This window comes from Ascaphus truei, chromosome 5 (genome assembly GCF_040206685.1).
Source record: "Ascaphus truei isolate aAscTru1 chromosome 5, aAscTru1.hap1, whole genome shotgun sequence".
Classification (NCBI taxonomy): Eukaryota; Metazoa; Chordata; class Amphibia; order Anura; family Ascaphidae; genus Ascaphus; species Ascaphus truei.
This window is the reverse complement of record NC_134487.1, coordinates 289,497,192-289,641,370: the sequence shown is the minus strand read 5'-3', so window position 1 is coordinate 289,641,370 and position 144,179 is coordinate 289,497,192. Positions and strand designations below refer to the sequence as shown.

The window sequence follows — 144,179 nt, the reverse complement described above, 5'->3', positions numbered from 1 at the left end:
ACTCAATAAAAATACTATACTGTACGTATACTGCACCCACGCCTCCCTGCCACCTCTTTACCTGCCAATGGTGTTAACCTATCTAATTTAATACTGACCAACCTTAAAACTCACCTCTCAAAAGAAGCATTCCTATATAGCCTGCACTCATGGCTACTGTCTCACAGTCACTTCTACCAACCAGTATGGCCAAGCACTGCCATCTACTGCCCTTATTCTCTCCCCTGCTGTCTCTGTAAGTCTCCCAACATACCACTTAGATTGTAAGCTCTTCGGGGCAGGGATTTCCTTTCCTATTGTCTGACTTTGGTATTATTATAATTCCCTGTACTGTATTGACTTTGTAAAGCCCTGAGTACACTGTTGGCGCTATATACATAAAGATATACATACTGTACATACGTACAACTCACTCCAAGATCCTCTAATATTGGACAAATGAAGATAGGTAAACTGATCTTCTTTCATTTTAGGATAAAGGAGCTTACAAGCAAGCGAGCAGATCCTATGAACACATACAATTTATTATATACATTTACCAATAAAACCTGTGTATTTCTAGATGTATTTGTATATACTAATATATTCATAAAATAGTAGTGGTAATGTCCCCACTACGTATAAATAAATAAATAAATAAAGGAAACACCAATATGACTATGTTACAGTATCAAAGAAAGGAAATGTTTTGATAGTAGTAGTTATGTTGGCATATGTGAAAGGATAGGGAGAAGGAGTGGCTCAGTGAGTAAAGACACTTACTGGCACTGAGTTTGAAGCAGGGGAGCCTGGTTCAATTCCTGGTGTCAGCTCCTTGTGACCTTGGGCAAGTCACTTTATCTCCCTGTGCCTCAGGCATCAAAAAACATAGATTGTTAGCACCATGGGGCAGGGACTGTGTCTGCAAAATGTCTCTGTAAAGCGCTATATAAAATTAGCAGTGCTATACAAGAACAAACTATTATTATTATTATTATCTTGCACTCTGTGACAGAGTCACTGATTCAGTAGGCTGGAATGGAGGATATGCAGGTAGTGATACAGAGAGAGAGGCTGTTTTCCCCAGAGAAAGGGGGGAGATAGAAGTGCTCCCCAGCTGCAGAAGCTGGTATAGAGGACCTACAGAGGAGTTTCTCTGGGCTCAACGTGGGGCTGAGTTCCACTAGGAAGAAAGGAGGAGAGACCGTGCTGAAGCAGGGACGTCTGCTCCAAAAAGGACTAAGATAAACAAAACCCTTATTATTGAATGCAGAGACTGTGTAACACTGTGGCACATGCCAGGGCATGTTTTGGCTTGGGAACCAGCTTAGCTTGCCATGCAGTTAGTGATGGCGAAAGCTATGGTGTAGTTAGCTTTTCCTAAAGGGAATAAGTGTTTATTTTCTATGATTTGGGATTTTTAAAGGGACAGTGCCCCCGGAGTTTATTTGGTTGCGGCTAATAAACCACTACAGCTTAAAGTTTCATACCGTGTCTAGCGTCTTACTGACCCTGCCGCGAGGCCGTCCTGCCACAACTATTATGGGTAACAACAAGACAAGGTAATGTATCGTAGGGCCAGTGCAGGACAGGGGGCAGCATTACTACTTTAAAAAATGGGCCTATTCTAGTTGCTATGGAGTAATTATGGCGCTCCTTGTCTAAACTGGACGCAATATATAATAATCTCACAGATAATTGTCTCAATGGGATAAATGATGAACAAAAATAATAATAATCAATATACTAGCCCCTCTGATGAACTGCAGCTTGACCAGAGAAGGATCATCCCTTGATCCTCATAGAGCAGTGGAATTGGTGTGTGTGGTCAGTGCAAGTTGAGAGAGAAATATATATGACACAATAATGAGTGTATTTGTGTTAAAAGGATAATTCAGCATGGTTGCTAGATGATAAGTAGTATTGGGTTAAATATATAAATAAATAAATAATATTTGTACTCACACGGCCGGGTGTGAGTTAAATGCACATTATTGTGTCTTATATATATTTCTCTCTCAACTTGCGCTGACCACACACACCAATTCCACTATTCTAGTTGCCCCCATGTTGTCAGCACCAAATCAAGTTTGGCATGTTCAGAAGTAACGGAATGAAATGTAAAAAAAAAAAAAACCTATTCTCTAATGCAAACCACATTTTCTAAGCACCGTCTATAAAAAGTTACAAACCCCACATTTTAACAGCAAAAATGCCTGGATTGTACTTGCTTTAGACGCGGAATGACCAGAGGTGCTGCTAACGCCATCCCCAGTCTGACTTATGGGTTTTGCTCTCCCAGACAATCCCATATTTCAGGCTCTGGATGTAACTCTATAACAATCTCGCCGACCTAGAGGTGGCGTGAAAAAAAAGCGAGTTTTTAGAAGCGGTTCGCATAACGGAGCTACGAGAATGGTGACAGAAAATACCAGGGCACTCTCTCAGACTGAATTCAAATAGATATGAATAACAATAAAAAATAGAATTATATTACCATATGCAGGGGGCCCCTGCGTAAACCACAATGTAAATGTGCGCCTTCAGCGTCCACTGTCCGCAGCTCGGAAACCCTTAGGGGAACCACCTTTTCTTGTTCCCCAATAAATGTGACAAAAACAGAAAACAAGGGGAGCGCGAGTAAATAAATGTCTGTACAATTAAATACCATAGGATCTGCAGGCAGACTGGTTAACAATGTAATAAAGAGAATCTGCAATAGGAGCCCTGGTCAGTCAGTCCACGGTGTATCTAAGTGATTTATTGATGGCAGGGAACCTATTATTATTGCGGAAAGCCCCCCCCAGGTTAAAACACAAAGACACAATTATACTGTAGGCTCACACTCGAGTCCAATGTGCCCTGGTCTACATATCCTTATTCGGAATCAATACCACACAGCACGTGGTATAGTCCCACATAACAATGAATCGTCTGATACAAATAAAGATGCAAGTCAAAAATGTACAGAAAGCATGAGTATGAGTATGAAAGCTCCCCATCGAGTCCTGTAGCTAGAAGATACATTGTTAAAAAAAAAAAAGCATCTCGCTTCACTTTTTAATAGCAAGGGTCGAAACTTAGTGTTCCATGTTTACAAATTGCTTGGCAACAGATTTATTGATATATTTTTTTCTCGGTTGCCTTAAGTGTACTGGAAAGGTTTTCGTTCATATTGGGTCCGTATTGCCCATGTAGTAAAGAGTACGAGGTCAAATTATGATATAGATTACTGAAGTAGAATGCCATGTCAGATAGTGCCTGGTGGCTATTTCTGTTTTTTATTGCTAGATTCAGGGTGTCTGAAGCTGGATCATTTCATTAGTATGCCAGATGGTGCATTCATGGCATTTGTAGCATCCCTCTTTTGGGGTACTCGTAGACCTCTGCCAGCTCCCTGATCGGTGCACGGTCGTCCGCAAGTGTAGGACTCCTCAGTGCTTCCTAAATGCAGCTCTCCAATCACCCTACGCGTTTCTCTGCTGGAAATGCAGCTTCCCCAGGGGACACTGGTCAGGGAGCTGGCAGAGGTGATTGTGGGAGCAGAGTGGAGCGCTGGGAGAATACTGATACCTCAACCATACCCATTGAAGGGGGTGACCTCTATATGCTGTAAAAGGTTTTATTCTCACCTACACTTGTGAGTGAAATGTATGTGTTTTTGACTATATTTTTATCAGTAAATGGTTTTACGCGATGTTCTCTTTTTCTCTTTTATTTCTATTTCGCATATGTGCTGAGGATGGAATAAGTGACGTCATCCACTGCAGAGAGGGTTTTTGACCCATTTAATATACCCCAGTTTTTTGGCGCCCGGATTTACCACATTGACTACTTGATCTTGGCAAAGGTCCGTGCTGAGACTAAAATATTGATCTTGCAATAAAACTTTCTAAAGTTGCAACTTCAAATATCAGCTGAATCTGATGAATACATAGAAGAAATAGATTGTGATATTGATTGCAACCCAAGATGTTGCCCCCTTGTGTAATAGAAAAAAAAGTCTTAGCATTATATACTTAAAAAGCATTGATATAGCTCCTTTTGAAGTAATGAAATGTTTCTCAATTGACAAAGGGAACAAAAAACAAAACACAGACTCAGAATATGATGTATTTCAATTTCTTTCTGCTGTCAATCAAACTACTAATACCTAGCTACAATGGCATTTACTCAAAAAGCTATTATTTGTACATTGTCGGAAACAAACCATTTGCGAGATTCCCTTTCTCAGTCCGAGGGTTTTATTCAGATGTTTCGGAATGTGTTAGGTTGTGGTAGAAAAATTCAGCTGAGATCTGTATGCACATTAAAAAATAGTACTTGCGGGGACTGACTGTTGGAAGATCTCCCATTAGCCAGTGATGCCACTTGCAATGCCAGTTAGAGATGGGCGAATCAGCCCAAACGCGTTTCCCAGATTTTCTCGCATTTCCTCCCCCCTCCCCCCCCAATCCATTTCACGATGCATTTGGTCGCTTTTAATCCGCGCGGATTCATCGAAAGCCGTAATTGGATACAACCAATTTGTAGAATCCAATCCGCGGATTCAGCAATCCGTTGGCGAATCCTTAAAAATCTGTCAACGGAATCCGCGGAGTGTATTGGTAATAATAATAATCATTTTTTAAAAACGCAAATCGGCCTTTTTGAGATGGACCCATTGAAATCCGCAGACCAAAGAAACCGGCTGCTCCGCTGCAGATCCAAATTCACCCCCAAAATTCTCACATCTCTAATGTCAGTCCTGTTGCAGCTGTTAAACGATGATTACTTCACTTGTAGGTGATAGTGATACCTTTATATTTGGGCAAACAGTACATATTTTTTAAACAAGCAGCACCGCTACAGCACCGCAGCAGTATCACATAACTAGAAAGTGTCAGCTACCATGCAGCTGTGAAACTGATGATGGCATCCAACCTCTGGGATTTTCTGAGCACGTCCCATTGCTTAAAATGCTGCTTAAATTGTGCAAAGCACAAACTACATACAATTGGAAGCTCCAGTATGACTAATATGGAGAATTATTCCGTTTGCTTACAAATATAGATAAGTATTTGGGGCTGTATATGTCTTTTTTTAAATCTACTTTGCATATGCTTTCTTTGGCAAACCTTTTCACATCTTCCCTCTCAGTTGAGGTTCTAAAAACAGCACCACAATAGATGTAAGTAAGTAGCTTTTTGTTCAGAAGAAACTCCTGGTGTGCTTTTAGAGACATCCGGGTTGCCATCACACTTCTTAATTTACTTCTCCAAACAGTAGGCTGTGATAAGTGTTTTTAAACTGCCACAAGCAGCATCCTTTTGATGCTTGTCACAAAGAGGAAGAGTGGCTTGAATGCAGAATGCTGAACCTTCGCAGAAATCTGCAGTCAGCATCCATCATCACCAATGTTTTTCTGACACCGAGTAGCCTATCCCTACAATCTTGTCTTGTAAAGCAAACTGAATTCAAGGTCACAACTGAAGCTTGCTCTTCTAAATTGCTGTATTCAGTGCCAGTTCTCTACAACAGAGACTGCTATAATTTACTTGTTTTTGTGCTTTTACTTATGCAGTATGTTTTGTAATTTCATTTTTTTGGACAAGTGTTAGAAATTCTGACCCTCGTAGTTTTATGATTTCGTATTTAATCAATGTTAGGGGAATGAAGCAGGCTTTTGTTTTTTTACACTAGCTAACGTTACCTAAGAAACTACCAATTATGGTTCAGCTTAGTAGTCAATCACTACTGTAAAATGTGCAGTAATAACTGAGACAGATGAAAAAAGAAGTCTGCTGTAAATATTATCATTTAAATGTCCTTTTTATTATTTGGACATATATTTTATGGTGCATGTGCATCATTCTTTGCAATCTTGCCACTAAAACAGATGACACATATATCACTGTTGCGGTACTGATTTCTGTAAGTTTTACTGCTAGCAGGGAAGCCGCGAGTTGCGGTGTGACACCTGCATGACACGTGTGAACACTTTGTTGTCCAATCTCGTTCGTGACCTTGCCGCACCTCGTCCGTGGCTCAGCTACGGTCAGCCAGAATAATTATTTGTGCCGTTATTTATGTTATTGCTATTCATTACATGGCCCGACAGGTGACGCACTGAATATTTTCGCCTATGATACTCGGTAGCCGCAACTATCTGTGCCCTTGAATGTACAGTAGGAACCCCACAGGTTTCTCAATACAAGATAAAATGTAGGCATGTCTCGCTTTAAACAATGCCTTTCTTTGTTTAATGACCTTGTACTTCTCTACTGTAGCAGTATCACACTTTACTCTATTCACTATGCATTAACCAAATTTGTCTTAGGCCGTTTGTACATGGCATGGAACATGGCACTTTCTAAACCTGCCTTCAGTTATGCATATATGATATATTGTGCCATACAAGACAGATAAGAGTTCAACTCTATCTGACATATACGAGTATATTGCTATGAAGTACCCATTCCACGCAGAAAAAAAAAAGCGTCTGGAAGAATTCTACTCAACACAACTTAAGCATTAATGATTGCTTTATTCGAGTAGTGCGCCCGGCATGAGGAGTGGGTACTGGACACTACACACGTCATGGATTGGAATGTTCGATTATGGCAACTTTCGAAGAAAAAAGAGATTTAATAGACCTTACCAAATCAATCACTCCAATTTGCTCCTACCGAGTACCTGCCTTCACCCGAGTACCTGTCTTCATCTGAGTAACTGCCCCTATGTCATTACTAATACCAGTACGGACAAACTAACTCCGAAAACGAGATGAACCTACATCCCAATTACATGATCGAGTTGAACAACTGTGTGCAGCCCTTCCCTTTCATTAACTCATACAACTTCTACAATGTGTTGCTGCCACCCCTATCCTCTGCTCGTGAATAATCAAGGTAAATATACAGTAAGTTTACATACAGTAAAACAGTAGACAATAGAACTGTCATTCCCAAGTGACCAGCATATGCGTTTCATGGAACACGCATGCACGTATATTCAAAGATACGCATATGCGTTCCATGCAACATGCATGTGCCTACATTCAAAGACATGCATATGAGTTCTATGCAACATGCATGCGCCTACATTAAAAGACATACATGCATATATAGACAGTGTAATTTAAGCATTTATTTTGTCTTGTTTATTAATAAGTAACAAGGTCACAAATATTTTACAGAATAGAACTGTACTAGAGACTGTCAGATGTCGAATGAAGTCTAATAACTAATAACATTTTAAACTTTTTCCTACTAACTTCTGTTTTATTAATATTTTGTAGTTTAATATTTTAAAAGTATTCACTGAAACAAAAACATTGTACTTACAAATCATTGTACTTAAATATTTTATTTAGAGTGGGCGCATAGAGACATGCAATATACATTATTATAAAAACATTTTAACCACAAAACATTGTAAATGCAATGGGCTGTTTCTTTTGTAATATTTACATGTATTGAGTGCTGATATTAGTGATGTGGGATTATTATACTTTTATACTATCGGAGTTTCACTGACATAAACACATTGTAACTGCAAAACATTGTAAATGCAATGGGTTGTTTCCCCAGAGTGTCTGTGCTTAGGGCTAAGCTGGGTGTGATGTAGGCAACAGGAACTACTGCTCTATACGAATGACTTACTGATTGCACACATTGTTAAAAGCTAAAAAGCTCTGCTTCTACAGAAACTCGTATCTGGTACAAAAAAATATTTAGTTTAAAATACAATTATTTTTTGTACTATAATCACATTCCTGTAGGCATTCCAGACCATTCAAAAACAACCAGTAACACATTATTGATATGATTTATATAATTATTGCAAGTTTGGATACTTAGAGACTCGTTCCAGTAATCAAAAATTCCCTTATCAGTTCTTCTTTATTTGTCGGCTTGACATACTTTGTCAGGTGATGTTTCAGAGCATGCCACACCAGTTCTATAGGGTTCAAATGGGGGGGATCTGCAAATATAGAGATAAAGACAATCCGGTTATAGACAAGAATAAAGCAAGCACACACAACAGCACAGTACAATTAATAGTATGCTACTGCGCAAAAAAATTACAGTTCTTAGTTTAGTGGTGTTCTGACCCAGTTGATTCCACAGTCTTTAATAAAGGTAGCAGACGCACTGTGTTTTGGGTCATTATCTGGGAAGAACCGGTGACCAGATGGGAAGTAACGTGAAATGTATGGCACTATCGGGGAGATAATGAATTCCTAGAAATATACTTTGTCCCTGAGTCCTGGAGAAAAAAAAACAAATATAAGACTTTTATACAGGGACAGGGGCACATTCAGATACATTTGGAGTACTACTGTTAAACAAACTGTTATACAGGGATAGTGAACTTACCTTCAAATACAACTATGAGTCTTGGTCTAAGTCTCGAGATTGCCCCCACACATGAAGCTTGAGTGGATGCTTTGGCCGAGGTTTTAGGGATAAACATTTTTTTCCTAAATGCCATAGTGGAAAATCTTTCCAGGGTGAGTGATGTTTCATCCGAAAATATAACATCACCAAACCTTTCTCCACTCTCAATCCATGAACGTGCTTGGTCAACTCTTTTTGTCTTGTTAACATCCCTTATCATGGAAAACACTCTGCAATAATAAGAAAAAAAACTAGTTAAATAAATTATATCTTTTTACTATGGAGTGAACAGTACTTACATGTACTGATTTGTGTGCTGACATTGTGGTTTTGGGATTTGACTACTATAGACCAATACAGCTGACCCAGAAATGCAGTTATAAGGAAACAAAGATATTCCTTTCCATGCAACCCTCCCCCTCCAGTATGCTGCAGTACAGTACTGCCCAGAATAAGTCACAGTACTTAATAAATATTACATTATAAACATGCTACAGGTGAGGTAAACAGAAACGTTAAACTTGATGTACTTTATTTGTAGATTATGTACAGTACAGCCCTTTACGTCACATGTCCAAAGGTTTAGCCCAATTTGTGTCTTGTTAGTCTAATGCTGGACTCAGACACAGGAATTTCATGTTTCTTCTCCAGAATCTCCCGAACCTCGGCAGCAGACTACTCATCATTTTCCATGCTGATCCCATCCTCCAGCTGAATCGTTTCACTGTGAAAATCAGGAACATGATAAAGATTAAAAGAGTGCAGACGCATACTGTAGGTATAGTAGGGCCCCACTTTTCGGCGATACGGCGGTACTGAGAAGGGGGCCGCCTTGTCTGTGCATGCGCAGAATGGGGACGGCCGAGTTCGCGCATGCGCAGAAGGAGGAGCAGCCGAGGTCATTCATGCGCAGAACCGGGGAGCGGCCGAGTTTGCGCCCAGCACAGAAGGGGCACAGCCGAGTCTGCGCATGCGCAGAAGGGTAGGCAAGATGGAAAATCGCCAGTGGACATAGCAAATGCTATGTTCCGCTTCTTTGCAATTTTCCGTTGGAGGCCTAGAACGGAACTCGCCGTATGAGAGGGGCCTTACTGTATACTGTGTGGCTGTGTGAGGAAAAACATTACAAACAAAAGTGTATACAGTACAGTACTTACAATGTTCTGACCCTGTGGACCATTTTACGAATATTTGTCTTCCCTTGGGCATGATACCGAATACAGTCTAGTAACACCTGGATGCCTGCTTCCTGTACCCCCATTGGGTGTGCCTTGTTCTGCATCCCTTCTTGTACATGTGCTTTACCGCAATGCTAGTTTGTTTGGTAATTATTTTGATCATTGCTGCTTTGCAGAAGTACTGAACCACTAATGAATGTGTATTCAATGTGTATTCAATGTGAATTTCATCTTCGTTGTGCTGTATTATACAGTACAGCGACAGGTACAGGTATACACCTACTTTTGACACCTTTCTACAGTAACCAATCACCAACTTAGCCACACCCAACACAGAATGCTACCCCTGTGACATTAGTGGTACTGTACATACTGTACATTCTCACCAAAATTGTATTGCCACACTCAGTGATCTTGAACAGAACTAACTCTTGTGCTTTCAGATATCTTGTGCTTGAATGATGGACCGATCCAACTTCTATGGATGCAAGAACCAGCTTACTGCTGCTATTCTAGTAAAGAGCCTAAGAAAGTGAAGGATGCCAGCTGAACCAACTCTACCTGAGACACCCAAAAACTGATGTGTAAGTGAAGCCTATTTGTTGCATGTACTGCATACACTTCGATACTGATACACTTGCTGTTAGCTGCTTGTATAATCTATGTCAATGTGTTTTTCAACAGCGGTTCGTAGGAACCCTTGGGTTCCCCAGGCATCTCTAAAGGGTTCCCTGCAATTTTCAGGTCATTTGAAAATTGTACCAAATACAGAAGAATTTACAATACATCTGATCTCAGACGCGCAATTAGAGACAGTTGGGGTTCCTTACAGTGCATCTGATCTCAGACGTGCTATTGGAGGGGGTTGGGGTTCCCTACAATGTACTGTATCTGATCTCAGACGCGCTATTAGAGAGGGTTGGGGTTCCTTAAAATGCATCTGATCGGAGATTTGCTATTAGAGAGGGTCGGGGTACCTCAGAATTTCACATAGGGTTCTTTCACCAAAAAAGGTTTGGAAACCACTGATCCATGTCATTAAAACAGAAAAAGAAGCCATTAAATGATTTTAATGTATATGCACGATGTTTACCAGCTATGCCACTAAAAGCAATACCTGGTTCACTAACCACTGCTGATGTTTTCAAAAACATAGTTTTCAATGAGATCTATTCATTGGAATAACGCCTGACAAAAATGTAACACTGATAAATGGCAAATATTCTATTCTTGATATGCATTTTAAATGTGCGGTTAGAAAATGTTTATATGTTGAATCTATTTGACCTTGATAATTTTGGTCACACTTGATTTAGCAATTTTGCCTATATGTGTGTGCAAATAAAAGTATTTATTTTCGCGGAGCGTATTTCAATCTTACTGCATATCAAAAACTGGTGATCATATATTGTATTAAATGTGACATTATTCAAAGTTCTTACACAAATTGCCAATTGTTCTCCATAGCTAAGATTTTCCCTAAAGTTATAAACCATTCAAATGGATTTGGCAGTCATACGTTATACTAGATTTAACTGTATGCAAGGGAGAACTACAGTGTAACACTACTGTCATTTCAGATATAATATCATCCTTTCCTAACACTTTAAAAAAGAATGAAATTCTTTTTATATTATTTATTTTATTTATAAAATATTTTACCAGGAAGTAATACTTTGAGAGTTACCTCTCGTTTTCAAGTATGTCCTGGGCACAGAGTAAAACAAATAATACATGGTTACAAGTACAGTTACATAAATGAACAGGGTATACATTATATACAAGACATTGCGTACACAGTTAAAGAAAATATATATTATGAGCGTATGAAACAGTTACAGACCAGGTTAAAATGTGAGACAGCCTTAGATTTGAAAGAACTTAGACTGGTGGTGGATGTGAGAGTCTCTGGTAGGTTGTTCCAGTTTTGGGGTGCACGGTAGGAGAAGGAGGAACGTCCGGATACTTTGTTGAGCCTTGGGACCATGAACAGTCTTTTGGAGTCTGATCTCAGGTGATAAGTGCTGCAAGTGGTAGGGGTGAGGAGCTTGTTCAGGTAGCTGGGTAGCTTGCCCATGAAGAATTTAAAGGCAAAACAGGAAAGGTGAACTTTGCGCCTAGACTCTAGTGTTGACCAATCTAGTTCTTTGAGCATTTTGCAGTGATGTGTGTTGTAGTTGCATTGGAGAACAAAACGACAAATTGAATTGTAGAGTGTGTCAAGTTTGCTAAGGTGGGTTTGAGGTGCCGTGCCATATACTATGTCTCCATAGTCAATAATTGGCATTAGCATCTGCTGTGCCATACGCTTTCTGACCAGGAGACTTAGGGAGGATTTGTTCCTGTAAAGTACCCCTAGTTTGGCGTAGGTCTTGGTTGTCAGGGTATCAATGTGCATCCCGAATGTTAAGTGGGAGTCAAACCATAAGCCCAGGTATTTAAAACTAGTGACAGGTGTTAGGGTGGTGTTAGCGTTGGTTCTAATCAGGAGCTCAGTCACTGAAAGCTTTACAAATTTAGTCTTGGTCCCAAATACCATTGTTACAGTCTTGCCAGTGTTTAAAAACAGTTTGTTTTGAGAAATCCAGTTTTCGAGTCTCAAAAAGTCAGACTGAAGTATGTGTTGAAGGTCAGAGAGGCTATGGCTGTGTGCATATAGGATTGTGTCATCTGCATACATGTGTATTGAGACTTCCTTACAAGCTGTGGGAAGATCATTAATGAACACTGAGAAGAGTAGGGGCCCCAGAACAGAGCCTTGCGGGACACCACAGGTGATATCCAGGGGGTTGGAGTTAGAGCCTGAGATGGACACATGTTGGGATCTTCCTGATAGGTAGGACTGAAACCAGTTTAAAGCATGCTTCCCTATTCCAGAGCTCTGGAGTTTGTTAAGCAGGACAGCATGATCAACTGTGTCAAAAGCCTTTGCAAAATCTAGGAATACTGCACCAGTGAGTTGTCCTCGTTCCATTCCACACTGGATTTCATTGCAAACTTTTAGCAGGGTAGTTACGGTGGAGTGTTTGGGACAAAAGCCAGATTGGAATTGGCTAGGGAAATTTGTTTTGGTATAGAAATCGCTTAGTTGGGAGTGGACACATTTTTCCATGACTTTGGATAGAATTGGGAGAAGTGAGATTGGCCTGTAGTTTGAGACAGTGTTTTGGCCCCACTTTTGAAGATTGGGACAACTCTGGCAGTTTTCCAGGTCTTAGGGATATGGCCTGCAGACAGGATAGAGTTGACTATGGAAGCAATTGGTTTGGCAATGGCTGGGGCACCAAGTCGTAGGAACCTAGATTGTAGTAAGTCGGGTCCACATTGGCTGCTTAGTTTTAGTTTGAGGAGCGCTTGTATAATCTCCTCTTCAGATACTGGGCCAAATTGAAAATTGTGGGCAGTGTTGGGAGGGGGTAGGATTATAGGGGTACTCCCAGGATGAGATTCAGGTTTGTGGTTTGGGCTGCATTTCGCTAATAAGTTAGTGGCACACCCCACAAAGTAATGATTGAATGCATTTGCAATGTCAGTGGGGTTTGTCAGAGTAATATCCCACTTAGGGATATTACTTGGTTGTTGATGGTTAGGAGGCTGGAATATGTTAGCTGGGTTTAATGTATTTTGGTGGAGATTGTCAGAGTAATATTGTGCTTTTGGATGCCTTGTTTGCCTTGTGCACATGTTCCTCGTGCATCTGTAGTGATTGAGATCCTTGGTAGTGCCAGTTACTTTGTAGCTTTTCCACATGGCATCCCTGAACTGGTAGAGTGCTATAAGGTCAGGTGTAACCCATGGAAGGTGGGCCCCCCGTACCCTTATTTTGCGTAGTGGAGCATGGGTATCGCAGAGTTTTAAGAACTCAGATTGGAAATAGTCGAGCGCAGATTCAGGGTCGGGAATTAAATCGATTCTGTGCCATGGGCAGTTGGTAAGGTCATCCAGAAACTGTTGTGGGTTAAAGTTTTTAAATGTTCTAGTGAGGAGAACTTTAGAGCTTGAATGGGGCGGTTTAATTTTCCTTACACAGTACACTATTGCATGGTCACTGAAAATATCAGGAAGGATGCCAGAGCAAAGATTTGTAAAACAGAAATAATTTTTGCTAACAAGGGTTAAATACACAGATGGTCAACAAACGATAAACTTATTTTAGCAACAATCCACAAACCCTTGCAAGGTTTACTATGATGATTTTTTGGGATGTCCATCTATGCGGATCTCTATCTCATGGTAATATCTACAGAGGGAGCCACACTTATTGCACTCAGATTCGTAAAGTTCAGCGATGAATACCTAAAAAAAATAATCAGCCAGGCTACCCAACTTAGAAAAATATTTTGGAAGTTCCTGTGAAAGCAGCCTATACATCAAAATATGAGTGATTTTAAATAAAGGCCTTACAAGCTTTAGTTTAGTACAAACATGTTTCTCTAGAGTTGGATGAGACTCCTGAGGAAGCTGATGCAGCGAAACGCGTGGAGTCCAGATGTTGTTTCCTGCTGCCCCATGCTGACGCCGCTACACCTAACTCCCAGAATCAGAGCTGTATCCTGACGGATGTTACGTCACAAGCCTTCGCGTGTCACGAGGGACGCTGTGCGGGTCAGGCGGCGGTGAGATATTAGCATTCTGAAGAGAGTATAAACCTCTAGCTCAATGCAAATTTTAATTTGTTACACTGTGAGTGCGCATTTATTTCTGCCTTTATGCACATATAAATACATTTGCCTCTACCATCTGCACCATCGTTTTGCCTTATCTTTGCTCTGAGGTTAATTAGTGTTATAAAGTTGGATATACAGGTGGACCCCAGAGAGAATTCGTAGGCTTGCTGCCTATGTTTCACAAAGACTGATCTATTATCTTGCTCAAGAGATATTCATTTTGCCCTTTTTCCATTGCACTGGATTGTCATTTAATTTGTTTGCGCTCCCCGTTTTACTTCATATATTTTTGGAAAGAATAGAAAACCTTATTTCCTATTTGGGTTTTTCAGCTGCAATACCTGTTTATATATTATGATGTCCACACCACATTGTAGCATCTTTTAGTACCAGTTAATGGCAGGAAAAGTCGTACTTCTCTTACATGGGGTTTATTTACAGGGATTAAATCATATGCTAACAGGCCCACGTCCCTTTAAATCAAAACCAAATAATAGAAAATAAACACCTATTCCCTTTAGGGAAAGCTAACTACACCATAGCTTTCGCCCTCACTAACTGCAAGCCAAAACATGCCCTGGCATATGCAACAATGTAACACAGTCTCTGCATACAACAATAAAGTGTTTGTGCTTATCTCTCAGTCCTTTGGAGCAGACGTCCCTGCTTCAGCATGGCCTTGTTGTCCTTTCTTCCTAGGGAAACTCAGCACCACGTTGAGCCCAGAAAAACTCCTCTGTAGGTCCTCTGTAACCAGCTTCCGTAGCTTGGGAGCACTTCTATCCCCCCCTTCTCTGGGAAAACAGTCTCTCACTCTGTGTCACTTTCAGCAGTGTCTCTCTGGCAGCATGGCAGCTTCTCTGTAGTCACTTCCTGACTATTCAGAACAGGCTGATTAGCTTCAGCTGAACTAGCTACTCTACAGATTAACTCAAAAAAAAAAAAAGATATAAATTCACTTTAAGACCTCATTGGTGTCTTTCACATCTTAGAGCACCTTCTTACTTATTCTTGTCTCTAGAGTTACGCCTAGTATTAGGGATATCAAAGTAGTGTAAATTCATCTATTTTCCAGCTTTTTAAAAACTCCTTCCAAAGTCCATACGGGCCTGTCATTAATTGGCTCTATGACATTTTAATTTCCCTTCGCACAGGGAACTCGGTCATTTGCATTCCTCCTCAATTGAGGCAGTGGACAGAGGCATTCCTCATTACAAGAAATCAATGGTTCTACTCTGGCCAGGGCACATCTTAGTTCAGGTTAGTTAGAAGAAAAATACCCCACCAAGTAGGGAGGATTACTGTCTAAAGAAAAATGCCACGTTTAGTTAATTCCTTTCTGACCTGAAGATACAGTCGGTTAGTTCTGTATCACAAAATAAAACTTCTTCTATACAATTCTAACAGCAAAACCTATTTTCGTGTGGAAAATAATGCTTTTTATATGGGTTTGCTTATTATATTTGTAGCCCCCTGTAAACAGCACGGGCTATACATATCTTTCTCCTACTGTGGTAAGTCCTGTTAAGGGCAGGCGCCAGTAGTAATCATGGGTTTTCCCCCTTCACGCCCTGCCCTGAGTGATAGATGCAGGCCCCTGACTCTGCTGCAGGCAAGAGACAGAGGGGAGGTTCTGCTGACATCATGAGGGGTGGGGCAGACTCTATTTAGCAGCCAGTTCCTGTGAGTGACAGTCAGTCTAGTTCCTGTCTGTCCTGGGAGTTGGAGGAGAGGAGTAGATCAAGCTCCGTCCTGGGAGCCAGCGAGAGAGAGAGAACTCTGGCCTAGTACATTCGAAGAGTGAGCAGAGCTCCGGTGGACCAATGCCCCTCACCCCGATGAGGGGGTGATGGGGAGAATCTACCCCCACCCAGAGGACACCCTCTGAGGTGGGCATTGGGGTATTGAGGCCCCTCACAGACCATCCTGTCGGAGTACCTCGTGGAGGAAAGGAGAGGAGAATGGCTGTACACCTTGGGATCTCCTGGTGTGCTGTTGTTGTTGCTGCTGTTGTTGCTGCTGTGTGCTGCCAAGGCTGCTGTGTGCGAGCACATCCCAATAAAGAGACATTGCTGATTTTACAAAGAGACTGTGTGTGATTCTGGAGCATCCACCCTGGGACCAGGGTTATCTCTTCTATACAGGTCCTACCCCATATCCCTGGGAAGGTATAGAGTATGGAGGCGCTGCACCACCACTAAAGAATGAGGCAACTACCCCAGAAGCCTGGTCCTGTGTCCCCAACATCATCGCGGGAAGCTCAGGCCCTCCTGTTACATTCAGGTACGCACCACTCAAGCACGTGTAACCAGCCCTCACACACCCTAGATATAGCATCTGTGTCTGGGGGGGGGGGGGGGATATGGGTTACATTTGGAGGCAAGCTGCTGAGATCCAGAACAGGACAGGCTTACAGCAAGGCAGAGCGGGAAGAGTGATGTGCACTCTCCGGTCAAGTGCTGATGAAAGTAGGGCATGCCATACCGGGGGTAGTCAGGTGAGCGTGGACCTCCGCTCCCGCACAGTACGCCCTGGGTGCCCTAAGAGGGTGGCATAAGATGGGTGCATAGCTATAGCTGTCCTAGTCCCTTGAGGCAGATAGTGTGAGGCAACTGGGGGGGGTTAGCCTGCTAACGTGTCCAGGGACCATGGCCCAGGGCCCGCACTATGAGTGGCCAAAAGTAGGGACGCCCGTACCTAGGGAGATGCCCGGTGCACTAGCTAGCACCCACATAAAATGCACCACAGAGCACTTGCCGGAATAGTCACCGAGTACAGTGCACAAGGAAGGAGTTCTGCCTAGCCTGGGGTATGCCACGTCATATTAGTGGGCAACAGATTGAACATGCAGAGAGTATCAGAAAGTGTCAGTGGGTAAAGCCAGTGTCTAGGTTCGTGTTACACCATAGACACTGAGCGTAGTGCACATTTACACGTGGTGGGCGCATCGAAGATGGCGGCCGTCACTACATGTGCTCCGCGGAGCAAAGAAGAACCCAAAATGGCGACAGAGACGCGCCATCAACGGCCCAGCAGATAGCAGCCGACCTAAAATGGCGATTCCCGCCAATCCTGGAGCGCGCACGTGAATCGTGCAAAAAGACTGTACAAGAAATGTAGTGGGAAATGTGCAGGGGTTTGGCGCCAAACCCAGATCCCTTGCAAGAGGAGCGGAGCGGCGCGAAAGCCGAAAGCCCACCCACCTTTGCTGTGACTGGTCAACAACCCAGACCACGTCACACTGAAAGAATGATTGTCCCGCCTCTGAATTCCACCAGAGGGAGGGGGCACAAGGAGAGCCAATCAGAAGCGTCCTCTCCAGCAAAGGGAGGTACCGGAAGCAAGAGCGAAGAGCTTCACTTCTGCCTGGCATTCGAGGAGCAAGGAGCTGAAACACTGAACTGTTCCACCCCTGAGCTAACAATGTCCAAGATGAGCACCACGATCTACCAGCTACCAGGAGGCTTACTGGTAGTGGAGGTAGCGGAGCACGAATACCTCCGGTGCCTGTGCGTTCACTGCGGGATACCCGGAGCGGTCCCAAGCACCAAGGCACGATGCCCTCAATGCGGCACGTTTTACCTATGGCCTAACCAGCCATGGCCACTGATCGAGACCCTGCGGGGTGCCTCTCCGGGAACTCTAATGGAGGTGGCGGAGATGAAAGACAAGGCTGCCCTAGTTCCCCGTTGCAACCAAGCGGGAAGAACTAAGGCCCAGCCTACTACGGAGCCGAGAGAACCGTCGGCGGAGAAGAGCGCGACCGCAGTGGAGGTACCGGAGCGGGCCCGTTTCGTACCAATACCCACTGGTTGTATCGCAAAAGAACCCGGTGACTCCCTTGCGGAGGATCCGATCGTGATATCCTCAGAGGAAGAGGTTGGCATACCATCGGTGGCGATGCGCCTACCGGCGAACCACCCCAGCGGTGACAAAGAGGAGCAGACGAGTCTGGACACCTTCCGACGGCGAGCGTTGGTGCGGCCTGAGGCCCGTAGAAGTCCCACGGCCGTGGTGACTCCCAGTGCGGCGGAGATGGCATCTGAGACGACTCCGGAGGACCCCAAGATCACCAAACAGCAGCGGAGCGGTAAGGAGACACTACCCCCCCCTTACTCCCGCCAGGCGAAGACAGCAACCGCGGAGGACGAGAAGGAGAGGCTTGAGGCCTACTTGTCCGTCTGCAAACCGGATGCTCCACCACCGCCCCTTCCGGTCCTCGACGCACTACCGGTGTGTGACCACGGAGCGGATGGAGATTCCGCGGGCACCGGCGATGACATCACTTCCGGGCCCGATGGGAAGAGAGGCCCGGGAGCACTGTTCTCCCCACGGAGAGTAGCCATGGCCACTGCAATGGCCACCCTGAAGAGCCGAGGCCCATCGAGAGAAGCGCGAAGTATGGCGGAGAAAGCACCCAAGAAAGCGTCCCTTGGTCGCGGTATTACCCGCTTGCTGGACACTGACTTGAACATTGCCCCTGCCCCAACCCCTAGCTCCATCGCCCCGGCCACTGCCCCTGCCCCGTCACGAGTGTTGTCACCGGGACCTAGCGGGGAAAAATTGAGCAAGTATCCCAAATATTCCAGAGATTGGCGGGACTGGGAATTGAGCGATGAGGGGTCGGATGGGGAGATACCATATGACAATGTGATACGTGTGCCTAACCCTGTGCCGTTTTCTCCTACAGCTAGAGGGAGAGCCCGAGGGTCCCACACTCCAGCAGAGGCTGGGTCTGTCAGTACGGTGGTTCACAAGATGAACCCTACCAGGTATTTCAATGCCAAAGGGAGGAGAGATTGCTCGCGCTCTACAGAGGCGGAGACGTCCGGTGTCTCGTCCCAAGCAGAGTCAGAGGTAGAGAACACTAGCCATTCCACAGAGTACGAGCACCGTGACAAGTGGTGGGCACCCCTGTTCACTGGGTACCATGAAGGTATGGACCGTACGCGGTTCCTGCTCATTAAAAACAACATAGTTGATCATTGGTGGGCGGCAGGTGCCTTTACTCCTCAGGAGGTGGAGGACGAGATAGATCACAGGTACCGGGAGATCGAGCAGAAACTCATTCAGCCCAAAGGCCCCAGTATATTGTATGACGAGATTGCTCCTATAGAACCAGAGTTTTGGGTACTGCCAAGCAGGGCGGGTCATCGTAAGCTCACTAAGTTGAGCCGAGCCGACAGAGCCATAGTGGCTAGGTATAGGCAGTCACATGGATACGAATACCCTTATGTGCCTGAGCCAATAATGAGGGAAATAGAGGAGAACAGAGATAGTTGGCTCCGAGAAGCCGTGCAAGAATATCTACGAACAAAATTTGGTATAGCTGGTTATCCTAATGAGGACCGGATAAGTGAGTTGGTCAGGATCTGGAGTATAGGACGGTGCATTACATGCACAGCGTAAAATATCGACCGGAGCATGGGTCGGTCCAGTCCTTCTTTGTGACCATTACGGATCACAATGGCAGGAAAGTGAGGAAGCCTGATCCAAAACATTACAGTTAGGGTTCTCCATGTTGGGAGTAACCGGTGTTGTTTTTCTACCTCATGTGAGCATATGTTATGACTACAAACTGCATGATATGTGTTTTGTGTTCCCAGGTTGTTCACCACAGGATGGTACTGCTAATGTTAGGTCCAAGTGGGGACCATTGGATTCCACCAGAGGGAGAGTGTAGCCCCCTGTAAACAGCACGGGCTATACATATCTTTCTCCTACTGTGGTAAGTCCTGTTAAGGGCAGGCGCCAGTAGAAATCATGGGTTTTCCCCCTTCATGCCCTGCCCTGAGTGATAGATGCAGGCCCCTGACTCTGCTGCAGGCAAGAGACAGAGGGGAGGTTCTGCTGACATCATGAGGGGTGGGGCTGACTCTATTTAGCAGCCAGTTCCTGTGAGTGACAGTCAGTCTAGTTCCTGTCTGTCCTGGGAGTTGGAGGAGAGGAGTAGATCAAGCTCCGTCCTGGGAGCCAGCGAGAGAGAGAGAACTCTGGCCTAGTACATTCGAAGAGTGAGCAGAGCTCCGGTGGACCAATGCCCCTCACCCCGATGAGGGGGTGATGGGGAGAATCTACCCCCACCCAGAAGACACCCTCTGAGGTGGGCATTGGGGTATTGAGGCCCCTCACAGACCATCCTGTTGGAGTACCTCGTGGAGGAAAGGAGAGGAGAGGAGAATGGCTGTACACCTTGGGATCTCCTGGTGTGCTGTTTTGGTTGCTGTTGTTGTTGCTGCTGTTGTTGCTGCTGTGTGCTGCCAAGGCTGCTGTGTGCGAGCACATCCCAATAAAGAGACATTGCTGATTTTACAAAGAGACTGTGTGTGATTCTGGAGCATCCACCCTGGGACCAGGGTTATCTCTTCTATACGGGTCCTACCCCATATCCCTGGGAAAGTATAGAGGATGGAGGCGCTGCACCACCACTAAAGAATGAGGCAACTACCCCAGAAGCCTGGTCCTGTGTCCCCAACATCATCGCGGGAAGCTCAGGCCCTCCTGTTACCTGCAGGTACGCACCACTCAAGCACGTGTAACCAGCCCTCACACACCCTAGATATAGCATTTGTGTCTGGGGGGTTGGGGGGGAATATATGTTACATATTATTTATACACAAAGGCCCATATTTACTAAGAGGTCTTCTGCAATGACACCTTGCGGTGCTGGAAGACACCTTACAGGCCACTTGCTTGAAAAGGCAAGATGGCGACTGACACGTGTGTTTATGTCTAACACAGCTTAGCAAACATGGCCTAAATATTTTTTTTCCCTTGCAGATACAGATAGCCTTAGAGCTAAGAGCAGCATATAAACATTTCTTGCATTATTACCATATGCACATAGCTACTCTTTTAGTTGCTATGGTAACATATTTCTGTATTTAATCAAGCCTTGCACCACAACACTGGTTAAATACAATTGTAGCGATAATAGATGTATTACCGTAAATGGAATAGCAATTTTATGAGTATAAAATAGTCAAGGGGAGGAAATATTCACTGGCAGTTCTATTAAAAGGATGTTATACTAGTGTGCTTATTTATATATTCGCTGCCAACCTGACAAAAACATAGCTTTAAAGTAGCTCCTCGCAAAAACCTTAAAGCTGCAATCCCCCAGATATTCCATATTGATTTTTTACTGCATTGGAAGTGGAGGGCTACTCGGGAGCTGAACCGCTCTATTTCTGTCTCTGGGGACCTGCCCAGGTAAGTAACTCAGTTTCTGGCCAGTGACCAGAGGGCAGGTAGTTAAGTCATATAAAGTGGCTGTCTCTGGCACACTTTTCCTGTATACATAAAAATATATCAACTGCCGGTGCTCACGGATGTAAGGGATTGTCCTGAGAGGTCCCAAAGGAATGATATAAGGAAGGCAGTAATTCAAGCACACAGTCTTCTGTTCAGAAAATGTATTCAGCAATGAAACCAACGTTTCGACTGCCACGCAGTCTTTATCAAGGTGAGGGCTGACACATACCAATAAAGTGCACATACTGTATATATACCCCCTTCACTCACCCATCGTGAATCACAGCAGCTGGCAAATAGCGCGAATCCGGAAACAGCTGTGACATCACGGCCGCGACGGAGGTCAGCGCATGCGCACCACATTGCTCACTTGAATGTGCGTCTGGCGCCAGCGTTGCGGCTCTCCGTAATGACGACCGTGCACCACGATATCCCAGCAGCCCCCCCTCTGGTTGATATGTCAACAAGACGCCGAACGCAGCACTCATGATAAAATATGATGCTGTGAACGGGAGTAGCGCCAACACACCTGGTGCCTGTGGCTCACTACTGACATAATCACTGACAAAAGGAACAAGCTAAACAACCAAATCCCAGCACACTAGTACCAAGTGATAATCCCATAAATAAAGGGTAAAAAATACCCATTAAACAACAGTACTCTACATGTACAACTAAATAGTGTATATACAAATGGTACAGTGAAAATTAATGGACATGATACAATAAATTAAACCCATAAGACAGGTAGTTATGTGCCAGGGGGGAAGGGGGTAGTAGTTCAATGTGGTTACGTACATTGCAAAAGAAATATTTGACGTCGGCCATTTTAAAATAATTTTTTTTTCCTCTTTCACACCCGACGGGGCAGACTTTATAAAACACACTTGAGTTGTACTTGCTTTACAATGTTTGAACCTTCTTGGTTCTTCTTAGGGCAACATCCTTACAAAAATCAATTTTTATTTTCTCCAACCCCGGTAGGGTAACTTAACACTCAATGCTTTGCTTATGGCGATTGCTTTACACAGCACAGCAATCCTTTCATACCCGACGGACAAACTTTACACTCCGCACTTGCTAGCTGCAAATTCACTTGCTTCAGCAAAATAATATATTTTTTTCTGCTTTGGTTCATGAACTTAACACATCTTCATCTACTGACCCCCAGAGGCGTAGCATCCCACTTCTAACACCACCTGTGGCAGGACGGCCTCGCGGCAGGGTCAGTAAGACGCTAGACACGGTATGAAACTTTAACTGTAGTGGTTTATTAGCCACAAAATAAACACTGGGTGCACTGTCCCTTTAAGAAAACCAAATAATAAAAATAAACACCTATTCCCGTTAAGGAAACTAACTAGACCTCACTCCAGCCCTTTTTAGCGGCATCTGGCCAACTATACTGGTTCCCAGCTAAACCATGCCCTGGCATATGCAACAATGTAACACAATCTCTGCATACAATAAGGGTTTTGCTTATCTAAGTCCTTTTGGAGCAGACATCCCTGCTTCAGCACGGCCATGTTGTCCTATATATATACACACACACTATATATATATATATATACACACACTATATATAATAATTTTTTGTTCTTGTATAGCGCTGCTAGTTTTATGTAGCGCTTTACAGAGACAATATATATATAGGTTGACCAGATGTCCCGGTTTAGGCGGGACAGTCCCATTTCTTAGGCCTCTGTCCCGTCTTTTCGGGCCACTGTCCTGGTTTTCTATAGGCGCATGTGCGATTGACACCTGCTGGCCGCTAGTGTGCATGCGTGATCGGCGATTGCCTGCCAAGCATGCGCATGCGTGACCGGCAAGTTCTGATCATGCATGCGCACGAGCGACCGGCAAGTGTCGATCGCGCATGCACATAAGCGCCCAGCAAGTGCTCATTGCGCATGCGCAGTCGGTAATCGCCGTTCGCAGATGCGCAACATTTGTCCCATTTTTTGCCGGGGGAAAATATAGTCACCCTAACTCTCTCTCTAAATATAGACATAAATGTGTGTGTGTATACATACATATATACACAGATTGACATACATATACAGCAGTGCCCCGCTTCTCGGCGCTCCGTTACCCGGCTTTCCGCTTATACGGCGGCACCGAGAAGGGGGCCGCCATCTTGGATTTCCAGTCGCGCAAGCGCAGAATGGGCGGGTGCGCCCGGCGCGCATGCGCAGATCGCAGGTTGCGCGCACATACTATAGGTTGCGCATGCATACAATAGGTTGCACATGCGCAGAACGGCAAAAATGCCGGCTTTCCGCCGATTTTCACTATATAGCGGGCCTCTGGAACAGAACCCGCCGTATACCAGGGGCCCTGCTGTACATGTGCACACACACAACGCAACTGCGCATGCGCGACATTTTGTCCCGGTTTTTGCCAGCACGAATAGTTACCCAAACTATATATATATAGTAACTCTATATATAGTATAGTATTGATATATAGTACATAGTAACTATAAATATATATATATAATTATATATATATATATATAATTGATATGTACATATGATATATACATATGATATGTACATTTCCTCTTTTGTTTTACACACACACGCGCGCGGTTGCTAGGTAACCGCAGGCGGCGTGCTCTTCGAAGGTCCCCAGTGTACGGAGAAAGCCAACGCTCGGTACGTGGTGACGTCACCGTGCGTGGGCTGTGAAGCGGCTACGTAGTGAGCGCTCGGGAGGCGGCACCCGCTGCGTGTGTGTGGGAAGCAGATAGATAGAGGGGCTCGGAGGTTTGTCTGTCACCGCCCGGCACCGCTGTACCCAGGCCCCGCCAGCCCGCTCTCCGCCGCCTCCTCACTCCCCTGCTTTCCGGCCTAGTTCCCCGGTGCTCCGCTCCCCCTTTCCTCTCGCTATGGGTGACAAGGAGGTGATGTGGGCCCTGAAGAATGGAGACTTGGACGCGGTGAAAGAGTTCATCTCTGGGGTAAGGGCCTGGGTCTGTAGGTGGCTTACACTGTTCTTGTGCATTCATTCGGCAAACGTTAGGGGTGTGCAGGGACATAATAATAAAGTGTAGTATACCAATACAAGTGCATGAAAGTGAGCCTTATGATATATATGTCTATATATATATCTATATATAGATATATAGATATATCTATATCAAGGATGGCAAAAAAGGACACAGCACTCAAAGATGTAAGCACAAAAATGTGTATTCAGAGATAAATAAGGCTGTGGCCACGCTAGCGCTGAGCGCGCGGCGTTTGCCTAGTTTAGTTTCGACAATTCATATTGTCCTGTGCATGGGCATGCACGCTCACCCAAGCTTGGCACTTGAGTAAACAAAAAAAATTGTCTTTCAAGTGGGCTAAACTTCCCCAACAACGCCCCCTGCGCGCGCTTGCGAAATAGCCAGGACACCCGGCGCTCATGCTTGGACAGCTGGTGACGTGACCGCTCTCAAGCATGAGCGCGGTCAGCGCCAGCTGGGCCGCAGCCTAACACAGGTCCTGTGTTATTTATCGCTAAATACATGTGCTTAGGTCTGGGTGTGCTGGGTCATTTTTTGCCATCCTTGCTTTTGGTGAAGTATGCTCTTTCAGGCATGAACAACTCCAGTCCTCGAGGCCTGCAAACAGGCCAGGTTTTCAGGATATCCCTACTTGAGCACAGCTGGCTTAATTAGTGGCTCAGTATCACTGAGCCACTAATTAAGCCAGCTGTGCTCAAGTAGGGATATCCTGAAAACCTGGCCTGTTTGCAGGCCTCGAGGACTGGAGTTGTGCAGGCCTGCTCTATTTGATTTATGGCCTTAGCACAAGACGATTATTTGCTTGCGTGTGCGTGTGCGTGTGTGCCGCCGTCAAATCATCTGTTCAGATCTACAATTTAAGTTTTAAAAAAAAAAAAAAAAACAGAAATAAGGGATAAAAAATACCCTCTGGTGGTGCTAAAGGACTGATGAATAGGAAAAGAAGTCCTATATAAAGCACTCATTTGATGGCAAAAAGATGGATTTTATTAGAACAAAGAAAACACAAAAATAAAAAATAAGTAAAACAATGACCACTAAACTCCTAAATACTGATGCTACTAAACAATGACAAGTATATATAATAAAGATAAATCTAATGGAATTAGAAAATAACTACATATATCAAAAGTAACTAAATGTATGAGACACACACCCCCTGTGTTCTAATAAAATCCATCTTTTTGATATCAAATTTGAATGCTTTACATAGGACTTCTTTTCTTTGTGTGTGTATATGTATATACACACACACACACACACACACACACACTAACTACCACACATTTCATATTAACCTAAGGGATTCCACAATAAAAATGGTTGTGATTTTACAGTACCGATTAAAAAAGTTGGCATATTTAAAATGACAGGGACACAATTTGTTTATGAACTCTATCAATATAACACTGGCATTATGACTACACGTTGTAAATGAAATGTTAAATTGTGTTTAATGGGGTTTTCATCTGACTTTTTCATGTTTTGTAGGCACTTTCATGAATGTACCCCATCAGTTTACCTATAGTTACTGGAGTCTCTGTTATCAGAAACCTTGGAGTGACTTCAAGGGGTGATGGCATGAAGTCTGCCATTATTTGGATGGAGGCAGGCAGGCCCCTTGTTTATTTTTATATCTATTTTAAAATATATGACCGATGTGCACAATGGTTAACTGAATGACATGAGTACATGGAAATGTAATACAATACAGCAACAGGTGCAGGAAATGTAGATGTAAGCACAAGAAAACAGAAATCACTGCATTTAATAGTTTTACCATGGAAAGGAGCAGTCCATGCAATATCCTACAGTATGTCCTCCTTTTTTTGTTTTTTTTTATCTATAGTATTAGATAATACTTACTATATTTTTTTTAATTAGACTTTTAATCCCATTTTTAATGCATTTTAATATATTGCACATCCTTTGATTTTCTATAGCTGGTTTTAGTCCATTTCCCAGCAGGGCAAGATCTTTGCAACACTTTTCGGTTTGTGATAATTTGTTGCCAATATTCCCAGCAGTTGGAGCTGCAAACTGTAATAATAGATAATGTTACATTTAGTAATATAAGAATAAATTGTAGCTGCTGAGTTACACTGACTGAAGAATTGATTGAATCTGAAAGGCAGCCATTTAGTGAAGCAGGATCTTTGCTGATCGATCATGGGAAAACAAATTGATTGGCAGCTTAGGTCATTAGTTTTCAATAAAGGTAATCAAAGACCGCTCATATTAAAGTGTGTATGTATGTATATATGTGTATGTATATATACCTCCCTCTTGAAGGACTAGGTTCACGAAGGCTACTTTACTTGACCATCTTAGTTAATATTACATATGGTAGTAACACTGTATCCATAGAATTACTATTGTAATATTAATCCAGTTTTACTCCTGTAAAAAGCATATGCTCTACTACTTTGTTGTGGTATGTATACTTTTTAATTGTATGTGGCATTTGTAGCATGGCATGCACCCCTCTCAATCAGCTTTGACTAAAAGGGCTGTAAGTCATCCCTGTATATGAGGGAGGTGGGGGTTGATAGGTGTTAATTTCAGCTCCGGGGACCTCCGGCTTCCCGAGATGCTTGCTTACCTCCTGAAGGGGCTGTCCATGCAATATGGCGGTTTAAAGGTCACGTGGGCCAATAGGAAGCCACTTCGTTCATCCTTATTGACCTGCAGGACATTTCAGCTGGCATCACTTCTAGAGGTATTTATCTCGGGGAGCAGGGGGTCCCTAGAGAATAAATTAATGTGCTTCGCCTCTGGAGACCCCGTGCTTTCCACAAAGGGGGAAATATCTATTTTATCTTAAACTGGAAATGCGTCTTTAAATCTGATAAGTTTTTATTTCATGAACTTTATCTAGTCTTGGTATTCTCTACTTTCGAAGCCCTGTTTTTCAGACTTGGTGGGAGTAACCGCCAAGACTTCAGCTGAAATTTGACATTAAGGCAATTCCAATGAGGAATATTTTTGCATATTATGTTGATGGGTATGGAGGAATTTCCTGTAGGGCAAAGAACTTCTGTTCCTGTTTAGGTAACATCATGTTTCTCCTGACTTTAATAGCTTGGTGAATCTGGGCCTTAGTATGTGTTGGGTAAGTGGCCTTACCTTATTTGGATTGACTGCTGTACTTTCTTTGGAGTATCATTTTTTTACTCTTGGGCTTCTATTAGTCTTGTTCTATAGTCAAATGTATTCTGTATAAATGTGACTGCACACCAAAATCACTGAACCCAAAATCTGTCTGGGTCTTTGCACAGTAACGGATGAACAAGGATAGCCTTCTTGCAAAGGTTGATTTAGGTAACCGTTTATTTTGGTTATTGGTACCTGCAACTTATGTTTTTGCTTTTGTCTTCCTCTAAATAATAGTGTTTTCGGCACCGGATAACAATATTAATGTTTTGGATAAGCTCCGAAGTCAGTTGAAATATTTTTTAGATACTGGAGACAATCTTGTGACTGGAGATATTGTTTGGTAATTAGCAGGAAAATTGGACCGAATTGTTGTCAATTTCTTTGCTTTCCCACTTTTGTGTGTCCCCCTGTTAATTCAGTCTTGTACATTAGTAGAGAGATTCACCCAAATACCACATTAATACTGAAGTGCACTGTGCCATAGATTTATAAGAAGAAAAAAAAATTGTATGTGAAATGTTTGTGTTCTCATTTAAATGCAGTATGGTAGAGCCGTTGAGGGTCTCTTATTGCCCACATGGCTTGGGTTACTTGCCATCCATTTAACAGGTTTCCGTCTTTAAAGCTTTCCGTTTTTATTTCTATCTATGTTAACACAATAGTTGCGTATTTTTACTACACACTGTTCAAATGGTTAACCAGCAAACAAGTGATTTTGTCCCCTTTTTTGGGCACTGGTAAATTGTATGTTCTATGTTACCATTGCAGAGAGCCACATAAAGTCCGAATATTTACAAATCTAAAATTTTAGTAAGAGACCCCCCCATTAAGACACCAAATTGTCTCCAATAAGATTTGAATGATTCTTTTATTGAAACATTATATGCAGAAATGAAAACAAACAGCAGCTTTGGAAATGTATAGTCGTAGAGAATACAGCTAAACCCCGTTATAACGCGGGTCTCGGGGTCCACCCCGAGACCACCGTGTTACTAAGGGGGTCGCGAAAAAAAAAAATGGCCGCCGCTTTAACGCAGATTCATCCCGCGGGACAGGAGATGGGAGCGGGCATGTCCCTCCGCTCCCCGCTTCCCCCTGTCACCGCGGGACAGGCCACGGGGCAGGAGATGGGAGCGGGCATGTCCCTCCGCTCCCCGCTTCCCCCTGTCACCGCAGGACAGCCCGCGGGGAAGGAGATGGGAGCGGGGATGTCCCTCCGGTCCCCGCTTACCTCTGATCCCTCCACGTGCCCGGTGCTCCCGCTGCCTGCATGGAGGTGGTAGCGGGGGGTTTCTTCTCCCCACCGCTGTCCCCGGCGCTCCCGCTGCCTGCGCGGGAGGAAGGGGGGAGCGGGTGGTGGTGCTGGTCGCGGCCTTTCCTCTGCTCCGACCCCACCCCCCCGTCTGTGTAGAGTGTGTGTGTGTGTGTGTGTGTGTGTGTGTATGTATGTATATATGGGAGAGAAAGTGTGAGTGAGTGTGTGTGAGTGTGTGTGAGTGTGTGTCTGAGTGTGTGTGTGTGTCTGAGTGTGTGTGTGTGTCTGAGTGTGTGTGTGTGTCTGAGTGTGTGTGTGTGTCTGAGTGTGTGTGTGTGTCTGAGTGTGTGTGTGTGTCTGAGTGTGTGTGTGTCTGAGTGTGTGTGTGTCTGAGTGTGTGTGTGTCTGAGTGTGTGTGTGTCTGAGTGTGTGTGTGTCTGAGTGTGTGTGTGTCTGAGTGTGTGTGTGTCTGAGTGTGTGTGTGTCTGAGTGTGTGTGTGTCTGTGTGTGTGTGTGTCTGTGTGTGTCTGAGTAGTGTGGTGTGAGCAATGAGCAGTGTGGTGTGAGCAATGAGCAGTGTGGTGTGAGCAATGAGCAGTGTGGTGTGAGCAATGAGCAGTGTAGTGTGAGCAATGAGCAGTGTAGTGTGAGCAATGAGCAGTGTAGTGTGAGCAATGAGCAGTGTAGTGTGAGCAATGAGCAGTGTAGTGTGAGCAATGAGCAGTGTAGTGTGAGCAATGAGCAGTGTAGTGTGAGCAATGAGCAGTGTAGTGTGAGCAATGAGCAGTGTAGTGTGAGCAATGAGCAGTGTAGTGTGAGCAATGAGCAGTGTAGTGTGAGCAATGAGCAGTGTAGTGTGAGCAATGAGCAGTGTAGTGTGAGCAATGAGCAGTGTAGTGTGAGCAATGAGCAGTGTAGTGTGAGCAATGAGCAGTGTAGTGTGAGCAATGAGCAGTGTAGTGTGAGCAATGAGCAGTGTAGTGTGAGCAATGAGCAGTGTGTGTGCAGTGTGAGCAATGAGGAGTGTGTGTGCAGTGTGAGCAATGAGGAGTGTGTGTGCAGTGTGAGCAATGAGGAGTGTGTGTGCAGTGTGAGCAATGAGGAGTGTGTGTGCAGTGTGTCAGTGTGAGCAATGAGCAGTGTGTCAGTGTGTGCAGTGTGAGCAATGAGCAGTGTGTCAGTGTGTGCAGTGTGAGCAATGAGCAGTGTGTCAGTGTGTGCAGTGTGAGCAATGAGCAGTGTGTCAGTGTGTGCAGTGTGAGCAATGAGCAGTGTGTCAGTGTGTGCAGTGTGAGCAATGAGCAGTGTGTCAGTGTGTGCAGTGTGAGCAATGAGCAGTGTGTCAGTGTGTGCAGTGTGAGCAATGAGCAGTGTGTCAGTGTGTGCAGTGTGAGCAATGAGCAGTGTGTGTGCAGTGTCAGAATGAGCAGTGTGCAGTGTGTGCGGAGTGTCAGTGTGAGCAATGAGCAGTGTGCAGTGTGTGCGGAGTGTCAGTGTGAGCAATGAGCAGTGTGCAGTGTGTGCGGAGTGTCAGTGTGAGCAATGAGCAGTGTGCAGTGTGTGCGGAGTGTCAGTGTGAGCAATGAGCAGTGTGCAGTGTGTGCGGAGTGTCAGTGTGTGCAGTGTGAGCAATGAGCAGTGTGTGCGCAGTGTGCAGTTTTTTTTTTGTTTTGTTTTTTTTTTTTAAACGGGAGCCACGGGAAAACCGCGTTATAACCGAATCGCGTTATAACGGGGTTTAGCTGTATAACTTGTGGTAGTATGTACTGTTTTTAGTAGTCGAATGTCTCTCTGCAGACCAACTTCAAGTATCTCACATGCTTAGTAAACCTATAAATGAAGAGATTGTGTTCCCTGAGTCGAGTGCCCATATTTAGGAGGGCAGTGAAGAGGACTGAATAACGGAGTGGTTTGATTTTACTGGTTTATCTCAAATCTGTTGGCTGTATGGTTGCTTTATTGGGCTACATTGCTTATATTGATTCTGATAACAATCTAGTAGTTCAAAGCTGCAATAAAAGATCTGCGTGCTGTACCATGAAAACATTATTTAAAATAAAAATGGCAAGCTAATAAGGCAAAACCGAGAAGCCTTCTTTCCACACGGGTTAATATTTTATGACTATTTAAAAAAAAAAAAAAAAAAATTATTGTGCCAGTTTTTATATTCTAAATCCCTGTTTGATTCTGACGTGTTTCTTTGAAGAGATATCAATGCACCGTAAAATGTAACGGCAAAATAAAGTGGAGTAAGCTTTCTCCCAAGTGCATCGTAATTCGCTGTGTATTGCCGAGTCACTGAAGCATTTCTTCCCCTGGTATCTGTTTGTGCTGACGTTTCAAAACAACTAAATCTTTTCAGCAATTCAGTCATGGAAAAAACCATTACTAATATCAGAGACTTACATATTCATCTTATACTATATTAGTGAAAGCACTGTATGTTTGCCTGCCTGCCTGCCTGCCTGCATGCCTGCCTGCTGGATGTCCGGTGTCCCTAGCGGCAATCTCATTGGTCCCTTGGCCCGCCCGCCCCCGCACACCTCTCATTGGCCTCACACACTCACACCACCCCCTTGGCCCGCCCCCCACACCTCTCATTGGCCTGAGGCGGAGTGACGGGCCAAAGGTCCAAAAAAATAAATAAAACACACACACACACACACACACACACACACACCTCTCCCCTCTCCAAATCACCTCTTCCCCCTCCCCAGCGGCATCACCTCTTCCCCCTCCCCAGCGGCATCACCTCTTCCCCCTCCCCAGCGGCATCACCTCTTCCCCCTCCCCAGCGGCATCACCTCTTCCCCCTCCCCAGCGGCATCACCTCTTCCCCCTCCCCAGCGGCATCACCTCTTCCCCCTCCCCAGCGGCATCACCTCTTCCCCCTCCCCAGCGGCATCACCTCTTCCCCCTCCCCAGCGGCATCACCTCTTCCCCCTCCCCAGCGGCATCACCTCTTCCCCCTCCCCAGCGGCATCACCTCTTCCCCCTCCCCAGCGGCATCACCTCTTCCCCCTCTCCAGCGGCATCACCTCTTCCCCCTCCCCAGCGGCATCACCTCTTCCCCCTCCCCAGCGGCATCACCTCTTCCCCCTCCCCAGCGGCATCACCTCTCCCCCCTCCCCAGCGGCATCACCTCTTCCCCCTCCCCAGCGGCATCACCTCTTCCCCCTCCCCAGCGGCATCACCTCTTCCCCCTCCCCAGCGGCATCACCTCTTCCCCCTCCCCAGCGGCATCACCTCTTCCCCCTCCCCAGCGGCATCACCTCTTCCCCCTCCCCAGCGGCATCACCTCTTCCCCCTCCCCAGCGGCATCACCTCTTCCCCGCTCCAAATCACCTCTCCCCGCTCCAAATCACCTCTCCCCGCTCCAAATCACCCCTCCCCGCTCCAAATCACCTCGCTTCCCGCAGCTGCCACGCGGCGCGTAAGATGGCGGACCCCCTTCCTCCCTCGCGGCGCCGAGTCAGACGGTGGCGGCGCCCGGAAGTACAGGTAGGTGTCGCTCCCCACCTCCGGCGCCAAACGGAACTGAGAAAGGGCGCATCAACTGAGGGGTGTGTGTGTGTGTGTGTGTGTCACTGTCCACTGCCCCCCCCTCCTATCCACTGCCCCCCCCTCCTGTCCACTGCCCCCCCCTCCTGTCCACTGCGTCCCCCCTCCTGTCCACTGCGTCCCCCCTCCTGTCCACTGCGTCCCTCCTCCTGTCCCCCCTCCTGTCCACTGCCCCCCCCTCCTGGCCACTGCCCCCCCCCCTCCTGTCCACTGCCCCCCCCCTCCTGTCCACTGCCCCCCCCTCCTGTCCACTGCCCCCCCCTCCTGTCCACTGCCCCCCCTCCTGTCCACTGCCCCCCCTCCTGTCCACTGCCCCCCCTCCTGTCCACTGCCCCCCCCTCCTGTCCACTGCCCCCCCCCTCCTGTCCACTGCCCCCTCCCTCCTGTCCACTGCCCCCCCCCTCCTGTCCACTGCCCCCCCCCTCCTGTCCACTGCCCCCCCCCTCCTGTCCACTGCCCCCCCCTCCTGTCCACTGCCCCCCTCCTGTCCACTGCCCCCCCCTCCTGTCCACTGCCCCCCCCCTCCTGTCCACTGCCCCCCCTCTCCTGTCCACTGCCCCCCCTCCTGTCCACTGCCCCCCCCTCCTGTCCACTGCCCCCCCCCTCCTGTCCACTGCCCCCCCCTCCTGTCCACTGCCCCCCCCCCTCCTGTCCACTGCCCCCCCCCTCCTGTCCACTGCCCCCCCCCTCCTGTCCACTGCCCCCCCCCCTCCTGTCCACTGCCCCCCCCTCCTGTCCACTGCCCCCTCCCTCCTGTCCACTGCCCCCTCCCTCCTGTCCACTGCCCCCCCCTCCTGTCCACTGCCCCCCCCCTCCTGTCCACTGCCCCCCCCCTCCTGTCCACTGCCCCCCCCCTCCTGTCCACTGCCCCCCCCCTCCTGTCCACTGCCCCCCCCCTCCTGTCCACTGCCCCCCTCCTCCTGTCCACTGCCCCCCCCCTCCTGTCCACTGCCCCCCCCCCTCCTGTCCACTGCCCCCCCCCCTCCTGTCCACTGCAGGAAATGCAGGGGGAGGAATCCATGCCTTTGAGGCGCCCCCCCCTCCCTTTGACGCCCCCCCCCTCCCTTTGACGCCCCCCCCTCCCTTTGACGCCCCCCCCCCTCCCTTTGACGCCCCCCCTCTCCCTTTGACGCCCCCCCCTCTCCCTTTGACGCCCCCCCCCTCCCTTTGACGCCCCCCCCCTGCCTTTGACGCCCCCCCCTGCCTTTGACGCCCCGCGCGCACACACTGACTGACTGCCGCACGCACGCACACACTGACTGACGCGCACACAAAGCCTGACTGACGCACGCACACACTGACTGAGGCACACACTGACTGTGTGTGCGTCAGTCAGTCAGTCTGTGTGTGTTTGTGTTTCTGCCTCAGACTCACTGACGCGCGAGCAAACACACAGTGACTGACGCACACACGCTACATGAAGCTGTAAAGGAGGGAGGGAGGGGGGGGACTGGATTGATGTGAATGGGGAACAAACAGAGAGAGGGGGGAGGAGAGAGAGGAACGGGAACATTACATCCCGGGCAACGCCGGGTCTCTCAGCTAGTTGTTCATAAGAACTATGCTTTAAATGGACAATTCTATGTTAACAGGCAAACAAGTTAAACAACTTTATCAATGTACAGTAATTGGCTTAGAAAAAATTATTTTTGTATCCTTTGCAAAATTAACACTTATTTTTCTTTAAGTTTACTATTCGTTCTGATCAGATACTTGGTTTTATCTCTCTCGCTAATGATGACATAATAGTCCTATCTATCTATAGCGACAAATCACCCAAAAATCTACTCGCCACCTAGCCCCGCCCCCAGTCTGCCATTAGTCCCGCCCCTAGCCCCGCCCCCACTTTTAAAAAAGGTGTAAATTGCTACTAAGAATTGAGTGTGTGACTAGTCGGGTGGGTGAGTGTGTGACTAGTCGGGTGGGTGAGTGTGTGACTAGTCGGGTGGAGTGGGTGGGTAACTGCAGCGTGTTTTCTCCGCGTTACATCAGCGCAGCCCCCCGGGAACCCCCCAGCGAGGCCTCCCAACCCCCACACAGAGACAAGGCTGCGGCCTCCCCAGTGACATCGTGAGGCCTCCCAGCCTCCACACATGAGACAGGGCCGCCCTGGGCCTCACTGCACCTGGAACATGGGAAGAGCATGAGCTGCGGTGATGTCCCGCCTCCCCCCCAGGGCACACCGTTACCTGGGCTGGGCCCTCCCCATAGTAAGACCTGCGGATGACGGAGGTGGTGAACCTGCGGACGCTCTGACCCAACATGATGGGGCCGGCAGTAGATGGCCCGATTGATGTGGGGGGGGGGCGCGGATGGCCCTGCAGGGGCCTGTGGCAGACAAAGGCGCAGAAGGGGCTGGCTGCCGGAAGGGGGAGGAGAGAAAGCGCTGATGAGAGGAGGGAAAGTATTGCTGAGAGGTGGGTGAGGAGGGAAGGCACTGCTCAGAGAGCCGGAGGCGGGGTAATCTCCCTCAACATGAACCCGCCTCCGGCTTTTTTTTTTTTTTTTTTTCTCCGTCGCGAGCGGCGGAAATTTAAAAAAAAAAAAAAAAGTGCTGCTTCGGCCAATAGGCCACTCGCCCGGGGCGTGCAGATGTATAGGTTTGTCGAAAATATATAAATATATATATATATATTACCACGACTATTAAGGTTATGGTGGGTAAAAAAAGTGACTAAAACCCTCCACAGTAAAGCAGTTGCTATATATATCTATATATATATATATATATATATATATATATATATATATATATATATATATACACACCATGTTAGCCGAGCTTCAATAATCAAAAAATAAATAGACGATACCGTTCTGTGGCTTACGAAATGCTTTTATTTGTGCGAGCTTTCGAGATACACTGATCTCATGATTCTCATTTGCATGTCATTTCCCAGAATCCCTTGCTGCAGTGGGAGCACTGTATGCTAGGTGATAATGGTTGAAAGGCAGGGGTGCAGACATGTGAATGTGCTCACAAGTGATATTCGTGTGTGTATTTCATATTTTATTAAACATGGACAACAAGTTTTAGCAAAACTACTTATAATCCATATGTAAATACTTGTTTAAATAAACAAAGTACTAAAATTGAATAGCGTCTATTCATTAAATGGCACGCTTTGCCATGCAAAATCTGCCAAAAACAAAATACGATTTGACACGATAATGATTAGTTTTCAATGTTTTCATTATGAATTATCCATGTAGCAATATTGCTACATGTGGGTTGTATTTGACGCAATACATTGAAAAAGAGTCTCCTACTTGCAAACACAATCTCATATGTTGCGTAATTTTGCAAGACTTTATTTGCGTACAGTACCATGCCAGAATCAAATCTGAACCTAAAATGCCATTTTCACTGTGTGGACATGAGAAAATTATTTAATGAATACCAAGCAAAGTGTTTCGGTGCAGAATTCACGTTTTTTGCACAAACGCAGTTATCAAAGTTTCATGAATTGGTCCAAATGGCTTCGATTTTTAATCATGTTAGTTAAATATGAACCGCTGCATATTGCACTAAAGCAAGGGTGGCCAGGTCCAGTCATCATGGGCCACCAACAGGTCAGGTTTTTAGGAAAACCCTGCTTCAGCACAGGTGGTTCAATCAAAATGACTGAGCCACATGTGTTGAAGCAGCAATATCCCCAATACCTGGCCTGTTGGTATCGCTTGAGGACTGGAGTTGGCCGCCCCTGTACTAAAGTGTCTCTACTGGGTTACTTCATATTTCGTTTTTGTTGAACTCTCCGGTTCCCTTAGTTTAGAGGTTTAATACATACTTCCAATAATGACTACCACAGGTTAACACAAGGCGGGCGCCAACTGCCCACAAGCTTGGGGTTTTGACTGATACTTCCCTGTCTTCATTGTTCATGAACTTTCACTTCATAATGTGGGTTTATTTAGTTGTCTGCCTCGATGAAAATTTCTCCTACGTTAAAAATATTCCCGGTTTTTAATATAGATTTGTTTTTGTTTTTTGCCAGTCTAGTGGAGGGAAAGCATTCTTAAATAAATGGGGGGAAAAATAATCGGTGGGCGTACCAGACTTTACATTGTAGAATTATTTATTTTCTGTGAGTTTTGTACAGGCATACCCCGGTTTAAGGACACTCACTTTAAGTACACTCGCGAGTAAGGACATATCACCCAATAGGCAAACGGCAGCTCGCGCATGCGCTTGTCAGCACGTCCTGATCAGCAATACCGGCTCCCTACCTGTACCGAAGCTGTGCGCAAGCGGGGAGACTATAGAGCCTGTTACAAATGCCTTAATTATATCAGTTATGCATGTATATGACGATTGCAGTACAGTACATGCATCGATAAGTGGGAAAAAAGTAGTGCTTCACTTTAAGTACATTTTCGCTTTACATACATGCTCCGGTCTCATTGTGTACGTTAATGTGGGGTATGCCTGTATACTTTGATTTGTTTTTTCCCCCTCTCCCCCCACTTTTTTTTTTTTTTTTTTTTTTTTTTACTTTGCCAACCACTTATAGAGAGATTCTAATATGTAGTGCATACTAAAACTTGCATTGGGTTTTGAATGGCTACATCACGAATGTTAATAGTAAAAACTTTTCTCTGTATTAACTTATTTTCATGACCTGACATTACTATTTAAAAAGCAGCATTTTCTTTTTTTAACCTCTTCAGTGACACATGCCAAAACCATATTGCGTCAAGCGATTACTATAGCTCTGAGGTCCCTGGATACGTCTGTTCAGAATAGCTCTCAAAATGGCAAGACAAGGGACTCTTGTAATGCAAATTAAAACTTTAATTAAAGCTGGAGACAAATTCTGCTATGGCACTGAAGCACCCAAAAGGTTTAAAATTACTTTTTACTTCATGTACACCGGCAATTAAAGATGTATGACCCCGGATGTGGGTATCGGATCTCGGAGACCCCCTCCCCCAAGAGAGGAACTGAGAAGGCAGCAGACAGCAGCCCCCCAGTGTTGGTGCCCGTCACTGATGTTGTCAGTGAGAGATGGGGTATGATGCAGCTCACTTCCTGGGTTATATGGACAACAATCTCATCTACCTCATCTGTAGTGTGGTCCTGGAAGAGTCAGTGCAAGCTCCTCATTGCGGGCACACCTGCAATGTCTGCATCACACACTGGCTCTCCCAGCAACAGATCTGCTAGTGTTTGGCGATATACCGATATATATCACGATAACAGAATCTCCCAGGTTACCGATGTGGGAGATTTACCTCTTATAACGATATATTTCGGGTTGCCGGTGCATTGAGCAGCTTTGGCGCTGTTCTGTTTCTCTGCTTCTCACTCTGAGTCCACCTCTCTTCCTGCTTCTGAATGCTGCTGACTCGGAGGGAGAGGAGCTTGTGGCAGTGTGTGAGAGCAGAGGCAGTTATGAAAGGTAGGAGGAACTCCACACTTCATTTTTTTTGTTTTGTTTTTTATAACCCCTTCCTCACCCTCTCCATGCTTCCCTTAACACCCGGCCCCCTACCATGCCTGCACTTCTCCATCTCGCCCTCTATGAAAATGTATAAAATTAATTAAAATAGATTTATTTATTTTTTGACCATTCTTTATTTTTGAAAAATCTGTCTAATATATTAACATTTTATAAATGGAGGGAGTATCTTGGGTGAGAGGGGTAGATGAATGAGGTTGATGGGAGCAGAGTAGGTAAGAAGTGCAGACATGGAAAGGGTTTGGGAATGAAAGTCTGTCTGTTCTAGTAACTAAAGGAAATTTATTTATTTTGAGAACACACTTTTAGATTTACTAGAACATTATCAGACTTATTATAATAAATTTATCGCAATATATATCGTTATCGTGGTGAGAATTTTGATACCACCCAATCCTGGATCTCCCCCTTGAATAACAGTCTCTGCACTTCGGCCCATCTTCGTCCGGTTCCCTGCATCATCTGGAACATGCTCTCCAAGCTGCAGATTACATGCAACAACATGGGTTTTGGCTGTACCACCGTTGTGCGACTTGACAACCTCGTGTCTCACGAACAGCTGAGAGCACAGGCCAAAGCAACCAGTGACATGAGTAGGGATGTGACTTTGGGCATTTTAAAGATAAATATTGAACAACTGCATAAAGCACCTCTGTTCCGTGGTGGTGCAGCAGACCCAAATTGGGGGAAACTGGGGAAAGCTGCTGCAGACATGGGCCATCCAGCTGCTGAATTGCAATCTGCAGAAGGTGGAGTACAATTACATTCTTAGTGGGTAAACTCCTTACAACCAGAATGTGACCTGCTGGGGTGGATGATCTCCATGCTGGATGCACTGCTACAAGCGGTCATTAAGCGCTCGATGGTGGAAATTGGCTGCTCAGCTTCCAGAGTCAATGAGTATTTTCGATTAGCTCATGAGTGGAACTGGCCGCAGGGCTGGGCCACGCTGGAGACATGGCAGATGAATTGGCTTTAGAACAAGAACTATGTAGCCACATGGATCCCCGGCAAGTAGGCCTTTGTGGGGATTGCCATGGAAGACCCAGGGTTCTTTCATGAGATCAAGCACCAGGCAGGACATAGATCAAAAAAATGGGTGTTTATTTCGGCCAGAGCCAGCAGACGCAACACAATACCACCAACAGGGCTTATACTCGCACCAAATAGGGAATCCTAACAGGTGCCATCGAAATGGCTTGCCCGCCGCTGCTTCCACTTCTGTGGGGGATCGGGAACTCCAGGCAGCACTGGCTTCAAGCAGGCAAGTTTACATTTCCTGCTTCAGAAAAGCACGCAGCCTCATCTTGGGTGTCTCTGGCACAACCTTAGAGAATACCATTTATTCCATCTCCACGCCAGTTCAGGAATGATCTGTGGAATGGAGATTGGCAGCCCCTTTTCTAGGTAATGAGGGTGGGAATTGGAAACTAGCCAACAAGGACAACACTAACTTCCCATGTTCTCAATGCTGACCTACTATCTCTTGATGAGAGAGGCTTCCCCATCCCAACTTATTATTTATTTTTTTTGTCCTCAATCCCTTGTGAAAACGGCTAAACCCAGAAATGCATGACTCATTGCCCCTACTTTCAGTGATGGGCTGTGAGATCCAACACATGGGTTAGGATAGGAATACACAAACTCTGCTTCCTCTCAATTGATGGGTAGGATTAATGCAAATCCAGAATCCGGTGCTCAAGACCACACAAACAATACAGTGATAGTTCAGTTCAATGTTTACACATATGATCTCCGCTGCTGCTACATATGAGTCCATAAACGTGTAGCGCAGAGTTGCATCCACCCTGTGTGTGATCGTGGAGGTATGAGAGTATATATGTAAGCCAAACCCCACTCACAAAGGAGGGAGACAGTTGCGGGTGTCCCGCAAGAGCAGAACTACCGACGCTGTCAATCCACACCAGATGTGTAGGGAGTAAGCAGGCAAAACAACTGGCTTAGAACTAAAGTACAATCATGTTGAAGAACTTTCTTTTAAACTCCTCGCTGTCCGCTGCGACGACTCCCGCCAGGCGCGCTCCCTGGCTTGAATAGATGAAGGGAGAGATCCAAATAGAAATAGCTTAGGCTATTTCTATTTGGATCTCTCCCTTCCTCATAGTAAGGAGGGTAATTTGTCCCATACATGACAATAAAATCTTGTCTCCCAACCAAGGTTTCCCCTTGGTGCAATATCTCTTTAATGGTATTTAATCATTTTTAAGCTGTCCTGTGGCTAAGCATGCAGACTAAAGAAAATCCACCTATGCCCACTTTTACCTTCCCTTACATGGCTACCCAGACGTGGCTGTAGTGGTGTATTGGGAACAACAACTTGACAAAGACTAGAGACACAAGGCCAACGAGAGAGCACAGTACAAACCTGGAGCATGGCGTATAGAGGCAAAATTAAAGGACATTTTGAGGAGGAGCAGAAGCACATTCTCTCTAATCGGCCACCGTTATCTTGTAGGACATGGGTGGGCAACCCTGTCGCCATTTGTCACTTGATGGTGAACTGGCAGTCAAAGTGTGGCGGATTGAGTAACTTGATTGTTTCTCAAGCACGAGTCCCCACAGCATGACTCCGGCAGGCACGCCGCAGTTTGTGAATGAAGCAGGGGCCGGGAAGCAGGCATAGGACGCCTGTGGGGGAGCGTGTAGTGCACACGCGCCTGAGCACTCAAAGTACCCCCAACCCGGAAGTGTTCCTTGTATGCACTGCTATACTCGATCCTCCATTGCGGCGCCACGCTCCTTTTGAGTCCTGACTCCTCTCTGGCTGTCGTCGTCCTCCTGCTGCTTCACTACTAACTGGTTGCCCTGCTTCAAGTTCACAGCAAAGGTGTGTATTTTAAACTGTTCTGTAACAGTGCACTGATTTGTATTTTTGAATTTGGGTGTATTAATTCTCTTTGTAATGAACATATAACCTGCTTGACTCACAGTGGGTGGGTGTGTAGGGCTGGGTGTGGCTGCTTGTATCTTTATGTACCCAGCAACGTCCTGGCTGTGCCCCTGATCATGGATTTGGGGGGGAGGGAGTCTGAGAATATCTAAATAGCATACCACCCCACCGACTTTGTGTGGCTGTGTGTGTTTTCATAATTTGCATCTGACGCAGTTGTAACTGAGTAGTCAAACTGTTCATGTTTTGAATAAACTTGTTCAAACAGTGTGTTTTAAAATTTTCGCATGCGCAACATACCTCAATTTTTACATGGTGTGACTATTTTCACTTCTAATTCGCCACACCTGTGGCTACATTGAAAAATAGGTTGCCCATCCCTGTTGTAGGACAAAGATGCTATGACTTTAAAACAGTGGAGCAAGTGGATATATTTTTTTTTTAACCCTGTTACCTACTATGAAGACTACTGGCATATTTTCAATACGTTCTCTGACCGGTATCAGGATAATGCAGTCGTTCAACTGGATAGCGTGTATAAGGGCAATCAAATCCAGCAGTTTGCCCCAGGCCATGCGACTCGTGTTGAGGTGAAGAGAAATAAGATGACCACAATCAACAATGCAGAATTAAGTGTCCAGTTTTTTTTTTTTTTTTTCCACGAACCATTTACAGGCTATACACTACATTGAACGGATTGGAAGTAAAAAATAGGTGTGGGCATGTCATTTATAACCCATAGCAGCCACTGTTTTGCTTTTAAACCTATACACAAGGGAACATTTATCTATTTGCAGTAAACATAAAAGAATGGAAACTCAAAATCAACTGTGAAAAATGCAGCTTTGTAGTTCTGCATTTTTGTTCTCTGTTCTATTTCTGCTTGCGAACTACAAAAAAAAATGCAACTGTTTAGTGGTTCAGCTGTGGAGGACCCCCTGGGTCTAAGGTCTGTATTATAGTAAGCACGTCAATGACAAATACGCTTTCATAGGGAGACCGGTATCTAGTGCTGACACGCACGGCAGAGCGTTGGCGTGGGAGTTTTGTGGAAAGACAAAGAAATTTGTCTTTTTGAGTGGCTGCCCGTGCCACGTGACATTGCGAGCCAATCACAGTGAGGCAGGAAAAAACTACCCATGTGACATAGTGACCACACCTCCTAATCACGCACATCATCAATTGGCCTATATGCACAACGCTTGCGCAACGTGCACGCTCCAATGTCATGCGCAAGCGCTTACTATAATTCCAGCCTAAGAAAGAGGATTGCTACTTTAACCTGTTCAGTGCCGGAGACGCATGCCACCTCCCAAGTCTGCTGTGTAACGGTGCCCGGTTGTGAAGGAGTGCACCACCCCCCACCCCCTTCAGTGTGCTATGTGATGGCACGCCGGTCACGTACAGCCCCCAAAAAACAAACAGACCAATGACAGTGGGGTTTTCATTCAAGTACTCATGTTCTCAGCTCTATCTTATTTCTTCTTGCTTAAACCTGTAGGATTCTCTACTACAGTTCACCATTAGGTGTCCATTTACTCCTGGCCTTTCAGGGAAAATATCCTTTATAATTTAAGCACCTTTCCCCCCCACCCTAAGTGAGATCATGTAGCTACCGGTGTGTGCTGGTGCATACCTGTTTGGTAGAATAGTAGGCCTGAGATCTCCGCAATGGCATAGGGAGGCATCAGGACAGGCTATTAGGGATGGTTCTTCAGTCAGCGCAGCGCCTCCAGCCCAGGAGGATCCTGGTGCAGCCATAATGAACCTCGGGCAACTCATTTTTAGGTTGTTCACACTCCAGACATCAATCACACCAGAGACAATATAACTGGACTTTATTAGGCACATCATATCAGTACAGGTTCCATTCCCTGAAGGCAGTACCCTGGGCTTGAGGCCCTGCGCACCCCTCCTCAGCATACCTTACCCCCTAAAAGGGCAAGGCCTCAGCCCACTCCTGTCCAGGAGAGGCTTACTTCTGTGTCCTCATTGCAGGGAGGGCAGCACAGAACTCGCTCCCAGAACCCTTACTCTAACCTCTAGAGGGAAACCCCCTCCTTCCCAGGGGAGTGGCTTGTAAGCCAGCTGCCTATCAGTCATGGCCCCCCTTGTAATACCAGGCTACTCCTGAACTTTATTGGGTAATACACACAATACAACCAGGCCCTGCAGGATTTGTTCCCAACACTGCCCACTCTTTACTGGGACTTGCAGTGCTAGAGGGGCCAGAGAATTAGTAGCCCAAAGGGACTTGGCTACATAATAAACAAAATTCTCATCTACCTCTGCATTAGTTCCAGCTTTGCTAACGGGCATTATTTTTCAAGGACAAAACATTTTGTTTGCCAGCAGGTTGCATTGGTTTAAAACTAAATTGTTTTACATTGCCAAACAGCCTTTCTTTAAAATTGCTGATTTAAAAAATATATATATTTTTATATAGAATAGACTTCAGTAGTCTGGTGGATAATATACCCTCTTACTTATAAATCAACAAATAATGGCTTATTTAACCAAACCTCCTCCCTCTTTTAAATTACGGTTTCAATCTTTTTGTTGTGGTCAATACTTTATATGCACTCAAATATTTTATGTTTTGGATTTGTATTACTGGGCTTTTTTTTTAGTGTTGGCAAATGGAAGGGTACTGTATATTGCTTGCACCAGGATAGGAGCTAAAGGTCTGAACACGCTCAATACTTTTCATAAACCTGCAAAGAGTGCGATATGGGCCTGTGACGTGCTGTTCTGTTGTCAGAATTGCTTGCTGAGTTTGTAAATATAATGGCCTGAATGGCTCTATAAAATTGCTCTGGTGACATTTTTGTCACTTGTAAGACCGTGTGTTTCACAAAATAGTTCTTCCGCTATAAAATCGTGCAAAATGTCTCCGTAGTTAGGACAAACTACTCTTGAGGACTAATTGTTTAGCTTTCATTCTGTAATTAGGAAAATTAAATTGTAAATCTAATTGCTAGATCCGTAGGGCCAGTTTCTAAACCGCGTAGAGAGCAGAGAAATGCATATACCCAATAGAGCATTCAGTTCCTGTGTCCATAGTACCAGTATCTGGCCTCTCGTAAGAGAAGCAGAGCAAGTTTAACGGAAAAATGGATCTTGTCTGTACAGCAATTAAACATTGGCAATATTGAGCATATTACTTCTGTTTCATCTCCTTGTACATTACAGTGTAGCCGTGCTATGCGGGTTCAGGACATTGAGCTGCGGCTGTTTGGCCACCAAGTTCGTTTGCCTCCCAGGGAGTCTGGGGTATTCCCGGCCAATTTGGGAAATGCCGGTAACTGCAACCTGTGACTGTAACCCCAAATCCTAAAAGCCTAAACCCTGCCGGTAAATGTCTGCGGCTAATTGTCCCAGTACTTGCTATGCTTCTTAGAAATTACAATGCATCTGACATATCTTGTATGTATAATTTTAGTGCGCGCCAACCGTGTATGTGGTTTACATAATGACAATACAATGTAAATGAAAGTGCAAACAATGGTAATAAGAGTAGCTGGAAAAGGGAGACCCTGTTCCACAGATCTTTTCTGGTGTGAATAAAAGGAAGAGTGCACGTTTTTATTAGATATTGACATAGCCTCATAATATATTGAGAAATGTAGGTTTTACAGTTTTTTTTTTTTAAATACCTTTAAAAAGTGTATTTGTTAAATGTACCACTTGTGAGCACATTTACCGGTCTGCAACCCTGCCTTTACCCATTATCTCTTGGCATAAAAATGCTTACACTGCTGCTAGGGATTCTGGGAACTGACATGCAAATGAGTGCACAATGTCACCTTTTGCTTCTAATCCATTTTAACATGAACCCCCTATAAGAATATGCCTGCCGTATTACACAGAGTTTTCAGGCCAGCCTGGGTTAAATTTAGGAAGCGCTTTCCAGTACAGGCCCAAAAGCCTACCTCTGAACATATGGGCATCCAATTGTGGCATACTGCTTCCATTAGGCACTATTTAGGCAGAAAAATGCTTCAGTGATTTTAAAAATTCAAATGACCATCTATGAACATCTTTTTCTGAAATGATAGTGGTAGCGATTTCCTCCACCCCGCACTTGCTCATGAATATTTGGATGCAGTTTCCCCCCCGCCCCAGTACTGGTGATTTCGTTTCTAACAATGATTTACAAACACAGCTTGGTTTGCATAAATTTGCGCGTGTTTGAAAAACATAATGGCGTTCCAGAGAGGTCCTAATGCAAACAATAGATACAGATGCATGGTAAGCCTGGACCCGAATCTGTTTCTCTGAATTGCTGAAGCAGCATCTAAAAGTGCAGTTCTTCATTTTATTTAGTAGTTTGTGGCACGATGGATTTGACTTTAGGATAGTAGACGGCATGAATCTGCATGCAAGGTGGCATTTCTTCAGCTTTTTCAGTGGCAACGTGACTTCAAGTATTGAGGGGGGGGTAGGGGGGTTCATTGTTGTGGTGTATGTTTTTTTTTTTTTTAATACTTTTTTTTGTGTAAGCAAGGTTATTGGGTTTTGATGATTTGATGGTTGTTTAGCTCAGCACTACTGCTCTTATGGCAACATATTACTTTCTAAATCAGGAGTGGCCAACTCAAGTCCTCAAGTCACCAACAGGTCAGGCTATCGGGATATCCCTGCTTCAACACAGGTGTCTTAAGACTGAACCACTGATTGGGCCACCTGTGCTCAAGCAGGGATATCTTTTAAACCTAACCTGTAGGTGGCCCTTTGAAAACTGGAGTTGGCCACTCTTGGTCTAGATCCAGGGTGGGCAACCCTGTCGCCATTCGCCACTTGTGGCGAATAGGGCCGCCAGGAATTCTTGTGTGCCCCCTCCTTTCTCCTCCCCTGGTAGGGAAGGAGCGCGCTCCAGCGGTGTGACGCGCTCCCCTCCCTCACCCCCAGCGCTTCAGCACATGCGTGCCGTGCGCACGCGCTACAGCACGTAACGCGCGTGCCCGCTCCAGGGCTCCGAATGCGTGCGCTCCCTCCCCTCCGAGCCGGCTTCAGAAGTTGACGCGCTAACGCGCTCCCCTCCGAGCCGGCTCCAGCTGAAGTTGACGTGCTGCTGCGCTTTCCTCCTCCCCCCCTCCCGCCACCACTGCCTCCATCGCCTCTGTGCCACGATCTGGTAGGAATGGAGGAGGGGGACTGATGATGAGGGGGACTTCTGAAAGGGGCTGGGGGCAGGACAAGGGTGCTGGGGGCAGGACAAGGGTGCTGGGGGCAGGACAAGGGTGCTGGGGGCAGGACAAGGGTGCTGGGGGCAGGACAAGGGTGCTGGGGGCAGGACAAGGGTGCTGGGGGAGATGAGGGGGGATTAAATGAGATGATGATGATTGGGGTGCGGAGATGATGATGATGGTAGTGGTGGTGGCGGCGTGAGAGGAGGATGATGGGGGGTGAGAGGATGAGGGAGTTTGCGGTCTGAGGGTCGTTCTATAGTGCGTGCGCTTGCTGCGCACGGCAGTTATAGTTGGCTGAGGTTAGTCAGCCTTTCTATAATGGTGCCGCACGCCAGTGAGCGTGTAACCAGCCGACGGGGGAAGATGAGGAAAAGAAAGATTTTGCGCTGCTACCGCCGCGTGTGTGTGTGTGTGTGTGTGTGTGTGTGTGTGTGTGTGTGTGTGTGTATACACAATGTTAATAAATAATTTATTAAAGTATTAATTTATTTATTTCAAACGTATTTGACACACACACACACACACACACACACACACACACACACACACACACACACACACACACACACACACACACACACACACACACACACACACACACACACACACACACACACACACACACACACACACACTTCGACAATTATATACATTTACTCGCCCGGGGCGGGTAGATTTAACCCCCGGGCGAGTAAATATTGGCCCAAGCAGCACACGTTTGGTACTAGGTGGCGAGTAGATTTTTTTTGTGTTTTTTTTAAATTTTTAAAATTTCCCGCGCTCGCGCTGCTGTTTTTACTGCGCTCGCACTGGAGAAAAAAAAAAAAAAAAGCCGGAGGCGGGTTCATGTTGTTGGGGGAGATTACCCCGCCTCCGGCTCTCTGAGCAGTGGCCTCCCTCCTCAGCGCTTCTACTCCTCCCCCTTCCGGCAGCCAGCTGCTTCCATGCCTGTCTGCCTCAGGCCCCTGCAGGGCCATCTGTCACCCCTCCCATAGGGCCATCCCCCCCCCCCCTCACACCGGGCCACCCGCCCCCCCCTCGCACCGGGCCATCCGCCCCCCCCTCGCATCGGGCCATCAACAACCCCCCACCCTCACACCAATCTCTCCCGGCCTCCGTGACCCCCCCCCCCCCCTCACCCCACGCGGCGTCGGTGTGCCGCCTCTACGGACAGTCTGCCGATCTGTCAGCTGTTAAGGAAACCCCTGATGGCCAGCTCAGTTGTTAGCAGGGGAAATCCTCTAACTGGCTCTTCTCCCTGCTCTAAGCAGGGGAAATCCCCTCACCGGAGCCTCTCCCTGCTCTAAGCAGGGGAAATCCCCTAACCGGAGCCTCTCCCTGGTCTAAGCAGGGGAAATCCCCTACCGGCCCTTCTACATCTACCAGCGTCGGCGTCCCACTCTGGAGGGGGCGCGGCCCCTTGCAGAGGCCCTCCTGCCGTGCGGAGGCCCCCTGCCTTACGGGTGAGTGTGTGTGTGTGTGAGTGACAGACTGTGATTGTGAGTTTGTCTGAGTGAGTGTGTCTGAGTGAATGTGAGTGTCTGTGAGTGTGTCACCCTCTCTCCCTCTCCCTGTGTCACCCTCCCTCTCCCTGTGTCACCCTCCCTCTCCCTGTGTCACCCTCCCTCTCCCTGTGTCACCCTCCCTCTCCCTGTGTCACCCTCCCTCTCCCTGTGTCACCCTCCCTCTCCCTGTGTCACCCACCATCTCCCTGTCACCCTCTCTCCCTCTCCCTGTATCACCCTCCCTCTCCCTGTGTCACCCTCCCTCTCCCTGTGTCACCCTCCCTCTCCCTGTGTCACCCTCCCTCTCCCTGTGTCACCCACCATCTCCCTGTCACCCTCTCTCCCTCTCCCTGTATCACCCTCCCTCTCCCTGTGTCACCCACCATCTCCCTCTGTCACCCTCTCCCTGTGTCACCCACCCTCTCCCTGTGTCACCCACCCTCTCCCTGTGTCACCCACCCTCTCCCTGTGTCACCCACCCTCTCCCTGTGTCACCCACCCTCTCCCTGTGTCACCCACCCTCTCCCTGTGTCACCCACCCTCTCCCTGTGTCACCCACCCTCTCCCTGGGTCACCCACCCTCTCCCTGGGTCACCCACCCTCTCCCTGGGTCACCCACCCTCTCCCTGGGTCACCCACCCTCTCCCTGGGTCACCCACCCTCTCCCTGGGTCACCCACCCTCTCCCTGGGTCACCCACCCTCTCCCTGTGTCACCCACCCTCTCCCTGTGTCACCCACCCTCTCCCTGTGTCACCCACCCTCTCCCTGTGTCACCCACCCTCTCCCTGTGTCACCCTCCCCCTCTCCCTGTGTCACCCTCCCCCTCTCCCTGTGTCACCCTCCCCCTCTCCCTGTGTCACCCTCCCCCTCTCCCTGTCACCCTCCCCCTCTCCCTGTGTCACCCCCCCTCTCCCTGTGTCACCCTCCCTCTCCCTGTGTCACCCACCCTCTCCCTGTGTCACCCTCCCCCTCTCCCTGTGTCACCCTCCCCCTCTCCCTGTGTCACCCTCCCCCTCTCCCTGTGTCACCCTCCCCCTCTCCCTGTGTCACCCTCCCCCTCTCCCTGTGTCACCCTCCCCCTCTCCCTGTGTCACCCTCCCCCTCTCCTTGTGTCACCCTCCCCCTCTCCCTGTGTCACCCTCCCCCTCTCCCTGTGTCACCCTCCCCCTCTCCCTGTGTCACCCTCCCCCTCTCCCTGTGTTGTTCTGACTAGGAATTTATTAAATGTATTTTATTTATATATTTTATTTTAAAGCGGGGTTGGGGGAGGGACTAGGGGCGGAGTTGGGGGCGGGACTAGGGGCGGAGTTGGGGGCGGGACTAGGTGGCGAGTAGATTTTTTGGTTGGGCGAGTAGATTTTTGGGTGATTTGTCGAACACTGTTATATATATATATATATATATATATATATATATATATATATATATATATACGTGCGCGCACACTGTATCTCACTCGCTCACAGCATACACACAAAAAGCATGTGTCACGTGCACGCACGTGCGCACACACTATAGAACGGGCCTGGGAATTTATAAACTTGTTTTCACATGCGCAACATAATACCTCAATTTTTACATGGTGTGGCTATTTTCACTTCTAATTCGCCACACCTGTGGCTACATTGAAAAGTAGGTTGCCCACCCCTGGTCTAGATGAATGATTTTTACTTGCACACTAGAACTGCTACCCAGTCAGAAGGTATTAAAACAGTCAAGTTCCTAATTCAATTTAAACCTCCTTTCCAGCTTTACAATATTGTATTGCTTTAAGTAAATAAAATAACTGGAAGTTTATTTTGGTTTAATGTTTCAATCCATACACTTTTTAAGGCATTGCACACCAGTTTATTTTCATAAGAATTGGAGAAACCCTTTCCAAGAAGGGTGTGATCTATGGGGGGGGGGGGGGGGCCTCATTGGCCAGACATTAACTGGGAGGCAGCAAGTCAATTTAGCCTGCCAGTGACCACAATTGGCCTGTCATTTGCAGGTGGCAAACTGCTATTTTGCTCCCTGTCTGACATGCTATTTGAAGGTGTAAAACATTAATGTACCAACAAAAATATTGACCGGCCAGTTTAGAGAGATTTGGTTTTTAAAGCTGGGCCCACCTGTTTATAATATTTAATTACAATTTATTAAAAGATCTGTCATGGGAGACCAGGACTTTCACAGGTTCAAGCACCAGACAGAACAGGGAGAGATCAAATAAATGGGTGTTTATTTCGGCCACAGCCACCAGACACAGCACAAAATCACAACAGAGTTATACTCTCAAACTTCAGCACAACACAGAGGGAATCCGAATCGATTAGGTGTCTGACTTTTCCGCAGCAGCTTCCACATCTGTACAAAGTTGGAGAAATGCAAGTTCAAATCTCCCGCTCTCTGTACAAGCAGCCTCGACTTCAGGTGTCTCTGGCACGTCCTCGGAGCCTACCGCTTAGTCTATCTGCACGCCAGCCCAGGAGAGATCTCTGGAAATGAGATCAGCCGCCCCTTTCCTACATTTCCATCTCCATAGGAAATCATGGAGAATTAATGGAAACCAATCACAGCACGAATGCTCTGTTGGCCAATCGCAGAGCGAGCTACATAGGCCAATCAGGGCTGTGGGAAACTCAAACACCACTGAGACCTGAGTCAGTTGGGCCTATAAAACCTCAGGGTCCAGTTTCAGCTGGATACCTCCTGTGGAGATTGATGACTCGGTCTGATGTGAATGACGGCCCAGCCCACAGTCACCATTAACCAGGACTTGACTACATGCCCCGCCCCCTCGAGTCCCAGCAATAGCCATTTCTCCAGACGTGGGCTGAACAAAGGGTTTTTCAGCCCTGCATGTCCAAAGACATGGGCTATGCTTTAAAACACATGTTTGTGCTTGCAGTTTACTCACATACATTACTGGGTTTAACACAAGTGCTAGCCACATGAGCGATCAGACGGATAGGGCCAGATACCAGGCTTACCCTTTAATCTACTGGTCTCTGGCCCCCACCGTCACAAGATGTCTTACTGTTCTCTAAATATTAAGCTCAGCCAACAGGTTTTTAAAACCTTGTTTTAAGGATGTGCCAATAGCCATGATTAGTGCTGTGCTGGTTTGAAGTAAAAATGAGCATTTAAATTTTTTTTTAAAGTCCCTGTATTGCCACCTAAGGCCCGGGCCATAGAGCACTGAGGCGGGCTGAGCCGCGCTGAACAGATGCAGAACGCCCCTGCATCTGCTATCAGCGCGGCTATAGTTTCTCCCTGCTCATGCGCGCTGAGGAGGAGAAACTCTTCCCCGAGCGCCAAACTGATATTTGGTGCTCGGGGAAGCGGAGGAGCGGTCACGTGACCGCTCCCATCCAATGGGGCTGCAGCCGGTTCCCTACAGAGCAGCCATTACCAGACAGAAGGCGTTGTGTGTGTGTGTGTGTGTGTAGGAGGGGGGGGGAGGAGAGGGTGATGCCCCGATCGCTGTCTCCCTTCTGCTCCGGTCCCTGCCCCGCTTCTGCTCCGGTCCCTGCCCCCCTTCTGCTCAGGTCCCTGCCCCCCTTCTGCTCCGGTCCCTGCCCCCCTTCTGCTCCCGTTCCTGCCCCCCTTCTGCTCCGGTCCCTGCCCACCTTCTGCTCCGGTCCCTGCCTCCTGTTTGTGTGTGTGTGTCTGTGTGTGTGTGTGTCTGTGTGTGTCTGTGTGTGTGTCTGTGTGTCTGTGTGTGTGTGTGAATATGTGCCGTGTGTGTGTGTGTGTGTGTGTGTGTGTGTGTGTGTGTGTGTGTGTGTCTGTCTGTGTGTGCATATGTGTGTATGCATGTATGCATGTATGCATGTATGTATGTGTGTGTGTGTGTATGTGTGTGTGTGTGTGTGTATGTGTGTGAATATATTTATCAAAGTTGCACAATGTTAATAAATAATTTATTCTCACCACATGTCTTTATTTTTTTAATTTTTAAAATATTATATAATATACACACACACACGTTCCCCAGTGACACACAAACACACAGAACACTTCAAAGTGACACACACACACACACACACACACACACTCTGACAGCTATCAAGTGACACACACACACACACACACACAGTGATACCCGCCTCCCAAGCGCGCTTGCTGTCTCCTCTGTCAGGACAGCAAAAAGCTCCTGGTAGCGTGAGCGTCAGCAAGCGAGAGCACTGCTCAGCGACGCTCAGTGCACTATGTCTGAGGCCTAAGACTGCGGCCCTGCTGGCGCTGACTGCGGTGCTTGCTGCTTTTACTTGCATAAGGCCGAGTCCACGGTCCCTGCTGGCGTGCTGAGGCGCGCTGAGGCGCAGGGAAAGCGGGTGCTTTCCCTGGCCTTGCGGTTCCTTACCGCAAGCGCTCTCAGCAGCCGTCAGGGGGCGGTCCGGGGGCGGTCGCGTCACTGGCCGGGGGCGGGCCAGTGACGTCACGGAGCTGGTTCGCCCTCATTGGGCGAACCGCTCACGTGACCGGCCTGTCTCGCCGGCAAGCGGGGGAATTTTAAATTCCCCCAAGACCTGCGCTTCCGCAAGCGCGCGTAAGCGCAGGTGAGCCCCTACTAAAGCCGCTCTAATTGCGGCTGTAGGGGCTCAGTGCTGAGCGGGAGCGCGCTTCCGCCAGCAAGCAAGTAACATGGCCGAGGCCTAAATCTGTGTAAGTCCCCGCTCACCCGGGGCATGCTCACTCAAGCTTGGCGCTTGAGTAAACAAATGTAACTTTCAAGCGCGCTCAACTTACCGGCAACGGCCCCCCGCACGCGCTTGCAAAATAGCCAGGACACCCGGCACTCATGCTTGGACAGCTGGTGACGTCACCGCTCTCAAGCATTAGCGCGGTCAGAGCCAGCGGGGCTGCAGCCTTAGGGTTGTTATATACAGCGTGTGTGTGTGTTTTATTTATTAAAAAAAAAAACATTGGTAAAAAGAGAATTTTAGACTTGTGCAGACGCACACATACATACATACATACATACATACACACACACATACATACATATATATATATATATACACACACACACACACACACACACGCACACACACACACATTTGAGCGCAGGCAGCGGCGCGAAAAGATGATTTTCCTCATCCTCGCCGCTGTCTGTTGGCTCCCCTCTCCCTGCCGTGCGCGCGCGGCCCTTGTATAGAAAGGCTGACTAATGTCAGCCAACTACAATTCCGTGCGCGCACTCGGCGCTATAGAACGTGCCTTAGGTGACTGCCCTGGTTCTAAAGGGAATTTGCTTGATCCAATCGACTGAAATAAAGCTGTTGCATACATGCCCATATTTACGTATGTATACATGTATCTAGCAATTTACCACTGATAAAGTTGTGGCTTTGTATCAGATGACCCCCTACGGCCATATAGTGTCCACCAGACAGGTGTTTCTGTTCGAGAAGTAGAACTGAAGTAGAACTGCAAACATCTTGGAAACCGGAAAGTGCCACAGTTCAGCTCCAGGGGACACAGTATTGTTCTAAAGCTTCTTCTTTTTTTTTTTTTAAATCACAGATTTTCTGCTTTCAAGAAAAGTTCAAATTTTAAATGTAGCTGATTTCTGCCAAAAGATTGAGTTCTTGCCCTTTTAATTTGAAATTGCAAAATGTAGTATATATATATATATATATTTGTTCTCCCAGGTCCCAAAGTTTATCTTCTAGCACACAGCCTCTTGCCCTTTACTAGTAACGCACGACTGCACTTTGTTTGTTTTTTCCTTAAAGTGTGGACCAGTGATGATAACTCCTGCATAATACAGTAATTTCATATGCAATGCAAACTCCACTTATCAGCTAATAATTACAAATTTACATAAAGGAGAAATATAATGTGTAAAACAAACCTGATCTACATTCTATTCTAGTCTGGTACCAACTGTGCATTGAGCTCGTATTTAATGCTCTTGCTGTTCTGCACGGGGTTGCTCTGTTGAAGCTATTGCTCCTTCACACAAATTCCCTTAATATAAATACTTGCATATAATCCTAATGTCTGTATTTGTCCTCTTATACCTCTTACTGAATAAGGTTTGCCGTGCTGGGATTTCTGTCATAATAATTGCACCCATTTCTGGAGCGCATGCTGTTTGGCCACTTCTGAACCACTATACCAGTGTCAATATGGGTTCCTAGGTTCCCCGGGTATCCCTGAAGAGTTGCCTGTAATTTTCAGATCAATTGAAAAATAATAGAAGAAGAATTTACAATGCATCTTGATCTCGGACACTCTTATTAGAGGGTTAGGGTTCCGCAGAATTTCACAATATAATTATAGGGTTCCTTAACCTACCAAAGGTTAAACACACTATTTATACCATTACTGTTTGTTTTTTAAATGATAAAGTATCACTTACACTTTTGGTACTATATAAACCTAACACGTGAAATAATCTTACTTGTAAATTGGAGATTGCCGCTCCCATTTAGATTTTTATGTTCTGCAATGTATTACATTAGTAATATTAAATAAGTATACAATTTAGCAGTAATAAGAAATTGGATGTTCAGCCACTGGTGGTGGTTATTTTTTTGTTCCAGTAGCTGATTTGTACCTGTTCATTGAATCCTTTGCATTGCTGTCTTCCTGTTTCACCCGTTGGGTATGGCCCTTCTAATGCAAGTTTTCACACATTTTATGTACCGCATTGTATTATTCAGTGGTGGTTGGGGTTAGATTTGCAAGATTACATTTGAAAACAGTTAGTTGTTTTGTTAAACAAAACTGCAAGAATGATCATTCTACAGTACTTTGTATTCCATTTTTAAGTTAAAAGTTGTTTTAACCCCCCCCCCCCCCCTCCCATATCTAAACACCGCCACTTTTAGCTTTGGGACACTGGTTTCTGACAGACTTACCAGTGAATATACAGTTTTAAAACTTTCTCGGGGAAACAAAATGGCTAACATCAATTGTGGCTTCCTATTATATGGCTGTTTAAATCTCCTTTCAATTTTTTTTTACAAAAGTAATACAGGTAACTTTACTGGTAAGTATCTCAGAATCCGAGTCTACCTGGAGCCGAAAGTAGAGCGGTTTAGCTTTGGAGAACCCCCCAATCCCAATCCTGTGTAACAAAACAAATGGCGATTAGGGAGTTTCCTAAGGGAATCGCCAACACTTGAGGTAAACGCCAGAAATGAAACTCTGTAACAATACTAGTCTCAGGTTTCTACATCATAATCTGTATTTACAATCAACTGGCATATCTTCCAGTAGGTGAAGGCAGAGTTGGTGTTTTTGGCATGGTTTCAAAAATTGCAATAGTGTAAAACAAAACAAATTACACACACCAGCAAACGCATGTTCCTGCCGAACACAAAATAGCAGTGGGGTCAGAGCTGAGCCTGACGGACAATAGAAAAGCTGTGACCTCATTGGGAGATGTTGCTCTATTGATGACCCCGCGGCCATGTTTTTAGTCCAGCGGCCATATTTTGGGAATCGGTGCTTCCCCTAATCGGCTCCAGGAGACCCCCATTCAGGCAAGATTAAAAACGATATCCATTTGGGGAGGATTGCTGCTTTAACACTTTTTGATTTAGTTTTATATAGCTACTTGGACTGTGTCCAGGGTCCCTATGACATAACTACTGTACATCTTGTTCAGTGGTTCTCCGCCAGGGTGCCGTGAAACCCATTGGTGCCTCAGAGTAACCTTGCGGGTGCTCTGTGGAACGTATGTCGTCTTCTTTTTTTTCTTTTTTTAAAAGGTGGATCACGTTCCAGAATGCAGTCTTACAGCAGTCACAAGTGCCAGAGGGGCCATTGTACTCTGGTGCTGTGGCCCCTCTGGCACACACAGGATTAGGTAATCATTCCCATGCTCTGTGTCCTCCCCTTCTCTCTTTTTTTTTATTTTTATTTTTTGAAGCAATATTTTTATTTTATTTTTTCATTTAAAATCGTGTGCAAATAATTCAGGCACATCTTATTTTTGTTTCCCAATAGATTGTTGGGAAACTTTGAAAAGTCTCTGTTCTTGTTCTGTTCTCCAATCGTCCCCTGTGGTCTATCAATATCGCCCTTGGCGGTTCCCCACACAGAAGTGAATGCAGGGGTCATTGGTTGGGAAAATGTGTATAATAACCTTCCACTGTGTGATGCCTTTTCCCCTAATGATCTTACTAATATATATATATATTTTGCTTTGTTCGTAGGGTGTGGATGTAAATCGGATGCTGGAAGGTGGACGTAAACCTCTTCACTACGCAGCAGACTGTGGACAGGATGAAGTACTGGAGTTTCTTCTTTCAAAAGGAGCTGATATCAATGTATGCAACGATAACAACCTGATTTAATTCTGTTCCTTGCCCGCTAATGCTGTGTACTTTTTAGAATGCCTTAAAGTAGCAGTGCCACTGACTATACTAATCGCAGTGGGTTCTATGTATCCTGCTCACACATGTACAGTCAAAATCAACTCGTATTACTTTACTACATTGAGGTAGTATATTCATGCGAAAAACTTGCTCTATACCGCCATGTGTCCTTGCAAAACCCAGAGTGTCTCCACATCATACATATACTGACTGCAGTGCAAAGATGAAGGGTGCAGCACTCTCAGGGACTTAGTTCAAGTTTATTCAAAGATCGACGTTTCGATCCTAAAGTCCGTGAGCGTGCTGCACATGGTCATGTATGGCATTGTTTTCAATAGTCCTGTTTACTTTGGCAATAGGATAGAACAGTGTAGTTGTTTAGGTGGCAATTCTGCTTTACAGGCTGCCCCAGGAGATGCTGTCACTGCTTTCTGTTAGTGACCCATAGCCATGTTTTGTCGTTATTATTTTTTATGACATGACAGCTTGGCCCAAGTAACGAGATGTAAATGCTATTTTGTTTCCCCTGGGCGGGATGTAACTGCCGCCCCTTCCCCCGGTACGTGTCTTGAAAACCAGGGGGGGGTGTTCGAGGCAAAAAAATAAATGAGCAGAAGGAACTGCGCCTTCAAATGAGAGCAATGCAAATGTGGCCACATCATTCATTAAGGTACCTGCTGTTAATTTTACAGGCTGCTGATAAGCATGGCATCACACCACTTCTATCTGCTTGCTACGAGGGTCATCTCAAATGTGTCAAGTTGCTTCTGTCCAAGGTGAGAATTTTGATGGCTTTTCATTATTTATAATAGAACTAAATATGACTGTACATACATAAATATTTGACTTGTATTTATAATGTGGGTTTATAGGCTGCACTCTAGTGTTTCTCAAACCTCTCTTCAGGATATCCCAGCCAGGAATAACCGGCTATTCTCACATAAGATAAGTGCAAACGTGTGCTTTGTTGTTGTTGGATTGTTAAATTCTGGCCTGCCTGGGGTTCTCGGAGGGTTGAGAAACACTGACCAGAAAAGACAGAATACCTATAAAAAAAATGTAATTTGATCTACTGAGGAATATCAAATAATAAATTATGCTTGTGGTTATGTTGATGTCTGACATTTCATGTACTGCCCCATCTCTGCTGCAGTTCTACCCTTGCCTATATACCATCGTTGGTTTTGTGAGGCATTTTGGCATCTACAAACCATGTGATTTTGGAGGAAAATCCTAAAGCTGACAGGTTCTTTAGTGCTGCGGGAATATGAGCATCAGTTATGCATTATCTGACAGACCCTGTTTTGTACAAGAAAATAAATGGAGGGATCTTTCTTTACTTTGTTTGGGTTTAAAAAAAAAAATAAAAAAAAACAATCCAGTATAAAATTGTCCATAAAAATCTTCCAATTGTTTTCTAAACTACAGATGTAGTAGGCTTCATTGTTTCCCAGATACCTCGACATACATAGTTATGCCTCCGGATATAAGCATTTCCCATGGGGTTCAAGAGTAATGTTTACGCAAACTACTGCCCAGTTAAACCGCAAAAAGAGAGAACAGCAAGGCCAGTTACATCTGTATACACCCTGATCGATTAGAAGTTATATGTTGGGAGGAGGCAGAACCTGTGTAGTACTACTGGTCCATAAAGCTTCCTTGGATCTCATTTGGAAGCAGTGCCTATATAAAAGTAGGTACTTTTTTAATATATATATATATATATATATAAAGGAATGAATATATAGACATGGAATAGATACCGTAGAAGTGAGGGTACCCCTTAAATCTGTAACTTTTTCTTTCGTAAGTGGGAGTGACTTTTTCTTCACATCTAATTTAAGTGTTTGAGAAGTCTCTCCGGCGTATAGTATGAATGCAGCCAGAGTACTTACAAGTTGGGTAGAAGATGAAGGGGTGGATCTGGCGGTGCAACTGCTCCTGAGAAGAAAAACTGCAGACCGGGACTACTCACTGGATACAAAAAGCTTTATTGGCACAAAGTAGCAAAAAGACTAACTCTTACGCGTTTCGCACGTCACTCCGCACTTTATCAAAGAGTACATGTAATGGGATCACGGAATACCTTAAAATACCCACACTTCCCTGCGGTGTAGCCAATAGGGGCTTAGTATGCACTTAATATATTCCACCTACTCAAGAATGAACTCCTCCCCACCAAAGGTGGGGGTTGAGGAGGTATAAGCTTCACACACAGGGAAGAAGGGAAACACAAAACAGACATTGATAAACAAAGACTTTAGGAGACCACTGCACCATCTTTCTAGTGAATATGTATAAACATAAGATTTATCTATAAACATAAACATGGGGAGCAATCAGCAATGTGAACAAATTATAACTATATTCCCAAGGGCTTGGGGCAGAGGTTACTTCGAGAATTTCTGTCCTCGTGGGAAAACGTGGATAGTTTTAACCCTGGAAGAATAATGGTGTCACTTAGAGCTCTCGCGCTCTTCAGTTGGAAAGTAAAGTCCAGTTGAGCCATTAGCCCTGCTGATTGGGAATCTAGAAACGTAGCATGTTTTATTTGCATAGTGTCTTTGTGTAGTCCTGCTGAACTATATGAACCAACAGTGGATTATTAGGAGGAAAATATTTATTAAAGCACCAGGTAACATATCTGCCCGTCTTCCAGCAGTGAAAAAGTTAATATTTTCTGAGGCCCGCCATTAATAGGAGTTAATTATAGAAAGTGTGGTTAGTGGCGTATTGTTACTTCATTCTGCTTCTTGTTGCCATATTGCTTCTATAGAAGTGTAGATTTGGATGGCTTCTATAGAAGTGTAGATTTGGATGGATCAACAAGAGCGCATGGAAATAGATTAAATATGCATTGGGCATTTAAAAAAAATATATATAGGTTGTCCACATCCCTTCAAGTAGCATTTAGACAAGGTCATAGGAACCCTGTTCCGTCAGGCAAAATAAAGACAATCCAATTCTCTCATGCAGATTTCCTTGTTGGACATACAGCAAATAAGTGCAGTACATAACTAGGAACTCTGAATAGAAGCAACAATGTTCTAGACCAGGGGTGGCCAGCTCCAGTGTTCGAGGGCCACCAACACGTGAGGTTTTAAGGATATCCCTGCTTGAGCACAGGTGCTTCACTCTGTGAACTGACTCATATCCCCTGTGGCTTCTGGGACGTCAACATTCGTTCTCACAATAGCTGTTCAGAAATTTGCATCTGAAAATACGTTCTACTTTTCACTGTTTGAAATATTGAATATTCAATCATCTTGTCTGCACCCACCACCCTTCTGCTGCTAAATAAATGGGGCTGCAAAATTTGTCTAGAATATGCAAATGTCATGTACGGCGAGCTTTTTACTGTATCCACATCATTTGGGGCGTTACTATTCGGTTTATATTCACTGTAGGCGGTATTCTCAAACCATATAAAAGGTTGCACTATTTTTTTTTTTTTGGTGGAGTAAAATTACTAGTCTTCAAATTTTTAAAGCACATTTCTATCCCAAGACTGAGTATGGAATTAATCAGTAGTGCAACACAATGGCAATTACAATTTTTAGTTAAATACAATGAAAGGACTGCACATTTTCTACTTGCCAATGAACATTAGGAAATAAATGACCGCTTACCATAGATTGCAGATGAAACTGCTTTGCTGTAGCCGTCTGTTTGTTTATTGAAATAACGTGCGAGAACAGAATCCAGAGGATAACTTATGTCACTGACTATATAGAGTCACCAGTGCATCAGTCTGTCATTTGCATGTGTAGCCCCCTGTAAACAGCACAGGCTATACATATCTTTCTCCTACTGAGGTAAGTCCTGTTAAGGGCAGGCACCAGTAGTAATCATGGGTTTTCCCCCCTTCAAGCCCTGCCCGGAGTGATAGATGCAGGCCCCTGACTCTGCTGCAGGCATGAGACAGACGGGAGGTCCTGCTGACATCATGAGGGGTGGGGCTAAGACTATTTAGCAACCCATCCCTGTAAGTGACAGGTTGTTCTCATACGGCTCTTGAGCTGTTATGATCCGGCTCTTGAGCTGTTCTGTCCTGGGAGTTGGAGGAATAGACCAAGCTCCGTCCTGGGAGCAAGCAAGAGAGAACTCTGGCCTATTACATTTGGAGAGCGAGTCGAGTTCAGGTGGACCAATGCCCCTCACCCCGATGAGGGGGTGATGGGGAGAATCCATCCCCCACCCAGAGGATACCCTCTGAGGTGGGCAGTGGGGAATTGAGGCCCCACCACAGTCCATCCTGTCGGAGTGCACACTTGGAGGGAAGGAGAGGAGGAAAGGCCTGTACAGAGTGGAGGGTCGTGTGTGCTGTGGAGATTGCTGTTGTTGTTGCAGCTGTTGTTGTTGCTATTACTGCCGGGCGCGGCTCGGAGAAATAAAGAGACATTACCTTTTACTAAAGACTGTTGTGTGATTCTGGAGCATCCACCCTGGGACCAGGGGTCACTCTTCTATACGGGTCCTACCTCATACCCTGGGAAGGTATAGAGGATCGAGGCGCTGCACCACCATTTAAAGAATGGAGGCTACTACCCCAGAAGCCTGGTCCTGTTATCCCCCACACCACCGTGGGAGACTCAGGCCCTCCTGTTCCACGCAGGTACGCACCACCCAGTACATGTAATCCGCCTCACGCACACCCTAGATATGTCAGATGAGTCTAGTGGGGGGGAATAAGGGTTACACATGTTTTTAACGTAAATTACAGGGTTAGTCTGCACACTTTATTCTTCCCCAGTTTTAATGCTGCTGAAAAATCAAAACCGCATTTTTTTAATTTATTTTTTACAGCACCGGCATCTTTCATAGTAAACCAATGAGCTTCTTCAGAAATTCTTTCCAGATCTTCAAGGTGTTTCTGTTATCCTAGTTCGCTTGCTTATTTTGAATTGAAAAGCCATGTTCACAACTTGCAGTTATGAGAGGGAAGAACAAGTATTATGTCTTCTTTCTACCCCCTTTGTATCTAAAGCCCTCTCCCACCTTAAACCTTTTTCAGTGACTGCCCCACACCTCTGGAATGCCCTTCCCCTCAGTACCCGACTAGCACCCTCTCTATCCACCTTTAAGACCCACCTTAAGACACACTTGCTTAAAGAAGCATATGAATAGCACTGTGGATATTCTGAACACATGATGCATAAAGCTTGGCCCCCAGCAGACGCACTTACCATAACTCCCTCCTATTGTCTCTGTGCGTTCTCCCTACCTACCAATTAGACTATAAGCTCCTCGGAGCAGGGACTTCTCTTCCTTAATGTTACTTTTATGTCTAAAGCACTTATTCCCATGATCTGTTATTTATATTATCTGTTATTTATTTGATTACCACATGTATTACTACTGTGAAGCGCTATATACATTAATGGCGCTATATAAATAAAGACATACAATACAATTATTATAGCCAGAACAGAAAAGTCTGGATAAATTGAAACTCTTGCCAATTTCGGCTCATAATTGATAGACATTTTCATGCCTTTGCACCTTCTCTGCAGTTCGGACATCTCAAGCTATTCTTTCCTTAAAAGCAGCTTCTATTGGAGCTTGACTGTGGTACAGTATGTATTAGCATCTGTTTCTGGGGCACAGAACTTTGTGACATTTGTAAATGACTGGTCTTGAGTTAAAACACAGGAAGGGTCATTGGATTTAAAACTTCAACCAGATCAAGATGGACAGATCTGTTACACACACACACACACACTCTCTCTCTCTCTCTCTCTCTCTCTCTCTCTCTCTCTCTCTCTCTCTCTCTCTCTCTCTCTCTCTCTCTCTCTCTCTCTCTCTCTCTCTCTCTCTCTCTCTCTCTCTCTCTCTCTCTCTCTCTCTCTCTCTCTCTCTCTCTCTCTCTCTCAATATAGTCGTATTAAATGCGCAGCGTAACACCTTTTTTATTTTTCATGTAGAATTCCTTCCAAACTTTAGGGTCGTGTTATGTGCGAGGCTGTACTATATTCGGCCAATAAAAAATAATTGTTTTTGTAAATTTTATTTGGGACAAGTAATCTGCTAGATATTTTCCTGGCGTATCCTTCTTTTTTGCCAAATAAAATATTTACAGAATTGAGTTCACCGAGCAACACAGATAAATGTGTATCTTTACTTTGAAATACTCTGCTGTCTCTATTGATTTATTTCAAGCACATCTCTTAGAATATGAAGCAATGAAGCCATATTCTGAACTACATCTAAGCAATCTGGCGACTCTGTAGCACTGCTGCATCATAGAGCGTCTTCTGCTCTTACCAGGGAAAGCCCACTCTCCGTATGCACCAGCTTCAGTGAAACCCAACTAGCACTTTACTGCATTTTTGTGACGCTGCACATGTCCTATTACAGGGGAGCGCAAACTTTTGTCCCTGCACCCCCCTGCCAGCAGTTCCTCTCTCTCCGCGCTCCCCACCACCCTCTCTTACCTTGACTCCGGCGTCATGACATTATATGATCTTGCCGTGTTGCCATGGCGACGCGTCTAAGAAGCCGCCGGAGCCAAGGTAAGTGAGGTTTATAGAGGCCTTCGCCGCTTCCCCAGCACTTAATTTAAGTGCCTGCGGGAAGCGCGCTGGACCTCTGTAAACCCCGCAGTCAATCGCCTCCCAGTTTGCGCACTGCTGTCCTATTATATATAGAAGAGAGATCCAGGGCAACTTCGGATTTTGTAAGAAAAAACAATTTATTTCAGACCATAAACACGACGTTTCATCCCTCCTAGAGGACTTTTTCAAGTTGCCCTGGATCTCTCTTCTTTTGCTCTACATTGGATGTCCCAGGCATATATCCTTGAACCAGGAGCACTGGTATCATTTATTTATTCAATTTTGTATTGGTGTGCAGCTCTACATGTTTCTTTCTATTATATATAGAACCATGAAAATATGAAGACAGCCCACCAATCCAACCCTGTACAAATTCATTCCATTTGAGGACCATCTACAGATGACTCTGATATAACTGGTGGCAACCGATTAACAATGTAATGCAAATGCACAATTATGGGGAGAGAGTCCTGTAATGTATGCCATGTTCCAGTGGTGCTCAAGTCCAGTCCTCGAGCCCCCAATAGGTCAGGTTTGAGGGATATCCCAACTTCAGCATATGGAGCACAATTGATTGAGACATCTGTACTGAAGCAGGAATATCCTGAAAACCATTGTCATTACTACTTACATTTTTTGCCTACATACAGATGTAACCGAAAGCCCACACTATATTTCAGCACAGTCACGCCAAATAAATTCAGGCTGCAACAGAAGTAGTACACCAGGGCACCTTCCTCACACGTCGCCTCAACTGTGTGTAATTTTTTTTTTTTTTACTCAACTCGGGGGGCGAAGGGAAAAGAACCCTTATACACCCCAGTACCTCAATTTATTTTACAGTAAATAAAATACATTTTTGGGTCATTTGCAAAATGTAAGATAGTGAGATGTGCCCCCCTGTGCTGAGGTTTCCTGTGATATGACACTTACATTTCTGCCTCCTGGTACAGTAATAAAAGTAATGGTGCTCTTTGTTTGTTTTTTGTTTTGTTTTTTTTTTTGGAGGGGGGGGGATCATTTATATTAATTAAACCTTGTAACAATGCTCATGTCGTTATGAAACTTGAGTCTGGACAGCACTTCCTTTTCAGGATGTAGCGGTAGTATTGGATGCACTGGAACCCGGATCATCACACAGGATGAGTAAGTGTATAGACACAAATAAAGCTGTTGTCCACAACACAAGAATAGTAGCTAAAATATTTATGTAATTGTCCAGACATCTTCACACTTGTGTCCGTCCTTCCCCTCCCACGGAGGCAGATCTGTCGGTCACTATTCTGTTCCCTGGATTCGTGCCTCACAATGGCCTCAACCATATGTATCAATCGGTGTTGACTTGAAGCATTCCTCTGTGCTGGGCTAGGTCCTCGGTGCTTCGGCGTGCGCTGCAGGAACAAGAACAGGCCCTACTAGCTAACTTTTGTGCGCAGTTTGCCACCGCGTTGCTCGACCAGATTTTCTAAATACAAGAAAATTGTGTTTAGAACTGGTGACAGATGGCCACGCCCCCCGGCTGTTCAGCCAATGCGGGCGAACCATCCGGGTGATGTCATGGCCGTGCCCCTCCTCGTCGCAAGCTTGTCTTTCCCCTGCAGCTCCAGCACAGACTGCAGATCGCGGCTTGAAGGTGCACGCGCCGCCAGGCGCTCCGACCCCAGCGCGCCTGGGAGTGACTGTGGCCGTAGCCTCGGTATTTTCCATGCGCTCTTTTATAATAAACTTGCATGAAAGACACTTTTTGTAATGACATCCAATTCTAATCGGGCCAATGCAGCACATAACCCTTTAAAAAAAACAAATGTCCTTTTGTAAGTTACAATTGATAATTCATTGTGGGTGCCAGTCAGCTGCCAACTATCCAACTTGCCTTTCATGTCAAAAAGCATCTAAGAGGCAATCTCTTTTTAATTTTCCAAACGGCTTTGTTGACATTACAATGTCGGAGAGTTCCAAGATCTAGCCATATTCCCTGAATTGCCACAAAGTACATTGCTTCTGTTTCTTCCAGAAGTTTCAAGATCCATCATTGTTTTTACTTTAGTTGTTATAAAACCGTTTTCTTTGTAGCTACCTAAAATATATGTGCAATAATTAATTATGTTAATGCTGTGTGGTTTTGAGCACCATGCATGAGCTGAAGCAATGTTTTAATCAAGCTAAATCTCAATTGAATGTGAAAACATATGTCTGCCCTGGGCCTGTACATGTTTAAGATCCTGAAAAGTATGGAGCTTGCATGATACAAGTCGTTGCAATAATCGTAACTTCAGTAAAACAAAAATAATGTGCAAATTATGTTAAAGGTGAGCTCCATTGCAATTCTTGGAATAAAAATTGGTATTACAATAGACAGGGGTGATTGAGAATGCATGAATATTTAAATTCCTTCTACTGATCTTTTAAACATTATCCCAATGCTGCTGAAAGGTGAACAATTGGGAAACTGTAAGATGTTTCAACCTTGCATGCCTCTATTCAGAATGAAGAAACATTTCTATAATTTGTATAATTTTAAATGTGCTTTTAAAGCAATTTAACATTTTCTAGTGGTTTGGTGCAGGAACACTAATTGGCAATAATTTACGTTTTCTGCTCTTTGAAAGCGGTGGTCTTTGTACATACTCCATTCTAAATGAATATTATCGTAGCCTTAAACAATGTACATACAGTAGCCCAATGTCAATTATTGGCTTTGATTTAAAAAAAAAAAAAGTTGGTACTTAAATACTTACTGGTGAAATTCTGTATTGTTTGCTGGTCTTCTAAAGAGGATTGAAATTGCATTCCAATTATAGGCTGCAGCCAATTACATTGCAGCTTCCTTTTGGCGTTGTATTTGGCGCCCTCTGGAAGAAGATTTAAACCCAGTCATTCACCTGTAAGTATCTCGCTCCCGTTGCCCCCCTGTTCCCGCCCAGTAAAACATTTGGTTGTTTTGATGTCTTTGAAAAAGTTCATTTTTTTTTTTTTTGGTCCAGTAGGATCTTAAGGGTCCTGGTCAATCCTCTTACATGTAGCGCCCCTGCCCAGTTACTATAAGTCGGACTGCATCAAGAAAGCTTTGCACTTTCCTTTAATTACTCTTTATCCTGCCATAGTTCGAAAACGCAAAAAATAAATTATGCCAATAGAAATACCCTTTGCTTTTTAGGGAGATTTGTGTTTTTTCCCCAAATACAGTATTCCAGCGGTGGCCAACTCCAGTCCTCAGTCAATGAGTGAGCCACCTGGGCTGAAGCATGGATATCCCTAATACCTGGCCTGCTGGTGGCCCTTGAACTCGAGATGGCCACCCCTGAAGTATTCCTTTTTATGATTGCTTGAATTTCCTGTTCAGAACTGTGGGGTGTGTTTTTTTTTGTTTTTGTTTTGTTTTTGTTTTGTTTTTTGTTTCTTTTGTGTTCTATTTTTATTTTGTGGCTCTAGATCCAGATCCTTGTTGTCATCTCTTCTAGAAGACTAGAATGTAGACTTAGACTTAACCTGTTTGAGTGATTTATGTAGTGCCTAATTTGTAAAAGAAGTGTATTTACAAAGGCAGTACCACTAAATGATTAGTTTGATCCCATAATTTGTAATGTTTACAATTTTATTGTGTTTTTTTATTACTAAAAATGTTGCATGTCTAATTCTACAATTCAGGCATACCCCGCATTAACGTACGCAATGGGACCGGAGCATGTATGGAAAGCGAAAATTTACTTAAAGTGAAGCACTACCTTTTCCCCCACTTATCGATGCATGTACTGTACTGCAATCGTCATATACGTGCATAACTCATATAAATAACGCATTTGTAACAGGCTCTATAGTCTCCCCGCTTGCACACAGCTTCGGTACAGGTAGGGAGCCGGTATTGATTTTCAGGACGTGCTGACAGGCGCATGCGTGATCTGCCGTTTGCCTATTGGGCGATATGTCCTTATTCGCGAGTGTATTTAAAGTGATTGTCCGTAAACCAGGGTATGCCTGTACTGAACCACGCAACGCCAGCTGACATAAGGCTATTCATAGTTTATAAAAGGACCACAGAATAAATAATGCAAATAATAGTGACCTTTTGCATCACTCCCTGGCCCTTGGTACACTAGTCCATTTGTTGTTTTTATTAGAAAGATAACTTTTTAGCATATGCATTTGTTTTTTTACTCTGAAGCATTAAAGTCATTGGTAAAAATCTTCTTGTTCTTGAACAATTGAAACATCACTTCAAGGAAAATACCTTTTGGTACTGAAGTTGGGGGTGTTTGTTTAAAAGGCATATTTTAACTTAAATATCTTAGTCCGTTCATGGTAGAAGCATTATTTTTCACGCTCATATTGGCATTGTGGTGAATTACCTTTTCCATGTGGTAAAAATCTTTGTTGCCATACTTTGTCAAAAATATAAGCTGTGTTGCAAGTTATTATTGCCATTCCTAACCATAATGTGTATATATAGTACAGCTGCATTAGACCTAATAGTGGCACCATTTGTTGTAATTTTGGGCAGAATTAATTAAACTTCCTTTACTTTGCCCGCATAGCCGGGTGAATGTATGGGTAATCATTCTTCGAGGACAAGACAAGATTAACTGTACAGAGGGTATAAAGCTTGTCTTTCTCCCGGTGTCACGTCCTCGTCTACTTCGGCATGTAGGGAAGGGAGTTGTTCTATGCCTGTCAGCACTGCGATGGGGAGTAACTCTACTTGTAAAGTTCACCCAACCTTCCTTGCTAACAGATTACTGGAGTGCTACCATTCGGGGCAGGATTCTGAAGTCGCCCATTCACATTCCACATGTGGCGCTTGCCTTACTGGACAGAAGGTTTTCTTGTGGGTACATACATAACTACTCCTGATATAAAGAATGGTACAACGGAGAGTTGAGGTTCCCTGGCAGCCATTGCCTTTCTGCGGAATTTGGCATTGAGGCGCTGTCACTGCGTCAATGAAACACAGAGCGGGAAGCCCAGCATCTCTGGCTGTAGTGGCGTCCGTGAGCTCGTGTGTTTTTTTGGTGGGTTTTTTTATTTGCCACTCTGTAAGGAGGTTTTAGTCTGCTAATGGCATTTCTTTGTTCATGTTCTCTCCGGCTTCTCCAGAGACTAAAGGGAAAGGGTCCAAGAATGATTCAGAAGATCAGCCTGAAAAGGGTTATATACAGTAGCAACAGGCTTTATCAGTGTAGTAAAAAACAATGGCTGTGGAAGAAGACACCAGACTACTTCTCCAATGAAGACATTTTGACAAGGTTAGGTCTGAAGCAGTGAAGCATTACAGATGTCAAACTTTTCTGGACAGCTTTCTCTAGGATGCGTACACTGTTCAGATGGTGAGGCCTGCTCAGTACTGATCAGTTAGTGGAAGGGTTTATTCTTGATTGTTGATTTTTGAGGCTTCTCCAGCATCTCCGAACATCTCAAGATAGTGGAGCTTGAGACCTTGGATAATGTTTTTGGGGAAACGAAAAAAGAGCAGAGTGTTTCTGTGCATCAGTCAGTAAAAGATCTTCAAAGAATGGAAATTCCTGCATAGACTAGGTCGGTACCTTCGATGCTTTTTAAACTTTGTCCCTTTGATACTCTGGGAAAAGGCTCCCTAAGATTGATGCAAGCGTAGCCAAGTTACACGCAACACTAAGATTCCTCTAAAGATCGCTCTTCTTTTTTTTAAAGATTCTATGAACTGCAAAATGATTAGTACATTTAAAAACGGACATTAATTGGAGCAGCCTTTAGGACAGTGGTGAATATTGCTTTTGCTTCAAGAACAATGAAGATATGGTAACATTTGAAAGCTGGATTGGAGGAAGGAGTTTTAAAGGAGGAAGTGTATCAGGGAATTCTTTGAACTAAGCAATTCACTTCATGCGTATGTGATTTTTATAATATACACACACACACACACACACACACATACACTAGCTGAGAGACCCGGCGTTGCCCGTGAGTTACATTTCCCGCTCCCTTCTCTCCCCCTATTTCTGTGCTCCCCCTCTTTCTCCGTTCTCCTCCGCCCCCCCACCCACCAGAGGGGAGGGACGGGACAGTGGACAGGAGGGGGGGACACAATGTCATACACACTGTCACACACACACACACAAGCACACACATCTCAGTCCCGTGCGGGGCTCAGCGGCGCCCTTGTCGGGCGCAGGCCCCACAGTCCCGTGCGGCGCCTTTCTCGGGCGCAGTTCCGTGTGGCGCCTTTCTCGGCGCAGGCCCGCCCCCACAGTTCCGTGCGGCACCGCACCCTATGGGTGAGGGGGGTGGGCTGCCCCCTCCCGGCCGTCCGTTCCGCCGCTTGGTCCCGGCCGGTTGCGGCGGGAGGCACCGGGGTGAGGGAGGGGAGGCTGGAGGCGCAGGGGTGTGAGGCGGCGGTTTGGGCGGGAGGTGGTGTGGTTGTGTGTAGTTGTGTGTGTGTGTGTGTGTGGCAGTTGAGTGAGGCGGCAGTTGGGTAATGTCATAGAGCCACCAATTTGATTGGCCAGAGGCTGGACCAATCAGATTCACCACATGTCATTTCAACCCAATCTGATTGGCCAGATGTCATTTCAACCCCACAACTTTCGAATATATATATACTAGCTGAGAGACCCGGCGTTGCCCGGGAGTCACACTGTCCCCCCTCCCCCACACTGTCCCCCCCCCCTCCCCCCACACACACACTGTCCCCCCTCCCCCACACACACTGCCCCCCCTCCCCCACATACACTTTCCCCCCTCACACACACACTGTCCCCCCCCACACACACACACACACACTGTCCCCCCCCCCCCACACACACACACACACACTGTCCCCCCACACACACACTGTCCCCCCCTCCCCCCCACACACACTGTCCCCCCCTCCCCCCCACACACACTGTCCCTCCCCCCCCACACACACACGGTGTCCCACACATACTGTCCCCCCTCTCCCCACGCAGACACAAAGCCCCCTCACCTCTGCCAGGACTCACAGCACCGCTCCTCTCTCCCGCGCTCCTCTGATTGTCGTGCTCCTAGCCCTTCTCTGCTCTCCCTCCTCCCGCCCGGGGAGCGCTGCGCACGCGCCCCCTCTCTGCACCTGTGAGCGCGAGCCGCCGGGAAACGTGCAGCAGGGAAGGTGCAGGGCCTGTCCGTGTGATGGGGGAGAGTGACGGCCACCGTGAGGGGGGAAGGTGCGGGGCCTGTCCGTGTGACGGGGAGAGTGACGGCCACCGTGAGGGGGGAAGGTGCGGGGCCTGTCCGGCTGATGGGGGAGAGTGACGGCCACCGGGAGGGGGGAAGGTGCGGGGCCTGTCCGGGTGATGGGGGAGAGTGACGGCCACCGGTAGGGGGGAAGGTGCGGGGCCTGTCCGGCTGATGGGGGAGAGTGACGGCCACCGGGAGGGGGGAAGGTGAGCTGCGGTCCGGGTGACGGGGGAGAGTGACGGCCACCGGGGGGGGGGAAGGTGAGCTGCAAGGGGGCCTGAAGCAGTGGTGTGAGTGTGTGAGGCCAATGAGAGATGTGCGGGGGCGGGCCAAGGGGGCCTGAAGCAGTGGTGTGAGTGTGTGAGGCCAATGAGAGGTGTGCGGGCGGGCCAAGGGACCAATGAGATTGCCGCTAGGGACGGGGAACACACCAGGGAAACATACATACATACAATGCTTTTCAGAAATATGCTCCACTCACCACCCTCCCGCTCCATTCCCTCGCGCTCCACTCACCACTCCCTCCCGCTACACACCACTCCCTCCCGCTACACACCACTCCCTCCCGCTCCACTCACCTCCCTCCCGCTCCATTCCCTCCCGCTCCATTCCCTCCCGCTCCATTCCCTCCCGCTCCACTCAACTCCCTCCCCGGCGTGGGAACAGGCTGCCACGCGGCGCGTAAGATGGCGGACCCCCTTCCTCCCTCGCGGCGCCGAGTGAGAAGATGGCGGCGGCCGGAAGTACAGGTAGGTGGCGCGCGCGTGTGTGTGTGTGTGTGTGTGTGTGTGTGTGTGACACTGCCCCCCCTCCTGTCCACTGCCCCCCCTCCTGTCCACTGCCCCCCCTCCTGTCCACTGCCCCCCCTCCTGTCCACTGCCCCCCCTCCTGTCCACTGCCCCCCCTCCTGTCCACTGCCCCCCCTCCTGTCCACTGCCCCCCCTCCTGTCCACTGCCCCCCCTCCTCCTGTCCACTGCCCCCCCTCCTCCTGTCCACTGCCCCACCCCTCCTGTCCACTGCCCCCCCTCTCCTGTCCACTGCCCCCCCTCTCCTGTCCACTGCCCCCCCTCTCCTGTCCATTGCCCCCCCTCTCCTGTCCACTGCCCCCCCTCTCCTGTCCACTGCCCCCCCTCTCCTGTCCACAGCCCCCCCCTCCTGTCCACTGCCCCCCTCTCCTGTCCACTGCCCCCCCTCTCCTGTCCACTGCCCCCCCTCTCCTGTCCACTGCCCCCCCCTCTCCTGTCCACTGCCCCCCTCTCCTGTCCACTGCCCCCCCTCTCCTGTCCACTGCCCCCCCTCTCCTGTCCACTGCCCCCCTCTCCTGTCCACTGCCCCCCTCCTCCTGTCCACTGCCCCCCCTCCTGTCCACTGCCCCCCCTCCTGTCCACTGCCCCCCCTCCTGTCCACTGCCCCCCCCTCCTGTCCACTGCCCCCCCCCTCCTGTCCACTGCCCCCCCCCTCCTGTCCACTGCCCCCCCCTCCTGTCCACTGCCCCCCCTCCTGTCCACTGTCCACCCCCTCCTGTCCACTGTCCACCCCCTCCTGTCCACTGTCCACCCCCTCCTGTCCACTGCCCCCCCTCCTGTCCACTGCCCCCCCTACTGTCCACTGCCCCCCCCTCCTGTCCACTGCCCCCCCCTCCTGTCCACTGCCCCCCCCCTCCTGTCCACTGCCCCCCCCTCCTGTCCACTGCCCCCCCCCTCCTGTCCACTGCCCCCCCCTCCTGTCCACTGCCCCCCCCTCCTGTCCACTGCCCCCCCCTCCTGTCCACTGCCCCCCCCCTCCTGTCCACTGCCCCCCCCTCCTGTCCACTGCCCCCCCCCCTCCTGTCCACTGCCCCCCCCCCTCCTGTCCACTGCCCCCCCCCCTCCTGTCCACTGCCCCCCCCCTCCTGTCCACTGCCCCCCCCCTCCTGTCCACTGCCCCCCCCCCTCCTGTCCACTGACCCCCTCCTGTCCACTGCCCCCCCTCCTGTCCACTGCCCCCCCCCTCCTGTCCACTGCCCCCCCCCTCCTGTCCACTGCCCCCCCCTCCTGTCCACTGCCCCCCCTCCTGTCCACTGCCCCCCCTCCTGTCCACTGCCCCCCCTCCTGTCCACTGCCCCCCCTCCTGTCCACTGCCCCCCCTCCTGTCCACTGCCCCCCCCTCCTGTCCACTGCCCCCCCCTCCTGTCCACTGCCCCCCCCTCCTGTCCACTGCATCCCCCTCCTGTCCACTGCATCCCCCTCCTGTCCACTGCATCCCCCTCCTGTCCACTGCATCCCCCTCCTGTCCACTGCATCCCCCTCCTGTCCACTGCATCCCCCTCCTGTCCACTGCATCCCCCTCCTGTCCACTGCATCCCCCTCCTGTCCACTGCATCCCCCTCCTGTCCACTGCCCCCCCCTCCTGTCCACTGCCCCCCTTACCCCCTTCCCACCGCCTCCCCTCCCCTTCCCACCGCCTCCCCTCCCCCTTCCCACCGCCTCCCCCCCCCCCTTCCCACCGCCTCCCCCCCCCTTCCCACCGCCCCCCCCACCGCCCCCCCCTTCCCACCGCCCCCCCCTTCCCACCGCCCCCCCCCTTCCCACCGCCCCCCCCCTTCCCACCGCCCCCCCCTTCCCACCGCCCCTTCCCACCGCCCCCCCCCCTTCCCACCGCCCCTTCCCACCGCCCCTTCCCACCGCCTCCCTTCCCACCGCCTCCCTTCCCACCGCCTCCCCACCCCCTTCCCACCGCCTCCCCACCCCCTTCCCACCGCCTCCCCACCCCCTTCCCACCGCCTCCCCACCCCCTTCCCACCGCCTCCCCCCCCCTTCCCACCGCCTCCCCCCCCCTTCCCACCGCCTCCCCCCTCCTTCCCACCGCTTCCCACCGCCTCCCCCCCCTTCCCACCGCCTCCCCCCCTTCCCCCTCCGCTCCCCTTTCCCCCCCCTCCGCTCCCCTTTCCCCCCCCCCCCTCCGCTCCCCTTTCCCCCCCCCCTCCGCTCCCCTTTCCCCCCCTCCGCTCCCCTTTCCCCCCCCTCCGCTCCCCTTTCCCCCCCCTCCGCTCCCCTTTCCCCCCCCTCCGCTCCCCTTTCCCCCCCCTCCGCTCCCCTTTCCCCCCCCTCCGCTCCCCTTTCCCCCCCCTCCGCTCCCCTTTCCCCCCCCTCCGCTCCCCTTTCCCCCCCCTCCGCTCCCCTTTCCCCCCCCTCCGCTCCCCTTTCCCCCCCCCTCCGCTCCCCTTTCCCCCCCCTCCGCTCCCCTTTCCCCCCCCTCCGCTCCCCTTTCCCCCCCTCCGCTCCCCTTTCCCCCCCTCCGCTCACTTTTTCCCCCCCTCCGCTCCCCTTTCCCCCCCCTCCGCTCCCCTCCACCCCCCCCCTCCGCTCCCTTCCACCCCTGCACCCCCCTCCCCTCCCACCCCCTCCCACCCCTTCCCCCCCCTCCTCTAACCCTTCCCCCCCCCCGCTCCTCTAACCCTTCCCCCCCCCCACTCCTCTAACCCTTCCCCCCTCCTCTAACCCCTTGCCCCCCTCCTCTAACCCCTTGCCCCCCTCCTCTAACCCCTTGCCCCCCTCCTCCACCCCTTGCCCCCCTCCTCCACCCCTTGCCCCCCTCCACCACCCCCTCCACCACCCCCTCCTCCCCTTCCCGCCGCCCTTCGCCTTCCTGCCCGCCTTACCGCCTCCCCACCCCCGCCTCTGCCTTTCACCCGCCCTTACTCCGGCCGCCTCTGCCTTTCACCCACCGCCTCACAGCCGCTGCACGCACTCAACAGACACCCGCCACACTCGACACATACCTGCCGCCACACACACCTGCTGCCTCCCGCCCCTACGCACCGACATCACTGTCCCACCGCCTCACACCCTAGCAGGACCCCCACTCACAGACAGCACTCACAACCCACGCGCCACCCGCCGCCTCACACCCTAGCAGGATCCCCACTCACAGACAGCACTCACAACCCACGCGCCACCCGCCGCCTCACACCCTAGCAGGACCCCCACTCACAGACAGCACTCACAACCCACGCGCCACCCGCCGCCTCACACCCTAGCAGGACCCGCACTCACAACCCACGCACCACCCGCCGCCTCACACCCTAGCAGGACCCCCACTCGCAGACAGCACTCACAACCCACGCGCCGCCCGCCGCCTCACACCCTAGCAGGACACACGCCTCACATTTTTACATCACTTATGGCACCAAAATATACATTGTACTGTGGTGTGGTTACAATAAACCATTTTTATACAACATCGTATTACATTTTCTTCCATCTTTCTTTTCAATATTATTATCCAACCTTTACAACAAATACTCACCTATTGTTCCACAATTTATAAATAATACTACCTATTACGCATTTACATCCCGAGCAACGCCGGGTCTCTCAGCTAGTCTACTATATATTTCTGAGTTCACTGTATGTCTGCGTCCCTAGCGGCAATCTCATTGGTCCCTTGGCCTGCCCGCCCCCGCACCTCTCATTGGCCTGAGGCAGAGTGACGGGCCAAACAAAAAAAAATAATAAAAAAACACACACACACACACACACACACACACATCACTCTCCCCCGTCAGTTGGACCGCAGCTCACCTTCCACACACACACCCTCCCCCCCCTCCTCTCCCGGTGCCCCTCACTCTCTCCCCCCTCCCCACCTCACCCAAATCCCCAGCCGCACCATCACCCTCACCGTGCGCCGCGGAGAGCAGCAAACTCCAGCCTCCTCCTCCCTCGCGGCGCGGCCCGGGCCTCCTGCTCTCCCCCTCACATGCGCCGCTACCGGATAGGGGAAGCGCGGCCCGGGCCTCCTGCTCTCCCCCTCACGTGCGCCGCTACCGGATAGGGGAAGCGCGGGCCTCCTGCCTCAGGGAGCGGCCGGACGAGTGAGTGAGCGGCCTTCACCTCCCCTCACCCCCCTTCACCCAACCCTCACCCCCCTTCACCTCCCCTCACCCCCCCTTCACCCCCCCTTCACCTTCCCTTCACTCCCCCCTTACAACCTCTCACCACCTCCCCCCACCTTCACACCACCTCCCCCCACCTTCACACCACCTCCCCCCCCCTTCCCACCACCTCCCCCCCTTCCCACCACCTCGCCCCCCCCCTTCCCACCACCTCCCCCCCTTCCCACTACCTCCCCCCCTTCCCACCACCTCCCCCCCTTCCCACCTCCTCCCCCCCCTTCCCACCACCTCCCCCCCTTCCCACCACCTCCCCCCCCTTCCCACCTCCTCCCTCCTCCCCCCCCTTCCCACCTCCTCCCCCCCCTTCCCACCTCCTCCCCCCCCCTTCCCACCTCCTCCCCCCCTTCCCACCACCTCCCCCCCTTCCCACCACCTCGCCCCCCCCTTCCCACCACCTCCCCCCCTTCCCACTACCTCCCCCCCTTCCCACTACCTCCCCCCCTTCCCACCACCTCCCCCCCTTCCCACCTCCTCCCCCCCCTTCCCACCACCTCCCCCCCTTCCCACCACCTCCCCCCCCCTTCCCACCTCCTCCCTCCTCCCCCCCCTTCCCACCTCCTCCCCCCCCTTCCCACCTCCTCCCCCCCCCTTCCCACCTCCTCCCCCCCCTTCCCACCACCTCCCCCCCTTCCCACCACCTCGCCCCCCCCTTCCCACCACCTCCCCCCCTTCCCACTACCTCCCCCCCTTCCCACTACCTCCCCCCCTTCCCACCACCTCCCCCCCATTTTTTGAGTCTGGATGTTATATGGCATAGTTTTGTTGATGGTCTGTTTTTAACCAGCGTGTCACCCACATTTCTGCCTCTCTTATTCCCACCACCTCCCCCCCTTCCCACCTCCTCCCCCCCCTTCCCACCACCTCCCCCCCTTCCCACCTCCTCCCCCCCCCTTCCCACCTCCTCCTCCCCCCCCCCCTTCCCACCTCCTCCCCCCCCTTTTTTTTTTTTTTTTTTCTTTTCTGTCCTCTATTTGGAGTGGTGTTGGATGAGATTATTAGCAAGTTTTCAGGCGCAAAAGGCAATAATCTTTCTCAACAGAGAAGATCTTTTCATGAGGCAGTCGTGCAGACCAGGAATGTACTGCCAAAGACCATCGTCCTCTTGGGCTTCCTCAGCTAAAGGAATGTTGTCCTCTAATCCCACAACCTTCCTGTCGCAAGCAATTTAGGAATTTTGGCCCTGTTCAGATACAGGAGGCAGGCGCTGAAAGATACTGGATCAGTGGACCCAAACAACTTCAGACTCTCGGGTCCTTTGGATAATTTGTTTGGGTTACATTCTGTAGTTTTGAACGGTTACCAATTTTAATGTTTTAGCCATATCCAGAAATAGAAATATAGATGCATTTATAATGTATTTATAATAGCAGCATCTCTGGCTCATAAGAATGATAAATACTAGCAAAACTGTTACCCTAGGAAATGTGTATACCTAATACTGAGCACACATTTACATGCATATAAATGGTATGTATGCAGGTATGCATATCCTGGTTTTATGAGGACTCGAGAGCACGAGAGATGCCTTCAATCAAATAAATAAAAAATGTATTAAACCGCAAACAAAATATAAAAATAGTTATACTATTCTATACTTATTCATAAAATTTGTACTCATTAAAGGCCAAACAAAACAATTCATCCTAACTAAACAATGCATTGATATAAAAGAACACTGATATTTAAAAGTGCACAAAATTCATGATCATCATTGCCTGAAATGTATATTTGAATTCCTGCAGGTCTGTCTGTCCCCTTTTATCTCTTCTTGCTCTCCTTGTCTTTCTATCCATTTCACATGTAGGAGGTTTCTGATTTGGTTGTGAAAATATACTTCAAACTGAAATGTCCTAATCTTATTTCATGGTTTAGAATGCCTATTGATATGCTTAATCTATTTTATATTGTAATATTCTGGTTGACAGGTCAATCTTGCACAGGATTTGATCTGGTCAGAATGTGCATCTGTTTATCCCCTGGGTCTACTTTTAATTACAAAACAGGAGAGCAACAAAAAGACATGTTTACAACAGGGTGTTGTGTAAACGGGCTTTGTTAATCAAAGAAGGTTCATCTGGGCAGTATCCTGCCCTTGCCTATTAGATAGTTCCATTGTACTTACTTGTTGCATATTAATGTCCTCTATTCCAGATGGCATCTCATTACCATTCTAACAAATACACCCATTCATATTGACATCAAATACAGTTTGAGATGTTAAACCTACACAAGCAATCCTCTCAAGATGTTCAGAGTATCGAGATGTCTGAAGTATCTGATGTAGTCTAGAATCTTCTACAAAATTCAGCTATTATGAGAGTTTGGAAAGAAACGGGCAAAGCAATGTATTCCAAACTTTTCAGTCCCCCAACGCTACAGTAGGTTTCCAAGCAGACCTAGGTTCAAAACTGTCAGTGCCTTTGTGTAAAGATTAAATCTCTTTGGTGGATGCTGGATGTAGTGAGAGGGAGATTTCCTGATGTTGATACTTAAAGGATACCTATCTGCAATTTACTATAGATACTGATCATTACAGATTCTTGAGATTTGTATCCAAGAAGAATGGTTGAATCAAACATAAAGGAGGGAATCAAGAATATGCAACTTGGGATGCCCCTAATACAAGGGGACATAAAAAAAAAAGAGAGCAATGAAAGCATGGGCGTTACAGGCAGGACACCTAGTCCGGGTACTAGCATAAATGGAAAATGGGGGAGCCGTGCACACCAAAAAAGAGATGCAGAGGAATTGATGCAAAACAGTCACAAAAATCCAACGTTTCGGTGCTGACCCATCTTCATCAGGGATAAAGTGACAAGTGTTAACCCTTAAATAGTGTCCCACAAACGACACACCACAAACAACCACCCACCTCCCACCAGCTGCTCCACGCGCCCGTCGCTGTGCTTCCGAATATCCTCCATTGTTGATGGGAGTGGACTCCCGACAACGTCGGGACGTCACAAATGGCGTCTTGAAATTGTAAAAGTAGGATGTGTTGCTATGTCCCAGAGTGTCTAGGGGCGGAGCAACAACCTTGAAGAAAACCACCGAACATGGAGTAAGGATTCCGCCTCTGCTGACGTCAGTGTAAATGTACCAACAAGTCGCATGCATCAGCAGGCACTGGGCTGGTAGAGTGGGAGGCATCACCCAGTACACAGATGAGACCCCATAATCCTATAAGGACAAAAAGGAAAAATAACAGAAAAAATACTGAACAGCTCCTCACTAAGCCAACAACCAAAAGGGAGTGGGTGGAGACATCATGCAGGGTGCAAAAAAACAGATCAAAATATGCACAATAAAACACATGTTCTGTAGCATGGTATGAAAAAATGTGCTGCATAGCTGCAAAAAAATGTATAATACACTGAGCAAAAGTAATGCTCATAAATAAAGAACTAGTCTCCTACAATAACCATACCAGTGATGCAATACAGGACATCACTAAATTGTATCCAAACAAAGTAATAAGATAGTAGATGGATATCAAAAAATGAACACTAGGAAAATGGGACAAACGAAAAACAAACCTACAAACGGCAACAAGGAATACAGGGGGAGGAAAAGAAAAAATGGCAGGGGGGGAGAAAGGGGGTTGGTGGGTTCCTGAACCAAAAAGAAAGTGTTAATTTTTTTTTTTTTTAAAGCGGGTTAATTCAAAATAATCATTAAGCCCAGTTGGTTTGAGGCTTTTCAATTTGAAGATCCCAAATGCCTCCCTTTTTGTAGGAGTAATTTATCAATGTCACTACCTCTACCCATAGGCGTTTAGATGTTCAATCCCCATGAATCTCATGGCAGAGACATTCTGTGCTCTTTACAATGATTCAGAATGGTGGTGTTATCATCTCCCCTCTTGATATTGCTTCTGTGTTCGATAAATAATGTGTTAAGGGGCCATGTGGTTTTCCTCACATAGAGGCGCCCATAGGGGAATTTCAGATATCCCGTGCGATGTTTCGCACGTAATTCTTTGATTTATCCTACATTTTTTTTTTTACCATTAGTAGGATGATGGAAAATGTCCCCTACAATGATGGAATTGCATACCGAGCACTCTTTGCACTTAGATCATTTTTTGAGTCTGGATGTTATATGGCATAGTTTTGTTGATGGTCTGTTTTTAACCAGCGTGTCACCCACATTTCTGCCTCTCTTATTGGCTAGAATGGGGTTATTTTTACATAATGCACCTACGCACCAGGATCCGCTTGGAGGATTGGCCAATGTTTCAGTATGGAAGATTTGATCCCTTGAGACAGTAGGGGGGTGTAATCTGGGGTACTGTCCACTTACCATGAACAGCATGAGCTGCTCATGTACTGTGCATACTTGCTTAGATGGAGACAGAATATGATTAATGAGTCAGTGTGTTCTATGCCCCATATACCTATCAGTCATTAATATTGATTATGCCTGACTAGTGTTGTCTACCGGACTCAAGTTAGGTGACTATGAATGCGACCTCTGCACTAAACATACAGTAGTATATAGAGGCTATAACTGGATACGGTCCTTGAACCGTGCCTCAGGGCGTCCTTGAGAGCACACTTTGTGCTTGCCCTTTGCAGAGCTCTCACATCATCCAGCTACGCATTTCACCACTATATGTATATCCACACATTATTTTCTGTGTGGTTAAGTATTTATTTTATCACTATCATCTTTTTTGCGTTGTTATTGTTTTCACCCTGTTCTGGTATTTATTTTACACACCGTTTAAGTGGTCTAGGGACATCACACAGATGTATACTATCTGACCATTCGGTTTTCCGTTAATCACCCCTTCAGACTTAGCTTCAATGACCTGCACCATGTCAGGTTCATTGAATTATTGACAATAGGATTTCCATAGGTGATATGGGCCTCCCGTTCTGGAGTTACGTACAGGGGATTATCTGAGCGAAGTAGTCCACATTAAGGTGGTGTAATATTACTATCTCCCTACCATTGAGGAAGATTTTGTTGGTTTGCTTATTAGGGGCTGGTCCTGGACTGTATATACCATGCCCCTCTATACAAATATGTTTTAACCTTCTTTTGTGATTAAAAGGTTTTTAAATATTCATCACTACTATTCACTGGCCTTTCTGAGTGCATTCAGGGAGGAATCTTCTTTCTCTGTTTGTTTATCGACAGTAGGTTAAACCAGGGGTGCACGAACTTGTTGTGCTGCACCCCCCTCCCCGTCGTAAGACCATCGCACTGACGCTGACTTCGTAGCCTGCTACCTCCCTTACCATTGGAGGAGAGCTGAGGAAGTTCTGTGACGTCAGACGCTGTTTGGATGCAGAAGAGACAGATTCTATCCAGAGGACTCGTGTGCAGCTGTACTATCGGCGTCGCTCCAAACCCTGAGTTGGTTACACTGCTGTTTATTATCGTGGAGCATGTGAGTGAACTGGAGCTCACAGATCAAAGGATTTTTTTGTTTATTAAACTGTATTGTACTATGATCTTTCTCTTTTCTTTTAACACATGTTGATCTGATTCCTGTAAACTACCATTCATCCACGAGAGGAGTTCTTGCGCTTTGTGTACTCCTCCTCCTGCCCCCCTCCCCCCGCCTGCTCTTCTGCTCGATAGCGCCCCCCCTTACCTTCAACGAAGCGTCAAGTAAAGCTGCGGTGTCGTGATGTCACGTGACCCGCGACATCATTTGTCGCGTCTTCATGGTAACGGGCGTCATTTGACGCCGCGTTGCAATGGAGACGCGTGGACAAGAAGCTGGTGAGTACATTTACAGAGGCCTCGCGCTATTGGCGCTGGGCCTCTGTAACCTGGGAGCGGGGAGCGCCCCCAGTTTGCGCACCGCTGGGTTAAACTGAAAAGGAAAGCTAAAACGTTCAGTGTTCCCAGTATATGTTTCAGCTCGTGAGACACATTCTGTAAGAAGAGTATCCTCATATCCCCGTCTGCTAAACCGTTCTTTCATTACTTGTATAGCCTGTTTTGATTCATCCGGATCTTTTATTATACGTTTAGCTCTTAGAAATTGGGAACATTTGAGATTCTTTATGAGAAGAATACCATCAGTTCAAGTTTTTGCACATGGAGCTCTTGCCAAAGTCTGTTTCCTTTCCCCTGATTAAAAAAATCAGCAAATGCCATGTCTTAAATTCAGCCTGCAATCGAAGCCCCTGTTCTTACCTGGGATCTTCTGTTTATACCCAGTTGGAGCCTGTTCAGGATATTGCTATCCCTCATTTCTCTTAGAAAGTGGTGTTTTTGTTGACTATTACAATTGCTATAAGGGTAGGTGAGTTACAGGCTTTTTCCTTGGTTACTTTTTTTTTTCCGCCACCAGGCTAAAGTTTCACTCTGAATAATTTGTGTATTTAGGTCTGAGGTAGAGTCCTCTTTTCACCTGAATAAGGAAATGTTGGTGCCATCCTATCACTCAAAATGACTTGGAATGAAGTTTCATTGCCTAGATTTGGTTGGAGCTCTCACCACACTGGTCTAGGCTCTTTGTCCTTTTTTGGTGACCCACGTAAGGGATTCGCATCTTCTGCTTCCTCTATTTGTAGATTAATTAGCCGCAACAGCCAACAAAGGTGAAATTTTAGGTGTCTGGGCGACAAGAGAAATTTCTATCCCTGATCCTACAATATTTCATTATCTATAATTTAAATGAATGTACATATTTCTGCCCTTACGAAGCCTCTTGCACAGAAGAGATATTGACCGTTTTTAGTAATCTAATTCTTCGGTCTGTCCATTTTGTCCGATGGAAAGATGATTTGTAGCTGAAGTTCTCATATACTAATGCTTAAATAAAAATTGTAGAAATATAGTCCTATACTTGTCTAATATTGGCATTGTAGTGCCAGGATTGTATATTTTTTTTGGAATGCATAAATAACTTGGTGCATGCGAAATGTAGATCATTGTATAAAAAGTAAACGATACACCAGATGTCAGAAATATCACCTGCTTCTAAAACCTCTGCAGCAACTGGCAATAAGATTGTGTTACATCTGTGCATAATTGTTATGCCGATTAAAAATCACTTTTGATTGTGGTTTTTTTTATTTTTTTTTCTAAAGTAAGCCTTTGCTTAAAGAGAATGCAATGGCATACAACTTTGCAGATTAATTGGTGGCAGAAGCAAGCAGATGTTGGTGCTTGAGGCAGAAGTGGTAGATATTGCTGCACCTTGGCTTACCAGGAGCAGAACTTCTTTTTTTAATTTTTTTTATTTTTTTTAAGATGGTAATTAGTAAGGGGTCTCCTGAGCTGAACAGCATGAATTTCAGCTTTTGGGACCCCCTGCACGCCAAGATACATTCCTCCGTTGTGGGTGCTGGTAGCGGCTTTTGGTCATGCGGGCCAATATGAAGCCACAAGGGATGACGTCACTGCTTCCTACTGGTCCACAGGACATTTAAGCCGCCATTATGTTGCTCGGCCGACGCTGGTACCACCACCCCTTTGAGAGGTATCTCTGGAAACAAGGGGTCCCCGCAGCTGAAATTAACGCAGTTCAGCTCAGAAGACCCCCTGCTTAAAACCTATTTAAAGGGGGGGGGGGGGGAAGGAAAGCAAGATTGCTGCTGTAAGTTTTCTGTTTCTCTTTTTATATTGGCTGGCAAAGTTTCAGACCATGATCAGTAATGCAACGAAAAAAATAACTAACATGGCAGCTCCTAATTTTTATCCTGGGCAATATTTTTAGGACTGTGACAGCAAAGTGGTTTTTTTTGCCAAGTGATTCTAGTTGCCCCAACATTTTTGCATTGCTAGTAATTAAGTGATTTCTTAATGATCCTGTTTTAATTGTTACACAATTGTCAATTCAAAGGCTAGTGATTTCTGCCAAGAAATTAAACACTATTAGATGTTTGTTTATTGGGATATCAAACCCACTTTAGCAAATCCTTGATACCCTCTACAATTCAATATGCCGTTTTGTTCTCCAATGCAACTACTACACACATCACTGCGAAATGCTCAAAGAACTCGATTGGCCATCACTTGAGTCTAGGCGCAAAGTTCACCTTTCCTGTCTTGCCTTCAAATACTGTCCGGTCAAGCTACCCATCTATCTGAACAAGCTCCTCACCCCTACCGCATGCAGCACTTATCTGAGATCTGACTCCAAAAGATTGGTCATGGTCCCAAGGTTCAGCAAAGTATTCGACAGCTCCTCCTCTTACCGCGCACCCCAAAATTGGAACAATCTACCGGAGACTCGCTCAGCCACCACGAATCTAAGTTCTTTCAAAACTAAAGCTGTCTCACATTTTAATCTGGTCTGTACATACGCCTATAATATATATTATCGAACTATGCGTGCAATGTCTTGTATATAATGTACTAGCTGAGAGATCCGGCGTTGCCCGGGATGTAATGTTCCCACTCCTCTCTCCTCTCCCCTTCCCCCTCTCTCTGTTTGTCCCCCATTCACATCAATCCAGTTCCCCCCCCTCCCTCCTTTACAGCTCTGTTTGTCCCCCTTTACAGCTTCATGCAGTGTGTGTGCGTCAGTCATTGTGTGTGCGTCAGTCAGTCACTGTGTTTGTGTGTGCGCGCGCGCGCGTCAGTGAGTGACGCAGAAACACAAACACACACACACACAGACTGACTCTGAGGGCAGGGGTAAGGGGGGGGATTGAAGGGCAGGGGTAGGGGGGGTGAAGGGCAGGGGCAGGGGGGGGTGAAGGGCAGGGGCAGGGGGGGTGAAGGGCAGGGGTAGGGGGGGGTGAAGGGCAGGGGTAGGGGTGAAAGTGAGGCACAAATTGTTGGCAGGAGTAAAATGTTCCTTTTACACACACACACACACACACACACACACACACCGGGAGTGAGAGGTGGTGGAGAGTGGGACTGCCGCAGATCCGAGGAGGCTGCTTGGCCCCCCAGCGGCCGGGGAGTTAGCGGCGGGGAGGTAGCGCCGGTGAGTTAGCGGCCGGGGGGGGGGGGGGTAAGGGAGCGCCGGGGAGGTAAGGGAGCATTGGCGGCTGGGGTTGGAGGGCCGCGCTTACCCTCCGTCCGGGAGCCGGTGCAGGGTGGCGGCGCACGTGGTGGGGATGTTGCGGAGAGGTAAGGGTGCGGCGGTGAGGTAGCGCCTCGCTTCCCCTCTGTCTTTCCGGGAGCCGGTTGAGAGCGAGGGGGGAGGAGCCTGAATTTGGTGGCAGGAGGGCCGCTCTTCCCCTCCGTCCGGGAGCCGGTGGGGGACGGGGGACAAGGGGTGTGGGGTGTGTGTGTGTGTCCTTTGGCCCGTCACTCCGCCTCAGGCCAATGAGAGGTGTGCGGGGGCGGGCGGGCCAAGGGACCAATGAGATTTCCCCTAGGGACACAGGACATCCAGACAGGCATACAGTGCTTTCACTAATATAGTATAAGATACCCTGTTCACTTATGTAACTGTATTTGTAACCATGTATTATTTGTCTTAACTCTGTGCCCAGGACATACATGAAAACGAGAGGTAACTCAATGTATTACTTCCTGGTAAAACATTTGATAAATATGTTGGATGTTAAATAACCAGTTTAAGCTATTAAAGAGGAAAATAAGTTTAGAATGTTAAAGCTACATTTCATATTTGGTGGTTTATGAAACTCTTAAGCTTTGTACATACGGTAATCCTACACAGTTTAAAGCATAAAGTTGCCTGCTTAGCCCATTAAAAAATGTAAATGACTGTCAGTTGGCCTACTTAGAGAAGTGATCCTCCTTTTTATAGCACAAAATACTCTTGGAAAAAAAAATTAGTAATATGACAACCGTGCTTTTAACTTGCAAAGCAACAAAAGTGGCAGCTCATAGCCGAAGATTTGCTACTAGGAGACTTAGTTTATTTTGTATTTTTACTAGGTGGCAGGCAGGGGATTTCCGGAGCTGAACTGTTGATTTCCGCTCCGGGGACCCCTTACTTACCAAAATACTTGCATTGCAAGGGGCTTCCGGTAGCAGCCCCAGCTGGGCAAAGTATCTATATAGAGGTCCAGCTGGCCAATATGAAGCTGTAATGTCACCCCTTCCAGCTTCCTATTGGTGTTTGTAACCTATAAAATAGTGGGGTACTGGAATCAATTTCAAATGTTACATAGTAGATGAGGTTGAAAAAAGACATGCGTCCATCAAGTTCAACCTCTGCTATATTTAGACAAGTTACTTTATCCTATATCTATACTTGCTTATTGTATGTGTTTTTAGGGAGCAGGGGGACCCCGGAGCTAAAATTAATGCGGTTCAGCCTCGGAGACCGCCTGCTTCCCACCTAGGGGGAGGGTTACATTTTATTTTTTAATGGCAGTGCTCATTTAATGTCATCAGAGCCAGCAGCAAATACGTGGTCGAGATCATGTAAGTCTGGTGGGGAAAATACAGGTCTGGTATTGTTGAAATATTATGCATTTATACATAAAATATTGATGAACAGAACCAAGTGTGGTAGTCTTCCAAATTATTGTTAACACTGAAGTGGTCAGTGGTATGAGAAATTGTGATCCCTATAGCTTCTTAGTACTTTGCACCTTCAAGTTAATTATTTTCCCCAAATCCTTGTTTGGAAATGGCTGGTCTGGATGATCCATCAGTGACCTAACTCCTGCCAACACTGGTTCTGATCCATCAGCTTGCTGTATGCTGATCTTGTGCCAACTTCCTTAATAATATCTGCTAACCAAAGCAGCTGGTCCTGAATAGCTGTAACATAATTGGCCATCGATTACTGCTAGTTTCCTGACTGGTACATGCACAGTTAACATAAATTGATGGTGTGTATTGCATGTCTACGTGAACTGTAAAGATGAGTAACATTTCTGTACAATACTGAATATGTGCTTCCAATATTTTTTATCTTATCTGCATTATACCTTCCATTCTTGTAGCAGCCAGTATTGGTCGAACTACGAAATATTCTATTTTCAAACGCTACTAAAAATCTATATCTGCAGTAGTTTAATGTGTTGCTTAATTAAACATTTTAATTTTAAGAATTGAGGGGGGGGGGGGCGGCATTAGTAATAATTGAGTTTTAATCTTGCTCCTAACAGGTTATTATGGTTATTACAAATTGTATATCATTGGTGCTAAAGACGTACAGGCATACCCGCTTTAAGTACACTCACTTTAAGTACACTCGCGAGTAAGTGCATATCGCCCAATAGTCAAATGGCAGCGCCTGTTAGCATGTCCTAAACAGCAAAGTTGAACTCCCTACCTGCACCGAAGCTGTGCGCAAGCGGGGAGACTATAGAGCCTGTTACAAATGCATTATTTACATCAGTTATGCACGTATATGATGATTGCAGTACAGTACATGCATGGATAAGTGGAAAAAAGGGAGTGCTTCACTTTAAGTACATTTTCGCTTTACATACATGCTCTGATCCCATTGCGTACGTTAATGCGGGGTATGCCTGTACCTGGTCAGACCCATTGCAGTGCTGCTTCCCAAATTTGCTTTTAATGTCCCTCAACACTACGTGATACATGCCACATACATATTTATCAACTTACATATTTATCTGACAGGTTACATGTGTAACACTGTAAAATAAGCTACTTGTAAGTGAACTTCTTTTATTCGTTTCAAATGGCAATTAAGCACTTTAGTTTTTTTATTTTATTTTTTTTGCAATTTTAATTACTAACACAGCTTGAAAAGTAACAGTTGCTAAATTGATTGATATAATAGTAACACAAACGCACCCTAAACCTAGCAGTATGAATAACATTATTGTGGTATATTTCATGGGATCAAAATTCCAGACCATTTTTAAATACATGTAACTGGCATCTGCATTTTCCTTCCAGTTGTACATTGAACACCATTGTAATCTAATAGTCTAATCTTTGACTACTTACAAAATGAATACATTCAGACAAGTTTTTAAGCATTTTAGCATGAGCTTTTCAACCCTGAACATTTTTTATGGCAGGGGTGAGAGATTTAGAACTATATAATTCTCATGGTGTATAAATGAAGATTCCTGAACAGCTTTGGTTAAAATTAATGTTTTACTAATACTTGTTTGAGATAAAATAAATGAAAGGCCCGTTGTATTGTGTAGGCCCGCTGTGCTGCATTCATTCTGAATGTTGTATCGCAATCTAGTCACAATGCGCCATTTATTTTTAAAGATATGTCCTGCCTCTTCATTTCTAAGATCTATCTATATCAGTGTATTTTATCAATCCCCCAACTTCCCATGAAAGTAAATGGTAGAGAGCTGCCAGAATTAACCGCCATTGTGATAAGCTAGGATGTATTGTGCAAGGATTTGAAATGTTCGGGTTTAGTTCTTACGGACACTGCGATCTTACGATTGTCAGGTGATGGGTCCCAGTCAATTACACACACAATGTTGACAAATCGGATTCATTACGGCTCTCCTGACCATAGCTGTCTATTTGGGGGATACGCAGTGCCACACATCACCTTAGACATGTACTCTGATCATTCCAGACAGCGAGAAATGTGAACAAAATATGGAAGCAACTTCAGCAAAGTCATTCTGTTTTGTAATGGAACAGCTGGGTTTTAGTTTCCCTAATGGAATATGACACCTCAGCATCTTTACAAGGTTGGTTTCTCACTCCACCGCAAGTAAAGCCTCCAATGTAAAATGAAGGGGCACTATTTCACAGGCTTCAGTCTCTAAATTAGGATAGGTGTCGAGTCGGGCAATCTAACAATACAATCGTAATCCTGCTAGAATAAAAAAAAAAGCAATAAGCGGAAAATGGATAGATCTACAGTATGTATGTATGTATATATAAATGTATGTATATATGTATGTATATATAAATGTATGTATGTATATGTGTGTATATATATATATATATATATATATACACACACACACACACACACACACACACACACACACACACACACACACACACACACACACACACACGTTGACAAATCACCCAAAAATCTACTCGCCACCTAGTCCCGCCCTGCTTGGGCACTCCAGGAGTCCCGTAATGTAGTGACTAAATTATGGGATTATTTTTTTTGTAGCTTGTTTTCTAGATCCCATGCAGAATGCGATCTGACACAGAGAAACAGGACGACCACCACACGATCATATGATTGCTCTGAGGAGCGGTCAAGTGATTGCGATGTGCTGCAGGGGCCTTGACTATCAAAGGGTTAAACAGCTGGTGGCATGCATTTGAAAAAGGCAATCCCTTCTATGACCAAATAACTGTCAGTGACATGTTGAAAAAGACTTCTGGGTGATTGATACTATTTTGTTACCCATATGTGACACTTATGAGTATTTTTTTAAAAGTTAGACTTGGGAGAGGTTTGATTTTTCCTCTGGCTGCTCTTTTTTATGTGATATCACTGTGATTATCAGCCATGGAACTACTCATATGCTTCCTTAAGCAATTGTTTTGAGGTGGGTCTTAAATGTGGATAGAGAGGGTGCTGGTCGAATATTGAGGGGAAGGGCATTCCAGAGGTGTTGGGAAGTCCGTGAGAGGTTTAAGGAAGGAGAAGGCTTTAGCTACAAAAGGGGTAGAGAAGGCATCCTTGAGCAGAATGCAAGAGTCGGGATGGTGTGTATATATAGTGAGAAATTAGGGCTGAGATGTGAGGAGCAGAAGAGTGTAAAGCTTTAAAAGTGAGGAGGAGAATTGTGTGTGATACGGGATTTGATAGGAAGCCAGGAGAGTTTTCTGCAGGGTTGACGCTGAGACAGATTTAGGAGAGAGTAGAGTGATTCTGGCAGCAGCATTTAGGATACATTGTAGGGGAGACAGGTGAGAGGCAGGAATGCCGGACAGCAGGAGGTTACAGTAGTCAAGATGGGAGATAATGAGGGTCTGTCAGTTTTTGCAGTCAAGGAAAGGGCGTATCTTGGTAATATTGCAGAGGAAAAAACTACAGTGTTTTTTTTGCTACCTTTTTGAATGTGAAAGAGGAGTAGAGTGTGACCTCTAGGCGGCATGCTTGGGCTACTGGATGAATGATAGTACTTCCAACAGTAATGTGGAAGTAGGTAGTAGGGCCAGGTTTGGAAGGAAGTATGAGGAGCTCTGTCTTTGCCATGTTAAGTTTAAGTTGGCGGAGGGCAATCCAGGATGATACAGCCAAAAGACAAACTTTAGTCTGTATAGCAGGTGTAAGGTCAGGGGTAGATAAGTACATTTGTGTGTCATCAGCATAGAGGTGATATTTGAACCCAAGAGATGTGATTAGGTCACCTAGAGTGTGAAGTGTAATGAGAAAAGAGAAGTGAAAGAGAAAAGAGAAGGGGTCCCAGAACAGAGCCCTGGGGTACCCCAACAGATCAATAGAGGAGGTGGTGTTGGCAAAAGACACACAAAGTACGATGGGAAAGTTAAGAGGAGATCCAGGATAGAGCTTTGTTACGAATGCCAAGAGTATGGAGAATGTGAAGAAGAGGGTGGTCCACAGTATCAAATGCTGCAGAGAGGTCGAGTAATAAGAGCAGTGTGTAATGGCCTCTGTCTTTGGCAGCATGGAGGTCATTAGTTATTTTAGTTAGGGCTGTTTCAGTGGACTGAGCAGTGCGGAAGCCAGATTGTAGGGGGTCTAGGAGAGAATAGGTGTTGAGGAAATGGAGCAACCGAGAGAATACAAGACATTCAAGGAGTTTAGAGGCAAAAGGCAGGAGGGAGACAGGTCAATGGTTAGAAAGACAGGTAGGGTCAAGCTTGCTGTTTTTGAGTAAATGTATAACTGTTGCATGTTTGAAGGAAGAGGGAAAGGTACCAGAGTAGAGGGAGGAGTTAAAAATGTGTGTGAGCGTAGGGATTATAGTAGGAGCAAGAGGTTTTAGGGGATGGGAGGAAATGGGGTTGATAGGCTAGGTGGTAGAGATCAGCAATGACACATCCTCCTCTGTGACAGCGGATCAAGTGTCAAGGGATGCAGGAGGAGAGTTAGGAAGAGGTGTAGGATGGGAGGAGGCTACAGAGGGTATAGCCTGACATATGGATTCCACCTTTTCCTTGAAATAGTCATCAGTCCTGAGGTGAGATGGAGGAAGCAGAACAGGCAGCAGAGGATGGTCTGAGTAGGGCGTCAAAGACAGAGAAGAGTCAGCGTGGATTAGAAATGTGCGTGTTGATTAGTGAAGAAAAGTAGGTTTGTTTAGCTTGAGAGAGGGCAGAGTTGAAACCGGATAGCATACATTTGTATTGACGGAAGCCTGTGAGTGTGAGATTTCCTCCAGAGACATTCAGAGGAACGCAGCATGCACGTGTGGGAATTTAGCCAGGTCCTGTTGTTCAAAGGGGGAAGAACGGCAGAGAAAGCGGGACATGTAGATCTAGAGAGGAGGATAGGGCAGAGTTGTAGACCCTGACAAGGTTGTCATGGTGTGGAGCTGAGGGAGGAGCGTAAAGTGGAATCAAAAGCTGGTAGGTTAATAGAGCGCAGGTCTCTGCAGAGATGAGGTGGAGAAGTGAGAGAGAGAAAATGAGATGAGGTGATGGTCAGAGAGAGGAAATGGAAAAATCCGAGAGGTTTTTAGTGAAACCAGGTCTAGGTAGTGGCCATCTTTGTGGGTGCTTGCTGCAGTCCACTGTTGGTTTCAAATATTACCTCTTTGCCAATGACACATTTTACTTTTCAACCCCTAACCTTACACCTGCTGTACAGACCAAAGTCTCTGAATGTCCCTCTGCTATATTATCCTGTATAAATCCAGTGTTACTTAAAAAATTCTCCTCAAGGCCATAAACTCTTCTGCCTTAAGGCTTTCAAGGCTATACACTCATATCTCAGCCCTAGTTTTTTGCTATACACCTACCCGTCTTCTGCTCAAGGATGTCTTCAGTCTTTCCCTTTTTGTATCTAAAGCCCTGTCCCGCCTAAAACCTCTCCCACTCGCTGCCCCACACCTCTGGAATGGCCTTCCCCCTCTATCTGACTAGCAGCCTCTCTCTCCACTTTTAAGACCCATCTTAAAACACACCTCTTTAATGAAGCACATGGGTAGCTCTGTTTGGCTGATACTGTCCATCTCATACACTGACCTTGACCCATTGCAGATGCACTTACCAGAACACCCTCCTACTCCAAGTTCTCCCTACTTACCACTTAGATTGTAAGCTCTTCGAGGCAGGGACTCCTATTCCTCATACAGTATTACTTTTGTCTTAATGCAGTTGTTGACATTGTGTTTTATTATGCCACTTGTATTACTGCTGTGAAGCACTATGTACATGGATGGCGTTGTATAAATAAAGATCTACATAGAAAATCTATAAAACAGACGCTCAAACGCAACCCACATGGTCCAGACAAAACAATTTTATTGAAAGATAAAATGTAATTAAAATATAATATACAGGCTTAATTATGTGATATTGGTGGTTCCATAGCGTTGTACTACCGGCTGAGGGGACTTCGGCGGTAATGTCGCCGCTGTGCTCTCGCTAAGGCTACGCTTATAGCGACGTCAGGCTGCTGTCGCTGGAAATACCAAATTGAGATGACTTCCAGCGATCGCGACCAAGCAGTCACGTTGTGCTTACTATAAGCGCACGCGATGGCGGCAATGCATTTGTTTTGACGCAGCGTTGCTGTCGCCGGCACTATAAGTGCAGCCTACGGGTCACCAACGGGAACAAAACTCCTCTGATCCTTCCTCCTACACGTTTCGCAACTAAAGCGTGTTGCTTAAAGCGTGTGATCACCGTGGGACTAAACAATCGTTAAAGCATACATACAAACGTGTATGTTACTTTCCATATGTGTACGAGATATTTCTCCCGTTGAAACGGGAAGTTACATGGAAAAATAATTCTACTGTAATTATGAGGTTATTATCTTCTGTCCTTCGTTTTACAATCTGGTTTCTGCTGGCTAAAATTTCTTTATCTCTAGCTGTACGGAGGTCGTTACAGAAGTTGACATTAGTTTTAGCTGCATATAATAAATGATCTGTCTGGCAGCAGGAACCCTGTGAAGACTGATAACAACATCACATTCAGGGAAGCAGTTCATCTTTCGGGAAGGGATCAACAGACAGTGCAGAGTCCGCGTGCGTGTTAAACATTCCGCATCCCTTCCCTGGCTTTTCATGGAGAGTTTCTGCATGTCCGTTTTAACGTTGCACTTTTACGATTAAAAAGGGGAGCATAAGATGGCTGCAATGAGATAGATAAGGAGTAATATGTTTGGCAAAGACATACATGCACGTGCGGGAAATCTTAATGTCCAAGAACTTCGCAAATGACGGTGAAAAATGTCTTTCCCCTTTTTTTTTTTATCAAAAGTGAAATCTTCCAATGTGTTTTCTGTCAGGATAAATATTGATTTTAAGGGCTTTGCATTAAATAAAAATTTAAAAAAAAGTATGTATGTGTATTTTACAGTAAGGGCATCAAACCTTGAGGTAAACAGTAGGGAAAAATCTGTTTTAAGGAGCTATGTTTTGGGAAACTTGGATGGTAGGTTTATCTGTTGGCTGTGTGCTCCCGATCCTTGCAAAAGTTGTATGCATGACCTATTGATTTTTTTTTTAAATTGTTTTTTTTTTGCTGTTTGACTAGAATACACTTTTCAAAATTCAAGATAAGTAAAGATCCCATATTTTTGTGGTGTTGCTACAACTCTGCAGGTATAGCATTTACTGTACTGTAATTGTGTGAGCGCAGTGAAATGTTCTAAAATATCTAACCGCTATGGCATAGCATGTGGCAGTTACAATAATTGAATATTCTTTTGAATCTTTATTTTGATATTTATTCAAATACATCTTACAGCTGCTTTCACTCGCTGGGTAAATTTTTTTTATTTGCAAACCAAATACTTCAAACAAATCATAATACAGTACTCTCTTTATTGTAGCAGTTTTCTGCTCTAAATAACTGCTGAAAATGTTTGGGGTAAGTCATTAAGCTGCGTTGATGCTGATTCATTGATGTCAACAGGAGATTCCATGCAGTTGTGCCAAATTTGCACTATTGCAACTTTAATATATAGCTCCTCAGTCTGCAGAGGAAGAAGGAACATATGGGTTTTCTGTAGGTTCACAGTGCGGAAAATCTCTGTACTGATCTCTTCCCTCACCCCCCGGGTTAAACCTTTTTTTTGTTTTGTTTCTTTTTGGGTGCTCTGTGTGATGTGGTCTGGATATTTGTATTTTTTATTTTTACCAGACGTTGCTTTTAAGGTTACAGCATTCATTGACCACTGTTGATTGACTCCTGTAGGTCACATTATAAGAAGGGTGACGTAATGTTGATTTCCACACAAACGGTGATTGAGCAACAGTTATTTGGTAGCAAGTGTGTTTTCTAAATGGATATTAATCATGGTCGAAATGGAGTGACATATCTGTTATAGACAGGAAGATTACTCAGAGTAGATTAATGTATAAAATAAAGGGGTTTTCATCATTTTGGTTTTATTTTAAGATTAATCTGCAAGTCTGTCAATCTTCCGTGTTACTGTAGTCTTAGCAGCAGTGTCCTTCAAATGTAGAGAAATCCTCTTCTGCTGGTTTTATTTTGCCTTCAAAGTCTCCTTTTGCTTTTATTGTAATTAGTTGGGATACTAATTAATATGCCTGTTTGCTTACAAAGTTGTAAGGAATTGTAGAGCGCACTCTAAGCTAGTAAGGGTCAGTCCTTCAGCATCTCCTGCTAGAGGAGCATATTGAAGGAGAGCAGATGCTGTAACTGCTGGAGTTAACATATTGTCTTGCTAAAGCCCTGACCTTTTTGTGGCTCTCCAAATTGGTGTCATTGATGCTGAATTTTTAAATTGGTCTATTAAAATCACTAGTTACATTTATAGTTTTTTTTGTTTTTGTTTTTTTTGTTTTTTTTTTAAATAGCCAATTGTACAGTATTAAGGTGGGAATTTTGAGATACCTGCCCTTACTCTAGTATATCTAGGGATCTACTTGTCTGTGGCTGAAAAAATAAATAAGGCACAAACCACTAAATGTATTAGATAAAATCCCATTTAAATAAAAAAAAAAAATTCTTTCAGACCCAACTAGTTTCATGATACCTTGTCCATTTGCTGAAGTATTCACAAAGTGGACAAAGTATCCATGAAACGTGTCTGGTCTGAGGCATCGAGAAAGCACCAAGAACGGAAGTGAAGTCCTGGTGGGGAGAGCCAGCCGTTCAAGTTTAACAGGCAGGAGAGAACACAGAGCAAGTTGGCCTTCCAGGCTCACCTTAAGAGAACCTTTTATTGCTATAAAGATATAGCTTTAAATGCGAGTATATCTCTATCCCTGCAAGTTTAAATATATGAATATACTACACAGTTTTCTTTCTATTTCCTATGCAACACAGCAGGAAAACATCTTCTATATACTGTAGTGTATACCTTGTTTAAAATTAGTGGGTGAAACATATATGTGCAGCGCTCTCAAAAACTTGCCAGGGGCGAATGGGAAAATTGGTGATGTATGGTCCTGATGGCAGTTGCTGAATCTTTGGCAGCTAAGCTGTCAATCATATCTAGGCATTGTAGGGATAGACTTTGACAAGCAGAGGTGTGGGTTGACGATTCTGCTATGAGGTTCTTCAGGAACCTTGCTCGTCATTGTGCTATCCCCGCAGTGGACGTATGGTCCATTCGTGGGTAAGTTAAATATTTTGAGCCATGCATGTGTGCTTATGATAGACATTTAATAAAAGGTGTTACTAAAAGGCACTCCTCTCAATATAAATTTTACACAATGTATATTGAGTGCCTAGATCACCTTTTATGAAGTTTAAATATTGTTCAGATTGTCTAGACATTATCGGATGTAGCAGCATCCTATGGTAGTTTAGTTGGTGTGTGTGTCACCATTTTGTTCTCTCCCTCTGTGTTAAAGGCCTGCAACACATTACTCGGCCTCCCTTTTGCCTTCATTATTTTTAAACCTGCTGTTTCCACTGACCAGTAGATATCTAGCATAGCCCAAAACAATTGTGCTGCTTTTTATTGCAATTTAGAGCAGGCAATAGATCTAGAAACCTAATTGAAACCCTTTGAGATCTGTTAACTGATAAAAACACACACAACGCTACAGTATATAGCTAAACCAATTTCCTAACAATGAAAAAACTGCAGAAACTAATTACTTTTTTTTTTTTTTTTTTAAGCAATAAAACCACAAGCCTAGTGCACAGTACTAGAAATATGAAATGATGTTAACCACATTATACTTGTTTCCTGAATGCTTGGAAGTTGGTTCTTTTAAACAATCGTAGATCTACATGGCCTTATTTAAACATACTATACACACATACATACCAAATCCCAATTCCAGCTAAAATTCATTAATATAGCAACGTTTTCTCCTATTTTATCAATTCCTCATAAAGGGGTTATTGAGTTGCATCTCTTGGCTAAAAAAAAATGGAAAACCTGTCACTACATCAATTAAGGACCTGCTAAAAAGAATTATATTGGATCTATAAGCGGTCTAAGAATAAAAAAAATTAAACCGGAAGGGAATGTAGAGACATTTTGAAATGAGCCGGGGGTTAAAAAGACCAGAGAACATAGTTTGGTTGTGCAATCTGCAATCACTATTAAATGAAAATGTATATAAATATGGAGTGCCTTACTTCAGCGGTGGGCAAACTGGGGGCCGGAGGAATTTGTAGGGGGGGCGCGGGTTGTTGGAGGCTCCGCGCTCTTCCCCACGGCATTTAAATTAAATGCTGGGGGAGGCGTGAGGCCTCTAACTCACTTACCTGCTCTCTGCGGTCTTCGACGCGTCGCCATGGCAACGTGTCACATGACTCGGTGGGCTCACGTGACGTCATTTGACACCGAGTCATTGGGAGAGGCGCAAACGCTGCGGTTCCCGGGCAGGGGGGGGGGGCGCAGCTCAAGTTTGCGCACCCCTGCCTTTTTAGAAAAGTGACCTTCCTAAGTTAAATTAGTAAAATAATGCGTCCCCCTCCCTTAAACTAACAGCCAAGTTAATTTGGCCTTTTTATTTTGTGGCAAATAAAATTCTCATGACTGGATCTGCTATCCATAACACAGAATAAAAAACAAACAGAAATAATATATAATTAGCATGCGGAAGTTCCATGTAAATCATAGTGTAAAGCTTATGTCTTATAGTGCTAGGGGCCGCAACCAAAGCCTTTAACATTTTTGTGGGGTTTACATACTTTAATATTGGTTATTCCTGGCATTAAAGACTTTACAGCATGTATGCAGTCTGTGTTCTGTTCCTGCTAGTCTGCTGTGCTCTGCTCAGAATGGTCTCCTTTCCACCCCTTTCATCTCTATTGCTCTCTCACCTTAAACCTTTTTCCCTCACTGCCCTTTCCAGTGGCACTCCTAAACTTTGCCTTTTTAAATGAAGCATTTTAATACCCTATACCCTTGGCTACTGTCACACACCCAGAGCCGGCTTGAAATTTAGTGAGGCCTCTTACCTGCGCCGACATCTCATCGTAGCGGCGTCACATTGTCATGGCAATGTAATGCTGCAACGTCACCGAGATGAGACTAGGCCGGAGAGAAGCTGGATGGAATGGAAGAAGTCCTGCGCTCTCCCAGCAATCAGTTTGTGGGGAAGAGCATGGGGCTGGGTGCGATTGCACGTCCATCAAGCCAGCCCTGCCTACTACCTTTTTCCACATTACTGTTGGAAGTACTAGCATTCACCCAGTAGCCCAAGCACACTGCCTAGGGGTCACACTCTACTCCTCTGACATTCTCTTCTCACATTCAAAAGGTAGCAAAACATTTTTGTTTTTTCTTCCACAATATTACCACGATACCCTTTCCTCTGTTGCTCGACTGCAAAAACACTGACACAGACCCTCATTCTCTCCAATCTCGACTACTGTGACCTCTTGCTGTCTCTCACCTGTCTCCCCTACAATCTAAGTTGAAGCATATATAGAACAAAGTTCTGTTATATACAGTGCTCAAATGAGTCAAATGATAAATAGCATGTGTATTTAAACAACCTTGATTGAAGAAAGTTCATAATGTGGGTGACCAGAGAGTCAGTGAGTGCTGGTAAACACAGGTATAGTGATGCAATGAGACACATATATAAGCCCTGGTAGGTGGTGTAGATGAGAAATAAATCAAAATCCCACTATTGGGACTATGTCTCAACACGGAGTAATAACCAGTGATATAACAGCTCAACAATAACCACAGCGTAAGCCTTAATGGTAAAGTACTCACATATGGTTACCCATTCTGTCTTCGTTGGCGTGCATCACGCGGTGCCAGAAAGTGAAGAATCCCAGCAGGGTATGAAGGCGGAGCACAGCCAATCAAATGAGGTCAATCCGGGGTAAACGGCATGTCCGTTGAAAAAATACTTTATTGAATGAACAGCATGGTGCAGGAAGATAAAAAAAAATGGGGTCCTCTTACGTGTTTCACGCGCTTTTTCTTTCAACTGTCTGATGCCAACAAGATGTGTGAATTCTCATGTTCTAATCTCCACAACCTCTTGGAGGAATCTGATGTTATGTATGCTAGCTTTTCTGTTTTGTTTATCCCATTTTATTTTATAAAACTGTCTGCATATATTGTACTGCTCTAATATTTGTTTTCTGTAACGAAGCACTGTACTATTTTTGTATATTAAATATAAAATGTAATAAGTATCATCTTTGGGGCCTAATTTAACTTGGATTGTTTTGAAGTAATACTTTTCTTTATCCTTGGTGGTGGAAGTGATTTAAGGCTATATTGTGACCAGATTTGAGGTGAGATATTACCAATTGGAGGGACCCTGTGGGTGAGAAGTGGGTCACGTGTGCCATTCCTGATGGTTTTACTGTAAAAAGGCAAGGTGTTCTTTGAGGCACGTTTTGCTTGTCTGGTTTGTTTATGGCACATGCTACAAGTCAGAGAGAACTTCCATAGAGCTTTGAGAAGCACTCGCCTGCAAAAAGTTGCTTGAAATCCAACCATCTTGCAAGCCAAACCTGAGTCTTATGAAACCGGTGTTGGTCTTTTGTGTGTCTCCCCAGTATATGAAGTTTACAGGCCTGTATTAAAACCTACTACAGATGAGCAAAGGTGGTAGCTTTTTTGTGTTATTTACACTAGTTTTTTTCCCCCCTTTTTGTTTCTTCAGGGTGCGGACAAGACTGTGAAAGGCCCAGATGGACTCAATGCCTTGGATTCCACAGACAACAAGGCTATTAAAGATCTACTTCAATGATGGACTGGAATTTGTCTGTACAGTTTGCCTCTCGTGTGGCCTCTCACTGCTGCCTGTCTTTCTTTCTCTGCTAATTTCTTCATCTGCGCATCTTAAATTGAAGGATGTAGGGTACAATTAAGAGAGAACCCCAACTAACTGAAAACATTGAGAGCAATTTTGAGCTTGGAAGAATTTTAAATCTACCGGTATCTAAAGTGGTGTATAAAGAGGTGTTGACATGGGTTTAATTTCTTAGATTACAGAGAAGCAGCAAAGGAGTTAATATAGAAGATTTAAACACCTTATTTTAGCATGTATGAGAAATGCTAACATTCAAGCTGTTTCAATCTGTTCCTTCCATCTACATAAATTTTCTTTCTCTTTCTACTGGAGGGCCTGCAAATCATTGCAGGGAATGTGTGCATAGAACATACAGTACTGCCTGGCCATGCCTTGCACATCCCTCTAGCAGTATATATATAGCGGGTTAAATTGTTTCTGACCTACTTTAACAATAAAGCATACTTCCTACTAGCGCAGCTTCGAATATCAAACTTTCAGTCATAGCCAATAAATGCACTTACGATGATCTAAAAGGCAGCAGCACTGTAATATTGTGGGGGGTGTAATAATTGTGCCTCAGCCCTAGCTTTAAGGGGGTTTGTTTTGCAGAATTGCTTTAACTTTCTTGGGGAGTACAGCCAATCAGGACTATCCACAAGCAGTCAAGTCTGCAATGTGCGTGAGCTACATAACCCAGCAGCAGCACATTGTTCTTCACTGCATTGCAAGCCATTCTTGCTGAGCGCATGAGCTGGATGTCGTTGTTTTGGATTTCCACCAGTTGCCTTCCCATCCAAGAGCAGTTTGTACATCTGTATTTGAAGACCATTGTATATCCATTTTTAACTCCATTATGTATAAAATAATTAAAAAAATCTAGGCTGTCCAAACGTAATGCAAACTTTCCAATATAGTAAACCACTTAAACTGTCATGTTTGTGCGCCAGACAGTTCTTGTTTAGTTGTAGGTTGTATGAAAAAAAGAGCTTTATGAACAGAAGACCAACAGCTGTAGGATACAAAATATTTTCTGTGAATGTTTTAACTATTTGTTGGATTGCTTTCTTTCCTTGTTTACTTTAAAAGCTTATTTAAAACATCATATACAAGCACAGTCCAATTACTTACAAATACTAAAACTCACCATCATGTGAGCTTTTTCAACACGCATGTTTTGTATTCTGCAGTATGTTGGCAGAAATTATTTGAGCTACTCTTGAAACAAAATTTAATGTGAATTAAATCATTGCAGTGATGTTGTTCTCGCTTAATTTTTATAGTCATCTTAATTTGGAACCCTCAAATGTAATTTGAACTGCATTGATTTCTTAAGACTCTTGTATCCATTTCAGAAAGAACACTCAATACTACGTTGTCGTTCAACCTCTTTGCTTCCAGTGGGATCAACAACACTGCTTGGCCTTCTGATAGCAAAGGGGTTACAGCTGCTTATGTGTGTATTTTGTTTTACTTGGGACTTCATTACAAACACAGAATGAACATGCTTTATTATGTACGTTTTACGTACAGAGTTTTGGCACAGTTGTGTATCAAATACTACAATCCCAAACCCATACCTCAAGGACAACCTCCAAATCTGATCGGTCTCCCAGCACAGCAAAATTGTCATGAGATGCCCACGCACTGCATATACTTATAGTGTGATGTCACCTCTGCTTTGGTGTTCCCCCGATTTGCTGGCTCACAAAGTTATTCCCCTGAAATAGCCCACTTAACAAAATATTTGTCATTGATTTGTCAAACTGCAGAAAGTAAATAAGTAGAATGATCTCTCTATACTTGGACTTGCTTAACCGTTTCTCTGATATACAATTGGAGCCATGGGCAGTTTATTCTGTTTTTCTAGTTACTGGAGTCCTAAAGATGAGATGTCTGTGTTAATTACCATTACTGAAGATGTGAGATTTGCATTAATGCATGTGACGGCACATAATTGCATTAGTTTATGATTGATATTTATCCTTTTGCTGCTGGAGTAGTATCACAACATTTTAGAAATCACTCCAGTGGATATGGAAGATGTATGGTTTGTTTGATAGAAAAAAAATGTTTGCTTTACCATGTAATGAATGTACCTCAAACCCAAACCGCTTTAGTGCTATATGGACCAGCAGTACATCTTTCTCTTTTTAATGTTGTTGGCCTCACCAGCACCAACGAGATAAAGGCCTTAAAGTTCAGAAACATATAGTACTTTTAAATGCTTATTGAAACGTAATATTCTGCTCTTAGCATGTTGCAGGGTTTGGTGTGAGGACAAACCACTTGCCATACTCCTACTCCTTTTTATTCTGCCTGAAATAAAATAAGCTGCTACACACTGTTTGCACAGTAGTAAGAGGATAAATTAAATTTGGATTTGATATGACTTTCTTACACTTGTGCTGTGAAGTTCATTTGGCTTTATTTTTATTAATTTTTTTTCTATTCTCTTCTGATTGCTTTCCTGTATGTCGTTTCAATTCTATCCAGATCTCCCCACTGGTCTTAAAATCTCTCCTGGAACTGATTTATCAATTTATAATCCCAAATGTATGCCCTCCAATACGGATGTGCTGTATACACCTGTAAGCACTCTTTATTAATTATCTGATAATCTGAAGAGCTGAGAATGGTATTCATGTTGCTACAATTATTTCAAAGGGTAAAGAACCAGTTTTAACATGTGGGCGCTGAAAACATTGCATGTGGCGATTGGTTATCCTGTAAATGACCGTTTACCAAAGTGAGCGGACATACTGTGCAGTCCCCACTTACTAAAAAGCACAGTTCTATACCTAGCTTGCACTCTAGAACCAAAACAGTTTGGTGCGCTTTTGATGTATTTTTTTTTTTTTTAAATAACGGTCAGCTGAGTTAACCCCCTCCCCTAAAAGCAGAGCAAAATGTTGCAGACACCCCTGACAGGAAATCTGTTAAAATGCACTAATTGTCATAAGATTCCCTCTAAATGAACCCGTACATTAGCATGGGTGCCTCTGCACAATTTAGCAATGCATCTTGTTAAAAGAACAGCTGCATTATTCATCGTTTTGCTACCAAATGGGTCAGCACCATCTGGGAGTGAAAGCGATAAAGCTAGATGCTAGAAGACCTGAAATAGAGGAAGGATTGTGTGCTATTTCTGGTCTAAATTTACAACGTGCCTCATAGCGTCTAAACGGGTTGAATGAATGGAAGTGCCTTATGTCCGTTAGTAGGTAAATGTCAGAGTATAGCAATTCAGAGGATAGGTTATTGGAATGTGGAGATATGTCCGTGTTCTGGACTGCGACGCAATGTTTTGTTACCTGCATCGCAGAAGAAGACGTGTATTTTGTATAGGTATAACCTACAAGTTAATCTTGCTGTTTCCTTAGATCTAGATACGCTTGCAAGAAAGCAAAAACTTTGCGTGTACAGATGCAGCAGACTTAATTCCATCCGTTTAATGCAGTGCATGGTGTTGAACAGTAGAACTATTGAAAACAATTGTTAGAGAACGCGTGTTACTTTACGTCTTTTGTGCCTTTACGCCCTTTAATGCCGGTTTTATCAAATCTGCTGCATCTGTAATCTTTTATAAAGAACTTTCAAGTTAATTCCTTAGCGGTCACGGGAGTATAAACTCCGAGCACCTCAACTGGTCCTCGAATTGTAGACTTCTTTTTTTAATGGACTAACGAGTTCCTCTTAGAGCATTTGTATCCTTCGTGAATAACCAGTAACACGTTGGCTCATTAAAACGTATTCAAGTCTGTGGCCAATCTAAACAAAGTTATTTTAACGACTCGTCATTTTGTTTCAGTTGAAAAAAAAGGTAACCAATCCATTTTCACTTCTCTTTATGATGCCTAATGAGGTAAATAAGATTATTTTATTTTATTTTCTTCTTTAAAATACACTGAAGCCATTCATTTTTCACTGACAAGATGACGGTTAAACTGAAGATTCAGATGGGGAGTGAATGGAAAACAAAAATGGATGGGTTCTTCACCCCCCCCTCCCCCCTCCTAACCCCCCACCCTAGAAAGTGAAATTAAATCTTTATATTCCTATCCTTGTTATGTTACATTGATAGGTGAGCGAGATGATAATTTTAGAATGTTGTAAAATGGGTTTCTCTGAACAAGAAGCAGGATTTATCAGCAGTAGTGCTAGGTAGAAGACGGAGTAAAACATAAGTATGAGTACATTACAGAATCCATTTGTAACCCACCCCCTTTCTCCCCCCCCCCCCCCCACCAAAACAAAATCACAATCTACATTGCTCCACGAGGTATAAAGAGGAGACCAATGTAAACTTTCTTTTGTTAGAATGGCTTCACAACGATCACCCTTTGGATAGGGTGACCAGATTTTGAAAATGAAAAACCGGGACATTTTTTTTTTTACATAACAGTTTATTTATTGTAGTACACTTATACTTACGACCATTAGTCTTTGTTACATAGTTGTGTGTGTGTGTGTTGACCTCACTAATCGAACAAAAAAAACCCAGATGTGAATGATTCTGAACCCCTTAACCAGTGTCTGGATGCCCCCTCTTCACAATTTCTAACGCAGCTGACGCAGCTGGGATCTTACCTGATCCGCAGTCCCTCAAGGTACTATACTGGAGGGAGGTGTTCCCTACCTGTCTTTCGAGGTCTCCCGTGTGAAACTTGAGTCAGATCTGGAAGAAAGAAGGGTAGGTTACTTCGGTGTAGGTATACGGCAGTTAAAATAAGACAGGGAGGGTGAGAGACAGAGAGAGACAGAGAGAGACAGAGAGAGACAGAGAGAGACAGAGAGAGACAGAGAGAGGGTGAGAGAGACAGAGAGTGGGTGAGAGAGACAGAGAGTGGGTGAGAGAGACAGAGAGTGGGTGAGAGAGACAGAGAGTGGGTGAGAGAGACAGAGAGTGGGTGAGAGAGACAGAGAGTGGGTGACAGAGACAGAGAGTGGGTGACAGAGACAGAGAGTGGGTGACAGAGACAGAGAGTGGGTGACAGAGACAGAGAGTGAGGGTGACAGAGACAGAGAGAGGGTGACAGAGACAGAGAGAGAGGGTGACAGAGACAGAGAGAGAGGGTGACAGAGACAGAGAGAGAGGGTGACAGAGACAGAGAGAGAGGGTGACAGAGACAGAGAGAGAGGGTGACAGAGACAGAGAGAGAGGGTGACAGAGACAGAGAGAGAGGGTGACAGAGAGAGAGAGAGAGGGTGACAGAGAGAGAGAGAGAGAGGGTGACAGAGAGAGAGAGAGAGGGTGACAGAGAGAGAGAGAGAGGGTGACAGAGAGAGAGAGAGAGGGTGACAGAGAGAGAGAGAGAGGGTGACAGAGAGAGAGAGAGAGGGTGACACAGAGAGAGAGAGAGGGTGACAGAGAGAGAGAGAGAGAGGGTGACAGAGAGAGAGAGAGAGAGGGTGACACAGAGAGAGAGAGAGGGTGACACAGAGAGAGAGAGAGGGTGACACAGAGAGAGAGAGAGGGTGACACAGAGAGAGAGAGAGGGTGACACAGAGAGAGAGAGAGGGTGACACAGAGAGAGAGAGAGGGTGACACAGAGAGAGAGAGAGGGTGACACAGAGAGAGAGAGAGGGTGACACAGAGAGAGAGAGAGGGTGACACAGAGAGAGAGAGAGGGTGACACAGAGAGAGAGAGAGGGTGACACAGACAGAGACAGAGAGAGAGGGAGAGGGACAGAAAGGGAGAGGGTGAGGGTGAGGGACAGAAAGGGAGAGGGTGAGGGTGAGAGGGTGAGGGAGAGAGGGGGAGGGAGAGAGGGGGAGACAGACATGGGTACACACACACACACACTGGTACACACACACACACACACACACACTGGTACACACTGGTACACACACACACTGGTACACACACACACACACACACACTGGTACACACACACACACACACACACACTGGTACACACACACACACACACTGGTACACACACACACACACACACACACACTGGTACACACACACACACACTGGTACACACACACACACACACACACACACACTGGTACACACACACACACACACACACACACACTGGTACACACACACACTGGTACACACACACACTGGTACACACACACACTGGTACACACACACACTGGTACACACACACTGGTACACACACACACACTGGTACACACACACTGGTACACACACACACACACTGGTACACACACACACTGGTACACACACACTGGTACACACACACACTGGTACACACACACTGGTACACACACACACACACACACTGGTACACACACACTGGTACACACACACACACTGGTACGCACACACACACTGGTACACACACACACACACTTGTACATACACACACACACTGGTACACACACACACACACAGACACACAGACACTGGTACACACACGCACACAGACACTGGTACACACACACACACACACACACACACACGTACACGTACACTGGTACACACACACACACACACACACACAGACACTGGTACACACACGCACACAGACACTGGTGTACACACACACACACACACACAGACTGGAGTACAGAGGCAGCCACGAGCAGGTGGCTCTCCGCCTCCCCCTGCACCCACCCCCGCGCCCATCTCCCGCACCTAGGGGGGGGGGGATAGGAGCGCCGGGACACAAAGGTAAACTGCCGCCGCCCCCCCTCCCCCGGAGGGCAGCCACGGGCTCCCGGGGCAGAATGGGGGAACACCGCGCAGCCACCACTGCCAGCCCCCGCGCCCATCTCCCAAACCAAGGGGACAGGGGGGGGGGGAGGGAGTGCCAGGACAGGAGGCAAAGGATAAAAAACCCACCTCCTATCCCCCCGGCGGGCAGAGGGGGGGAAACACCGCGCAGAGGAGCCAGGAGCCGCGGGCAGAGACACACACCACGTGTGCTCTGCCGCAGGAAGCGGAAGCCCCGCCCCCAGGCACCCTTCCTTCCTCCATTCCGCATGCCGGTCCTTGGTGAAGGATGATGCCGGGGGGCGGGGCTTAATGCCGGGACGCTGGGGATTGGCCAACAAGGTAGGAAACTGCCGGGTGGGGGGGTTGGCATTAAAAAAAAAAAAAACACTTACCAGCCGGGGCTGCTGCAGTCTCCTCCTCCGCGCCGCCGCCGCAGACTCGCGCACAGCGCACAGCGCACCGCAGCTTACTCGCGCACCGCCGGCGAAAAAATAAAATAAAAATGGGGACACATTGAGGAAAATCCGGGACATTTCCGGTACACACAGAAAACCGGTACAGCTCCCGAAAAAACGGGACTGTACCGGCAAAAGGGGGACGGGTGGTCACCCTACCTTTGGAGCCTGTTCATGTAACGGCGAAACGAACCTCGCTGTATTCCATAAACTGCTCCTGTATGTCCAAAGCATGCAGAAACTTCCTCTGCATAGGGCACTAACTTACATAGCTTTAACCAAAATGCAATCTGCCAGACTTGCAGTTTATTCAATCGTATGTGAATATCTACGGCATTTCAAAGGGAACATTATGCCCAGCGTTCTTACTTCCCCCAGGTATGCAAGATTGTTGACATCATGAAGGAAGAGAAAATACTTAACCTATTCAGCTCTGGGTGAAAAAGTAGTTTAAATAGTTGGATACTTTTGTGCCTTTTTCTGCAGAAGTAATTTTTTTTTTTATAGAACATCTCATCTTGAGTTGAATAGATCAATTATGTCTGTGCTATACAAGGACAGTGAGAATGGATTCTAGCTGGCCTGTTTAGGGAAGTGAAAGATCGGCCACATCAAATAGATGTGGAAAGTGCATGCTAATTTAGATATTTCTTGTACCAATATTTCTGGAGAGATGATTCTAAATACATATGAATCTAAATTATTTTTATTGCATCCCACGGCCCTTCCGGACTCGATCACGTGCCCGCTCCATCACGGATGAAGGAATTGAAGATAAGTACTCTTGCCGTTGGCGTGCAGAATGCCATCTCTACAAAAATGAGTGGTAAGATTGGCATGGCTACTATGTAACGGGATCCTTGGAGTTCCAGACTCTAGTAGTAGCTACGACAAGAGGCACCCAAAGGGAATAAGGGGCTTTTTTTTTGTATGGGAGAGCAGCTGAAACCATAAGAAACAAAAATTGGTTTAGATCAAAACCTTCTCATAAATTAAGCTTTAAATAAAGAAAGGTGTTGTACTATTTATCCACTCCAATTTAGTGCTGCCCCATTTTTAATGTTATAATCTAAATATGGAGTTTCTTATGGATGGATAGATGCATTCATAGCTTTATTTATATAGCGCCCACAGCTGTTCTTGGTGCTTTACAAGAGACAGTACAGAGTACAGTACTGTATATTATAGCATAAGAGCAACAAACAAGATCAGACTTTAAGCTCTCCGGGGCAGAGATTGCCTTTCCTATTGTCCAAGTTGTATGGTGGGAGATTTACCGCGACAGCAGGTGAGGGAAGAAGTGCAGTAGATTGCCGTGCTTGGTCACAATGGTTGGTAGGAGTGGGTGTAGGACAGTAGCCTTTAATCTAGGCTATTGAAGTGCTGCATTTTAAGGTGGGGAGAGAAGGTGCTTGCCGTATACAGAATGCGTGTTTCACAGGTAAGGGGCATTGAGGAAAAACGGTTTTAAGGTGGGAGAGAGCAGTAGAGATGGAAAGGAGACAGTTCTGGGCAGAACACCGGAAGGAGTGGAGAACCTTGAAGGTAAGGAACTTTTTGGGTGATCCAAAACTTGATGTGAAGCCAGGAGAGGGTTTAAGGAGATGAGCAGACTGTTTTGGAAGAAAGTGAAATTATTTTATCAGCCTAATTTTGGATAGATTTTAAAGGAGAAAGTTGAGCCAGAGAAGCCTGTTAGCAGTATGTTACAATAATCCAGATGGGAGAGGATAAGGGCACGTGTATTAGTCTTGGTAGCTTGAAAGAGGGAAGGGAGGAATTGGCTATATTACAGAGGAAGAAGCGGCAAGTTTTAGTTATGTCGTGCATGGAAAAGGAAGGGGAGGAGTCAAATGTCACTTCTAGACAATGTGCTTTGGCGACAGGATAGATGGTAGAACCCTTTACAGTGATAGAAAAAAGAGGATATGGGTCCCAGTTTAGTGGGAAATATGAGGAGTTCCGTTATAACCATATATTTAAGGTGGTGGAGGGATTGCCTCCTGGCTATATCCTGGTGGAAGTCGGAGACTTGGGAATGGAGTGCGGGTAGGGGTGGATAGATAAAACTGTAGCATCTGCATAGAGATTATACCTAAGGCCAAAAGAGTTGATGAGGTCACCAAGTGAGTGTGTAGAGCGAGAAAAGGAGAGTTCCCAGAACAGCCTTGAGGTATGAGGTACACCAACAGACAGATTAACAGAAGATTAAGATATCTTGGCAACAGAGACTGAAAAATGTGCAATGGGAGTGGTATGATTAGAACCAGGACTGAGCTTTGCTGCTGATACAAAGGGATTTAAGAATATGACGGAGAAGAGGGTGATCGAGCGTATCGATTGCATCAGAGAGATAGAGCATGATTTAGTATAGAAAAATGACCATGGGATTTTTCTACTTTAGCGACTAGTCTCTGAGTGAGCTGTACAAAAAGCCTGATTGTAAAGGGTACAGCATGGGAATTGAGAAAGTTGATCATACAGGAGAACATAAGGCCTGGGTCCCGCTGCTTCCGACGGCTTGCGCGGCAGCGGACCACCAGCCCCTTTCCTCCAGTGTGGAGGTCCCCGCTGGCTCCTTACTACTTGGCTGACTGCGTGCTGTGACGCGTCGACGTTCTAGCAGTTGGGATGCAAAAGGCAGGGAGGATACAGGGTTGTAGTTAGTAAGGCACGTAGGGTGTCTTTGAGAATAGGTCTGACCACTGCATACTTAAAGGAAGGGAAAATATCAGAAGCCAGAGAGGAATTGAAGATATGGGTGGGGGGATTAAGACAGGAGTAAGAGTTCTGATAAGATATGGTGATAGGATCGGGAGGGTATGTGGTGGAGGGAGATGAGAAAATCGGCTTTGGTACTTTCAACACTAGCGAGAGAAAATGAGTTGATTGGTGGAAGGAGGTTTAGAAAGGAGGATGGAACCTTTGTAGATAGCACGCACCTTGCCTTTAAAGTGGTCGGCAAAGGCTTGAGAACTGAAGGAAGGATGGGAGTAGGAGGAGGCGGCGGGAGTCAAATACAGAGGGGGGGAAAAAGATGGCATGGATTGGATTTGTGAGTGTTAATGAGTGGTGGGAAAGTAGTGTTTGACTTTAGAGCACAGTTAAAAATTGAGGATACATTTTATAGTGCAGAAAATCGGCCTGGGTGTGAGATTTTCCTCCAAAGGCATTCATAGGAGCGAGTGCAAGTGTGAAGGAAGTAGGGTGTGCCAGAACCGAGAAGGGGCATATAGAGCAAGAGAGAATAGCGTTGTAAGAGTTGGCAAGATTGTCAGGTTCAGAGGGAGGAGAGGTTAGAGTTCAGGTTAGATTCAAGAGCAGAGATGTCGAGAGTAGAACAGGTAGGAGGGGGTGAGTGGAATGATAGGAGGTGATAGCAGAAAGGGGAGGAGGAAGACAAATTGGAAAGGGAAGTTTAGTATAGACCCGGTGGGTGCTGGAATTGGTCCATTTGTGGAGACCAAAGGAGGAGGTTAAAGAGAAGGGAGATGCCCAGGAGACATGGATTATCAATATGACAGTTGAAGTCCCCCAGTAAAAGGATAGCGGAGTGAGTCAGGAGAGAGAGGAAAGCCAGGATTCAAAGCCAGAGATAGGAGGAGGTAGATAGTGTGTGTGTGTGTGTGTGTGTGTGTGTGTGTCTACACACAACTTAAAAGGAAGAATTAACTGCATGTTTAATAGAGCTGTTTCATATAAGTTGCAAATATCATGTTAGTCATTTGTTTCAGAGGGCACGCAGCATATCCCGATCACGTGACGGCCCCTTGGCGTGATCGCAATGTTACTGACGAGGGAAACGGAAGGAGAAGTCATCATCCTCCCAGCTAGGACACTTTCAAAGCTCAGCAGGAACGTAGAGCACATTCTCCACCCCCAGAAAATGAGCAGCCAACCCATAACGTAGGGACTAAATCATGACACCTGGAGTGCCAGACACCATGACATGGTGGCTTTGTCATGGGGACACCCAAAGGGTTAAACCTATTTTGGAAGGTGTTTTACATGTAAAAATGTTTACTCCACATTGGGTTTTTACACTTAACGTAAACCTGGTCTATAGACAAGACTACTGCTAGTCATTGGCACCAATACAAAAAAGTCAGTTTTTGAAAATATATTGCTTGTCCCATTTAATTTAGTAAGTGCTTCATTGCTTTGCCAAGGGAATCAATAGACTCTGGTATGTCCTAAACATTTTGAGAAAAAATGCTGAATGTGCTCGATTTATTTTTAATATTACTGCTGCTTATCTGAAGTATGTTCTATTTAGATATAGATGGCTATTTCAATAGATCAGCTGCATGAAATTGGACACATGGTGGGTAAATAAAAGCCGACTTGAAAAAACGCTCTGGCAAAACATAGTTTTACAATTTGCAGTTTCCTGTGGATATAGATGGGTTAATCAACAAATTGCCTTATGTGCAAAACTATAGCTTTTAAGAGGCAATCCAAGCTGCCAATTGTTTGCATATTTTTTTTTTAACATAGGAGTGAAGCTGGGTGTCCACGGAGCTCAACTATATTAATTTCCGGTCCGGGGACCCCTTGCTTCCAAAGGTTTACCTCCATAGGGGGTGTCGCTAGCTGAGATCATGTAATGCCTTTTTACAAGCTCCCACGCTTCAATAAGAAGCCGTGGCGTCATCCAGTGCGGCTTCCTATTGGTCAACGTGACGCAGGAGCTTTAAAAAGCAGAGACCTACCGTCAACCCCCTACGGATGCAAGTCTCTGGAAGCAGGGGTCCCCGGAGCTGAAATTAATGGGGTTAATCCCCCTGCTTCAATCTGGTTTAAAAATATATATATATATATATCTGCCCACTGGGTCACTTTTCAAGTGTTTAGCTTTGAACACTGGTCTACTGGAGTAGGATGTATGCTTTTTTTTTAAAGCCAATGCAGCCCCTTTTTTCCAAATTTATTATTCATACAACATTTGGTATTGTAGTATTTAAAAAAAGGATTTCTTTTTTTTTTTTTTAATTAAATGAATAAGTATTTTCACTTCCTTATTTTTTATCGTATATTCATTGCATAATTTATCATTGATCTGTTCAGTGAATTGCTTATTCAGAACCCCTAGAAAACTAAAATGCATTGTGCTTTTAAACTTTGTGTTGCAAGTTCAAACTGAATAAACTTGAAATGTGCTACAATATAAAGAATGTTTTATTTTGAGTAAAAAAATAAAAGTATTTCGGACATCTCTCCAGGTGTCTTAAGGTCCTTTGCCGGTGACAAAGGAATAATGGTTTTCATAATACAGGAATTATAAATAAAATTATTTTTTTTTAAAAACTGGAGAGGTAGACTTAGAAGTAAATCTTTTGAAATGGGAATGGGTGCATTGAGCAATGTCCCATGGAAGGTTAACAATGTCAATATGGAACAGAACCTACAAATACTTGGAATAGTCACCAGGGAACTCGAGGAGGAAGAAGATGGAGGCCAAAGAGCATGAAATGTTCTAGCGTTTAGAAAAAAATAGGTTGATTCTGTGGGAAATCTGGTCCTAACCTGTTGTCTTGTATGTAGTTAAAAGTTGTAGAAGATGCATTGGTCCTGGAGAAGTGTACATTTGTACTAGATAATGATGACTTGTAATAATTTATCATGAAAGTCCTCTGTAGAAGTGCTAGTGCACAGAGCTTTCAAAACGTAAGTTATTTAATGTTTGCTGTGCTATTGTACAGAAAAAAATGTTTTTACATAACATGGTACTTTATTGAATAACTGCCATATTGGTTCAATATGTATTACAACAATTCCTTTTTCTATGTTGAATGCTGACCAATATTGTTATTTAACTACATCTGTTATCTCTTTAACTGCATCCCAAAGGCCTATCTAATCATGTAGCACATTCAATACTTGGTGTTGGGTCTCTTGGGTGCAGTATTTCAATCCAGGGAATATATAGAAAAGAAAAAGGGGGTGGAAAGACCACAAATAATGTAATATGATCACACAAATATTGATATCCTCGATTTTTTATTCTGTAGTGTTTGAACTTGCCGTATATTTCCCTTGAGTTTTTGTGTTTGAAAGCAAAGATCACATATTTGATGCAATCAAGGTGGACTTCTTGTTACCTGGCATCTGGGTTACAACTGGGAACAAAAAGACGAGAGAGAGCACATCAGGCAGTCTGTCTTATCTTCAATGTTTATTTAGATTGAAAAAAGGGCTGTATATTCACATTTATGATGTCTTGGTGTTTAAGCATGTATAGGGAAATGTTTATCCCTTTGACTGGACTCTGGATAGTCTGTCCATGGGTAGACTTTACCCATGATTTGTTTGGGGAACCCAAGTCATAACATTGGGATTCTTTTTAATTACAAAATTATAGAACAAGTTTAAAATTGCATAAAACTATCAAGGAAGCCCAAATGGACCTCTGTCTTGAAATGCTTTAAGAAAAAAAACAGTAGTCTCTGTGGCAGGAGTAATGATCTAGCTAACTGACTGGCACTGGCTCACCCCATTCTCTACGTCTACGATAACGTCACAGGCTCCATCTCACAAGTCCGATCCTACTCTTGCCCTCCGGCGTTTCAACTAATCCACCTTGCGTGTTTCGTAACGCTGGCGGCTTATTTTCTCAGGGGTAAAAGTCCAATGTAACTAACATCCCTTTATAGCAGAGTCTAAGGGAGTTTAACCCTTGATGGTTGGGCTTGCTTACAAACGTGTGTGTGTGTGTGTGTGTGTGTATATATACTCATAATTACAGAAACATATCAGATGTATAACAGCAATATTCAAAATGCTGCATTAAGAAAGTGGTATCACAGAAAATGGTACCCGAGAGAAACATGATACAACGAAGTGATCTAAATCTAAGCATAAAGAGAATGGCCATACTAAAACCAGCACCACTAAATATTGATTGTGATCAATGGCTAAAAATATATTAAAAAATGATTAAATATATTATTAAAAACTATCCATGGTGAAAAATGCAGCTGAGTGCATGTAGATCTTTGTGTACAGAGTCATCCATATAGCGCCCCACAAAATAACATGGTATGTACTGTAATACATAAAGGAGTATATGCTTGAAACATACAAGCAAACCTCCAAGGAGTGCCTGGCCAGAACAACATACAATCCAAGTGTGAATCACACCTAGCGCCTCTAGTTCTGGGATATACTGTCGGACTGTTGAACACGCATCCATCACAATTTCCTGCAGAAAGGTTTTCATTTCCTTCAGCACTTCTGAGTATATTTCTGTATCTTAGCTGTAGTATCCTCACCCATGAACCTGCTCCTCATCTTTCTGAAAAACTGGTTTTCCCTTCGGTACCCGTTGCCAAAAAAAGTTTGTGTATGGAAGATACGTTGTTTCCATTCTGACAAGTCTGTGTTGGAATATTTATAGTGTGCCTGTATTTGAAAATCATTTACAATGTTAAGTTACTGTAGTGTCATTTTTTTTCTTTGTGTAAAAGAAGTCGACACACACTGCCCCATTGGCTGAATTCTAATTTGCATTGATAGTCTTCTGGCAACCATTTTTAAATAGCCCCCCAATGCCTCTGCCACTCGTAGTGTGAATTATTGTAGCAGTATGACCATATTAACCTAAACATCTGTTTAAAAGGAGATACTGTGCGGGAATTCAACGCATAACCATGTATATTCTTACCAGTGGTTTACTGCCTATGCAATTCTTTAACCCAGGCTGCGCGGCAAAGTAATGCGGCAGGCATAAGCTTATAGGGGTCCATGTTGAAATGGATAAGAAGCAAAACATGACACCCTGTGAGTGCTCATTTGCATGTCATTTCCCAGAATCCCTGGCTGCAGTGGAAGCACTGTGTGCAAAGAGATAATGGGGAAAGGCAGTGTTGTGGACCTGTCTGAGACGTGAATGCGCTCACAAAGTGATTATTTTTATTTGCTGTATCTTAACCACGTGCCTTCATATGAGCAAACAAAAAGGTAACATCTGTGTCTATCGTCAAACGTGAAATCCATGGTGCCAAATTAGAAAGAAAAAAAAAATGTTACAGTTAAACGTGTCCGGTATGGTCAGTACTGCTATCATTTCTCTATTTTATGCTGAAGCAGTCCAGACAACAGGTGTTTTTCAACATGTAGGAAAGACTCCTGTTTTTGTTTATTTATTACTAGGAAGCTCTGGAATTGTTGTAGGTTCAAAGGTATAAATAACATTTATTAAAAAGGAGTTTGGAACAACAGAAAATCGTTGGGGTTTGCTTTGCGCCTGTAAAATCCCATCACTGCTACTCAGTGATTTTGCTCAGTTATCATCAGGTCCCTAATGTACATTAACGGTGCAGAACATACCAGTGTCTGACTCCCTTACAATTTACCCCGGTTATCATTGTTTATTTAGAATGCACCAGCACATCTGGCAACACAATGTAGAACAAAATGCACATTATATTGTGTTAAAGACAGTTGTGATAAGATATCACATGCTAGTACATCAGGGAGAGGGCCCCAGTGTCTGCTCCACGGGACATTTTATCTTCCTATGTGACATACATTAGAGTGTAAGTTCTTGGGGCCAAAGATTTGTACCTGTATTGCTCTACGTAGGGCATTGGTTAAAATGGCAATGATAAATGGAAATAATAGCTCATGCTTCCACTTTGTAACACGTATGTCTGCCTTATTGCTGTAATCTATTTATTTTTCTTCCTTCTGTCCCAATGGAAAGAATAAATGAGCCTGGAATTAAAAAGAAACCAAGGAGGTCTTGACCCATATTTTCCCAAATCTCTCACATTTCTATTTCATGCAATACAAGCTGCCGTTTAATTTTTTTTTCCCCCATACACTTGCTTTTTTTGGGGGGGGGGTGGGGGGGAGATACATATAAAGAAAATACTATGCAGATTGGAACGCAATGGTAAATTGTGTTTCCTTTACAGAATTGCAAATTACCTGCTTTGCTTATCAGAATTCAATGTCTCATTATTTAAATTCGATCCGAGATGAAATTCAGTCACTTCTTTCAAATGCACATATTTTCCGGGACATGCAGACATGTGGCTCTGACAAGGGGGAGAAAGACATTTTAAAAATGATAAATTGCAATAATACTGCTCCAAAAAGCATAATAAGGAGAACATTAGTATTCAGGCTAAAAAAAAAAGCAGCCTCTAGTAAAGATAAATGTGTTTTCCGTTGTCTTCTCAAAAAGAAAAATGTATTTGCTTCTGCACCCAGGAGACTTTGGCACAATAGCCGGTTAATGGATGGGAATTTTTTTTTTTAACACGTCGCCTTATCATTCTGGAATAGTACAATGTCCCACACACCCGCATTAAGGGCTCTCAATTGAACATTTCAGGACCTCAGAGGCAATGAAACTATTATGGGTGGAGTCGTTGTTTTAGCAGGGGATTTGGAATTTAAAAAAGTAATGTTTTTTTTTTTTGTTTTTTTTAAATCTCAGTATTTTTGGGGGTTTCTTAGAATTTTCGAGCAACGCCAGGTACTTTGAGCTAGTTAAATATATTTAGGAAAAGATGTAATATCTTTTGTGGAAAATAAAAAGGTATACAGGGATGAGCAGGCTGCAACCTTGTTTATTTACATTTCTCAGACATTATCGGTTAATGTTACACTCATTCTCATTGCTTCAATCCTTGCGAAAATTTGAAATAAACGCAGCATATAAAACAGTGGCCAATTACAAGTCCCGCCTGACAAATCCCCCACCCCCCAAAAAATCGACTTCTAGCATTTTTAGTTTTAATGATTGCCTCTAAATAGGCAGATTCTGTGGTTGCTGTTCCCTTTCCCAGAATCCCCTGCATGTCTCACGTGCACTGTTTTTTATTGGCTTCCCGCTCCCAAGTGAGGGCAGTGACATCACACTGGAATTAGAACTTCATATGTATGTATATCTTTATTTATATAGCGCCATTAATGTACGTAGCGCTTCACAGCGGTAATACACGTGACATAATCATATAAACAACAAGTAATACAAATAACACATAATGGGAAGAAGCGCTTCAGACATAAAAGTAACATTTAGGGAAAAAGCGTCCCTGCCACGAAGAGCTTACAATCTAATTGTAATCGAAATCCAATTCTCAGGATTCTACCTGCCATGTTCTCAGCTCGGCAGAGAGGAACTTTAAGCAGTGTCGTAGAAGTTGAGGCGGGTGCAGCAGAAATGTAGAAGATGCACTTTTAAAAGGTAAAGAAGACAAACAGTTTTTCGTAATAGTATATAAGCACTTTGTCGCCACATTGCTTACTGATACGTTACTTTGATGTATTCAAGAACAATAAGGTAAACTGTAAATTGCATTTTTCATACACAACCTGATTTATGTCAGCCAATATTTGATAAACCTGCAATAATACTTAAAAACTGCAAGCTTTCTCAGCTACTCAGGTTCCTTCTGCAAGAGTTACTGCTGAAAGGCAGAACATATTGCCAAGTCCGAAGACGACATGCTTGGCAACTCTATTCTATACTACAATCTTGGGTAATATTTCTGCACCTTGTGAAGTCGGACACAGATTTTGTAAGCCACAGTATTTCTTGTGATGCTTCACTTGCCCCTCGCAAAATAGAGTAAAACAAATATGATTTGGATTGTATTAATAGCAGACTACTCAAGCTTTTAAGAATACGGTTATTTTGAATTGATGAGCGCATTAAAGCTACAGACCAAGCAATATCCTACATGTGGGGTTTTTTTTTTAAAATGTTATAAATAAATCAGTTCTGTACTGTGAGAAAATACTTTTGGCATTTTTTTTTTAAACAACTCTGAATAACAGTTTTCATGTAAAATAATGTAACAAGCATTTTTTGTTTCTATAGCAACCACTTACAAAGTCACATCCTCTCCTGAAACAGGCTCTGGCACACCCCTTCTTGAGCCCTGCTCTCTCTAGCAGTCCGCCAATTGAATCTAGTGACTGCCTGGTCACATGATCTTCCCCACAGAACTTTGCATCTTTGGCCCTCTTCTGCTGCACTGACAGCGATTTAGTGAACCCCTGAGCCCAATCTTCGCCGATCGACAACTTAGCCAATTACTTATCATTGTGTGGATTATATTGATGCACACATTAAAGGGGGGGACAAACTTTTTTTTTTTTTTAAACAGCATTTTGGACTGCTGCTTTAAAAGCAGGAACAGATACAGTATGTATTTTAGCTTAAAAGCTTCCCCCACCGGTGGCAAAGGGTTAACCATTAACCATTTTTTTGCCAGCATGATTTAGTATGGTCTAACTCACCTGGTGATGGAAATATGAAATAGACTTGTGATTGGGGCCTCGGCATTCAAAGTACAGTGAGTGCCAGCTCCAAGCCATTGGCAGCTGCTCCTTATCTGATAAGAGTGGTAATAATGAGTCCGATAGGAGACTACTTTATGATGATCCAGTTAAGGTATTGGGTTCTGCACTCCGCTCCTCAAGATCCCCCTCCCCTCTCCAAAAATGTTAGGTTTTAAGGATCTTTCAGCTTCAGCATAGTTGGTGCAGTCAAAGATTGAGCCTCCTGAAGCAGGCGTATCCTTAAAACCTGACCTGTTGGGAGGGGTCTTGAGGACTGGAATAGAGAACCCCTGAGTTAAGGGTTAGAGAAACTTTGTTAAGCTTTAGTATTTGTTTGCATCTTGGAAGCTGGCTGTTTTGCTTGGCAGAGTGTGTCTGGAAATAGCCTCTCTCAGCATGGAGCTCTCCGCACAGACGGGCTTCTCACACGCCAGCTCCGGTTTGTATATGCTGGGTTCCTATTTGTATGGAAAGGACTTTATAAATGCAAATTATTACCGGCCTTTATTCCTAGACCTCTCTGGAAACGCTGCCTCTAGAATCTATTCCTGTAGTCCTTAATAAATGTATAAGAACAGATTAATACTGCTCAAGAGGAGAGAAGTACAGTAGTAAACTTCTGAGATATGTAAAGACCGGCCGGTCAAAAAATGTTTTTAATTGAAGCTGTAAACTGTAAACTATTGACTGCTAATAATAATAATAATAATAACAATAGCCAATACAGTACCACCTAGGTCATCAAGGAAACAAATAAATAACAAGGGGTCACCACTGATAAGATGGAAAAATCACTGTGTATACTTGCAGATCATCATGAAAAAATTGTCCTTGTGATAAAGTCCTGAGATGGTATGTGAGGCAAGAGATCTGTAGTGTTGTAGCAGAGAGAGTTCACAGCCTATAAGGGGGATCCACAGGGAGTACACACAAAGACCAGCCCGACGCAGCGTTTCGCACCCTTTGCTTCTTCTAGGGGCATATATATATATATATATATATATATATATATATATATATTGATATATAGATATATATATATAAGTGTTGCAGTGCCCTGTGATTCAATACAGTTCTTTGTCTGAAGACTACATGCAGTGTGCTGTCTCTTTTTGCTGGACCCCAATCTGGTAATATTTGTTGTTCTATTCATATGGGATAAGCATCTGTGTTTGCCTGGTTAGTAGTGTGCCAACTGCCTTCTCATATATATATATATTATTTTTTTTTACTGAACACACACACAACCTATTATTATAACAACAGTACACACAATTTAACCAACCCCTGTCCACCACAATGTCCACCTCTGGTGAGATCTCCCGCCGCAGTCTGCTAAATCCTCTCTTGCTCTTGTCCTCGGGCGTCCGCCTCTGGAGGGAGATCCTGCTGGAGTGTGTCCCTTTAAATGTCTATTAGAATACCTGTGGTCTGGTCCCAGACCACAAGCCGCCGCTCACCACGTGGCGCCCGTCACCGGTGCAATAACACTGACACCAGTATGCTAAGGGGAGCGTCCCTATCTGGGGCCTTCCCCCAGCACACCAACTATAGGTGGTCAGGGTCTAGCTGGGACTTAGTCTATCTGGCCTAGTCCAGCAGAGCACTTCTCCCTGGACCTTACCTCACCCCTTGCTGTTCTGCTCCCGAGTGGCGCGGTCCTTAGTGCGCCAAATGTATGTGTCTCCGAGAATCCTGCAGCCCTATTTGCTGTGCTGCCCCATGTGTGCAGCCTGCCCTAGAGGAGCCTGGGACTTGTAGTCCCCTGCGGCTCTTGCAGAGCCACCTAACATGGTCATTGCATCTACCAATCTTTTGCGCATGCGCTACTTCTAAGATGGCATCCCCCGCTTGTCGGGTACGCTGCGGAGCTCCGGCACACCGAAGCATCTCCCCGCAGCCAGCTGGGTACGGTGGCACCCGGTGCACTTCCGTATCCGCCCCCTCCACGGCCATAGCTCTCAAATGTATTAAACATCCCTGGCAGAGAATAACTGGATCTTGCACCACTCACAGGGGGACCAGCGATCCATTGATTCGCAATGCATTGCAAACCCATCTGGCAGCAAAGGACTTTAACATGGTAAAGGGTTTCAGCTGCATATACGCTAATAAAAAACAATAATTATGTGCTTTTCTATATAGAGCTGACAGAAGCCACAGCAGAATATATAGAATTGTGTAGGCACAGTTATTTCTTGACATGAAGAGCCTACACTTTAATTTTTGGGAGAGGAAGTAACGCACACAATACCACAAATAGCTGACCCTAGGGCCACTTTGTTATTTTATTCCACACTTTGTATATTTTCTATATAGTGCTCATATAGCACAGGGTACGCATTGCAGTGCAGAGAATGCTGCAGAAACAATTAGTCCCTACCCCAAAGAGCTCACAATCTAATTTTCAAGCCTGCGATAAAGGGGCAACAAGTGACTTTCCCAGGGTCACAAAGGAACTGACTCTGGGAATTGAAACAAAGTATCCCAGGAACTGGGGGGCTCCCGGAGCTGAAAATACTTAGTGTGTGTGGTCATTAGGGGAATAGATCTGCAGGGGACTACAGCCCCCAGAATGCACAGGGGGCTGCGACGTACCACCTGGCACACAGCAGCCAATCGCGTGGCCGGATTCCCCTGTACAGGAGAGTTGATACATTTGGCGCGCTGTGAGACCACGCCAGTCGGAGCTGGGACAACGTAGGGAGAGGGTGTATGTGCAGGGTGTCTGTGGCCCCTGCACTAGGCCAGAGACCCCCTATTAGGCCCCAGCTAGGCCACGACTACACTGTAGGTTGTGGCTGCTACAGGGACAGGCCCTTAGACAGGGACACTGCCCCATTATCTAATTAGTGTCAGGGACACAGCAAAGGATGCCACGCAGCAGATGCAGCCTGTGGTCTGGGACCAGACCACCAATGCATAAAGAGACTGTTAAGGTGGGTCCCTCCAGCTGGATACCACCCCACATGGAGGCGGACTTATTGCTGATGGCATGGGACTGGACGGCCCCTTGTCTTCCGTTGGTGCTGTTCAGGAGTTCTGTGTGTAAGATAAACCGGTATCCACGCTTGTAAGGGTTCTTCCTCTATCTGTGTTAGTTTCTTACTGAGGTGCTACTAATATGCCAATTACAAGTTGCAAATGGCACCAGGAATTTTAGGCAGAGTGCTGAATTAAAAGCTCCCTCCCCAGACCTTACTCTTCCTCTGCACTAAAACTTCAGGCAGGGCAGGGTTTAAAATGAGTCTGTGGGTGTTCTGACTAATCGTTCTCACTTCTTTTTTTATTCTTTTGTTTGCGACTTCCGTATGGGTTGCTACAGTAGGTGTCACCACACATATAAGTGACATAACCACAGCACGTGCAGGTTTCTCCCTGTACAGTATTTATCTGCCAATATCTGAGGGAAGAGAGACCTTTGGGAGATGGAAGAGCAGTGAGCAGGCCATAGATCTTCATTAGGAAAAACATAGGTGTTGGGGAAAAATGTGCAAAAGGAAGATTCTTGTGCTGTCAGACAGAAGCTTTTGTGACTGCACAGTTAGACCGGGCTAATAAGCACAGTGCGGTCCCCACAGGCCCGCTGCAAGGAATTATACATGGTGGTATCTTCCAGTGTAACTGTGACATATGCAGGCTGGAGACCTGAATAATATTGAACTTTGTTGATTGACAAATTGTAGGTTAACAACTGGAATCCTCTTCCGAAAGGCAGGCTTCCCCTACCTATACCACTCCCACTTATGGGGTAATTCTTTATAATCCAGAGCAAACATTTGCGGCCCAAAAATTCCATTGAAGTCCATGGGGATATTTTGGACTAAAATGGTAGAACATCCGCTTTGGAATATATAGGATAAGCGCTTAGCTGCGCTGGTGCATAGTAAGACTGAGCCAATGCATAGGGACCAAGCAGTTCAGGGGATCTTTGCTGCCAAATGAGCCCACAACCCTTTGAATGAATTGAAGTTATCACTACTATCTTGTTGCATGTTTGGTGTATGGGCAGAGAACCCGCTGCTCAGCTGCAGTAACATTCAATGAAATATACATTGCAGCGCTACACAGACTGAGAATGTGGACAACAGAAGGAATGTGTGTGGGGAGGGAAAAGCAACGAATGCACTGTTATATAATGTGGCGAGAATATTATCTCTCCGAGGTGGGGCACAGGAAGGGAACCTGCCATATCATCCCTTTATAAAGCTCATGGGCTTTTCTGGCAGGTGTTATCCGGCAGGGGTTGTGAAGGTGAAAGGCAGTGCCAATTAATCTGGAAGTACCCAGGCCCCCCGAAGGCTAGTGAAATCTTGTCTAGTGTCAGGGATGATTCACAGACCTCTGTTTCTCAATCTCTCATCAATCTATTTCCACACATTCCAGCCCCTCCCTCCCTTCCTATGTACTGCTTCAACCATTACAGTAATAACTGGTTGCACATGTTCTATAATACAGCATGGTGCTGTGTTAGGGAAATCTCTGTATAAAAGAAACTTGGAAGCAAAAGAATGTAGTTCTTAATATGCTCATTTGCATGTCTGAAAATCTACAGTTCAGCTGCCCATGTGATGTCTGTGACGGAAGGGGCAGTATATTAAAAGGTTAAGCCTGCTGGTTGCCCCTACCAGTCAACATGGTGACCCAGGTTATAGGGTTAACTGGCCAGCATACAGGCAGTCAGAAGGCCAGCAACAGTGTCTGGGGACCGTGGTGAGGTGGGGATGGGCGAGCTCCCCGTGCTGGGGAGGTACATACTTTAACAGCAGAGCATTGTTCTCTCCCCGGCAGCAAGGTGCCTACCCCTGCGGAAGGTATGGAGTTGAGATTGGGAATCAGGGCCAGGATCGTAATTGTCGGCTCCATTCCCATTGGTCAGTTTCAGTTTCCCATGTGTCCCAAAGCCCCGCCCATAGGGGCTGTCCTGAGGCTCTGTCACTGCCCACACCCCTGATTGTTCCGTTCCTGACGAGCCCCCTGGCTCCTGATTGGTCGGAAACAAGTTCTCCATGTTTTCAGATGGAGTCCGGGAAACTACAGAAGCCGATGCCGATCGGTGCTCCACAGTTGTTCGTGGTTGGTTTCGGTGACTAGAGACCAACTGGAAAAGTGAACTGTTGACCAAAAGGTACTGGGCTCCACGGACGGAACAAGAAGGCATCCAGGGTGAGCTTGTTTTGGCCGCTCCCTGCAACTAGCGAGCGAGTAGTCCCCCGTAACCCACTGTCTAGGTGAGTTATTGCCTTGTTTTGTACACTATGTGGCTCCGGCCGCAATAAACCTTCGTTTACTTAACTCTCTGGTCCAGACCGTATTTTTGTTAAATAAATCATGACACGGTGTAATATGTCATGTGTTGTTGTTCATCTGAGGTTGTATTTACCTAATTTTAAGACCTGCTAAGGAAAAGATGATTGTTATTATGTCCTGATATGTAAAACCATAGAATTCAAAGAGGATGTACTTTCTTTTTCACACCACTGTATATATATATATTAGTATAGTAAGGTAGGGCACATCTCCAAAATATGATCTGTGACACTTTAATACAAAACCTAGTTTTGGACATTTTAACAAGCTTCTTATGCTACCCGCAGTTATTCCTGTCCTTTCTGTGCTTCTGTACACACATTTGCAAACCTGGATATTGTGTAGCTTTACTGTAAGGAACGTGTGTTTCAGCAGCTGGAAAGTACATCATTACACAGTGTGTTAATTGTACACATTGTCAATTTCTGTCTCCACTTTACACCACTGCCCCTCCAAAAAAAAAAAAATCTGAATACCGCTTTTAATACTGAAAAAGAAATGAAATTGTACAAGGTGGCCAGTAAGAAAAGACAAAATTCTATATATTATTTACAGATGGAATTCCTGGGTCTATAGTGGCATCTTTTTTGCTTTACTTTTCTGCAATGGGATATCGCCCTCTGCTGGACAGATAAGGGAACTGCTGAGGATAAGTCACCAGGTTGAGGCTGAAACAATGACAGTGGTCAAGATTAACTCCTTCACAACCAATGCCTTTCCCAAACCTGTATGATATGGTAAAACAAAGTTATGGAAGAGAGTAACATAAAGGGGGAGTTACTGAATCATCGTCAATTTCTCCTGTGAATTATAATTCAGACACAAATAAGCCCCCCTTCTGCTTTTCCATTTATCATTATATTTTATTATTTAGCAACATTGACTGTTGCAATTTATTTGTAGTGCTCCTGTTCTGTTCATTACTTAAGTCTAAAAACAAAAGTATAATGATATTATTCAGCTCAGGTGTCAGATATTCATTCTCCCTAAACGATTGTCACAGTTATCAATATTTCGTTTTATATATCACCCAACGTGGGCAGCACCTTACATTCTAAGTATTTAGAATATATAGATATAGATATATAGTGCAATCGTAAACTGCAACAATAAGAGCACAAGACCTCAAGCTTAATAATGCGTTACGTTGCACTAGCTCTGAAAAGCCAACAGACTATGCCCTGATTCTCAAGTGGTTTCCTCAGGCAGCCCCAGCCATACTGTGCGATTAGTGGAATATTCCCAAAGTACGGTAGTGCTGAAGTTCCCAAAGGAAAGTTTTGGGAAATACAAGTGTACAGTGTAAGGCAGGGTTGTCAACTACACCCAGGTTTCACCAGTCCAGTTTGTATCGTTCTCTTTTTACATCGGAGCTTCAACTCCCGTTCTATGATGAGTGAGAACGAGGGGGGGGGGGGGGAATCAGGATTGAATTAACCTGACTCTTCATCACGGGTTTTGATGGCAACTCTACAGCAGAAATAAGTGCAATTGCATTAGGGATCTCATTTAAAGCAGCAGTTCAAGCAATATCCTACATGTGTTTTTTTTTTTTAATTAAATAAATCAGTTCTGTGCTATGAGAAAATACTTGTAGCATTTAAAAATTTAAAAAAAATGTTTTAAAGACATTTTTAATGTTTCTAATGTAGGATGCATTTCCAAAGTGACAGCCCCCTTCCCCTTCTGATAGGCTCTGGCTTGTGAGACCCGCCCTCTCTCTAGCAGGGAACCAATTGTATCTAGTAACTGCCCAGTCAATCATATTCCAGGACTACATTTCCCATAATGCTGAATTAAATAACCCTGAGCAAAGTGATTGATTACAGGAGAACGGATCGATCTGCAGCTTAGCCAATCACTTGTCAGTGTGCCGATTGTATTGATGCACATATTGAATGGAAAAAAAAAAAAAAAAATATATATATATATATATATATATATATAATTTTTTATTATTATTTTTAAATGGCAGCTTGAACTGCTGCTTTAATAATGGATAAGCACGTTTGGTGAGAGGGTGGGTGGAACATGGTTTCATTGCTTCCATATTTAAATACTTTCCAGGTGCTATCAGCATTTCAGTCTTTCCAATCTGACCCTATATCATACTGGGACCCCACTTCTTATTTTGTGAGCCTGATCTGAACACAATACATTGTTGTTCACAGTACTTCGAAACTTCAATGGAAAGCAGTGCTTTGGAAAACCAGAAACAGATTAGAATAAAGGCATATCTATATGGGCAAACCTAATATAAACGTATTATATGTCCCATCACCTTCCCCCCCAATGGCTCACACTGGAAATTCTTATCGTTATAAACTAGTAGTCTAGTCCTGTCTGGCTCCTTTCCTTCATTGCAAATTCGCCCACACAAGCCATCATCATCATTTATTTTTTAAGTAAAAGTGCACCTCCACTCAGGGGAGCACCCCAATACTTTACATTCAGTTTAAAGACAAACTAAAAGGATATACAGCTAATTTTGTTAGGAAAAGCCAGAAGGAAGAGGTAAGTCTTACAACGAGTCTGAAACAGTGGTAAAGTTGATGTACACCTGATCTCTGGCGGTAGCAAGTCCCAGACCTCTGAAGATGCAGAGGAGAAGGCCCACCCAGCGTAGGGTGCAGTACCCTTGGCACAGAGAGGCGGACCCCCACTGAGGATCTGAGATCATACCCGGTATCTCTCCGAGACGTCAGAAGAGACTGCAGCTAGCGAGGCTCTTGGCCTTGCAAGGTTTCAAAGGCCGTAACGGCCAACTTGAAGCGAAGCCGGAAGATCCCTGGAAGACAGTGCAGATCTCGCAGGCTGGGAGTAATATGCTCAAACCGAGGAATAAGGCACGTGCCGGGGGCGCATGCGGATTTTTAGTTGGCTGACGTAAGTCAGCCTTTCTATAGAAGGGCCGCGCACGGCAGGGAGAGGGGAGCCGTCAGAGAGCGGCGAAGATGAGGAAAATCGTGTGTGTGTGTGTGTGTGTGTGTGTGTGTGTGTGTGTGTGTGTGTGTGTGTGTGTGTGTGTGTGTGTGTGTGTGTGTGTGCGCAGAAGTAAAAAATATATATTTATTAAAGTTTTTTTTTCTTTAAAAAAATCTTATCTAGGACTTACTTTCACTCACACAACCCATACACACACATATACTCACACATACATACACATACACACATAGACACACATATACATTACCTGCAGCTCCCGGCACTATATACAGGAAAAGCATGCGGCACGTGCACGCGCGTTCGCATAGGAACGCACGGCCGCCTGCTGTATATTACAGCCCTTAGTCTCAGCATCCGAGCTGCATCGTTCTGCACAAGCTGGAGCCTCCAGACACCAACATATGTGATAAGAGGGTGTTTAATTCTCAGGATTCTTGGAAGTCAGGGGAATAGACGGGACAATGTGCAGTTGACCTATGAATTGTTGTGTCTGAAAGTCCCACCTGGTAATACCTTGCAGTCATTTACGATGATATCACTGCCGGATCCTGGCTCCGAATGTGGCTCCTCGGGTCTGGGCCCTTGGAGATTGCCACCCAATTCCAAACACACTGCCACACATCAGCCTTCTTCATGCCATACATGAATCCAGGATTCCCAACATGTCATCAACCCTTAACAAGCCCAATCAGAACTTCTTATCTAACTCGAATATCCTCATTCCTGCGCTATGAAGGCCAGAAGATGAATGAAGCGAAAAGAGTAGCAGTCCAAAATAATGGTCAAGGTCTGCTGTGTTGAATCGAAACGCTGGGTGAATAAATATTAACCCTTTGACCACTATTTTGGAGCGCCACTCTTCTTGCTTCATTTCTATGGGATTTAACCATTGCATTTCAGCACACGCAAGTATTTGTAATTTTTGAGTACAATTATTTATTTTTATGTTGACCTTCTTAATGCTACATCCCTCATTTATTGTAAGGACTGTTTCATGTGTTGGGGGATATGAGCAAAGGACAGCTGCCGAAAAAGTGACTGTGTCTGGGTTTTCCAGCTTTCCGTGTTGAGGTTGGGTTTTGTTTTTGCATAGGACAACGCTGACTTTCATTACACTGCTAACTCCCCTCCTCCAGCCTGACTTTCCTCCAGCGCCTGCAATCACTGATGAAATGTACAAACAAACAGTCCAAGGGGATTATATGATGAGATTATGTTAATGCTAAAACCCACACAGAAATGTACAATTATTTATCCGCGCCGAGCCTGCTAAATCATTTGGCAGCTTGATTAAAGGAGCAGCGCTTTGCCTAAATGCAATAATATCCCTCATTAAGGTGGCCCCTTTTTGGATGAGATGGGCAAGCAAAGTTCGCGCGATGAGAAGATCGAGGTGCTGGACACAGTATGTGCTTTGGTTTTGTAGCATAGAGGAGTGACTAGGAATGGTGTCAGAGTAACAAGGAGGTACAGAGAGCTGAGCATACATTAACATTGGTGTAATTGGGTAAGGAAGTAAAGCAGAAACAAAGAAAAAGAGCTAGGAACACGTCAATGGTGTATGTAAAAAAAGGGGGAGCTTCTAGGGTGGTCCCCGGACACTGCAGTAATGTAATAACTCTGCAGGCGAGTAGCCTCACCTACGATGCTGTAGATCAAGGCTGGCCAACCCCAGTCCTCAAGGGCCACCAACAGGACAGGTTTTAAGGATATACCTGCTTCCGCACAGGTGGCCCAATCAGTGGCTGTAGATATTTCAATCACTAGCAATGCTGGGCTTCATCATCTTTTATTAGTCATAAACATGCACAACAGGCCGAGCCCTTTCTCACACACGGGAAGTACAGGAGCCACAGAAATTAATCATAACGCCCCCTGAGTTCTTAAGAAACTCTGTTCTTTTACTGCTAGGTTATTGTATTTTAAGTCTCATTGTACTCCCTTCAGAGCAGGGATTCATCCCTCCTAATGCTATTAATAATAATTGTTCTTGTATAGCTAGTTTTTACGTAGCGCTTTACAGAGACATTTTGCAGACACAGTCCCTGCCCCGTGGAGCTTACAATCTATGTTTTTGGTGCCTGAGGCACAGGGAGATAAGGTGACACTGCTCAAGGTCACAAGGAGCTGGCACCGGGAATTAAACCAGGTTCTGCTCCAAACTCAGTGCTAGTCAGTGTCTTTACTCACTGAGCCGCTCCTCCTCTATGTTATGTTATTTATTTTTAGTTCCAATATCCAGTTCTGCCATACTTATGTTTCTGGAAAGAACACCACTGATCAAAGAACTTACACTTCCAGTTAAAACATATGAAAACTTTGATAAATGTGTTTTTTTATTTTTAAATGAAGGAAACCACCAGAAAAATAAACCCTGATTTCACAAAAGATAAAAAAAAGGGGGGGCGGAATTCCTAATTAGGCTGGTACTGTATACGATGGGCCATATTGACTAAGAAAGGCCAAGTCATAAGAGACCTTATGGTCCATGGAAAGGAATGGTAGACTTTGTATCCATTCAGGAAGTGGGCAGAGTAGGCCAAATGGTCAACTTCAAAGGCTTCTTTCTACACAGTATGGTAAGAGGCAGGCTAACATGCAGTTAACAATGAATTCACTTCCATAGCTTAGCCCCTTTTATGCCATATGTATGTGTTATACGCCTATATTCGTGGCACCATGGAGGCCCTTATGTCATGCCTTTTTGGGCCTTGTTTTTTTTTAATTGTAGATCGCAATAAGCGATTATTTGATCTCGAGCAATCTCATGATCATGACGACTGAAGGGGTTAAATGCGAAGTTGGTGCACTGTTCACTGCGCATTACTTTGCTTCTCTCTTCATTGAGTACGGGACCGTGTTGATCTTCAGATCTCCCCCCGGACCCAATATAAAAACCAGCCCTGGTTGAAGTTAACCCACATGCTGGAGAATATAACAGGAGGAGAGAGTAGGACAGCAGACAAGCGCTGTTCTTAAGAACAATTTGCAGAGATTAGAGAGGCACTGAAAATACATCTCTGGAAGATTAGAGCTGGCGTTTTCAATCCATTGATGGATTAAGGAGGGGAGGACTGCCTGCTCCCAGGAACAGTCTGCATACAAGTCGTCTGAGGCTTTCAGAATGCCAGCCACACAAATTAAATTCAACCTTTTTTCTGTATTCTCTCCGACCCCCTTACTGCCAGATGGCCAGGCATCTTTTGCAGTCCCAAAATTCTCAAAGAATATTTGAAGCAGATATTTCTGGTGGGTTAGCGTGTGTTAAAGCCCCAATCCCCTCCATTCTTTACAGATACATTTCTATTATGAGGCTGCAATTTTTCCCAACCACAGTCTCTTCCTTCGTCGTCTAATATTCCAAAATGTTATATAGTGGTGGGTATATATATATATATTTTTTACGTTTTGTGGTTACTCTGCATATCCCTGGCACATATTTTTGTATCTACAGGGTATTCCTGGACACGGGGACAAAGGTTGAGGAGAAAGGTATCAGCCGTTTCTAACGGCATAATAAAAACTATTTTGAACTCAAGCAGCTTAAATTAAAAGGTGATATTAACAAAGATATAAAACACGTATTTGCCTAATGTTTTGCTGGCCTCTGATGGAGTTAACGGTTCGGACTACGATGCTCCACTTAATAAAGCCGCAGACCTGGATGCATTTTTTGGATTTTTTTGTTATAGGTTTGTAGCAGGGGTCTCCGGAGCTGAACCCCGTTAATTTCAGCTGCGGTGACCCCCTGCTTCCGGAGATGCTTACCTCTCTGTAAGTGCTGCCGGTATCTCTGTGAAGTTTAAATGTCCCGGTCATGCTGGCCAATAGGAAGCTGCAACGGATGACATCACAGCTTCCTATTGGCCTGCAGTACATTTAAACGCCGCCATTATGTTCGGCGCACAAGGTCCCTGGAGGCATAGATACCAGCACCCATTCAGAGGTAATTATCTCTGGAAGCAGGGGGTCCCCAGAGATGAAATGAATGAGGTTCAGCTCCGGAGACCCCCTGCTTCAATCCTAGAGCAAGAAACAAGCAATGCAACCTGGATTTCTGCTTTAGTGTAGCTTGTAGCTTTGGTAACATTGCTTTGTATGGTGGAAGGTTGAAGTTCACTGGTCCCTCCCGTGTTGTAACAATACAGGGCATGCAACTGAAGGCATTTACCGAAAGAACTGATCCACCCCAGAGCCTTTTATGTTCTGTTTTTATTATTTGTCATTAGGACGGCAAAGATGCAGGAGTGCCGATAGTGCCAGAGCCCGGAGGAATTCATCACACCGTCTAGCCACAATCTCTCCTGCAGATCAGCGGGTGTGCCATGCAACATGCAACCTTCTCAGGATGTTTGAAGTGGAGGCATTTCTAAGACGGCTCCGTGTGCAGCAGGAGACCAGCCTTAGCAGAGGGCACCGTGACATTCAGAACCCAATTCCATGAATTCGCTTTTATCCTGTCTTTCTGAGTCTCCTCTTTTATCTAATCTCTGGGACTGCATTCAAGTCACGTCCCAGTGCTGAAGAGTGCAGCCTTATTCAGATGAATGGCACTATACTCTTCCCCAGCACAGAGAAGCAGCTTCACATCAAGTTGAAACAGGGATCTGGACCCCTCTTCCCCTCATATCACTCTCCCTTTTTCTGACCCACCATTTCTCCTTTCCGCATCTCTTTCTCTGTGCTTTGCAATGCGCTGGTGGCTCTTCCACTGCTTCAGATGGGCCAAGGTCTTCAAATGGGATCCATGAACCTTGCACTACAGGTCAGGTCACCAAGCCCAAACCTTTTGCTACAAATCAGGTCACCGTGCTCAAATGTTTCACCAATATCGCCACTCAAAGTCACCAAACTGACTTGAAATGTTGGGTGGATGATATTCTTCTGAATTTGGAAACATTTCGCCATTTGCAACACGAGGGCACATTTTGCCAGCTGCCTGAATGTCAGTAAAAGTTTCGCACATCTCTATCCAGCAACGTTGAAGTTAAGTGACCCCCATCTGGCAACTATCCCAACCTTTCTTCTCCTTCCCAGCTTTCTCTCTCCCTCATTATAACGTAATTCCTCTCCACTGCTGACAATGACCCACATGCCTTTTAGCCTGGCAAGCGTCAATATCTGAATTCTATCCCTCACCGATGCTCACCTGCATCCCTCGTCTCTTCCCCACCTGATAACTCACCCTTACTTCGCCGCCGCGGTTTGTGTCTCGGATCAGTCGCGCTAATCAGAGCAACATCCTCTGTCTGTGCTCGCCAGAAAAGAAAACCGTATCCATTGCAGCTCCCACTGAGTCTCGTCCCGTGAGACGGTAGTGTCCAAGAAAAGGAGTTTTCTTCTGCATTATTCGTGAGTGACTTGAGGAGCGGCTAGGAACAAGATTTTGGGGTCTGCTGCCTCCTTACAATTTACTCATATGTGTTTCCTTCTAAAGAGACAGTTATTCAGTACAAAACGAGGTTAACCCCTTGTCTTCCAGAGCACATATAATAATAATAATAATTGTTTGTTCTTGTATAGCGCTGCTAGTTTTACGAACGCTTTTCAGAGACATTTTGCAGGCACAGGTCCCTGCCCTGTGGAGCTTACAATCTATGTTTTTGGTGCCTGAGGCACATGGAGATAAAGTGACTCCAACAATGTCATAAGGAGCTGACACCAGGAATTGAACCAGGTTCCCCTGCTGAGCCTCTCCTTCTCCCACATTCCAATTAAGGACAGGCATTTGATCATTTAAAGCTATAGTCTATCCATCAGTGGCCATTTTAAGCTCCCAAAATGTTAAGAAATCAGAGGAGACTATCTCTTCAAGTATGGGGGTAAGGCAGCTTTTGTAATAGTTAAGGGGGCGGATAGGTGCTTTCATTTTACACTTACATACATACAGTTAGGTCTGGAAATAATTGGACACTGACACAATTTTCATAATGTTGGCTCTGTACGCCACCACAATGGATTTGAAATGAAACAACCGAGATGCAATAGAAGTGAAGACTTTCAGCTTGAATTCAAAGGGGTTGAACAAAAATATCGTATGAAACGTTTAGGAATTGCAACCATTTTCATACACAGTCCCCTTATTTCAGGGGCTCAAATGTAATTGGACAAATTAACACAATCATAAATAAAATGTTCATTTTTAATATTTTGTCGAGAATCCTTTGCAGGCAATGACTGCTTGAAGTCTGGAACGCACGGACATCACCAAACGCTGGGTTTCCTCCTTTGTGATGCTTTGCCAGGCCTTTACTGCAGCTGTCTTCAGTTGTTGTTTGTTCGTGGGTCTTTCTGCCTTAAGTTTTGTCTTCAGCAAGTGAAATGCATGCTCCATCGGGTTGAGATCAGGTGATTGACTCAGCCATTGCAGAATATTCCACTTCTTTGCCTTAAACTCCTGGGTTGCTTTCGCAGTATGTTTTGGGTCATTGTCCATCTGTAAAGTGAAGCGCCGTCCAATCAACTTTGCTGAATTTGGCTGAATCTGAGCAGACAATATATCCCTATACACTTCAGAATTCATCTGGCTGCTTCTGTCTTCTGTCACATCATCAATAAACACTAGTAACCCAGTGCCATTGTAAGCCATGCATGCCCATGCCATCACACTGCCTCAACCGTGTTTTTACAGATGATGTGGTATGCTTCGGATCATGAGCCATTCCAAGCCTTCGCCATACTTTTTTCTTCCCATCATTCTGGTACAAGTTGATCTTAGTTACATCTGTCCAAAGAATGCTGTTCCAGAACTGGGCTGGCTTTTTAGATATTGTTTGGCAAAGTCTAATCTGGCCTTTCTATTATTGAGGCTTTTGAATGGTTTGCACCTTGTGGTGAACCCTCTGTATTTGCTCTCGTGAAGTCTTCTCTTGATGGTAGACATGGATAATGATATGCCTACCTCCTGGAGAGTGTTCTTCACTTGGCTGGATGATGTGTAGGGCTTTTTGTTTACCATGGAAAGGATCCTACGATCATCCACAACTGGTGTCTTCCGTGGACGTCCAGGCCTTTTTGTGTTGCAGAGCTCACCAGTGCGTTCTTTTTTTTTTTCTCAGAATGTACCTAACTGTTGATTTGGCAACTCCTAATGTTCCTGCTATCTCTCTGATGGATTTGTTTGTTTTTTTTGCAGCCTAAGGATGCCCTGTTTCACTCCTTTGACCGCATGTTGTGGGTTCACAGTAACAGCTTCCAAATGTGAATGCCATACCTGGAATCAACTCCAGACCTTTTACCTGCTTAATTGATGATGAAATAACGAAGGAATAGCCCACACCTGTCTATGAAACAGCTTTTGAGTCAATTGTCCAATTACTTTTGGTCCCTTGAAAAAGAGGGGCTACATATTAAAGAGATTTAATTCCTAAACCCTTCCTCCAATTTGGATGTGAATACCCTCAAATTAAAGCTGATACACTGCACTTTAAGCCCATATTCATTATTTAACTGTAACTTGAATTTATTTTGATACACAGCCGAAATAACAAAACTTGTATCAGTGTCCAATTATTTCCGGACCTAACTGTACATATATATACACACCTACACACACAAAATATATAGTATTGCACAAAGCATCATATATTCAAAATGCAGTAAATGAAAAGCCCTCAGCACTGTAACACATTCTGTATAGGTTATCATGGCTGTTTCAAAGTTGAAGCCATTAACTGTGAAAATGTAAACCAAACACCAAAACCTAACCGTGAAAAGTTTAGGAGCAAATATCGCAGAATATGCGAAATAGGCCGCTTTTGTTCAGCAATGGCGCCCATCTTAAATACTCCCGGCCCACCCCACCCCCAGTGGGGGGGGGGGGGAGAATGCTTTTACAGCAATCGTTAAATGATTTCATGATAAGGCAGGATAAAAAAAAAAAAGAATTCAGGCAAATTGTGCAAAGATGATAATTATATTAGTGTGACCCATCGGGCAGGGCTGTTCCTTTAAATAGTAAGACACAGGAGATATTTTGGAACTGACAAGTAAATTGGAAAGAGAAGGGTTACAGGACTCATCACCCCCATGTGTGGGAGGAACCCGTGGGGAATTGACGAAAGACCTTTTCAAAACACAACAAAGCAGATGACAAAGCGACACGCAGCCTCTCCCCGGGAGCGGGGGGTTTAATTTTAGACGTGCTTTGTACAAAGATCAGGAATCTGGGCGGATTAATTGATCGCAAGATTGGAAGATTGGAGGCCCCCCCGTGAGGCCTGTGAAATGTATCTGTCTGTGTGATGGCGGAAGTGTGGAATGTAGACTAGTATTTTCTAAGGTGTCATGTCCCCTCCTACAGAAATGACAACCTTCAAGGCCCCCAATTAATGAGAGAGGCTGCAGTTTCAGACTAGGCTGTCAAAGGCCCACACACAGTAGTCAATGTATGATAGTATAAGGGGAGAAGGACCACGACTTTTTATTTACAGACCCCCAGGCAGTAATGGTACTTTTATTTTTACAGAGCCACAAAGTCCTGATACTTTTTTTATTTACAGACCCCCGCTGGACCAGTACTTTTTATTTTGGGAAGCCTCTCCCTTTTTAAGTATAATCCCCTTTGTGATGGCCTCACACACTCCCACTGACCCCCGGCAGGTTCCTCTCCAGTGTGTAGTAAGTAACCTGTATACTGTGTAGTGAGCTTCGGCAGAGGATTACAAGGTGCCTGAATTAGTAAGGTATAAGTAAACTAGTTGTATCACCCATACTGTGTCTGTATTCTTCCTGCCGACGGTCCTTAGGCCACGTGTGACCCAGCAAGTGAGTAATAGGGACTCAGGCCCCAGCGTCAGCAATAGTCATAAGTTTGAGAGCTAAAAAACATAAATCATGGTTAAATTGTTCTAAAACATAGACCAAAAAGCTTTTTTTTTTCCACCTATGTTTAATGCAATGCGAATTTTATGCCCAGTACCACTCCTTTTTTTTTTTTTTAAAGCCACTTCAACCCACTGCCCACATGAGAATCAGTTTGTAGCGGCTCACGATAGGAACGTCACAGACAAAAAAGTTCTAATGAAGCTTGCACTCATAGATGGGTTCGACACGTTTTGGTGGAATGTTGAGTCCAGTGAGGACCAATGTTATCCTGCGGTGGGAGAACAGCCAGTCCAAATAAAATAGCAAAAACTGAGAACAGTATCCCAGCGCTAATTCCTTCTATTCCTGGGCACCCTCTGTTTGGGGATCCATATTTCTCAAAAGTTAGACTCACTTTTGATAAAATGAAACTTGGAGCAGCGTGGCTAAAAACTCAGGCGCCAAAGGAAGTCAACGAGATTCTGTGAACTGTTGGGCGTCCTGCATCTGCAGATGAAAGTGAGCGAATGTGAGTGTAGGGCAGTGGTTCCCAATCTGTGCGTCGCGGCGTCCTGGTGCGCCGTGGCTTGCCTAGAGGGGCGCCGCAATTATCCCTCCCCACCATCCCTCCGATTATCCCTCCCCATCATCCCTCCGTTTATCCCTCACCACCATCCCTCCGATTATCCCTCCCTATCATCCCTCCGATTATCCCTCCCCACCATCCCTAGTTAATGCCGGCTGGGCCGCAGGGGATTGGCTGCAGGTCAGAGGAAGCTGGGGGCGGGGCTTCTGCTTTGTGCAGAGCACACGGTGAGTGTGTGTGTCTGCCTTCCCGCTCCTGGCTCCTCTGCCTGCTGGTGGCTGCGCGGTGTCCCATCCCCTTCTGCCCCGGGTGAAAGGAGAAGGTAGTGGGGGTGCTGGGGGGTGGGGAGTGGGGGGGGGAGTTGTACATCTGCCTGTCCTGGCAGTGGGTGCAGAGGGAGGCAGGGAGCCGCCTGCACGGATCGCCTGCCTTTCCTCCTTCCCTCCTCCCCCCCAGTCACTCACATCCGTCGCTGCCTCTGCTCTCCACTGCTCTCCACTGTGTGTGTGTGTATGTGTGTGTGTGTATCGGTGTGTGTGTATCAGTGTGTGTGTGTGTGTTTATCAGTGACTGTGTGTGTGTATCAGTGACTGTGTGCAGGGGGATGCGGGGAGCCGCCTACATGGATCGTCTGCCTTTCCTCCCCCCCCCCCCCCCCCAGTCACTCACATCCGTCGCTGCCTCTGCTCTGCACTGTGTGTGTGTATCAGTGACTGTGACTGTGTGTGTGTGTGTGTGTGTGTGTGTGTGTGTGTGTGTGTGTGTGTATCAGTGGCTGTGTGTGTATCAGTGGCTGTGTGTGTATCAGTGGCTGTGTGTGTATCAGTGGCTGTGTGTGTATCAGTGGCTGTGTGTGTATCAGTGGCTGTGTGTGTATCAGTGGCTGTGTGTGTGTCTGTGTGTGTGTCTGTGTGTGTGTCTGTGTGTGTGTCTGTGTGTGTGTCTGTGTGTGTGTCTGTGTGTGTGTCTGTGTGTGTGTCTGTGTGTGAGTGTGTGTGTGAGAGTCTGGGAGAGTGTGTGTCTGAGAGTGTGAGAGAGAGTGTGGGAGAGTCTGGGAGACTGTGAGAGTGTGTGTCTGAGAGTGTGTGTCTGGGAGAGTGTGTGTCTGGGAGAGTGTGTGTCAGAGTCTGTGAGAGTGTGTTTCTGAGAGTGTGAGAGAGAGTGTGTCTGAGAAAGTGAGAGTGTCTGAGAGAGACACCAACTGCGCACTGCAACTTTTAGGTATGTATATATAACTTTGTTTTTACTTTGGGCGCCGCAGAAAAATCCTGATCGCCTTGGGGAGCCTTGAACCGAAAAAGTTTGGGAACCCCTGGTGTAGGGAATTAGAAGCTCTCTCAGATAGCTGGGACCCTGGCTATTGAATGTCAAAAAGGCAATCTTGAAATAAATTACTTAGAAATGTGATTTCACCTTTAACATGGAAGAGGTCATGCGCCAGGTGGGGATTTATCATTCTTTTGGGTTGCTTAACTGTGCCATTTCTGGTTATTTCATGGATCTCTCCCTTTTTATGTCTCATAAACATCACAGAAATCCTCCGCTAAACATCTAAATCCCATTCCTGGCTGGCACTTCTGCATGAAAACGGAGGAGCGGATAAGTGCACTAAAAGCACATTAACTAAAACGAAAGCTTAGCCTGGGCCAGAGGACAGCCCATTAACAGAGAATACAAAGTGCTCCTGTTCCAGGATTGATCTGCATTGTTTGGCGTGTCCATGCAAATTCATTTTCACAGGCTCTTCCCCAGGTGGAAACTGTACAGTAGAGGCTACAGGTGAGATGAGAGTCTCAAACTCTCACCAGCAAACACAAGGGGAAACACAAAATCGACAGCACTCAGTAATTCAGTACCAAGAATGATAATTGAAACACATGCTTAAATATGCGTGGAGAGAAGGTAGAGCGCTGCTGAAAAAAGTAGGGCTGGAGGCTGAGTAGTGAAAATTAAAAATGCTTTAATAGAGATGCATGGTAGCAAAACATGGTTGTGGGTGGTTTTCTGGGTATGCACCTTAATCCTGGCTGTGCTCAAAGCTGTGACCATGCAGCAAGCTTAAGCCTATAGGGAACCATGTTAAAAATGGTTATTGAGGCAAAAAGTGACACTGTGTGCTCATTTGCATGTCATTTCCCAGAATCCCTTGCTGCAGTGGAAGTGCTGTATGCTGGGTGATAATGGGGAAAGGCGGGGTTGCAGACCTGCCTAAGACATGCAGATGAGCATACAGTTATATTTGCATATATATATATATATATATATATATATATATATATATATATATATATATATATATATATATATATATATATATATATACCACGACTATTAAGGATATGGTGGGTAAAAAAAGTGACTAAAACCCTCCACAGTAAAGCATAAAGCAACTGTAAATATTTACAGTTGCTATATATATATATATATATATATATATATATATATATATATATATATATACACACACAGCAAAACTGAGTGACTAGTGGCCAACGTGTGATAGTACTTGAGGGGGTACCACTACTTGATCGTCCTTCCTAGAGTACCACTACTTTTTCTATTTCTTTATTTACAAGATTACAATTCCATTTCTCTTTAAAGATACAGCGATTTCTTTTAGAAGCTCGCCCCCCCCCCCCCCCCAACATTGCTCAATCAGTGGCAAATGTGCTGATGCTCGGATAGTGCAGAAAAAATTAAGCGCAAACTAATAAAAACCTCAAAACTAATATACCAGTGTCATAAAAAAAAATCAGAAATAAACTGACGAGTGAATAAATATTGCAAACAAAGTGAAATACCCCAAATAATTAGTGAAAAATAAATAAATTAAATTAATTCACCATACAAGAGAGATGCAGCTGATAAGTGTGCTGCTTCCCAATATCACATACAGGTAATGGCAGCAAGACGGCTCAGCGCTGAGACGTCTCGCTGCCATTACCTGAAGCTGGGATATCCTGGAAACCTCCCTTATCCCCCCACTGACAGAGGAACTAAGGTGTCTATTTGTCTGTGCCAAAGGTTGAAGACTGAGCTTGGTTTAGCAGCACGTGCCCGTTTATTCTACCATGCACCAATGTCAAATGCTACAAGGTTATAATGAACCAGTTTTCCATTCGGCTGACGTCCCATCATCCTGGGAACGTGGAAGGGCCAACGCCCGGAGCCGCTTTGGGACCTGGTGACAGGAGCCGCCTGCGACATTATCCTATGCAATTATCGCTCGCCTGCTTCAGTAAACTAGTAAATTGTTCCACGCGTCATTAGCATTTAAAAGATTCAAATCGTGCACCCAGATCTCTCTCACACACACACACACACACACACACACACACACACGGACTCAAAGCGCGTTTACAGTATCTTCAGCAGGAGTGACCAACTCCAGTCCTCAAGGGCCACCAACAGGTCAAGTTTTCAAGATACCCCTGCTTCAGCACAGGTGGCTAAATCAGTTCCTGCTTAAGCGCGGGTGGCTCAATCAGAGGCTCAGTCTTCGACTGAAGACTTAGCTAAAGCTGGGATATTCTGAAAACCTGACCTGTTGGTGGCCCTTGAGAAGTGGAGCTGGCCTCCCCTGTTCTAGAGGCTGTGGGGGAGTAGGGAGCTACAGAATGCACCCCGTTCTTTTCTTTGTAATGTGGAGCAAGGGGTTCAAGATTGTGCTACAAATGCTGAGTCTTCAAAAATAAAAAATAAATTGTGTGTGCTAAATACCTTTTCTTTCGCTTAGAAATGCTGATAAAAACATGCAGGGATTGCTAAAATTAGCAGCCATCGAGATTTCATTTAAAAAAAAACGTATTTTTAACTTGACAGTCTGGTTTCAGGACAGTCCAAAACTCAAAACGCTACTTTCAACGTACTCAAAAGTATCCCCCCCCCCCCACCCCCCTTCCTTATTCCCCTTCCTTATTCCCCTTCCTTATTCCCCTAGCTTCCCTAAATAATTGGAATCCTATTTGTGGCCAAATTATTCTTTTGGGGACTATATCTTGTCAAATGTTGCATATGCCCAAGAAACCTGCTTCGAGCAGATATAATTTCATTACTTGATAAAATCAGTAATTGGCTAAATATGTCAAAAAGAAATCTAGGCTGGACCTGAATCCCTGAAATTGCCTGCACAAGGAGAGGAATGACATTAACCCAGAGGAGAAGTTATTTTCTTGCTAACACAGCAGAGTTCTCAGTGGATGACACTGTCCTAAGGCCAAATGTGACGATCTGTTTCCTGGGGGCTATGTTTAGTGATAATTTCAAGCCAAAGGTGTATGATACAGGAGCCCATATGACTTCGGCTGGTTCTAGCTACTTTAATTTGATCCTAGCCCAGGGCTTAATCCAGACCACACTGGGGGGTAAAGTCTATACCTTATGTGCTAAAGAGGCCATTCAGGTCGTTTTGAGCTCAAACTCCCCATAGATGTCTATGGAGATTATCATCGTGCACACCAAAAAGTGATGCAAGCAAATTAATGCAAAGGAGTCATTTAATGGCTGAACACAGTCAGAGATCCAACGTTTCGGTGCAAGCACCTTCCTTTTTAGCTTGACTTTATGGAGAGTATCGAAAATGGTCCTTTCGGCAAATGTATAGAATTGACCCTGTAACTGTCATATGAGCAATGTGGAACAATGTTTTACTGGCCCCGCTGTTAACAAGAAGGTTTCCAAACTTTTAATTATCTCAGTATCACCGACTACTAACGTTAGGACCAATAGATATATATAGGTGACACGGGGTGCTCATTTGCATATCATTTCCCAGAAACCCTTGCTGCAGTGGAAACACTGTATGCTGGTTGATAATGGTGAAAGGCAGGGTTGCAGACCTGACTAAGACACGTGAATGTGCTCACAAGTGATCTTTTTATTTGAGAGATATATATATATATATATATATATATATATATATATATATATATACAAATATAGCTGTATGCTCATCTGCATGTCTTAGGCAGGTCTGCAACCCCGCCTTTCCCCATTATCACCCAGCATACAGCACTTCCACTGCAGCAAGGGATTCCGGGAAATGACATGCAAATGAGCACACAGTGTCACTTTTTGCCTCAATAACCATTTTTAACATGGTTCCCTATAGGCTTAAGCTTGCTGCATGGTCACAGCTTTGAGCACAGCCAGGGTTAAGGTGCATACCCAGAAACCCAGAAAACTAAAATATATATATATATATATAGTTTAACCATGTAAGGTGGTCTTGTGACAAAATGTGGCACTATGTGCTCATTTGCATGTCATTTCCCAGAATCCCTTGCTGCAGTGGAAGAACCTGTATTGCTGAATGAATTGCCAATCCTGTATCCTGATTGCTTCATTGTCCAACCCTTAAGTAAGTGTTATTTCTTGTCTGTTATTTGTATCATCTTGTGTGTTCACCTATCTAAGGAATAAACTATATTTATTATATCTAAGTCGTGTTCAATTCAACCCAGATATTTTGGTGTATATTATAACCTATCACTAGCTACCGTGACAGCAACCCAGGCAGTTCCAGCAGGCTCTGCGACCAGCATCTGCAGGCCTGGGGAACTGTGCCAGCCAGCTTCCTCCTGGCTGGAGAGAAGTCTCTCAGTATCTGCAGGCCACTTCATGCCTTTTACACCTCCTGTTCTTTCTGGAGTGCTGCTTAATTAATTTTCTGCACCTGCAACAAGCCTCTCTAGGGGAGGTTAACTGCTTGCATGCTGGAAAGCACACATATCTCACATATTTCACTACATTCCAGCGTACTGAAGCAGTGACTATCATAAATATATATATATATATATCACCATGTGAAATCCAATGCTGGATGAAGCCTCTCCGAATGATCTCCCAGGTACTGCAATTGCAGCCTCTCTTCTCCATGTTGCTCCAACCCCATTTTCTCATTTCATCCTCCCATCTTACTTTTGGACGTTGTCTTGTTCTTTCTTTGTTCTTTCATCTTTGTCCAACGATGGTGTTTTCTTCTTGCAATATGTTCGGCCCGCTGCCATTTTAATTCTACCCCCTTGTGATGATGTCACTGACTTTTGTTTGGTTTCGAACCCATTCGTTCTTTTCCCTGTCTCTTCGGGTAATACCCAGCATGCATCTCTCCTCCTCTCCCTCTCCCCCCCTCCCCTCAATCTAGGCACTGATATACTTTCGCTGCATGAGAAAATTAATTTCAAAGTATTTCAAAAGCTCTGCTGTAGAGGTGATTGACAATATGAAGGGTAGATCCTATGGTGTTGATGTCCTGGTAAGCTGCTGGAAGTAGGCAATTATGGAATTGTACCAACATGTTGCTAGTCTGTCTGGGGCTAAGGGCATTAATGCACATTAAAATTGGGGATAAAACAGACATTCCTCCGGTATATGGGTCATTTGAAAAACATCACACGTAATGGGGAAAGCAGAAACTATGCATTTTCTGTATTATGTTTGGGAAGCATTCTGCCCCCTTTTGGCATAAAGGAGTATTGCAAGAAGATACAATTATTAGCAGGAAATGGTAGTGGTAGCTTTAGCTGCTACACAGAGCTACTCTTAAGCAGATGAGTGTAGGGGCTCCCCCTGTCCCCACTAATTCCCACACTGTGTAATGCATCACACTGCTGTTTCTGTTCTCTGTTGCCCACATCACGCAGGGAAGCCTGTAGCCAAGCTGTATGCGGTCTGCCCACATTATATGTATGCTATTCACAACATTTAAGACTGGATTAGGCAGGATTTTCTCCTGCAGCCCCACATTTAAAACATTATTCTATTGCTTTGCATAATATATTTCCTAATAAAACGGAATGAGATTTAAAGGAGCAATTTGTGTTGTTTTTTTTTTTAATAATAATTATTATTATTATTTAACATGGGCTTGAAGCAGGGGGTCTCTGGAACTGAGCCCCATTCATTTCGGCTCAGGGGGACCCCCTGCTTCTAGAGATACTAGAGATACTTACCTCAGAAGGGGGTTCCGGAATCTCAGCAACGTTTAAAGCTTCCGCGTCACGCCGGCCAATAAGAAGCTGAACTTGATGACGTCACGGCTTCCTATTGGCCTGCAGGAAGCGGGAACTTTGAAACTCCGCCATTACATGAACCCAGCTAGCGGAGCGACTACCGGCACCCCCTACAGAAGTAAGTATCTCTGGAAGGAGGGGGTCCCCAACGCCGAAATTAATGGGGTTCACTCCAGAGCCCCCCCTGTTTCAATCCTATGTTTTAAAAAAATCGCCTCTTTAAGGTGCACTAAATCTTAGCGCTGTTTAGCAAAGCTGCCTCTTTTGGTGTCAGTCTGAAATGTAGTTTCTGGCGACTGAAACTAGGTCTGATTAATGCTTGGAATAAATGTGATAGAATAATGAAACAAATGGCTGATTTGTTATTATTATAAATAACAAAATACTGTGGGGATATTTAGGGATACTTATAGGAACAGATGCAGTACTGCTCTCATATCCTATGATATGTACCTCAATTAACACTCTCTACGAACTATGTATCAAATTCTCCGGACTGCAGAACTAAGAAATAGCTGGATTTGCTAATCAATTAACCTTTTTTTCCAAGACTGAGTGGCTGGTTGTTTCCTTCCTGCTTCGGAACTAAGAAACAGCACCAGGATTCAGAAACAGATCCATTTCTTTCTCTACAATTTTTGTTTTATTTTGAGAAGCATAATGCTATTTTTATGCCTATTTTTATATCTGATATGTTTTATATATTTTTATGCTCTGTGTATGCTTTCCCGCTTGGAAATGCTGGTACATAACAGTGGCTGCCCTATATATCCTCTCATTATATCTGAGAAGTGACACAAGTGAAACGGCACACGGATACACTGACTGGAAGAAAACAAATAGTTCAAATTGCTCTGTAATGGGAGATTATTGGCAAAATCATCATTTTTTTCTGGCCTAAAAACTCAAATTCCTGCTTTACCTATGTAAGTGGATTCACTGCTATGGGCAAAGATATGCAAAACTATCATCATTTAATTGTGCATCCTATTCAAACATCTAGGAGTCAAATTGTCACGCTCTAACCCAGGGGTCAGCAACCGGCGGCTATTTCCGCTCCTACTTACGGCTCTCTGCAGTCGGCCGACCCCCCCAGCCGCTGCCTCTCTCCCTCACTATCCTGCCGGTGGCTGCGGTGTATGTGTATTTGGAGGGGTGGGTCGTGCAGGTGTTTTTTTGGGGAGGGTAGTGTATGTATGTATTGTGTATTTGTAAATGACATAGTTCTGCACAGAAAAACAATGAAAAAAAAGTAAAAGGGACTTATTATTGTGAGATGTTTTTATTTCCCCACCTATTCGTGTGTGTACAGTATGTGTGTGTGTTTGTGGGGGTGTAATATGCCTGCATGTGTTGCGGTTCTCTGAATATTTTGGAGAAAGACATTTTTTTATTAAATGGCCCTTCTTCCTTGAGAGTTTGCAGAGCCCTGGTCTAAACCAAGGCACAATTAGCGACATTTTTGGTTTGGTTCTTTCATCCCCACTCACCACTAGAGGGCAGCAGTGTGAAGCTTTCTAAGCACACACACAGAGGTCTGCTGTGCATCTTAGGGCTGTTATATAGTGGCCGTGTGCGCAGCACTTATAATTGGCTCAGGTTAGTCAGCCCTTCTATAAAAGGGCCGCGCGTGCACAGCAGTGAGTGTGTGTGTGTGTGTGTGTGTGTGTGTGTGTGTGTGTGTGTGTGTGTGTGTGTGTGTGTGTGTGTGTGTGTGTGTGTGTGTGTGTGTGTGTGTGTGTGTGTGTGTGTGTGTGTGTGTGTGTGTGTGTGTGTGTGTCTGTCTGTCTGTCTGAAATGTGTCTGCAAAATGTCAATAAATATTTTATTTTTACGAAAGTGTTTTTTTTATTTAATAAATAATAAATTACACACACACACACACACACACACACACACACACACACACACACACACACACACACACACACACACACACACACACACACACACACACAGTACCTTCGCACAGCTCACAGCTCAGCATACACACAAAAAGCGTGCGGCACGTGCACGCGCGTTCGCACGGCCGCACACTCTATAGAACAGCCCTTATTCTCACACTTATCACAATTTGCCAGCATTATTGTACAAACCAATCCCTGAGCGTCACAAGTGATAACAATGAGCTCTCTCCTCCCCATCACTGCCAGTGGGCCAGCTACAGATTGCAAGGCAATTTTTTGCTGGCAATGAAAATGTTGAGTGCTCGAAAGTGGCGTAAAAAGTAGTGCTACTGTGTCAGGCATCCCAATTCATATCGGACATTGCGGGAAAAAGCTATTACTCTAGTGCCCCCAACAGGTCAGCTTTTCAGGATATCCCTGCTGATTGAGCCACCTGTGCTGAAGCAGGGATATCCTTAAAACCTGACCTGTTGGTGGCCCTTGAAGACTGGAGTTGCCCACCCCTGCTCTAACCTATTCGCAACCACTGGGTTGGTTCAGGAGACCTCGAAACTCTCATAAATGTGACGCTTCTTATAAATAAAAAAAATGCCAAATTGATGCGTCTGGGGGATTAAAATGGCCGCATCAAAGGAAGTACTGTAGCAACAACTTGCTATGAGAGATGTCAACTTCCAAGGGCTAATATCAGTGAGATTTGGGGGTTATGGGCCAAACAATGGCATTTTGTTACAAAAGTACAGATTCTTATGAATCTTCCTCCTCCTGTCCCGACCAAAAATAGCTGTCACCTGTCACCAAGGGTACAGTCTCCCAATTGGGAGCTTTACATTGAACAGCCTTTAGAATCACTACATATTGTGTCTCCTTCCTTTTAGATTGCAAGCTCCATGGATCAGCCCTCCTTCCCTGCTGCACCAGCGAGTATTTCTAGTGTCCTTCTTGTGTTCCCGCCTGAAATATGTTGCTGAATTACAAATAAATAATAATAATCATTTTTCGTCATGGCAATAGCAAATACCCAAACGATCTCCGTATTACCGTCCTGGGTGAAAAAAAGTGCCATCATGAACGGGGAGATCCCAGGTAGGAAATAGAAACGGATACAAATAAGGGGGAGTACGTGGGAAATATCTGGGGGGGGGGGTGGGAGGGGGGTAACCACTTTAATGCTACAGCAATTATTATTATTATTGTTTATTTAAAAAGCGGTACAATGCAGAAAAAGGGGAGAATGTGGAAAAGCACAACAATACTCTCTCAGTAAGAGTACCGACACCGGGTGTGTGTAGACCGGCCACTTGTCACTATGTGGTCAACAATATATATGAAAGGACAGTCTTTTATGTCCAAGAACGGCTCACGCATTATCTGCAAAACATTCATCTCTTTATTCTTGAATCATACAAAATCCATCAGATTTAACATAAAGGCGGTGTGTGCCAAGCACACGTGTTATAAGTGAAACTTCTGTGTGTTTTGAAACTCTCAAAAGGGCCATA

At 45.2% G+C, this 144,179-nt stretch overlaps 1 protein-coding gene across 1 annotated transcript; it reads left to right on the top strand.

Moving 5' to 3' along the window:
• The first annotated feature begins 24,148 nt into the window (after positions 1-24,148).
• Positions 24,149-100,053, top strand: MTPN (myotrophin). The gene is made up of 4 exons (XM_075602587.1): positions 24,149-24,421; positions 55,675-55,788; positions 56,529-56,612; positions 97,528-100,053. The coding sequence occupies exons 1-4, from the start codon at positions 24,350-24,352 to the stop codon at positions 97,612-97,614; spliced, it is 357 nt and encodes a 118-aa protein (XP_075458702.1). The 5' UTR covers positions 24,149-24,349; the 3' UTR covers positions 97,615-100,053.
• The last annotated feature ends 44,126 nt before the right edge of the window (positions 100,054-144,179 follow it).

What these genes read in the sequence shown, in the direction of transcription:
- MTPN (XM_075602587.1), top strand. Translation starts at nt 24,350, where the DNA reads ATGGGTGACAAGGAGGTGATGTGGGCCCTGAAGAATGGAGACTTGGAC. An exon ending in TGAAAGAGTTCATCTCTGGG is followed by an intron (nt 24,422 to 55,674) that starts GTAAGGGCCTGG and finishes CTTTGTTCGTAG; the next exon opens with GGTGTGGATGTAAATCGGAT. An exon ending in TCAAGTTGCTTCTGTCCAAG is followed by an intron (nt 56,613 to 97,527) that starts GTGAGAATTTTG and finishes TTGTTTCTTCAG; the next exon opens with GGTGCGGACAAGACTGTGAA.